The sequence below is a fragment of the Drosophila persimilis genome, unplaced genomic scaffold, assembly GCF_003286085.1.
Source record: "Drosophila persimilis strain 14011-0111.01,24,50 unplaced genomic scaffold, DperRS2 tig00000000-arrow-pilon, whole genome shotgun sequence".
In the NCBI taxonomy this organism is placed as follows: domain Eukaryota; kingdom Metazoa; phylum Arthropoda; class Insecta; order Diptera; family Drosophilidae; genus Drosophila; species Drosophila persimilis.
In genome coordinates, this window is record NW_020825288.1 from 13,513,306 (window position 1) to 13,628,586 (window position 115,281).

Here is a 115,281-nt window from a genome sequence, read left to right on the forward strand (position 1 = left end):
CGCAATTAAGGCACATTTCCTGCAACACAACACCAGCCCCACCTCAATTGTGTGCATAATTCGCCATAGGTCCAAGTCAATTAAGAGACTCTCTAATTAAGTGATTAAAACGCACACCCGCACACACACACACACACACACACACACTCTGGCAAAGAGTGGAAATATGCAAGTTCATAAAACAAAGCCAGCCGCATGCCTCACCTGGCAGAGTCCACACCCGCAATTCTGATAAGAAGTGAGAAGGGAGCTAGGTGGGGAAGGGTGCGGTGTGGTGTGGGCTTTGCAGTTTTCCAGGAACAAACACGCTTTTGCATTTTAATGCCACACAAATGAGGCGACGAGGCAGACGAGGCGTCCAAAAGCGGGCCAGCCAGCCGAAGCCGGCCAAATGGACGAATGTGAATGTGAATGTGATGGTGAATGTGAATGTGAATGCGATGTGAGTTGCTGGCACGCACACACGCATGAACACACCAAGCAGCTTGTTTCTGGCTAATAAATGTTTTTTTAATGAATAAATCACTCAGCGATAAACATCTCTTTAATAACGTTCATTTAAAGAAGCGAAAACAAAACACACACCCGACAACAGCTCGAAGAAAGAGCCGGAGCCAAAGCCAGAGCCAAAGAGCAGACAAAGCTCTCGGCTGGGAGGGAGGCAGCACCAATGACTCGGCGTTGATTTCAGGCATTTAACATTTGGAGCCGCAATAGACAAACCCTGAATGATTGGGCCTAGAAACGCAACCTGAAAAAAGGCATCGGCAGAAAGAGAAATCCAAGAAATAGGATCCCACACCCATTCGCATTGTCTGCCGGCTGTCTGCAAATGCCAGAAAATTTATTTTGTATGTCTTCTTCATGTCCAGCTTGATGGCGAGCACAGCTGACACATGGCTCCTTTCCGCCTCCTCTCCTCTCATCTCCGATATGAAAATTAATAATTCCCTGGCCCGGGCACTTGGTATGCCAGAGAGGTTTACCAGCTGGATAGGATAGGATACCATACCAGACGCGTTCTCAGACTTGTCCAGTGGGGCGATCATCAATGTCAATTAAATGCTAAAATGTTGGAGGCCATTTGTGGGAGTTCGAGCAGGATATGGGGAGTGCATGTATCCCAGATGAAGTTATCTCTGCCAGCAGGGTCAAGCCGACCGGCCTCCTACTCATATTCATATGGCAACTCCAACCGCAGCTCCAGCGTCTACTCCTACTCCACCCCATTGGACATAAATCTACGCCTTCAAATCTACATATTAACGCCAGAGCCTGGCCAACTCAATGCCAACGGACAGCGCCACAATTGGCCAAGAGTCGGGGCCAACACGACGATCACTTACTTTATGATCACTTGAAAACCAATCAAGCATAATAAATAATCTTTCTGCAGCAGGGACAACAGGAGATATTGAAAATTGCGCACACAGATGGGCAGCCCGAAGTCGGACGGACACGGGCGCAGGCACATTAAATTATATTCACACTTTGGCCCCCAGAAAATGAAATGGTTTTAAATACAGAGGAAAGCCAAACAAGCTGCAGATCGCATTGAAGATCAGCAAACAGCGGACAAAGGAGAAGGCAGGATGCGGACCATGGACATGGGATGCAGCGGAGCCTGAGACTGTGGGCAACTCCAGGATGAATCTGGGACCCAGCACGTACGGCATGGCCTGGACCCTGGTACGATCTGTCTGTGGCTCTGGCTCTGGCTCTGGCTCTGCCTCCGACTGTGGCTCGCTTATCATCATAACAATAATGTTAAAGTGGCAAAATGGCAAACTATGCGCAGAATGCATAAAATTTATAACCAACAGGCCCTGGCAATGGCAAAACAGATTTGTAGTTGTATCGGTATCTGCATTATAGTCGACTGCCGCCATGCCGTATGTTGTACTTCACGCTTCCGCTCCGATCGATGGTCAAATGTTAAGCGCTGAGGCGAACACGATCACAATGGGACACATGCGGTGGCATCCATGGAGGGATAGGTTACCGAGCAGGACTGGGATTCGCTCCCTGGATTTGCATTGAAATGGATGAGTGTGAACGGTTCAATCTGGGAGATCGGCTTCTGTGGGGCAAAGTGACAGATCGCTTGAACTCTTGTAGATCGGCCGAGGACTGATATTAGAAGCTCTCTATACTAGAGATCGCTGGGCATTGAAATTGCCTACCATTTCTCGTGGCTTTCGATTGGTTTCTCTCTGTCCATTCGCATGATAGTTTCTCCCTTGATTAATGCCAGACCAAGAACTCTCCTATTGATCAGCTCTTAGCCTTGGGGGCTGCCATAATTGGTCATATAGCAGCCACTCCCTTCGCTTGCTCGGCGATATGCAAACAATTAACTAGCAATGCAAATATGATCGAAAAAAGCCCATTTCTCAAAGGCAAAACAGGGAAGTAAGCTGCCAATAAGCGTAAAAAGGCAAACACCTTGAAGCGCATAAATTAACACAACGACAATCCGCACCGAGTGCCATTCGGACCCAATCCAGTTTGCGCTGCGGGCCTGGTCGAAGATGGCTGAGGCGGCCAGAAGGGAATGCAATAGAACACAGAATTGGCGGATGAGTGGGCGCTGGTTGGCCATAGAAAACTGGCCTACAATAAGTATACGCCCCACTGCACTTGGCTTGAATGCGCCACTGATGATGTTCGTTCATCATTCACTACAACGACAGCTTAATAAATTGGAAAATTGATCGAACAAAGCATAGAAACGCCCCCCCTCCAAGGAGGTCTGTGTAGCCAGAAAAAACCGCTAGACGATCTCTAATGAAGCTCTGAAGCATAACTTAAGAAACCCAAAATCACAAAGCTGTTTGAGGATTGTTGTGACGAGTATTAATAAAACAACCAAATAATCAAGCCAACAGTTTTTGGAAGCGTCGAAACTCGTTTCAGACACCTCAGGGGTGGAGCCACAGCCACAGCGACAGACAGAGAAGGCACAATGTACAAGGGACAGAGACAGAGACAGGGAGAGGCCATCACAGAAATCAAGTCACAATCAAATTTAAATATTTCGTATTTTGAAAGCCGCGAGAGAGTGGCTCACATTTCGTTTTGGCGATTAATTAAAGACTCATTAAGAATTTGTTCAACTCGGGCGATTAATTAAAAGGCTGTTAAGTGTGTCCCAGAAAGGGCAAGGAGAGACACACACAACAGCAATTAAGAGAGTTTTACTAATGGCCAACAAACGAGACCAAGCCGAGCCCCGTTGGCTTGCGGGCTGGCGAAAATGCAAAATACGCACCAATCAAATTTACATACCCGAATGCCTGAACCGGGGATGATCTGGCCGGGGGATATACTCTTATGCATTTAGTATATATCCACATACTCGCAGTATATGTGGATGATGACAAATGCCTTCGGTTGTGCTGTTGATAAATGCCCGCCAGTTTGTTGAGGGGGCAGCTTGAAAAATCGTTTGGCAAAAGATCACGCAACGGCCAAATTGAAACGTCAAAAGTCACAACGAGGCCGAGGAGGAAAACCAGCAAACATTGCGCTGTGTTGTGCCTCTTCCCCCCATGAATATTAACACATTAAAAAGGCAAACGTGGTTGAGTGAAAAATTAACCCAAAGCAGCCAAAATGTGGCTGCAGCAGCAGCAGTCTCTGCTCTGCGGCAGCGGCGGCGTAAATTATGCAAAGTCATCAAGTCAACGTTATCCAAACATCAATGGCCAGGGCTCAGGACTGCGAGGCCTGGGAAAAAATTAGCATAAGCCAAGCGGTACAGGCCCTGAGGGCCACTCCAGGACAAGGAACACGGACCAGAGAGCAGGAAGGGAGCAGCGGCAACGGCAATGGCAATGGCAATGGCCAGGCCCAGGCATGGCAGGAATGCCGCATTGATGCAGTCACTTTGATAGCGCGACATTAGCAGCAATTTATATGCAAATGCATCAGTGGAGCGAGTGGAGAGGCAGTGGTTACTGATTGATGGTCTCATTTCATAAGATGCCAAAGTGCGTAAGCCCAAAACCCAGAACCAGGGTTCGGTACAGCGATGTCCAAGGAATGGGGAGCAGGATGAACCGTATGGGAGCGGGCCGTGTATGCAGCATCATTAATGCGAATCATTAGCAGTGCTCGTTGATAAGATCGGGTGCAAATTATACAGCAGCCGCAGCTGGAACAAAACCCTCCACAGGAATGGGGGAACGGGACGGGGCTGGTATCTGGCCTAAGCTGCTCCTTGGCGGGGCATGATTCATGGCTGGGCTGGTTGCTGAGCGGGCCTAAAGGGGCGGTGAGTGCGTAATTTTTAATTGCCAATTAAAATTGTTTCAATGAAGATGTGAAAGCTGCTTCACTTCAGGGCGGCAACAAAAACCCTTGATAAACAGGGCTATTCATTCAATTTTGAACATTGGACCAATTAGTTATTAAAGTTTCGCACGTGATATAAATGAATAATTGAATGAACCATAACATTAGCATTTATACATCAACAAACTTAAAACAGATTCAAAATTAAACGCCCAATAGGTGCTATCGATATATTCCATCGTTAAGTGTGACCATGCTCTGTCGATGTGTTGCCACCACGTCTTGCTCACACTGCAAATTTTATACTTTTCATGGTATTTTCCGGAATATTTCAAAATATCAGAAATAAAATAACGGACGTTTTTCACACTGGCGCCTCTTGGGGTTTCTATGATAACAACGACCAACTATATTTGAACCGTACAAACTTCTCCTACAGATGTCGCTTTTGCTTATTACATAAAATGTAGTTAATATGTAATAATGTATAGTGTATGTAACATTTTCTACATGAGTAGTTCCGGGTTTCGTCGTCAGGTGCGTCTTATGTATTTTTCGATATTTTTCAAAATAATCAATAACAGCATCGATAACTGCATCGATTTCAATCTTATAACCACCACTAGCGATCAGCTGTCGCGATTTATCGAAGCACTACCATCTCAATTGGATTTGGCGCTCAATATACTCGTTTGTTTATGCTACTGTTGTATGAGCTAAAGTGCCTTGTGCGTCTGCCTACAGTGGCTTCAAATGACAGTAAGTCCTGATGTCACAGGATACTCCCCAAAAACAGCCGCTGTTCCACGGCTATTCCGTGCTTTCCACCTTCTTCGCATTTACAGTTAAAGTCGAGCCACAGAGTCTGCAGCGATGCCGAAACGACCAGCGGCGCCCTTTGGCGCAGTTGTGGCCAACTACTCCCTGCCTCAGCCACCAGAAGACGAATTTCATAGGAAAACAATTGAAAAAGGAGGAAGAAGAACAGACCCTGGACTGGAGTTAGGGGTAGAACAGCTGCTCGTCTGAGAATGGCATCTGGACAGCGTCTTCAATATTCTGGCGTCTGGTGCGATGGAAAGACCGACAAGACAAGATCGCGTGAATGGGAATGGGGCCTGCTCCACCTCTGCCTGTACCAGCCCCGCGAGCCCCCTGGGTGGTGCCTGCCGCCTTCCTGCTGTTCTCGCCCCAGGAGCACATTGGGCCGCATCACGACTGAGTACAGCGAGCTGGGAGCCGGGAGCTCATATTCGACCAGGAGACGAGACGCCTCTCCTGGATGGAAACACGTGTCAGGCACTGGTTGGCAGCTAGGACTACGTGTGCTGGAGGGACTGATCAAGACGGGCCAGAGCCGAAACCTCGCCAAGGACGTGCCCTGCATCCCCCCAGCTACGACAGACAGCCCGAACGTACCGCTGCCGGTGTCCAGCAAGAATATCCGTGCCCAGGTGAAGCTCCCTATTCAGCTGTGTTCTAAAACGTTGCCTCTTAGCTTCCTGGGCGAACTCGCTGAAGCCTCGCAACATTGCCATGCATGCCATGAAGCGTCTGCTCTTCTGGACAGATGTCGGCAGTCATCAGGCCATCATTCCGAGTCGCCCGAGTCGATGGCAATGAGCATGTGGAGCTGGAAGGATTCACGGCGCTGGCCCTGTACCAACAGTCCGATATACCATCCGTATCGAAGTTATAAACATCAATGGAATGAACAAGTAAGCAACCATATTGTATACCTCCGGACACGTGTAATCTCCTGTTCCCTATCTCCCTCTCCGTCCCGCAGCAGATACACATTGTCGGCTAGGGGGATTTGTGTACTGGTTGGACGACAAGACCGGAATAGAGAGGATCACTGTCAACGGAGAGCGTCGTTCCGTGGAGATGCATCGTCTGTCGCAGTTCACCGACATCCGGGCCGTGTGGACGTTTCCACAACTGCATAGCCAGCGGGGTGACACGCAGTACTCACGACGTTTGCTCGTGCCCCAAGCATCTGATGCTACTGGATGACTAGGAGAACTACGGCGTGTATCCGGCCAGATAATTTTAGTAGTGACATGAACAAAGACTGTATATCCGCCTTCTAGTGCTTCAGCTTCACTTCAGCTGACAGCCGAGGGCAGCGACAGGGCTCTGATCTGCCATGGTACCACCTTTGACAACTGTGACAATGTCCACGATGAGGCCGACTGCTGCAAGCGGCCAGAAGACTTTCAGTGTCCCATCAACAAGGTGAGTGGAAAGACACGATATCTGCCTAAATTCTTAAACTAACAATATCCTACCTATATCGGCAGCCCAGCTCTGAGATGGGTGGCAGGACTGCGCCAATGGTGCAGACGATTCGTTCGGCGCATGGCCGATGGCTCCATCGAAGAAAATAAATAAAGCAGTAAGCATAGCCAAAAATAATGTAAAATCACTGCATACTGATATTCTTCTCGCAGGGAAGCACGCCGTCAAGCACTTCCTTTTAAAGACTTTGAAAATGCAATAGAGAACATGCCGGATAATTCATTTCAGGGGCAACGCGACCAAGCTGCGGATGAAGATGGAGCGAAAAGACTCTGGACGAGTGTGCCAGGTAACACTACCACAATGCCTTCTACAAGAATAAATGTGCAGTTGGCGTGTATTAACATATAAAGAAATGAATTAAGTGGAAATTGTTTAGGCTTAAACCTTATTTTAGACACAATCAAAATCAGTGGTACATCATCCCCTCGACTGGAGCCCTTCGGCCAAGCGTCAGACTTTACACAAGCGCAGAGCTGACGGGAACAGCCACGCCATCGGTTTGGAGGAGAATCGTTTCCGATCCGACAACAACAAAAGCAATCAGGCGCAGCAGCAACAACCGGCAGCTGCCGAGGTAGATGTCACTCCACCATCCGAAGCATCCGAGGACTCCGACGACTCGGGCGTCAGTTGGGATGAGCTGAGCTCAGTGCCGCCGTGTCCGATTCCTCTCGCCGCAATATCAACAATAGCAACGAAATCAATACAGATTAAAGCCACGAAGCGGATCCCAATACCATGCGTCGCCACCTTCCTGTCGGGCTGTCCCTTCAGCAGCAGGACGCTCTATGTCCTGCTCTGCGGGCACCAGTCCTTCCCCTTCGGCAGGCTCCGGTTTTTCTGCCGGATCCACTCCAACATTTGTTGCGCTTCGTATTTTGATAATGTTGTAGATAAGCTTGAAAAGAAGCGCGAGTATGATGGGCCCAGCCAGGACCCCCACCCAGTGGGCGCAGTGGGAAGTCCAGACGACGACGACCGGTGGCTCAGGGGTCGGTGGCTGGAAATATCTGTATGCCTTCAGGCCGACTTTTTCCACATCCGCAATACACTCAGAAACCATCTTACAGGAAGGCACTTCATTCGCTATTCGGGAAAAGAAAACTCCTATGATTCGAATTAAACTGTTTTCAATTGAAATCGCACCTCTAGAAAGAACGCCAAGAGCTCGCTGAGGATCTGATCCGTTCGACACGAAGACACTGCATCCCGTAATTGAATGAAGACGAAATTTCGTTAACTGGAACAAACAATTTTGTAGGAAAAAATATACAATTTCCGCTTGATTTTAGATCCCTGTGACAACTTAAATTTAGGAAATTGTTCAGAGTTGAGTGTCTCAGCTAGCTAGAAATATTTAACGGAAATATCAAACTTGTCAGTATCTGTTTAAAAGGTACTTCAGAGGCCAAGAATTGGTATCGGGATCAGAATATTAACGAAATAGGGTATACATGGGCCTATACACGCATCATGTCTTCAAATACCAGCAACATTGCGACTGTTTGTTTTGTTCAACTATTTTGTTTAAACCTTGTTTTAGCCAAAATACAATAAATGCATGGACTAAAAACTAGCCAGTCAAGTAGAAAATAGATTCACTAATCGGATAAAATTAAGTGGGCGTGGCTAAATGTTCTATATAGCTAGTAATAATCCACGGAATATCAAAAACGAGGAATATGTGAAATAGAACCCGTCAGTATATTTACGGTATAATTTTTAAATGAGACGGTATATTTTGGTATATTTCTGATAAGTCACTGGTCAGGAGAAGCCATAAAAGATGTAAATAAAAATAAAACAAGAAATCTGTTGGAAACTAGGACCATGGGCTCGGAGGACAAGGCGAACCTGCTGCGGGTGCTGATTAACTGTGCGGAGAAGGCGGCGAATATAGCCAGGACATGTCGAGCCAATGAACAGCTGCTGTCACTGCTCGTCCAAGAAAAGAGCGAAGGAGAGGCCAACGAGCGGTTCGAGCACGATTTTAAAACGCTGGCCGATGTGCTCATCCAGGAGACCATCAAGCACGAGGTGGGCGCGGTCTTTCCAGAGATGAAGGACGCCATACTCGGCGAAGAATCACCAAACTTTACGAACAAGCTGGGGGAGAGTGTCACAGTGGCTGTGGGGGCCTGTGAATCGGACACCACCGCTTGCCTGGAGGCGGTACTCAGTGGACATGAAAGTGCAGCAAGCGCACTGGCAGACGAAGTGCATCGCGTAGTCAACTTTGAGAGTGGCACATTGGGCGACATTCCGGAGCTGCCCGAGGAGTTGGATTATGCCAATCTGGGCATATGGATCGATCCAATTGGTACGTAGGTGGACATGCCTGCCCCTGGCAATTGTTAATGCTTTGTTGCTTGCAGACGCCACCGCAGAGTACATCTCGGGCGATACGATGTTCACCAACTTTCCCGGCATCACCTCCACTGGCCTGGACTGTGTGACCGTTCTGATCGGCGTCTATGAACGTGACACCGGAATTCCCGTGATCGGAGTCGTTGCCCAGCCCTTTGGCAATAAGCTGGACGAGCACGTGTACAGCTCCTCGATGTTTTGGGGCATCTGCCTGCCCAGCCTGCAGGCCCACAACTGTAACTTTGAGGCGCGGGACGAGCATCGGCAGCTTGCCATATTCTCCAGCTCTGAGCAGTCGGATATACTACAGCGATTCCTTGACCTGGGCTACGAGTTCGCATTCTCGGCAGGCGCTGGACACAAGGCCCTGAAAGTCATCACCCGTGAGGTGGAAGTGTATCTCCTCAGCAAGGGATCCACCTTCAAGTGGGACACCTGTGCGCCGCAAGCGATTCTACGCGCTCTGGGCGGTGATGTCTTCGACTATGGTGCGAGCGTGGCGGAGCTGAAGACAGTGCCCCTAAAGTACCTGATGCAGGATTCAGGATCCGATTGGAAGCGAAATGCTACTGGCATTATCGCCGTGCGCAACGTTGATGCGATGGAGGTGCTCCTCGCCAAGCTGGCCGAACAATGAATGTTGTTATTGTTGTAATCTCATTATAAGTGTTGTAATTGAAAGATATATGTTGTGGAATGTATCGAAGTATCTATTGATATATGTATTAAATGATCATCTACGTAGGACGTGCCAAGTCAAAAAAAAACAAAAACGAATGTTTTCAAAAACATTTTGGAAAAACTCTACTCGTACACATGGGTGTACTTAACACTTATTACTAGGGATAATAATGAAGGAACGCGATCCCTGTTGTCTTAAGGTAAAACTAGAGAACGAGTTAAGAAGTTTTTTGGGACACGATCTTGTCCAGATCGAGTATGGTAAGGGTACGCGAGTTGGAGTCGGGGCCTTCCTCGACGCGGCACAGAATATTCAAGTCCGTCTTAATATGCTTCTCCCAAAGACTGAACTTTTCCGAGTTGTCGAAACCTGGAAAAAACGAGCGATTAACAACGATTAAGCGGGTGTTTTTTTTTAAGATATCACAAACCCTCAATGTAGCACTTGGTCGCATTGATGGCCTGCATCAAATTGGAGCTCATGGGCTTGAGTTTTTTCATTGAAACCAGCTCATGGTTGCCATAGTCACAGAAGAAAATGCGAGCCTTATCGCCGATGATCTCCTCACAAACGCCGCGATACCAATTATTATCCTCGCTGAACACGGCCAGGACCATTTCGTCAATACTGTGCGGGAATATGGGATTACTTGTAGGCTTTGTTTGTTTGGTATAGGACTTACCAAGGCACATAGTCGATAAGGTCTGGGTACGAACACTTTCCAAGGCTATCAACTAAATTAAACAATTTCTGATAGCTTGCGGCCTCAGTCACGTCTTTAAAGTGACAGGCGGTGATAGCACCAGTCTGATGGAGTCCCGATCCATTCAGGAGGAACGCATTGACGCGTTTGCCCAGTGGAATAAGAATCTTTGGCACGTCTTTGTAATAGAAACGTTCGAGTGTTTCTGACCCTTTAGTCTCGATTTCGGGGGAAACTGGGGGCGATGGCGGCAAAGGTGGAAGGTCTTCAACCGTTTCAGACGCAGCTGGAGGCGTCGTCTTGACCTTGAGTCCTTCTGGTATAGCTGCTGAAGCAGGAGCCGCAGCCGGTGCAGGAGCAGAAGCAGGAGCTGGATCTGAAGTAGCTACTTCCAGGGAGTACATCGAAACGGGCTTAAACATCAGCGGCAGCATTCGAAGAGTCAGCGAAGTCGGCTCGCCTGAGCAGAAATACAAGTCCACGAGTTCAGTGCTTGAGCCAACAAACTCGACGCGAAATTGAACGTTATCGGTCATGATCTGCTTCATCAGTTGACACCCTGCATTGATTGGGTTCACTGCACATTCCGGAATATCGCACACTGACTTTAGTTTGACGCGCGACAGGCTTACGGGCATGTCGCGCAGAAATCGACAGGACATGCGCAGGAACTGCGCTTCCACCTGGTGTGTGGCGCCCGTATCAATGTTGTACACACGGAAGAGGTCGTTCGCAACACCAGATATCTGTAAAGATGGGATTATAATGTTGTATTTATTTCATGTCAATATTAGGCTTACCTCGCCACGGAAGTGTCCCAGTTTGGGACTCGCCACCAGCACAATGGAGCCAATCGTGATCTGGTCCGACTGCTCGAAGGGTTTGCACATATTTTCCATGCGCTTAAAGAGGCTTGCATATTGCAGGGTCTCCATGGAGCTGATGAAGACGTGCTTGTAGCCGACATTGTAGGTTATGCGAACCATGGTGCCGTTCTTAATCGTCTCACGCCAGTACTTGTGGCCCAAATAGGACACATCACCCATGAACGTTGTCAGCTCCACTTCGCCTAGCTGCTTTCCTTTGGACAGCAAGGCGGCACTGGCCTTCCGCACCTTTTCCTGGCCTTGGATGCTCTTCAGGCGTAGTTTGACAGTAAAATCGGGACCATTGTCCTCCACCAGTTGCTCCAGCGGCGGCTGTTGCATTTCGTCGTTCAGCTTCATGGCAAATGTCTGAATGGGATGACCGAGCAGCTCGCTGGGAATGCGGCACACGTCAGTGGTAATAGAGATGCGACCCTCGTCCATCTCGTACACCAGGAAAGTACGTTTCGGCGGCGCGTCAATCAAGTCCAGCAGAAATGCACGTCGGTAGCCCTGCTTGGTGTGAGCGGCCAAAAACATTGTTGTGCACGTGTCTAATTGGCTGAGAGAGATTGGCTGCTGCTGGTCTGGTTTGCCGTTCAGTTTGTCACCCATGGCGTCATTGATCTGGTTGATCGTTGATATTTGGAGCAGGGCAGCTGGCTTCTCGTCGCGCTGCAGACAACCTTCAAGGATCCTGGCCACAGTCACCTCCGGGCTCATCTGCAGCAGCTCAATCGGCAAATTGAGCGGAATCGTCATTTTGGGCTTCAGCTGAACCGGGTAGATGCCTTCCTGGGTTTTGGGGCCCAGTAAGCGCAGCGTTAGATGCTTGTTGGTCTGCACGCCCGTGTTCGACAGCAGCTTCACCTGAATCGCAAACGCTTTTTTATCTGCGATGCGAGAAACCGGATCGTAGATTTCCTGCACAGAAGAAGTGACCACGGACCCATGATCTATCAGATAAATCTGCGCACTCTCAGACTTCCGGTCCATAGAGAGCACCTGTCCCCGATGGAGTTTTTTTTCGCCTTGGACCACAACCAGCGAGTCCTCCTCAACACATTTTGCTCGGGAAAGCCTTGGCTTGACGCGCTGCATGTTCTCGTTGAAACGCTCCATGAGCTCAATATTGGCCACATCCACTACGCAGATGACGCCGTCAGACTTCATGTACGTCACACGGCACTCGAAGAAGTCCTCTTGCGGCGGCAAAAATGTCTCACGCCACACAGAAGACAGTTCCTTTTTCTCTTTCACTATGGCGGTAGACGGAGAGTCCACGGATGCCGCCGATTCGACGCTCTTGACTGGCTTGGAGACGGACGCCGCTTCTTTATTATTTGACTGATTCTCAATCTTTGGGCTGGAGACCAGTGGATGTTCTTGCAAGCCCTGCGCATATTTGTTCGGCACCAACACACTAAAAATAGCACACATACATGTACGCATGGAAAATACAGATCTCAGCAAAGCTACTTACGGCATGGGGATGCAGTAAAATTTGTGGCGTCGCCAATCCGCGTTTTGACAATCTCTGCTGCAATACGGCTCCTGGCATCGCTCGCACAAAAATACACTGGAAGTGCCGCAAACTGCACAATACATATCAGCAGAAACGGTATTCATCCTCACAAATACAAATCAGTCAATGAAAAATTCGAGAACAAAAATTTCCACGCTGCGATACGCAAAAAAAGACACATGCATGTGTATGCATACATATAAGAAGACGAAAGAGAATGCAAAATCAACATGGCGGACCTAACGGTTAACGTGTGGCGTCGACTTGTTGCCGGCCAATACTCACGAAATAATATGATCAGTCACCAGCGCTCTGATTTTTCGATGTCGGGGTATATATTTTTGGACTGTATATATGAATGTGTGCAATGCTTTAAGCGATGCCGATGCACAGATATCAATGTTTTCTAAGCTTAAAATACTCCTGCGCCCTGCGGACTGCTATTACGTTTTCTTCAAGTTTTCAACTTTAACTCCACTTTACTCCAAAAATCACGCATTTTAGGTCGAACAAAGCGAAGAGGAGAAAAACGGACGCAACGGAAAGAAGGCAAAACGATAACTCTGCGATCGATGAATCGATACAGATCAAATTTTCACATGACAACTACACAGGGATGCAATTGTCACGGGCGCACCAATGTTTCGATACTATCGATAGTGTCATCGATGGTTTCCCGCTTCTTCTGTGCTGTTTTTGTTTTGATCAACAAAAATTTAACTATTTCGTTTTCAAATTGTTGTAGTTGGTAATAATTTAACAATGAGCGCCAAAAATCATGGTGATTACAGAACACCCAAGAAGCAAAAGAAACCGAGAAAACAGAAATCCATTGAGAATCTAACCAACTCGGAGGATGACTTTGCCGCCGACCTGGACACGGCGTTGGTGGTACAGGATGATGCAGGCGGATCCGAAGAGGAGCAGTCCCATCCAGTCACTCGACGCTCCGCACGCAAGCCCAGTCCTACCAAAAAGTATCAGGCGTATCAGCAGAAGAGCAAGGACCAGCACCAGGACAAAGAGCGCGAGCACATTGTGGTCAACTATGTGGAGTGCACCGATGAGGAGAGCAACGGGGAAGAGCTGGAGGAGGTTGGCGACGGCGAGGCGGAACTCGTGGCCAGGCCCATCAGGCCAGACCTGAACCTAATCCAGTCAGAGCACAATGTGGCCGGCACCAGTCTATTCGGGTTCAACACGCCCAAAAAGCGAGATGCCATGGCTTTGGCAGCTCTCAATGCCATGCCGCGTACACCCAAGACGCCAAAGACGCCTCGCTTGGGCGTCAAGACGCCCGATACCAAGCGAAAGAAGCCCACAGAGCAGCCAAAGACGCCGTCCCATGTGCGCAGCCGTGTCAAGAATCGTGAGTACTCGGCTAATATTTCATGATGTCTCACTAAAAGCGATTCCCTTTCAGAGATTGCCAAGATTGTGGCCGACTCCGATGAGGATTTCTCTGGAGACGAGAGCGACTTTCGGCCCAGCGGCGAGGAGTCTTCGTCTAGCAGCAGTAGCAGCAGCAGTGATGAGAACTCCTCGGACAACGATGCCGCCGACGATGAGCCCAAGACACCCTGCAAGACGCGCCGCGCGATCGTCGTGCCCGTCCTGCCCAAGACTCCTTCAGCGGCTCGTCTCCGCCAGTCGGCGCGGGCCAAAAAGTCGAATGAGTTTGTGCCAGAGAGCGAAGGCTACTTCCATTCGCATGCCAGCAGCAAGATTCTCACCTCGGACCACACCCTGGATCGACTGAAGAATCCCCGGCTGGCCGCCGATCGTCTGTTCAGCCTGCTCTCCGAAATGAAAGTGTCTGCGGAGCACGAGACTGCCATCAATGCCATCATGGAGGAGTATCGCTCGTACTTTCCCAAATGGATGTGCATTCTAAACGAGGGATTCAACATCCTGCTTTACGGGCTCGGCTCCAAGCGGCAGCTGCTGCAGTCCTTCCACCACGAGGTCCTTGCCCGCCAGACGGTTCTGGTGGTAAATGGCTTCTTTCCCAGTCTCACGATCAAGGACATGTTGGACAGCATCACCAGTGAAATACTGGACGCCGGCATCAGCCCGACAAATCCGCACGAAGCTGTGGACATGATCGAGGAGGAGTTCGCCCTGATACCGGAGACGCATCTCTTTCTGATCGTGCACAACCTGGACGGTGCGATGTTACGGAATGTGAAGGCTCAGGCCATACTGTCGCGGCTGGCGCGTGTGCCCAACATCCATCTGCTGGCTTCCATCGACCACATCAACACACCACTGCGTAAGTACTCACGCACTCCTTGCTCCCTAAGGTCCGTTTTCTAATGTTCTACTTTCCGCCTGCAGTGTGGGACCAGGGCAAGCTGAGCAACTTTAATTTCTCCTGGTGGGACTGCACCACCATGTTGCCCTACACGGACGAGACGGCCTTCGAGAACTCCCTGCTGGTGCAGAACTCTGGCGAGCTGGCTCTGTCCTCGATGCGCAGTGTCTTCTGTTCGCTGACGACCAACTCGCGCGGCATTTACATGCTGATTGTCAAGTACCAGCTGAAGAACAAGGGCAATGCCCAGTACCAGGGTATGCCCTTCAAGGATCTTTACTCAAACTGCCGCGAGTCCTTTTTGGTTAGCTCGGATCTGGCATTGCGCGCCCAGCTCACGGAGTTCCTGGACCACAAGCTGGTCAAGTCGAAGCGCAGTGTCGATGGCTCGGAGCAGCTAAACATTCCCATTGATGGGGACCTCCTGCAACAGTTCCTGGAGGAACAGGAGAAGAAATAGGAATAGGCCGTCGCATCATTTTAGAACATATTAATTTATTATCTAATATTGTTAAATACAATTACAATTTTGCTTTTTAAAAATGTCGTGTGTTGCTTTCACTTGTATTGCCCATTCGAAGTTACTTTAATTTATGGTAGATTTCAATTAGATTTACGATGAGTTCCTCTCACTCGGCTTTGCTACACATTTAGATTGACGCGCATGCATAAAAGTTGTATCTGATTTTGTTGGTGTCCGTTTCTTGCTTTGCTAGATACATGTATACGATGTATGTATATATTTTAGATCATAAGTTTTGATTTTGTATTTCCAAACCGATCTACCCGCTGTTTCCGCTCCCCATTCAATTTCCTGCAGAGCAAATAATGGATTGGCATGGTTGGTAAAGCCCACTCTCAATCGTGATTCAACACTCAAACAGAGAGGGAAAGGTGAAACAAATAGTCGTATAGCAAACATATAGATGCTCTTCCCGGAATCCCTATTCCTTGGCTAATATTATACACTCACACGGCACATACACGGATTTAAAGCATTCTTGTGCAGTCGAAACAAAATGGAATTGATGCGACGACTAAGGCAAGAGGAGTTTTTCTATATACATTTTCGGCTAATGCAATCGGAAGTACGATATTGAATGGAAAGCATTTGTATTTGCATTTTTCACTATCATTATTGTTTGTTGTTGTTGTTGTTGTTCTTGTTCTTTTCTCTACAATGTTGATTCCTGAATACCTGAATTTGACACACTCCCACGATCCCAGGATCCCAGGATCCTAGGAGTACTTATGTGTTCTTACGATTTGCATTTTAGCATAAAAAATTGTCTCAATTACTTTAAAGTTTACTTTAGTTTAGATAAGCTGTTATCACGTTTACTTTACTGTCTGTCACTTTATTCGTTCGATCTTGCTTGCAGTTGCAGTTTCTATGGTAAGGAGCTACTAATGGGAGGATCTGCTGTAGCCATCCGTCCGTCCTCCACCTCAGTCCCACCTCACATTCGCTTGGAATGCCACAAAATGAATGAATGAATTGATGCGTTATTGTTTTTTGTTTGTGGTTTTTATCTGCTTACTATACACAAATTGCTACGGTTTGCTTTTATTTTATGATAGTTTTAGTTTTTTGTTTTGTTTTTAAGAGTTTTGTACAACAAATTAATTACATTTGCGCTTAAACGAAAAGATAAAAGTTGTTCCGTTTAAATTATGAAAACAAACGTGTAAGACAGAAAAAGAGAAAAACAAGCAAAGAAGGTCTGAACAAGGTTCTGGTTTCCTTCTAGGGATCCGAAAGGAGGATGTTGGTGGGTGTAAAAGGGTGTGGTAGCGGTGGTAGCATTGGGGGTATGATATTTCGTTTTGCAATGAGGAGAAGAGGAGCTCTTCTGATGGACCTTTTCACACGGTAAACGCTTTAACGATGGTAGGAAGTAGAGCTCCATTTAGTGGATTCATACTGGGTTCTAATGGTCTCTCCAGACTACACACTCCTCCGCCAAAGAAGGAGAGTGGGGTTTTGGATATGAGGTGAAATTAAACCTTGAATGAGAACGGAGAAAATTGTTTCCGAGTTTACATATACACACACAATATAGTATAAATCAACTTCATTATCATATCCGTATCATTATGCATTACTCAATTACATACTCATCATTACACGTTATTCGTTATTCGTTACTCCACACATTAGTCATACTCATCCTCATCCTCATCATATTCATATTCATATTCATGATCTCTCTCTCTCATCGAATATACATCACAATCAAGGTGTACGCTTTGTAATCGGTAATCATAATTCGTTACAATTAGAATAATAATAATAGTTGCGTTTTTCTCTCATTGCATTTTCTGTTTGCTTTTCCGTTTTTTTTTTGTTTTGTTTTTGTTTTGTTTGTTTGTTTATTTCATTTTTGATGGATTTCTTAATCGCTCGTTTTACTCTTTTACTTTATTTTATATTATATTATATTATATTTTCAACTTTCTTTTTGTGTTTCTGCTCTCTTTCTTTATATTACTTAGTACTTTTGTTGTTTGTTTCTTTTGTTTGTTGGACTTAAACGTAGAATTAATGGATAATTATTACTCGTAAACATTCTAATCATAGGATCATAATCATAATTCAACAAAATTAAAATAAAAATACAATTAGAATCAAGGTTTTATGTTAAAAAATGAATTAAATTACTCAAAAATCGAAACAATTTAGGGTACTGCCTGCTCCTGCTCCTGCTCCTGCTCCTCATTTCCATCATATTTCCATCTTTCTTCAACTCTAACTCTAACTCCGTTTCCCGTTTCATTGTATTCTTCTGCCTGTTGTTCAAATAATTGATTGTTGTGGGTGTAATTATTGTTTCTGTAGCTGTTCTGCGGCATTTTCTCTTGAGGTTAGCTGCCAATCGATCGAACAAATTGTTGCATTTATCGTAAATTTCATATAGTATATTGCTTTGATTCTTGTAGGTTGCTATTGGTGTTGTTGTTGGTGTTGCTTTAGGGTTTGCTGTTGTTGTTGTTTTTGCAGTTATAGTTGTTGTTGTTGTTGTTGTTGTTGTTGTTGAAGTGTGGTTTCAGCTCATTTTCACGCGTTTCCTTGGTGGTCCAATTGGTGGGATTTGTTGTGTTGCGAGTGCACGAAATGCCTCTGCTATCAAATGTGAATGTGTTGTGATCATATTTTGCCATCCAGAGGTTTCCATCACATCGGTGGCATGACTGTACGAAAGAGGGAAAACCCAAAGATAAGTAAGGGAAACCCAAAGGCAGAAAAATAATGGCTTAAAGCACTTACGTATTTATGAAATCTATCGTTTGTGCTTTCAATTGATCCGCACTATGGAGATCAGCTAATATTAATGTTTCGGCTGCTGTTTCAACAGAGAGATTGACGCACAGCGCCTCCTCGCACATCACTTTCAGCTTTTCGAGTGCATACTGTAATGGGGAAAAAAGAGTTTCCAGATTAAACACAATTCAAAAAGTAGCAATTCTGAGGATTTTCTTACCTTATCAGCAGCCGCTAGGAGATCATCAGCCATTTTTTCTAAATTGGGCGCCTTGCCCGTATATATGAATCGCAGCATTTCTTTAAGAACCTCATGATCCACATCGGTTATGGCGACACGATTCAGCTTACGCTCCTCCATTTCATGCTCAAACATGGCCGCAAAGACATCGCTGCGCGCTGAAAATATCATAAATAAACACACGTGTGGGTTAAAGCGATTCCCAAATGATGGCTTAAGGGTTTAAAGTTCTTCTGCTTACCTGCCAGTATGGCCTTGTGCGCCTGAAACTCTCGACCGCCCACTGAGAGCGTCACATCGCTGAATTTCTCATTGTCAAAGAGATTGCCAAGATCCTCGGAGAGCTTGCACTCGGGCACTTTGAACTGCACAATATTGGATTGTCCGGAGATGTTAACACTGTCCGCCACGACGCTAACCTCACAGAAGATCGTTAGCTTGTCCTCCGGCAGCAGGCCGTTGGCCTCGTCCAGCAGGAAGTCGCGTCGTATGAATTTCTTGAAGCCCCAATCTTTGCCCTGCACAAAACGGTAAGCTCTACAAAGGTAAACCAGATGTGTGGTTGATTGATTAGTGATGAATGGAGATCCTCAAATGATGGAGATTGATGGATTTACCTTTGGGATTCCATGGCTTTGGTCTCCTCACGCTTCGCGTTCAGTATGGAAAATTTGAACTTGGCTCTGACTTCTGATTTATTACACGAAACTAATAGTAAATATAATGATAAGTAATCCTTGCTCTCCTCGTCGAGGCCCTTTGGATTAACCCGTAAACACCTGGAAGCGAAACAGCGAAGAGAGGAAATACATTATAGATATTATAGATCTCTGTAAGCTGTGATTTCCTTACCATTTCAGTTTGTCATTAGCACCGGCTGAGAATGTGGACGATTTGAGTACCTCACCCATCTCTTCCCGACAAAAACTAAAGTTATTTATGGTCCACATATAACTAAATTTAACCACTTTAACCTGGAAAGATGAGAAGAGGATGTGGCGAGAGTTAGTACAATTTTCAGTTTACATCTCCTTCCTGGGAGACCATCTCAGATTTCTCCCCCAACATCAATGCCGCACCGCACGGCGCACCTGTAGCCCAAAGAGGAAATGCATTTACCGCCGGCACACAACAAAATGGATTCAGCTTACACGAAAAATTGTGAAATTCGATCGGCAAATCCATAGGAATGCAAAAATCCACACCCAGAGGAATGCTCAGACGGACATTTGTATATGTATAGGGAGGGAAATTTAATCCCTTCTGTGGGATTATCGGCAGGAAGGCAGGGAGTTTGTGGATGAGGACGAGGACGAGGACGAGGATTGGGAGTCGGATTTACCTGCGTATAACACCAGTTCTCGGCGACTGGCGTATTAACTTCCGGCAAGGGCGGCGAGGGTACACGGCTGACCGCCATCGTGCTACTGGATGCGTGCAGGTTCGAGGTTACTCTAGCTGTTTGGCTTGCCTGACATTCGTTCACCGGCAATCTGTAAAAACGAATCAAAAACACACATTTTAGGATTGATATATACCATTTTTTTTCTACATAATACATATTTTTATTTAAAGTAGAACAGAAAGAAGAGATATAGAGAGATTGATAACTTTTTTTTGTGGTTAAGTAACCATTTTGTTTCGGTTGTATAAAAACTGTATGCCATTATATTTTCTTAGAGAGTAAGGAGCAGAGGAAAAGTACGAGAGATGGATAAAAGCAGGCTTTGGAGAGATATTCAATGTATTAAAATGTTAGGAAAGTCTTCTTGGATGATATAAAGATAAAATAAACTTAGCCATAGAGAGGTGCATGGCTCTTGTAGAAAAAACGGAGAAGCAGAAGATAAGAGGGGCAACAGAGAAATCAAATGGAGATTAAAGAAGACAGGGAAAGACAAGAAGGAATTTAGGGTAGGAAAACGTCTTTGATTCTTTGGATTTTTTCCCGAACTAAAATCGTATATGTTTCGTGTGGTTTCACCTTGGCTCTTGTATTAGATCCATGATACTGCGCTCGAATTCAACTTTGACAAAATTTGAGTCAGAAGTCGAGTGCCTCGCGAGTAGATTGAGCAGCTTCAACAGCAGGGAGTTCTCCAGCTTGCCGCCCGTTTAAAATACACGCACACAAAACACGGAACAAAATCAGCGAGGTTAACGACAAATTAACAAGAATAATCTTTTCAGTTAAAAAAACACGATTAAAACGACACAAACGCGAGGACAACACAAAACGAAATGCGCCAAAAAGTGCAGTAGCAGCAGCAGCAGCGTGGAATCATAATTGTGGAATGGCGGAACGAAGGAATCTCAAACGTTAACCGTTATTCCGTTAATTAGTCAGCGCTTGAGAGCGTGGGCGTGTGAGGGAGGCAGATGGAATGCGTGTAGAACGAAGCGAGATGGCAGTATATGCAGTTCGATCACAGTAAGAAGCTGTCGGAGTGAAGCTTTGGAAGCTTTCAAAGTTCGATGTGCTTTGACTGGGGACGAACTGGGAAACAGAGAAAAAGCGGCTGGCAGGAATATCACAATCGAAGAAAAACACAACCGTTGCGCAGGAGCAGCAAAAGAAAACTGATGGACCTGGAACATCTAAAGGAAACGAAAGGAAATCCGTGTCTAAGGACACAAAACAGGCAAAGAAGAGGCTCTGCAGATGACAGCAAACAAAGGGCCAACAGAACAGCCAGAATTGTAGCCAAGAGTGGAAAATTGACAAACAATGGGTCAGCGATGCAGAGGGCGAAGGTGATGCTCAGGAGAGGGAGAGATAGGTTTAGGTATAGGTAGATCTGCCACACTATAACAAAACACATTCGTCTCGTTTGTGTCGGAGTTGCAAGCAGGCGCAGATGCAGCAGCAGCAGAAGCAGCGGCAGCCGCGGCAGCAGCACTTTTTGTACAATTAAGCGGAGGAAAACTCGGAAAATCTGTACAAGGCTGCGCCACCAGCATCAACAATAATAGCGTGTGTTCTGCTCTCCCGCAAGGTTGAGATTTTTCAAGGTGCGTTGGCACAGGGTACATTTAATGGAAGGTAGGGCAGTGAGAGCCGCTTGAAGGGTATCATGTACATATGTACCCCCTCCTGCGTATATGTACCTTGTGATGGCAGGCTGCTGGGCTGGCGATTTTGATGGCCATCATCAAATCCAGCTGGAAGGACCTTCAATGGGATGGGCCTCTGTCTCCCTCTCTGCGTGCGTTTGCATGTGTGAGCTGTCATACAGCCAGAGCAAAAGGTTGACGCTTGACGCGCATTTCGTCAAGGTGAACAAACCGTAAAACCAACTGCCGACAGAGCAGCGACTGAGCAGAGCAGAGCAGTCATCAGTCAGCAGAGAAGCCAACGCAGGCAGCGCAACTCCACTGTTTAGCACTCGCAGGCCGCTTTGTTCAATTTTTAGTGAGTGTGCTTTAATGTTAATGACATTGATTTGGCATTGAGGCACGCACACAAACACCAACACACACAATCAGCCATTACCTTAAGCCGCCTCTTCTCTCTCTTTCTCACTGTGTTTGTAGCCTCTGCCTCGCCTCTCTCAAGGGCCCAAGAGCCGAAAAAAATTTGTTTCGTTGTGGCATTGAAAATCATTTGGATATGGCGCCACAAGGCAAATGACACAATATGTGGGGCGGGGGAGGGGGGCATAAGAAGGTTAAGCTCCAGAAGCCGAAGCTTAATGGACAGTAGCAGCAGGAGGAAGGTAAGGTTCTGCCCCTCTCCGCGTGATGACGAGGTACTGCGCTGTGCATTGGGGTGGACCTTCAACGACTTTTCAAGACTTAATGAAAATACCAAATGAGTGGCAAATTCTATTACTTTCATACCTTCAATACCTCCGACTGAGAAGATTTTGAGTCAAAATGTAATTATGTATAATGAAATTTTGTTTAGCAAACACACACACACATCTGAATGCAAATTCCTTTCCATTTAATTTCTCCCAGTCATGCCATTAGCTTTGCTTGCTTAGCTGCCAAAAGCCATTAGCCATGGTCCAAAGCAAACCCACAAATGCTGACCCTTCCCAATATCAACAAGATGTGCTGCCCTGTACTGTAGTTAGGGACCAGCCTAATGCGGGAGGACGCGCCTGTTCAAACATCCGACAGCTGAGACGCAACGAATGCACTTGGACACGGACACGAAGAAGGCACAGCGAGAGTGGGAGTGGGAGAGGAGATCACCCTGGGCGATCCTCGGCGGACAGATGAGCAGCGCCGTCTTCCTCTCTTTCGCTGCCTTTGTGTGGGCTGGCTCTCTCACAAAGGGCACAAGATGAAGGAAGAACGAAAAAGCAGAGGGAATTTATGACAAATGAAGAAACGGCGCAGCAGAGGAGGGGCAGCACGCGTTAAATAAATCTCATTAATCGGCTTAAGCGAAAGGAGGAAGGAGATAAAGAAAGGAAGGGGGAACAAGGAGAAGGATAAATTGATTTGCCAGCAGCTGCTCCAAAGAGAGCGCAGGGGTTTGGGAGAGATAAAGAGTGTGTGCGGCTCACAATTTTCACCAAAATCTTTCCGCCAAAAAAGAAAAGAGGAAAAGTTATATAATTTGAGCGACTCGCTTTGGCGCTTTCCACAACTTCCGGACACTTTTCATTAGCATTTAAATGAAATTTGATAAAAACTACAACAACAATCACAGCGAACGAATGTCGACAACAAAAGGCAATAATAAACGAAACAGCAAAAATGGTGAAAATTTTTCATTTTTTTTCTTTACAACAAATTATCGCATGAGTTTTCACTTGCATGGCGGCTGCCACAAAAGTTTTCACCAACAACAAATGCCTCCTTTCACTCGCCGCCCAAACACCAAACACCACCAAAGCAACAACAAATGAATGGAGCGGAGTGAAAAACGCTTTTCTGCTGTCGCTGAGTGAGCGAGCAAAAGGAAACGCTTTTCTTTTTACATATTGTAAATGCAAAGACACATATTTGATACCCTAGCAGAAGTAGGGCATTATGTGTTTGATGAAAAGTTTTCAGCGAAGAAAGGGAATGGGATTTCCTACCCTTTCAATGGCGTCTGTTGGAAGCCCCATGACGATTGTAACAATTAAGTACCTTATTATTACCTGGACGAGGGATATATGTATGATATATTTTCAAGGGTACCCACAGCTTCGACCCAAAGAAATCCCACCTTTTCTTGCGGGGCAGAGAGAGAGAGAGGGAGAGACACCGCGACAAGAGGAAGAAGCGTCGCCGGTTGGCAATTTAATTTAAATAATGTGAACTTTCATGCCAATGAAAATGATTTCAAAAGAGAAACTCTCCTTCCATCCAACACGTTCGGTTCGTTTGCTCCCCAAACAACGAACAACCGACAACATCACTTCCGCTACAAATGCAGCAGCAAACGCTTCAGCAGCAGCCACGATGACACCCACCCACCCGAAGAAAAGAAAGAGAGAGAAGAGGCAACGCATGCAATTTCTCTCCAGCCCTCCCCCCTTCCCTGGAGTGTCGTCAAGAGTTGACGCATATTAATTTTCAAAACTCCCACGCTCAACATTTTTGTTATCGCTTTTGTTTTTCTCCATTTGTTGTGCTTCGTTTTCTTTGGATTTCGTTTTGGGGTCTTTCACTCAAGCCGATCGTCCGTCCATTTGCCTTTTGCCCTCCCTACCTGCCCCCCCTCTGCAATCCACCATCCACGATACGATCCACGATCCGCATTGCGTTTTTGCAGAGGGAGAGAAAGCTCCTCTCCTTTTTCACTGTCTCGCTCTCGCATATGCAGTTTTGCCTGCAGTTTTCGTGAAAGTCGACAGCGTCGTCGTCGCCTGCGCTGCCGCCTCTGCCCCTTTGCTGAGCTTTTGTTGCTTTTGTTGTTATATAAAGCGTACGAAATCATGTAAGTGGAGTGAAATTTGCCTTCTGTTTCGATGTTTTTGCTGTTTTTACCTTGTTTGGGCCTATTCGATTGTATTTGCATTGTTTGCACTAATGGAAACAATTGAAAGTTTGGGAAATTATGTTTCCATACATTAACCTCTTAAATGATCCTTGATTGCAGGGAAAACTTTGCAAGACTCCCTTAGGGAGCTGGAATATGACCCTAAATGGACACATGTTTTGTTGTAAATCTAGTTAAAGTGAAAGCTCTAATGAAGGGACTTTTCCTGGGGTGGACAATTATCATTTGTCGTGCTTTTAGAGAAAATATTCCTTTGACCATTTTTCAATAGATTTATATGCCATCTTGAAGCTTCAACTCTCTGGCCTTATAAATCGCAATTAATTTCAACAGATCTCTCGTCATCAGCATGTGACAATGGTCATCGCGTCCCATTTTCCACGCATAATACGATTATGCTGTTAATTTTTACATAACTGCCGTGGCTTAGTTTTTTCTGTTGGTTTTTTTTTTGTGGATTTGAAATGCTAATCAACTGAAGACGAGGCCTTTGTCACACTTTGTGTTTGCTCGAAAGTAGGCCGTGGGCGTGGCTTGCAACATTTGTTTGACACTTTTTTTGGTTCGGTTCGGTTCGGGGGGCATTGCAGCATAAATGAAAGTTGACCATTTTTTAACCGCAAATAATAATGAGGGGAAAACATATTTCGATTACGTAAAAATTACAGGCAGCATAAAAAATGAGCAACATCACGACGTCGGCGCCAACGCCGCTGCGCTGCGCTGCCCTGGGCTTATTTGTATGGCCCGGACTGTGCGCAGGCGCGTAGGTGGGCAGCGAACGTTTTCACCCGATCGTAAGCAAACACGAAGCCGAGTGCGAAGCCGAAGCCGCAGCCGCAGTTCGAAACGAGAGCAACACTTTTATGTAATCGTAAAGCGAGTCAAAAACTTGTTTGATGACGTCGTCGAGGCTTGAGGCTCTCTCTGTGTGCACCTCGACTCTCTTTTGTGATTCTCTCTTTGGTTCGAGTTGTAGCGCGTGGCTCTTAGTGTTTTCTTTGTTGTGGTTGTTGTTGTATAACAAGTTTGAGCGGCGCTGGCAAACATCATTATGACCAATTGCTATGTTCATCATCGTGATGAAATCAATAAATTAATAAGCAACATGCTCCATGTGTGCCCAATTTTCCCATTCAAACATTTTTTGGGGCAAACTTTTGCCCGACACCCGTCGCCCAGCCGGAGCTTTCTTGTTTGCATTTTGCCGCTTTTACCTGCTTCTCTGCACTTTCTAAACAAATTGAGCGGCACTGAAGAGAGCGGTGAGCGAGAGGGAGATGGCAAGAAATTGGCTTTATGCGTTTTCACATTTTGTTTTTGTCGTGCTTTCTTTTTTTTTTTTTTCTCCGCTTCGTGGTTGCTCTTTGGATTTCTACTACTTTTTCTTTAGGCGCAATGCGTCTTCGTGATCTGTATTTGGCTTAAAGACGACTGCCTGTCTTCTCCCTCACCCTCTGCCCCTGCCCCTGTCCGTCTCTGTCTTTTATTGGCTTAGAAATTCTTGTTTGCTTTTCGCCCGATTTCCAAGAGATTTGTTCTAAATAAAATGTGGGTTGAGTGAGAGAGCGAGGCAGATTTTTCGTTTTACGATTATTGGGTGAAATGTTGTGCTGTGCTGAAGCAAAGTGAAAACTCCTCCTGAATTTGTATCTGCACCTCTAGCAGAGTTCAAGATACACGATTCGAAAGAGCAATTACTCTAAAAAGAATGGAGGCCAAAGCGAAAAAGATACTCCTCTCGCAGATCGTAGATTGTGGCAATAAGAAATATCAGCGAAATGGCTGTTAAAATAAGGAGATAAGATCCTATTGGGAAAAGATATATCACACTCCTTGAGAAAAACCATTGTAAATTCTCAATGCAACATGTTATCATCAGATCCGCATGCTGCAGCAGCACTAACAAAATGTTGGACAGCGACTATGTTAATGAATTTAATTTCGCTTTGACTTTTGAAAGTTTTCAATAATTTATATAAAATAAATGGGAGACGACAGCCCGTGGCGGGCACCAGTCACAAAAATGGGAAAGTTGCATTGCAGCCACACACCAGATATCAGTAAATAAGTGAAAGAGATAACAATAATTTGGTGAAAATCAACATGTACTGGAGATTTTTCGGAAATTCTGGTGATTCACACCAGTTTGATTATGCACTGCTTTGTATTTGTGAAATGAAAAGTTGGATGGTTTTTTTTTTTATACATTTTACTAATTTTTGAAAGCTTGAAACGTTTCAAATGCATTTATTGCATGTGAATAATAGCGTTTTAAAATGTTTAAGACATGGGGTTTTAGTATTGTTTGTTCATTTTTGTTCAAAAACCGCTGATAGCTGAACAATAGTGTTTTTAAACTGTGGTTTTCTTCAATAAGTGTTCGGAAATATCAACTTTCATTTCTTTCCCCTCCAGTAAGTATCATATCTTAGGTACCTTCACCTTTCAAAGGGAGCTATGATGGATAGGTGGAGCGGAGAGCGGAAGTTGAAAGAGGTCATTGCATAATGTTGCCAGCAACAAATGTTGCCAGCCGCCAAGAGCGAGCCCTTTCACAGCAGCAAAAATTCAGTGAAGCAGACTTCCCGTTTGGTCCCCCCAAAAAACCACAGAGCGAAACAGAATGACAGCAGACACCCTGTACAGTGTACACCCTGCAGCATGCTGTCAATGCACCCATCCTGTGTGTCTGTGTGCGTGCGCGCCTGTCCATTCGCAGACGTCAATGTGGGGCCAAGGCACTGATAAAGACCCAAAGACCCCCCCCCGCCCATCCATGACTCAGAGGCGGCACAAAGAAATGCTTTTTGTTCTTGATTATCAGAGAATTTCACTCCAGCAAGGCCATGAGCAACAAGTGCAGCAAGTGGGGTGAAGGGGGGGGAGGGGCAAAAGCACATTAACAATTTTGTGGCACATGGTCAAAAGCATTAAGAAAGAGGTCTCGTCTCGTCTCGTCTCCCTCTGTGTTTCCACCAGCAGCAGCCATAGCCATGGTCTCAATTCTCCAGCACCTCACAATCTTGTTCTCTGTTTCACTCTCTCTCTCTAGCCCTTTCTCTCTTGCCTTTACTCTCCTCCCGCTCTCTCGCTTTTTCCCTTTCTTGTTCATTTCTTTAATGACTGAAAAAACAGCTGGTCTCCACGCCCATTAATTAGCCGAAAATTGAGTCCCACTCAATGGATGAAACGGTAAACAAAACGCATCAGCATAAAACACAAACATTTTCTTTGTTGTTTACCAAATTGTTATACTTTTTTTTGAGGTTAGGCGAACGCCTTTTGGGGTCAGCTTTTCCCCGTGTGTGTGTGTGCGTGAAAGCTCAAAGAAAAGCATGCTTAGGGGTGGCAGAGCGAGCGACAGAGAGAGAGAGAGAGAGATAGATAGAGATGAGGAAGGTGATGTACAGCGTGGGGGAGTGAGAGAAAACTTAATTACTTAAGTTTTGTGTTTATACGCCCATGCAATATTACGACATTTTCAGGGCAAGGGAAAACCCATCTATAGAGACAGCGAAAGAGAGGGTGGCTTAAGGCTTAGGGCTGGGGCTGATCAGTGACCACCACGTGCCACCACCAATCAATAGAGATTCAGTAGGCAAATCATCATCAAGTTTCATGGAGGAAAGGAAACCAATTACTTACGCAAAAGTAAGGTCAGAGCCGTATATAAAAAACCAAACCCCCACATCCATCGAGGTCTACTACTCGGTACAGAAAAACTCACAAGTCATCAAAAATAATATACGGACAAACATACAAAATAGTACCAATGAAAAGTTTTGTTTGTTCAGTGGTTTGCCTGCTGCCTGGTGGTTTCCAGCAACTCAAGGATGTGACAATGGGCTTACGAGTACGAGTGTATGCCGAATGTATTTCAGGGCAGGATAGAAGGGCAGGTCCTGCTGCCTGAATACCAAAGAATACCAAAGTGGGTCATAGTCGTACCCCCACAAGCGAGGCGGCACATCTCAAGAGCATTTACCATTCGATTTGCTGCTAATGATTGTTTGCCCTAGAAGTCCTTCGTAAACTGAGTGAAATGTGCCATAATTCAGGACTTGTTGCTATGCCCCCAAGGGTTTATGTGAGGGTTTTCCTGTTTGCTTAGTGAGATCATATACATATCTGATGGAAGGTGATGGTTTTCTATGGTTTGAGGGAGTTTTATTGGTTCTATAGTCATTCTATTGGATTATAAATAGACTTTCCCCCACTTTTATAAAGTTTTGTATAATGAAACTTATGTGTCTTTACTTTTTGTGGAGGTTTTCTATTTAAGAACCTTTTAAAAATATATTTTACTCATATTCCAATCTGTTCCATCTTTTTTTTTTTTTAGAATTTTCCTCGATTTTCCCATGATTCCTCACTTTTCAGACTTGTATCGGTTCGAAGAGGTTCTTTTTTGAACCTTTAACAGTTCAAATATTATCATTTACACATCTCTAAAACATTCCTGAATATATTCTGACACATTTGTTCGTGATTTCCATTAGCTTTTGCCACTTTTCTGCCTGAATTCCATTAGCTTTTGCCACCATTTAGAGGTGTAAAAGATTCACATAAGATTATAGTACAAAATGTCATTCGATGGCATTTAAGCATTCGTTGTGCCTGCTGTGTTCTCATTAACATGCCACATGCCACACTTAAGAACAATAGTACGTTCCATTTTTTTTTTTTTGGTGTATCCCTTACCTTTTATCACAGAAATTTGCGGCGGCTGCGTTACAAAATTCCTTAGAATTGGGGCATTTAACTAATAATACTAGGCACAGAGGAGATTGTTGCGGTTGCTGTTGTTGTTGATTGTTGCTGCTGTTGTTGTTGTGGTTAATGCTGTGGTGTTGGTGTTGGTGTTGGTGGTGTTGCTGTTGTTGATGATGATGATGGCCGCTGCTGCTACTCTGATGATGATGATGATGTTGCTGCTGCTGCTGCTGTCCAGGATGAGTGCAATTATAATGCTGCTGCTGCTGCTGCTGTTGCTGGTGGATTGGCGATTGTTGCGTCTGATAATGCGGCAAACGAGACGACGTGCCACTTGAGGAGGAGGACGAGGAGGAGGCGCTGATGGGATGATGCTGCTGCTGATTGAGATGCCGCCGTATACTCTGATTGATGCGATTCGTGATGGAGTTGGTCAACGCGGAATGATGGCTATGCAGATGATGAGGCGACGATGACGGCAGGTGGGACGCTGACGACGACGACAACGACGACGAAGAGGAGGAGGAGGAGGGACTGGCCGATGAGGAAGAGGATGATGCTGCCCCAAACAAGCGGCTGGCTATGATGCTGTTGCTGTGGTGACTGCTGCTGTTGCTGTTGTTGCTGCCACCGTTGTAATGGGTATTCCCCGCACAGGCGCTGCTGCAATTGTTATTGTTGGAGGAACTGGACGATGAGGCAGATGCAGATGCGGCGGCCGAGGTGGTGCTTGCAACGTGTGAGGAGGAGGCGGCGGCGGAGGAGGAGGAGGAGGAGGTGGAGGAACTTTGTGAGCGCGTCAATATATTTTGCAAGTTGTTGCTGCCACTGCTGTACGCCGCCTGCAATATGTTGCTGGGTGTTGCCAAATGCTGTGCCAGTGTTGCCGATCCACTTCGACTGGTGCCAGCTCCCGCTGCTGCTGCTGCTGCTGTTGCTGCCGCTTGTGCTGCTATTGTTGCTGCTGCAGTTGCTCCACTTTCGTAATTCAGGTGACCCAAATGCTGTTGCAAAACTGAAGGCGCAGCAGCTAGATGTTGCTGCAGTTGCTGGTGGTGCGGCGGTGTGGGTGGTGTGGGCGGTGGTGTGCTTACAGCTTGTGGCGGAAGGTGGTGCAAAGGAGAGTTGCCCCCTTGTGGATGCTGGTGGTGCTGCTGGTGCGGCGGCGACAGCGAAGATCTACGCAATAATACTGGCGGCGTGGAAATCAATTGCTGCAATCGGCTGCAGTTTCCACTGCTGCTGCTGCTGGCTCCTCCTGTTGCTGTTGCCACTGGGGCGCCCTCCCCTGGTGCTATTGGGGGCACCTCCTCCAGGCAGCAACAATTATCACTGCTATCCTCCTGCGACTCCTGCGGCTCCTGCTGTGGTTGGTCCCGTTCCCTTTCTAAATTCTCGTTGTTTTGTTGATAAATTTCATGGACATTTCGCTTTTTCTTGATTTTCACATAAGGCTCAAACATTTTACTTTCAATTCAAAAGATTCAAATCTATCTTTTATCTCTTTCTTTATGGATATATATTTACACACACACACAGAGTACACCTTTTATGGATTTTGCTTTTTTAATTTCGATAAAAAATTACTCAATTTTTTTTCAATTCTTATTCATTTCAACAAATTCTTGTGCCACACATTGCTCCACAAGCCTTACTTTTTTTTTGTATAATTTTTCGAGTGTGTGCTTTGGATTTTTGGTTGTATCTTGTATCTTTGTATCTTTTTCGTTTTTGTTGGTTGGTGAGGCGAACGACACACGAAAACGGGCCGAAAACAGGGCGGAGGAGAGCAGAACAACTGACGTTACGGCCGGCAGAGGGATCCAAAGTTAAAATTACGTTAAAATTTATAAACTTTTGTACTTTTATTATTTCTTATTAACTTATTTGACGCTCGCGCAGCAACCGTGCAGTTCAAAAGCTGGCTGGTGCGACAGAGCAGGCAACTTCTCGACTCAAATAACGGCAAACGATTGGACATGTTTAATCGTGTTCGCGAGGCAAGGCCGTTTCAATACGCCCGTCCCGCCAGCGAGTGTTGCTGCTGCTTACAAAATGTTGCTCGGCCACATGCTGCCAGAAAACGTGTTGCCGGCAAGGTAGAAAACTGGCAAAACGGCACAGAAAACTCAGCGCATGCAAGGTATATTGTGGATCAAACACGGGGAGGTGAGGTGCGTGTGTGCTTTGTAATGTTGCTGGGGCCGTTGTTCCTCGCTGTGCGCACCTTTCCATAGCCCAGCGGTTCGTGTCGATGTTCGAGTTCGCTCGGCCGGTTCGACCGTTTTTACGCTCTATCTACTCATTTTTGCGTTTCACTCGCTCATTCAAAAAATACGGCTCTCGCTCTTGCTCTGCTCTCTATCTCTATCGCTCTCTCTGCCTCTGGCCTCCACCCCCCCTTCCTCATGTGGCTCTTCAATGGGACCGCGGCAGGCGGCCTTCCCTTCAGTTCCTATATCTTTGAATTACAGTTATCGCCACCCACACAAGAGATTTTCTTTGTTGGAACGATTGACATTGGAACACATAAGCTTTTGGCCATCCTTCGATACCCTATAGACGAAGCCATCTCTCTGATTACAGGGTATCTCATGGTCGGACCAATCCCCTTTAGCCTTCTCTTTTGTCACTTTTTTGGGGTGGCACATCCTACTTTGCGCCTGTGTGTGTGTGTATCCAAATGGGGCGTTGTCGGTGGCACTTGCAACACATGTCGCTGGCAGTGCGTTGGGACCCCCTGCCTCCGTGCTGGCACTCCATAGCTAGCCGCAGCACCAGCACTTTTCCACTTACCACAACTACAGATACAGCTACAGATACACATACAGATACACTGCATCTGCAACTACTCGCACACCACTTGCCACTCGACGGCACCATCCGTCTCATTTATGGCCTGCGAATTAGCATAAGGCCAAAAGGGCTTCGTGTGTGTCCTTTTAGGTAATGGCCACACACGCACTGGCACTGGAGATATCTCGCATTAGTTGCAGCTTCCGTGCGACCTCTTGCAACAATCACCCATGACCAATCCACACGTGTGGCCATTCCACTGACCGTCTGTCTGTTTGCCTGCTCATTAGTTAGATGGTTTCAGTCGGTCCACGTCCAAGACCATGCAGCCTCTGGTCGCTCTCTGTGGCATTTTGCTAGAATGTGTGAAAATTTGACAGTAATGCCCCGCCCTTTGATGTTGTGACGCCCCGAAGGTGTTGAAAGTCGAGTTATGCGAACCCATTGCACACTCGCAAATGGTTCAAAGTGCCCCCCACAGTCGGGGGTAGGCGGAGTGGGCTCGAAAACTTGCGAAATCGTTGGCATAATTGAGTTATCCGCAAATGCTGAGGGTATTACTGGGTATTACTTCCTCACGCGTCATGCGGTGGTCGCACCTCGGTTGAAACTTCTTCAAACGCAGCTTTCCTGGGGAGACCTTTAGCCAACTCAAACGTGGGTCTAGTTTCACCTCGAATTCTGTTGCCAACCGAGAATTAAAAGACTCTTAACAAAGGTTTCTGGCAAAGGTTCACGGCCCAGTCGCAGTCACAGTCACTGAAGTTCCAAGGCAAATCCGTTCGTTAATTGAATCATATGTTGGAACATCCAACGATCAATTTCAAAGTTATCAACGCCCCCACACGGCCATATAAAGGGGGGATCTAATCGTATTCGTATTTCGAGTTTGCTCATCTTTTTTGAATGGACAAAACGGACGTTCAGTGACCTTTTGGGGCAGCTGCCGCTGGAGGCGTATGCTGCGATCGATGTTCAACTTCCCTTCAGTTTTTCAGTGCTATTTGCGGAAGCATTATGGCAACTGGTTCACCTTTTCCACTAAGTCATTGAATCTTCAATGAGTTTCAATTTCATTGGAACTTTCACAACATCATGGCCGGCGCCTGCTGACCCGCCTGACCCCCTGCCTCTCCCCTGCCGCTGCCACTCATCATCATCAATCGATTTTCAATGAAATAGAAATTTCATTTAACGCTTTCCCATATGCGCTGATATAATACTACTCGTAGACGGGGCAGGCTAGTGTTTTTGCTTCTGTGTGTGCCAATATGTTCATGCACATGATTTACTTGACACTAATTTCCATAAATAAAACAAAAAGTTTTAATAAAAATGCCTGCCTGCCTGCCTGCCGCTTGAATGGTTCGCTGCTGCTGGCTGACAATAACCCAATTTTCACAATCGAGGCAGGCGCCGCCACATGGCACAGTGGTTCAAGTGGTCTTTGAAATTGGGGTTTTCCGAAAAGGTGGATTGGAGTCGAAAAAGCGTACGAAAAAGTGGCGGAAAAGGCGAGGAAGCAACTCTTTGGGTGGAAACGAGAGCCGAGATGTTCTCTCACTCGATTCTCATCGCTTTTAGGCCACCTTCTGCATCACTGTGCAACATTGTAAGCACCTCAGATGACAAAATTGAAATCAAAGCAATCAAAACTGGAGGCTGTGCTGCCGCTGCGCCGCGGCGTCGCTGCTCTGCCTGCGTAAGCGTAAGCGTTTTGCGTGGGCAGCGACGCAACGAAAGTGTTAATTGATTTGGAGATTGCCTTCAAAAATGGGCAGAAGTCACCCCCCCCACCCCCCACCAAACTTAAGAGATCGAAGCCAAGAGATTAACCAGTTACGAGACGCTGACATTGCATCCGTTAAATACGAAATGGAGTTGTAAGATACAGATACGTTGACTCCGAAAAAGCTGCTGTGGGATCACTTCCGCACTCGTGCCTCCAGGTGAAACTTTCAAACAGCGAGAGAGAGAGAGAGTGAGAAAGCCGCAGAGGGAGAGTCCCCCGAGAGAGAGAGACAGGGACAGAGAGAGTTCGACTTTTCGTAATCACTTTGCAGCAATTGGCGTTTTTCGGTTCGGTTTTCGGTTTGGTTTTCGGTTTTTGTCGAGAAATTTACATTTCACATTTTCACAATCTTTTTTTTTTTCATTTTTTTTTTTTTTGTTGCTCATGTAACAAATGAATGATTGGGGCACACAGCTTTCCGCATTTCACACACATAGACACAAAAAAGATACAACGATCATAGAAATCTGCGCTTTGTCGTCATCTTTTTTTGACGGCACCGTCTTGACTCTTGGATTGGCTTTGGCTCGGGCTTGGGCTTTGTGTTGCTTTTTGGCCTGTTGTACCCTCTTTTACTCTCCTTTCTATGCTTTCTTTTTGTCGCTTAAACTGTTAATCGGAGGCCAATTTCGGTAAGTGGGCTTTAAAATTAAATAAGGGTTCGGTTTGGAGGCTTTGATTTTCGTAGGGGTTTCTATTCCATTTTCATTGAATTATCACTGATATTGTTAGAGCTCTTTAGGACTAGTCCCTCAATTTTGATTGATTTGCCTTGGTTATGTTTCTTTTAATGGATTACCTTCTTATAAACCGAATTTCTGCTCATCATCTATATTTAATGAGTTCCTTGGGACTAGTCCACATATTTGTTTGCCTTATGCTAAATAAAGTTGATATTGGCATGTATTCAAAATTTCATCTACATCAACGAAGTAAATCCCGAGTTACTAAAGGTTTTTATAAGGAGAATAAATTTTTAAATTTTTAGAGAAGAAATTTTGTAGTTCAAAAACCCACAAGAGAACTCGAACTCCGTCATGAAAATCAAAGGAACCCATATAATCCGAGATCATTAGTTATGCATGTTAAAAGTAAATTTTTTATGAATTTTTTCACTATTTATCTCCGAAATTCTTGAGAATCCTTGGTTTTTTTGATCTCTATACTCAATTTATATTAATGATTTATACTCTTTCCGCAAAGTATGCCAAAGTTCTTGCGGATAAACCCTTAAGATCCCCAGTTCTTTAAGGTTGGATGAAAAACTAAGCATTTCTAAGGCCTTAAGATCGAAGAGAAGAAGAACCATGTGGAATATCTTAGTTAATTCTTTCTCAAAACGATCCCCAATAACAACTAAATCGCACTTCCCAATCTTTCCTCTATAATCTCAAAATATGATATTTTTCGAAATTTCTTACAGATAACCCAAATAGATTCCCAGTTACATGGGGTTTCGGCTAAAGTTAAACGCAGGTCTGAGCGATTAGATCGCTTTGGATTTGCTCCCAGCTTCAGCTTCGGGCTTCAGTTTTCAGTCGTCCCTTGCGATTGTATTTGATATTTTGTAACTCGCTTTTTACGGGCCTATATTGCCCGTGTCTGTCACGCGCCCATCGAAAACTAGTTCACAGATAAATCATAAAATGATTTACAATTTCCAGTCGATTCGGTCTTGTATTTGTGAGAAACCAAACCCAATTTGGCCCGGCTTTTATTGGTAAGTGGAAAAGAAAAGTTTCACTTGGCCTTGGGTTGGATTTTTATTTGGTGTTTGGCCTGTGGTTTCGATTACACAATAGTCACCGAGAGTCACAGATGACTGAGAAGAGATAGAGATAGCGAAGCTCGGCGTTCGGGTAGCAACAAGCCACAAAGTTGTGAAATGCATTTCCTGTTTGTCGAAATCTGATTCTGAAATCCTTCGACAAATTGTTTGAATGTCCAAAAATGTCTGTGCAAACAATTTGTCAAGTCGTGGGATTATCTTTTCAGACTCTCAATCGTTTCATCAATGCACAAAGATCCATCCACAAAAGACTCTGAAAAGGCAGGCAAGAGAAGGCCAAGAGCGACACAAAGCGATCATCATTCAAAGGAGAAGAACACCCAGGATGGGATTTTGTTCAGATCTTATCTGCGGGACTCAAACAAAAATGTCAAAACATTCAAACCCCCTACCTTTGTGACTGACTCGTTGTGGTAGGTAAATTATGAAATTGTCTTTGGGTTTTGTGGACTGCAAAAAGACATCTTCTTGATGGATCTACCACCACATCCCGCTGGCTAAAACCACAAATCGGAGCGGCAGCCAAGGAGAAGGGGAAGTCATAGAAGCCAAAGGAGATGCCAGCAGAAGAAGGAGAAGTCGTAGTAGTTTTCAGTAGAGGATGAAGGCTCTGCTCGGCTGTGGCTCTCCTGAATCGGGGAGTTGCATCCCACGGAGTGTGTTTACGCTCATTAAACGCTGAAAAGGTGCCATCCGAATAGGCAAAAGACCACCGGAGGAAACCTTAGCACCTGTAGATCAACGAACCATCCATCCAGCCATCCATCCAGCCATCGTGTGTGGTCCGCTGCGGTGCGATGCGGTGCGGTCGGGTCCCGGTCCCTCATGTACTTCTTGTTCACTCGTTCTCTCTCATACAACCCCTTTCTTCACTCTGAAAGATCTTCAAAGATCTCTGAAGGTTCTCCCGTTCTTTGGGTTCTTTCTTCTGCAGCCCAAATACAATTCTCTAACAATTACAACCGACTTTCAATGGCATATAATTCAATCTTTTGGCTTTTCCGCTGCTTAGCTTCTCTTTTGTCTGATGGATGGATGTGTGATGGATAGATGGATAGCTCTTTGAAGAAGAGAGGCAGAGAGAGGGAGAGCGAGAGCGAGCACCGAACACACACAAAGATCTTCTGCTGTCAGGTGTGGATTGTGGATATGAGGATTGAGTGTATCGGGGTATCTGCATGTGTGGCTTCCCTGCCTGTCTTTGTATCTGTATCTGCATGTGTGGTTCTTGTGTCTGTATCTGAGTCCTAGGCTAATTTGAAGTGCGTGTGCGTATCTCTTGGGCTTTATGTGTGGCCTTTAAAGGCGCACAGTAGACACTCGCTGAATGGGAAATTAATTAATTGAAGAAAAGGTTTCTTTCATTTAGGGAGTAGGACCGAGGGGAGCTGCCGCATGACGTGCGATGACAGCTTATCGTTAATCCTTAACAAAAGACTTCTATAGAGTATCTCTAGATATATTTACATAATGTATTGTAGATCGCAGGCAGTCTTTAGTCTTCACTGTACCCCTGGAGGCAAACCATATCTGTGGACACTTCAAAACTCCTGGAGAGCCTTTGCTTCGGATGGGAACTCCTTACATTCCTTTTTCCCTTTCCCTCTCTCTTTCCCGATTAAATACAATTTTCTGGGTGGTTTTTTTTTTGTTTTTAATAATTTAAATACAGAAAAAAATATATGTGTATAAAAAATGCCACCAAAGTGGTTTCGGGTTATGGCTGTGGGCAAACATCATGGCTTATACTCGGACGAGTGTGTATTTGGGTGTATTAAGCGCAGACGCAGTGCCTAAACACACACAGATACTCCACACACACACACACACACAGACAAACAGAGGAACAAACATGTGAGGCAGCGGCGGCCTCAGCCTCAGCCTCGGCCTCAGGACCGTCCGGACGGTGGTCTCTGATGACGACAGCGAGCCACACACGAATATCAAGCAGCGTTGGTGGGCCCAGTCCCAGTCCCAGGCCCAGGCCCAGGCCCAGTCCCAGAGACCCCATACCCATAGCCATATCGTTGACTGTCCGGATACGTCTCGCTTGGACAGGCACCAGGCAGGCCAGGCCTCAGAGACAGGGCCCAGAGCCAAGAACCAAGAGTCAGAGCCGAGAGCCAAGAACCAAAAGATACAACAAGTAGAATCGTTTTGTTTGTCCAACTCCCGTTTCAATTTACTTTCTGGCATGGCCTTTTGTCTTTTTATGGATTTTATTGCTGTTGCTATTGCTCTTCTGTTTTTAATTGCTTTCCCTACAGATCAAGTCCAAGGTTTTCCCTTTTTTCCCATCCCGAAGTTTTCCCCTCTTCTGACCTTTGACACTTGTCTGTCTGTCCCTGGGATTCCGGATTCGTGTTGCTGTTTGTGGATTAAGGCGGCGGGTAATTAATTTCCCTTTTGTTCTTTTTTTATTATAATTATAATCTTTATTATTACGAGGCCTTTAGGCTGTAATTAGTCTGTAAAATTAGCCACAGGTTGGATTTTATGGCTGGAAAACTGTGGGGTGGGCTGCGGTGGAAGCCCTCGTCTTGGGTGGTAGCTCGGATTCGTGTCTTGTTAAGTGATTTTCAAAGGCCATAAAGCGGGGGACTTCTTTGTAATTGGATGGCAGTTTGTCTGTTGGCTTTTCATTGGAAAGAAGATTTACTTAATGGTAAATATTTACGAGACTTGTTCTAAGTGTTCTACCGAAGGGTGCTCAATTCATTAGAAATATTCATCGTAGCACCTTAATGGGTTCCAAATACTTGAAAAATACCAGATAAATACTAGAAAATACCGGAAAATACTAAATAATTTATGTAATATTATCAGTTAATTAAAACAGAAAAAAGTACCGAAATAAAAATAAACTTTAAAGCCTCAAGCCATTCTTCTACCCAAAAACTACTCCTCCGCAATACTAGTATGTGTTCAATAATAATACTGCCAGTCCATAACCAATTTCCATTCATTAATGTCTCTATGTCTGAGTAAAGTGTATAAGAAATGGCAATCCATTAGGTTATCATTTCCTTATCATTTCAAGGCTGTCGTTTTTCGTATAAGCGAAATTACGTCTAATAGAAACAATAAAAAAAAGATAAGAAATTGCATTGAAGCGCTCCAAAGGCGATTTTGGCATATTGATAATAGATTTAACAATAATTAATGACTCCACATAATCGCGCCAAAAATGTTTCCAAGGTGAGCAAGTATTTCTTTCGATAAAAGTGGATTCTTATCGATAAGAAAAAGATGAGTAATGCATGGGAAATATGCAATACGATACGTATTGGGAACAGGATTTTCCTTCTTTAAAGGATATATATTATTAAAGAATGTAGAAGAGAACCCCTTAGAAAAGGCTAGCCGACTGGAAAACAATCTTATCGAAGGTTACCTCTGTTTCCCCTGGAACCAATTATCGCATGGCTTTCCAGCACTGCCTCTGCCCCAAAAAAAAACTTTCAAATCAGCTGTTAATCATATTTAGCCAAGAAAAACTCAACAGCAAACAGTAAAAACTGAAAAAAAAGAAACGAGGCAGCGCGACTGGCGCGTCAAGGCCCAGTTAAGAGAGTTAACATTACAATGGGCCCCCAATCCAATACGCGGAAAGAGTTGGCCCTCAAAAATGGTAAGAAATAATAAAAAACTCTAAAAAAAAAAAAATGTTGGTGTCTGCGTCTGTGCGTCGCCCTAAATGAAGACAAATTGTAAATAAACGTAAATTTTCGAAATGAAAGAGTGAAAACTGTGTGCGCGACGGCGGTGGCGACGGACAAACATTTAAACGCAAAGACCCACAAAAAATAAAGCGAATTACATAAAAAAAAAATACAAATGTGAAGAAAAGGTTTGGAGCAGACAGATGGAACATTAAAATGGTGTCTGCGAGAAGATGAGCAAGAGGGGGAAATGGAGGAGGTGGCTGTGAATGGGGAGGATAGGGAGAGAGAAAGAAGCCCCAGCAGAGGGCGCCGTCGTTACGCACAATATCTGCAGAGTTCGCTCTGATTATACTCTTCGGACGGGCTCTTACAATTTGGAGGAGATATTTGGAATTTTTCGAATTTATAAAGAATAAAATTGGTAGAAATTGGTGGAAAATGGAGTCATAAGAAATATCAATCGATTGCAATAAGTATATTAGGAGTAGTACGAGTATACGAATAACTGCGAAAGAATATACATATATATATTTATCTGGAAAATATTCCAATTAAACAAATTATATTCCGGATTTGAATAGTTTACAGCCTTACAGATCTCATTCGAATCATTAGGTAAATGCCATTAGAAAAATCTCTCGAAAGAGCGATCATATATATAAAATTATATAATCCAATGACATCAAAAACTCTGTGGTTTCTAGATTGATGAATATTAAAATTTAATTTTAGATACAGAAAATCCGATCTTATATAGGTTTTTCATAGGAGTAGATCCAAAAGGGTTTTACCTTTTTTTTTTGGCAAAACATAAAATACCAAAATCGTGAGCTAGTTCTTATACATATATTCCATAGGAACGGTCGACTTAGAACCTGTTCACTATGAGTACAGTACGCTCATATATATATATATAAATATAGCATACAAGGAAGGAACTATATACATATATGTATATATATATATAAGGACCCACATCTAAGGCTCCTCAAGGGTATCTAAAAATTCGTCTTCCCAAAACGCTGTACCTCCTTTCCATGTTGCCATTGTTGTTGTATGTGTAATTAAGCGAAATTAGGACAGTCCAAAAAAAAAGAAGAGCGGTAGGGAGAGATGCAAGTTACAGTATGTGGGCCCGAGAGAGAGAGAGAGAGAGAGAGAGCAGATGCGTAAAAAGAAAGCCGAAAGAAACTCCCCTCCCCTCCACCAGCAGCACCACCCGAAAAGGTCTTTCGCTCTTTCGATCGTTTCTTTGGCTCGAAGTTCGGCTCTTCGGTTCGATCTACGTCCCGTTTCGCTCGCTCAAACTAAGCCAAAGTTTTTCTTGTGTTTGTGTCTCTCTCATTCGTGTTTGCCGCTTATTACGTTTGCTGTCTGTTGCTGCTGGCTGCCTCTGCCGCTGCTGTCGTGCCCCCTTTTTGGGGCCATATGACGACGCTGCTGCTGCCGCTGCCGCTACCGCCGCTGCCGCCGTTGAGGTTTGCACAAAAACGCGTCGCGCTTGTTATGTAATATCCCCAGCGAACGAGGCGACGGCGTCGGCTACGGCGACGGCTACGTTTTGTCATTTGCCGTTCATTTTTTATTCGTCTCTTTCTTTGGCCGTTTATTTGGGTTTCTTTCGGTTTCAATTTTTGGTGTTGCCGAAAAAAACAAAAAAACAGTTAGCCGAAGAAAAAAGCGATTGCAAACTGCAGCTGCAGCGACAGCTCCGACTGTGGGCGACTCTCGCGCGTCTCGCATTGAGATAAAAATTGTTATTTCTGAGCTGCACATACCCTGGCCATAGAGAAGAGGGTATGCCCGACTTGAGCAACAGCGAGAGGGGAGTACACTTTGGAACCCTTAGGAACCACTTTTATCATATAGTTTTCATTGAAAAGATAGGAACTCTCTACAGAACAATCTCTTGTGTATCCTTACCGATACCCCGATATTAACCCTTACCGATACTCTAGTGCGATATGTCTTATACGATCGACAAACGGAAAGAACAGACGTGAAAACAAAGAACTTAATAAAACCAAAACCAAGAACCGCGACACACTTCTAAGACTATTTTCTACCAAAAATAATCCCACCACACTTCAGCATCATCTCTCCAATATTATTTCACTCAAGTCTGAGAAATATCAAAAGAAATCTAAAGACCATATCCTATAAAAATCTCCCACATCGAGAGGTATCTAGTTCTTCGGGTATTACATTTTCTACCCTTTCTTTGGAGTTTTTTTTTTTTGTTGGTTCGGTTTTGCTTATTTTATAATTTGCTGCGCTTTTTAAAGCTCAAGCCATGAAAAAGAGGTGAAACTAATTTTTTTTCTTTATGTGTGCCGTTGTTGTTTTTGTTGGTGGTATGTGGAAATCCCTCGAAGCGTTTATGTAATACAATTTTGGGTAGAGCTGCGGCTTCGGGTTTTTAGTGGGCGACGCTGCTGTTTTGTTTTGTAAAATGTCACTCTAAGGAAAAGAATGAGGAAAAGAAACAGCAGTAGCGGGAGCAGAGGGAGAAGGGAGCGGGAGAGCGTGTGTGCAGGGTTGCCACACTGCTTGAGTGCATGCTTTCATGTAGAGCTCCCTGGAGGGTTACCATAATTTGAAGGCATGGGAGGATGATAGCCTATACTTATGGCTACTCTGTTTAGGGTTACCCACACCCGCCACATTGTGGGGCTATCCACCCTTGGAATGCCTCAAAGGGCCATGGACTCCGCCAGGGCTACTCCCCCGCCTCTATGGGCGGGAGTTCGGCAATTAATTCGATTGCACAACAATCGCACAACTAAAAGACAATTGAAATTAGAAAGGCTGCCCAAAAGCCCAGCAAATTGAATGCTTGCTGGGGCTCGGCTCGGCCCGGCTTTTTCGAGAAGAAACTACAACAAAGGTTGAGCATCGCCGGGCCGGGGTTGTTGCTGTGAAAGGTGAAAGGTGTAGATAATCGGGCAGCGGCAGAAAAAGAGAGTTGATGGCAACAGTGTGGGGCCCTCAGCGTCATCGTCATCGTCGCCTTCGTCGTCGTCGTCGTCGTCGTGTGTGATAGCGCGGGTGAGATTTGGATACCAAACAAATCGCGGGTGGTTTCGGCGATATTTTCAGTCTCTTTTTGTTTTAAATATAAATTTTAGGTCTTTCTTTCGCCGTTGCTGCATCTCTTCTTCTTCTTCTCTCTTTTTTTTTTGGGGTGTTACGAATCCGACGAGTGAAATCGCAGAGGATGGAAAAAGTGCATGAATTTGTTTTTTAGGCCAACGGATAGTTCCGGCATTCGTAGCCCTCGCAGCCCTGCGGGGGGACACACGGATCCACAGATTGGAATTGATTGGCAAAGCGAATGGAAATTCAATTTGTACTGTGTATAGCAGGGGTATCAGAGCGAGGGAGAGAGCGATAGAGAGAAGCGGTGCGACAGCGGGTGGGGTGTTAATGGGAATCTCGCTCGAGTGGGGATTCGAATTCGAATTCGGTTTGATGCTTAGCTGGAGATTAATACACACTCGTATGGCCGCTAACTGTTATACATGGGCGGTGAAAACAGCCAAGCGGGTGTGAATGATGGTACTTTTGCATAAATCGCATAAGCGGTCATTAGGAAGTGTTATACACACAACAGCATGCACTATATAAGGTGTTATACACAGGGAAAGTGTTATACCAAAATAAATGATTGGTTGTTAATAGTATTTATGGATTATTTTTAGTTTTTGATCGATTACGAACTGTTATACAAACTGTTATTCCCAAAAAAGAAGTTGTATGTACAAACCGGTATACAAAATCTAAAACTAAGAAACATTAGATTGAAGTTACAACTGTAATACAGCTGTTATACACACATATGCAAGTAGATCTTCTTCAAAGTAAAAAATAAATCGTATTGTTACAGTCCCGTTACTAAAATTCTAAAAAAAACTGTCTAAAAAAAACTGTTAACTATTATACAAACTGTTATACCTCAAGAAAGATATGCAAAGAAAATTTATTCTAACAGACAACCTGAAGAAACTTTAAATAAAAAGTGTTATATTTCTTTTATACAAGCTGTTATACTTTTATAATTATGTAACACAATTATCTCATAACAAAAATCTCCCATCTAAACCATAAACCACACAAACAGAGTGTTACACAACTGTTATACGCCAATCGACGACTGCCTGTTGACCTATCAAATGACATCGATCGAAAGTAAGTGACTTGCTTGGTTGTATCGCGCCAATCCAGCGACCCGAACACAAGTTATAAAAAACCCAATTCGAAAGGTGAAAACTCTATTAAAATGAATTTATTTCCCTCTCTCTCTCGAATATGCATCTTAAAATAGCATTTACAACAGTAGAAACGACAATAACAACAGCAACACCAACAAATCAAATGGTGAACAATAGTTCAGAAACACGAATGTTCGTGTCGAAATGTCATGGGGACGGACGAACTGACGGACGGACGGACGGGACCCTTCTCCGTCTATCACCCCCGCACTTGGCACTTACTTTGGGGTTAACCTCCGTCCATCCGTCGGTCCCCCATTAGACCATATCAAATCCCCCCCTCTCGACGTATAACACCCTCCCATACCCACTCCCCCCACCCACCCACTCATAACGAATTGCCCCGCATTGTTGCCAGACCCTCGGGAACTTTTTTTTTTCTGTTCGGTTTCGTTTCGCTTTTTTTTTATCGTTGTCGTTGTTGCTCTCTGTGGCCGGCACATAAATTTCCCTCCCTGGAACTTTCAAAAACCCCAAATGAAATTGTTCAAATGAACAGAGAGACGATTTGCATTCGAAAGCTCAGGCAAGAAGTAGCCAAAAGCAGAGCAGGGCATCACCATGGCAAAGAGGGCATTACTCATTGTAAGTGCTCTTCACGGAAGGTATAATGAATATGTCCTGGTCCTTAAGATGCATAGTCTCTACAGGTTTATATCTTTCTCCATAGCTCGTTGTATATCTCCCTCTTACAGTGTGGCTTAGCAGTAAAAATCTATTTATTTTTTAGGATAATTCCACAAAACTTGAAAGACTCCATACTCTAATCATTTCTTATTAAAATCGGTTCATTCTATCGTAGAATATCTATAGGATCTTCCTTTATCTTCCCCAATCTGGTAGAGTATCTCCATCTTCGACTTCCCAATGCTAACCTTTCTTCATTGTTTTTTTGCATAATTTTCCCTGAGACATCGTTTCTCCGGTGGAAAACCTCTTTAGACTTTAGAGAAAAAGCAGATCACAACCTTCCATCCCGTGGTGATCTCCAATCGTTTTTTTGTTGTTATTTTTTTTTGGGCTAAAGAAAGTCATTAAGTGAATGGGAGACCGACTCGGAGAGAAAGAAAAAGAAGCAGCGCCACCGGCAGTGGACGAAGAGCCACAAATTAGCGTTCAAATTAAGTGATTATTATTATTATCCACCATTAGCCAGGGGAGAGGAGAGAGATACAGATACAGATACAGGAGCTACTTTTCCGAAATGTATCTCAATTTATTGTATGTTTGTTTTGTTAGCAGCCGCCTATTCAAATGAAAGTCGGGGGAGGGGCCGCGTCCCCCATATGATACTTTCTAAATTGCACAATTTTCCTGGAGCTTTTCCTCTCGATCTTTTTTTGTATTTGGGGAGGGAGGCGAGGGTAATTGCAACTGCAACACTAATGTGAAATTCAATTTGCTGCCCCAGAAACACCAGCAATAACAGCAACAAAACCAACTTTCCAAGTTGCAAAATTTTCAAAGCGAACGACAAACAAATTTTTGTGTTTAACTTTCCACAGAGCAGTCGCAGCCGCAGCGGCAGCGGCAGCAAGAGCAGCGCAGTCGCAGCAGCAGCGGCAAAAGTTGGGTTATGTCATACCCAGAGGTGAGGTAAGTCGTGATCAGAGGGGCGGGCGGAGGGGGGAAGGGAGAAAACGGAGAGGCAAGGTGCGATTTCCCTCAAGTGAAACTGTAAGCTGCGGTTATATGTATGTATGTTGCCTCTTTTTTGTCTTATTTTCATACCCTTATTCGAGGGTATTACGGGTGTGGCAGAGAAAAGAAGCATCTCCCAATTTATAGAGTATATGCTGTATTCTGGATCAGCATAGTTCTATCTCTTAGCTCTATCTTTACAGCCTGAAAGGCAGCAGAATCCTCCGCATAGAGCGCGTCAGCTGTGCATCGCCCCCTTTCACAGTGTGGCTTAGCAGTAAAAGCCGGTTTCAAAGACAGATCCTCGCGCTCATATTTCATTCTTATATCCTTCATAGGTGGAACAGATCACGTGTGGCACGTGGTATCACATATTTCGACCCTGAAGCTAGCTTTCCTCTCGAGTAGGCCTCACTTAGTGCGTGGGGACATCCAGTAACAACAAACAGAGATAGCAACAACATCATTAGAGAGAGATGGCAACAACAGAGCAACAGAGACAGACAGCCACAAACGAAACGAAACGAAAACGAAAGTGTGCGCATCCGCAATTAAAATTGTAAACGCGAGAGTTTAAAAGTAGTAAAAGAAGCCAAAGAAGCAAAGAAGAAGACCCAGGGGGGAGGAAGGAGAAACAGTGAAGCACAGACAGGCAAAAGAGGAAGGAGAAGAAGTCGAGACAGAGAGAAGGAAACAGAAATGCCACCAAAATGCGGTCGCTGTCGTCTGTCAAATTAGAGGCAAAAAACGTTTTCAGGTGAAAATTTTGACCCAATTTCTGGTGGATTTCAACCGAAATGAGGATTACCTAATGTTCAGAGAAGGCGATGGAGCACACGGGGGTGTGGAGATGGATCTCCATCTACTCTGGCCCTGGGCTCTGCGGTGCCCTTGCCGTACTGGAACGCTCTTTTTTTCTGGCTAAGCCCCAAGTACAGGCTTAATGGGCCGTAGGTAGTAGGTATGTGTTTGTTTCCAATCCACAGGCATTTTGTTGTGTGATTATGCGATTGTTAACGAAAGATACAGGTACATAGATGTGAAGTTCCGATTTGAGAGAGGAGACAACGGCAGGAACCTAAGCGGCAGCTCAGGATCTGTGGAGGAAAGAGCCAAAACGAGGGCAAACACGACTCCAAACGTTCTGTTGTGCTCTTTCAATTTCCACCTCTCCCAGTGTGGCTTAGCAACAAATGATGGACAGACCAGAGGAGAGTCGTAGATCAAGAACAAAGCACAACGAAGCACCACAGTAGCCCGATCGCATGCCCAATCGATCACCAGAATTGAACGATCATTAGCACCTCTTCTTCTGGCTTTCATTATTCTCTCGCTCTTTATCAGAACTTCTAATAGCTGATCGACTGCTTGCCCGCTCAGCTTCCAGTGTTCGTTCGAGATCAACCCTTTTGAGTGGAATAACTCTAGATTATTTGGGGCACACGCATCGATGGATCGTTTCAACTGGTTTGCTTATCGCTTCTCTTCTTTTTTTATATTCAGACATTTTTTTAGTGTCGTTATAAATGAATAATTGCGCTGGGCTCTCCGAAATGGGTCACCAGAGAGACCCAGACCCATACCCAGACCGCGAACGCAGATCGCATCGATTCGAATCGATCGAGTTTCCCTTTTGTCTGGAGCACCATCTCGATGCCTCGTAATCGATTTAAATAAATTATAATTACTCACGCGCTTGGGCAACGTGTTTTTACTTTAATGGGATCCTTGGACAAACGAAACGAGATCTGGACGATAATATTTTATGGGTTTTGAAGGGAATGCCCTTTTATGGCACCCAATGTACGCGTACATACCTGTAATGAGATGAAAAGAGGGGGGAAAATGTAAATTATTTTAATGTTTGGGATTGTATTTAATGGTTTTAAGAGTAATTCTAAGAAGGAGATTTAATTGAGTATCATGCACATAGAATATCAGAAAAACGTCCGACCATCATTGTTTTTTGTTGAAATATGTAATATGTGGAAGTATAACAGTTGTATAATAGATGTATAGCAGGGGTATAACCTTCGTATAACAGTTTCTTTTGCAATATAATATATATTTTGCAATATTTGGCGTATAAAACCAGTATAACAGTTTGTATAACAGTCGTATAACAGTTGAATAACAGTTTTTTAAAAGCAATTTTGAACTAGTTAGGTAATACCACGAAATTCTATATATTTCAAGATGTCTGTTTGTATAAAAGTTGCCTACATATCAATTTTCAAGGGAACATTAATCTAAAAGTACGTATCCCATAAAAACAAAGTCTCCATGACTCAGGGACATAAAATAAATCAATTTTCGGATTTATTGTGGATCATAAATTAATGAAAGATCTTCAAAGCCAATATTAAGCGCCGTTAAACACATTATTTTTTGGTAGTCAAATTAAACCTTAATTTCTTATAGGACTTGATGATTTATGAGTTGCTTATGACAGTGAGTCCTGCTTTGAGTGAACATTTTGGGAACATCATAAAAAGATAGACGAGATCGTAAATTTCTGAAGACCTTAATGATTCATTAAAACCCAAAATCGCTTCAGTTCCAAGAACCGCACCCACTCCCTTCTTGGGTAAGCCACACACAAAGTGAAGCATCGATAAAAAAATTAAGAACCTCCTTACAAAGTATCCACCAATAACCGCTCGTTCAGGCGGATCAAAATCCAGACAAAGAAGAAAACGTTTCGTTTCGTAAAAGTGTACAAAATATGAAATCATTTCTGTGACGACGACAACGAAATGCCAAAGTGAAATTAGCCCAAAGTTGAAATCCATTTAGAAATCTACATGAACCCCACCGAAATGTTCGTCAAAAAGGTACAACGAAAAATTATAAAGAAATACATTCGAGAGATGTGATATTAATCCCAATCATAAATCAACCAAAACCAGACACTCGGACATTGGACATTATGTCAAAAGTTGACAGGGTCCCCCCAGTCTTTCTCTCTCTGGAGATATATCTTTATAAAGAGAGAGGGAGAGAGGGAGAGGCACTGATCGGCCTAGGCGTTGGCCCATAGCTGTCCATTTGTCGTCTAGGGTTTTTGGTGTTGCCTTTCTGTCATGTGTGCGACTTTTAGGGCATCCATGACCATTTTTTGTGTGTTTTTGTTGGCTTCCACGCATCTGATCTCATGATGAGGCGACGCACAAACACACGAGTGTTTGCCTAAAACCATCGAAAGTTTGGGTTTACTTTAAACGTATTTGAGGGTCTCATCTGTGGCTCTGTCTCTGCCTCCCTGATGGGTGCTTCCTCTTCTGTCTGGCTGGCAATGAGCGCTTGTTAGGCCCACAATTTGTTATACTCTTTTGAGAGCAGAGGGCCATACAATTTGTAAGCTTCTGCAACGTTTATTCAGTGAATGATTAACTGAAATGCAAAAGAAATCTACAGTATATCTTATTAAAAACTAAGATAAGCTTTGTAATATTTATAGCACATTTTTCAACAGAGCTTTTTTGCAAACTTCGTCAACACTAGTCATATTTTACAATAATATTGTTTAAAAAGCAGCTGTTTTACAGTCGAATGGCATTTTACAACACTGCTTCTTAGTAAATCATTCTTTTTGGGGCCTTTGAAGAAATCTAGTGGCAGTTTTTGATTGAAATTTAAAATATCTCTCTTTTTTTAGATGAATATTTGATGCAAGTGTAAAAATCAGATGATTTTTTCGTTAAGCTAAGAAGCGGCTCCCTTGTAGCATGCAAAGCAGTGCCAATATTTTGTAAAGCAGTAGATTCATATGCAACAAATCTATGAATAAATTCAATAAGTCTCTAAAGCCCTTAAAAATAGTCACTTTGTTCATCTCCCCATTCTATATGATTTTTTCTTTGACTGAATAAATCCCAATAAACTGTAGAACTCCCAATATATATGAGATGGAATCCATCAGTACTTTAGCTCTCATCGAACTTCCCAAAAGAGCATCTGCGAATCGTTTGATTTTCCCTGAAGTTTTCCTCATTTGAGCCACACACACACAAGTGGAAAAACATTCGAGTTGAAACAATAAATACTCACGCATAATCTCCACCAAATGGAGGACGCAACGCCGAGCAGAGCAGAGCAGAGCAGAGAGACCCACAGTTGAAGGCCCGAATGTGGTGCCATGTGCCTGCTGCCTGTTTCACGGCCAGAGAAGCAGAAAACCCCCCCCCCCCCCCCCCCCCCCCCTGATCATAGGCATAGTTTGGTTGTTGTTGTTTGTTTTTGGGTTGGCAGAGTGAAAAGCTGTCGTTGCTTTTGTTGTTTTCTGTTTCGTTTCGAGTTATTCACACAAATTTCACGCCAATGGCCGCAACAGCAGCGCAAAAGCCAACAATTTAGTGCTGCCGATCCGTTGAATGGCCTTTGGAAATGATTTCTGCTTGGCAACAATTGCAAAAGCAAAAGCAAAACAGCAGCTGAAAATTTAAACACCACAACAGCAGCTGAAGAGAAAATCAGTTGAGAAAACTGTGACGAAAATCATGTGAATATCGAAATTTAATTCGCCATTCGATTGGTTATAGAAATTCTTTTTCGTTTATGAAGGAGGGTAAAGGTGAAAGCTTTAAGGGGGGAGAAAAGTGTAACTGCTATGACACACTGTGAGAGAGAGAGAGTCAGGGTAGCGGAAGCGTCTCTGTTTAAACTTTAAAGGGATATTCCCTTATCTTCCAATTGCACTTTCAAACAATCCATCAAGTATTTTCCTTCCTGATTCGCATATGTAAATAATAATCTTAGAGCCATCAACATCATCATCATCATCATCATCATTAATAAGGATCATCAACGGGCCACGACGGGCAGCCACAAATGACAGGAGTCGGGGGCAAAACTATTATTAACTCCGGAGACTCCGGAGACTTTCACGCGCGAGTTTTAAATGCTGGCAAAACGCATCGTTGCACAAATTTGCATTTTCCCAAACAAACAGAAAGAGAGAGAGAGAGAGAGAGAGGGGGAGAGAAAAGCATGGAAAATGGAAAGCAGCAGCAGCGGCGGCAGCAGGGAAAACTGTCATAAACATAACTCTAGCTTCAATTGAGCTTCGGGGTGCGCTGCCTGAACATATCACCGCATAACGATAGACCCGGCCCGGCCCGGCCCGGCCCCCCACTCCACGCCACGACACTGCAGCTCCTCCTCCTTTCATTGCAGTGAACCAACCATTCACTTGCCTTTTGTCTCCTTTTATCTCTGCATTCCCACTCTTCCACTCTCTTTGTCACTCCTTTCCAGCTATCAGCAAGTTTTCAGTTTGTTATACCCGTCAAAGAGCGGAGTATAATGGTTTTGCTGTGAATTTTGTAACGAAGAAGCGAGAAAAAACGTTAATCTTTGGGTTATACTTGTAAAAAGTAATCGATAGGAACAGAAACACCCACATGGTGATGCTTCAGGAACGACAGGTAACAAAACAAATGAAAAAACTACCCTTAAATGCTAAGCAACGCTGTGAAAGAGCGCCACATTGGGTAGTGTGTAAGGATATCTGACAGATAGCTTTTTCTTGCGCTCCACACAACTTATCTCTTCTCTCCCTCTCTCTCTCTCTCTCTCTCTCTCTCTCTGTCGCTTTCTCACACTCTACATTTCGGTCGTTTTCTCTCTCGTCGCCCACTTTGTATCTAATGATTTCTCCTTTAAGCAAATCTCTCGTTACCTCAGCCACAGGCCTCGCCTCACCTCGCTCTCCTCCCAGTTCCTCCCTCCATCTCTTTCGCTGCCTCGCGTTGCCCTCTTCACCTTTCTGCTTCCTCTATTTCTCTCTCTTTCTGCTTTCAATGTTTTATGTAATAGTTTATGGAGCTGAAACAATACTGCCGCCGGCTGCCTATCAACCGCCTGACGCTTTCTTTGTACCCAAAAGCAACAACAACGAAAATAAAGAGTAAAAAGTATCTCGAAGATACCCAAACTTAATCCACACATTTGAGACCAAGGAGACAGAGCTTTTCCGATATTAAATTGAATGCATTTCTGTGATCCCAAAAAATAAAAAAGCAGAGGCGTCAGTGGGGTCTCTTTGGGAACGGGAAAACCTTTTAAATGTATCTTTAATCGAAAGTTCTTTTGCTGAAGATACTTTATAAAAGTTCTAGGGAATTTTCCTTAAATTTCTGTATTTTATTCAATTATTTTCTATACCCTTGTATCCTATAACCATTTTCCTGAACATAAACCCCTCCCTGGCACAACCCCTGGTGCCATGTTTTCGTCCTGTCCAGATGCTGAAATCGTTTTCCTGCAGTTTTCCTGGCACTTTTCTCTTGTGTGTCAGCTTATCGCAGCTTCGCTCTTCGACAATTCCCGCAAAATGGCAAACAATATTGATTTTGCACCCCCATAGGAGGCATCCCCTTAGGGGTACCTCCGGCCCCCTTTTGGCCCAAAAATCTCTACACTGCCACACGTTTTATGGGAAGATGTTGCCTCATTTCCGTTTGCGAGGTGAAATTTCAGTGTGGGCCAGAGATTACTTTTGTAATTGATTTTGAGTGCACGAAAACAGGGGATTTTCTGGGGGTAGCAAAAGATACAAGATACAGCAGGAGATACTGCAAGTATCTGTCGGATATGCCGGGAGTATCCTCAGGGAATAGATCTCCACAAGTACCCCATTCTTTTGTTTATTATAATTCAATTAGAGCCATCCAGATATCCCCCGGCCAAAAGGCTCTACCCTCAAGCCTAAACAATCAATCAAGCAGTCAATCAAGGCAATCCAATCCACTCCAATCATTTTTTTTCTGGCCCTGCAGCTGCTGCAGAGTCAAGTACCACTAAAGGTGTTGTACCCCCCAATCTATGGGTTCGCTGCGGCGCTTGCAACACTCCACCACACACGGCACGGCGATTGGCCACGGTTTCCGCTTGAGTGGATCTACAGAAAGATAATGATTGTAGCCAGTAGTGGGCGGTGGGCGGTGGGCGGTGGGCGTGGCCTTAACACTTAAATTATCGTGTAAAAGCGGCGCCCACATGACTGCCCCCCAAAGGGGTTTGAAAAGCTTGAACTTAGTTTTCTTCAACTTTTAGGGGAAATCAAAGAAAAACAGACTTTTATTAAATGTAAATCGACGAAAAGTTTAAGTATCTTAGATACATTGCATATATTTAAAAATTTTGTTCTATTTTTTGGTAATTTTTCTCCGTGTGCCTCGACAAAAACGTTCCGCAAATACGAGTCCAAAGAGATTTTCATGGGAAAATAATTTTTTTAAAGCAGAACATAATTATAAAATATAAGAAAATAGAAATAAAAATATTAAATTACTTTAAACAGTTACTGAGAATACTTTTGGTAGGATTAAATACCCTAAATATTTTAAAGGCAATCATGTCACTGCTCTTAAGAGATTTTTTAGTTGTAAAAAAATTCTGAGGGTGTGAAATATATATTTCGTTATGGTAAAGTGTCCTTTTTTATATAAGAAATAATCGCTTAATTATTACAGATATTTCTCAAGAGGCGTAACCTCTAATACACTCTCCAAAGAGGTTGAAATCTAGACATCAGCTGAGGTTAAAGCGAGATAACTAGACACACGACAGATGACAAGAGAGATGACAGCTTGAGGGTTGAAGAGAGATAACTAGACAGCATACAGATAGATAGCTTCGAGGGTTAAAGAGAGACAGCAGACAAGGTTGAAACGAGATGACTGGCAACACCACCAGAAATTGAAGAGCCTTTTCAATGTATCTCTTTAACAGAGCTAATCAGAGCTTTAATGGAGTGTTAGAAGGGTTGTCTTATGGATAAATCGATTAAAGATGGACAATTTAACAGATAGATGGGAATATAGCCAGAATGAAAGATGGATAGATTGAAAGATAAATTCGATTGCCATCTGAAATAAACACAGGAGCATCATCTTCCTTTTCGTATATCCACAGGCAGCTGTTCCTCAAAGTATCTTGCTGTATCGCATCTCAATCCCTGTTTCATCTGCATATTCATTTCGTTTATGGGAACATTAAACTTATGAGATCAGGCAGCCTCTCCTTGTGAACCTGAACCTTCAATTTGCTGTTGAAAAATAAAATACCTCCACACAAAATATAACCATTTAAATACGAAGGAGAGTCGCGGCAGCTGCTGCCTGCCTGCCGCTTATGGGATCTCTGCAGATCTCTTGTCGAAGGATGCTGCCACATTCCTCATCTTCTTTTTCGTGGCACGTTGCACGCAAAAGAAGAAGTACCCAAAAATTATGCCCAGACATTAATGAACATTAAATTACCGTCGAGTCGAGTTGAGTCGAGTCGAGGATGCCGCCATAGCCGCTCTCTTTATTATGTGACGACGATGCCGACAAACTGACGTTGACTGCGACGCCGGCAAAGGCAGAGACGGAAGCAGAGGCAAAGAGTCTCGGCTTTGTATCTGTATCTTTGACCCACTTTGGGCAGTTGTAAAAATTCAATAACAGAAACGGAAAATTAACTGAAAAACGGCACTCGAATAACATTGATAAGACACCGCCAACAAAAAAAGAGAGAGAGAAGAGAAGGGGGTGCCCCAAGAGGGGGCAGGGGTAAGTGGAGGCAAACCCAAGGCTGGACGCTTGAAGCACGATTTCTACCAGCTGCAAAATGAAACTCGCGTTGCCCTTCGCGAGTGTATGGAATCCAATCCAAGGAGGAGACGGAGACCCCAGTGCCTCCTCCTCGCAGACACTGCCCCACACGCACAAGCACAAGCACAAGCACACGCACACACCTTGCACCCATTTCCATGCCATTTCCATTTACGTGGACGCCACCAAAAAATAAAACACAAAATATGTACGTGAAACGTGAGCAGAGCCCCCAAGAAGCGCGTGTTGACAGCCCCAAAGCAGCAGCAGAGCCGCAGAGGATCGGATTTTTCGGGGTCTGCTCTTTGAGGAAGAGCTGTGCTCTGCGCCGCTCGTTGCGTGCCTACGTGATGCAATCAAAATGTTATTAATAACGCAATAAAGTAACCATAATTTAGATCATTAAAATGCACACATCTCGCCGTACGTGAGACAGCCACAAAACAACTGGAAAAATCAGCCAAAAATCCAAATCCGAAGAACAGCAAAAAAACAAACAGCAAACAACAAACAATTAAAGGTACAAATAACAAAAAAAATTAAAGAAAAACTAGAAAAAGTTAAATAAATAAAAAAAAACAAAATTTAACATAAAATAAAATAAAAATAAATAAAAACAAAGTAAAAGTAAAAGGAGTTAACAATATAAATATAATAAAATTCAAAAAAAATAAATAAAAAAAATTTAAGGAATATATTAAAAATTCAATAATGAAATAAAAATTAAAAAATGTATTAAAAACTAAACAGTAAAATACAAATTAAATTAAAAGTACCAAATTACAAAAATATAACAAAACTAACAACAACAACAAGACTTAGAAAACTCAAGGAAATGAATGCAAAAAAATTGGAGTCAAGGATTAATTTTTAATTTAATTTTTAAGAAAACAAAAACATTTTAAATCGAAAAAAAAACTATTTTTAAGCGAAATAGACGCGAGTAATGAATATTTGGCAGATGAAAATTTGAAGGTTTGGGAAAGTTACGATTGAATGTTCTTGCATGAATTAATAAGAGAATAAAATAAATAAAAACATAATTTTTTTAAAATATTTTTAACATATATTAAATTAAATATATAAAAAACTATTAACCAAATGCAGATTTCTTTCAGCATTCCAACATCTCTATAAGGTCCATACTCTGTAGAGTTCATCGTACTCAACATCCTACACGGATTCTCTATAAGCGACTGTCCAAAGAGAGTTTCTGCTCATTCTTCGATGTTTAAACCTAATTTATATCCCTTTTTCATTAAATTCCACTTTTAAAACTTGTTCTGATGTTTCTTCGTTTGATAATTTGTTAAATTTCCCTACATTGAATCGTTTTTATGGCTTCCCTTTTGATTAGCATTGATTTACATTGGAAATGAAGACCAGAACCGGAACCGGCTAAACACTTCTGACGTCACTGAGCGAACAGCACAAAAAGCGGTGGCAACAACCGGCTAAAGGCTAAGCAGCAAAACAAAGCCCATTCCAGACCAGAACTTGGCTGATGATGAACGGGTTGAACGGAGAACAAGTTGGACAAGAAGACAAGTACCCCATCCGCGGAAGGGCAGGGACAGGGCAGGGACAGGGCAGGGCAATGATGGGAACCACAGCAGAACCCTAGAGCCCAGAGCCCAGAGTGTGGCCATGGCACGGGGCATACAATGAAATCGTGCAAAAAGAGACAGAGAAAGAGAGGGGCAACCACTGATAGATAGAGACAGCAAGACAGCGACAGCAGTGGCAATCATTCTCATCGCAGGCAGAGGCAGAGCCAGAGGCAACCTTGGAAGTTATTTTCAAGGTGTGCACACGCTTCAAACGGAAGAGAAGCGAAGCAGAGGCGGTGGCGCAACGAGCGACAACAAAACTAGAAGTTGTACAAATATTCAAGCAGCTGAAGACCAGCGAAGAACCCCAGCACCAGCACCAGTGCCAGCCCCAGCCCCAGCCCCCATAGAGAGCATAATTTATGGACAGACACGGGGCTGACATCCGATAGACAGAGAGCGAGAGCGCACTTCAGATACATGCAAAAACTTTTGCTCAAGATACAAGATACTTCTCCGGGGAGTTGGATAAACTTTTGCACGAAATCTCACACACAACGAGAAAGAACCATTAGAATATTGTTTGCTAGTCATAAATATTGACAGCCAAAAATCTTTCAACATGCTTGGGTTCTTCCAGGGGATACACTTTGGAAGAGTTCTTTCAGGTTGAGCGGAGAAGTTTGTGCAACAAAAGATAGTTCTCCCAATGGCCGTTCGCTTATGGGAAATCAACTACATTCCGCACCATTCGGTGAAAGTGGAACAATGGAACCAGCGGAACAGTGGAAGCTGCTTCTGATCTCTGTTTCTTAGAAGCATTGCACTGCTTCCAGTAATCGTATTATATAGATTCCATCCGCTAGTCGGTTGTGGCGAATGGTTTCGGTTTGCGCCCTTTGCTTCATTCGATTGGAACGACTAGAACACATGTGTCCTTTCGCTTATGGAACATTTTTGCAACGAATAAAGATAAAGTGAAAGAACAGAGCTTATGAAGCACAGAAACTATGGGGATTAGTGACCAAAATATCCAAAGTCACATCCCTAGACCCTATATAGAGTATTTCTCCGATCGAATTTCCCCCCGTTTTCTTTTCCCGTTTTCTTATTTTTATTCCCGCGAGTACACACAAATTTTGTTCATTTGTTTTTCGCATTCTGCGCCTTTTTTTATCGCATGATTTTCTGTTATTTTGTGCTTCTCTCTTTGCTTCTTTTTGCCTTCTTTTTTTTTGATTGTTTTAACGAACTCAGGTTGTTTTGACCATGAACCCCCTGGTCGGTCCCGTCATAAGTTTCAAATGGCTCACGATTTTATTTCAGTTTTGGGGCAATGTTTGCCGTAGAATGTGTCTCGCGCGTCTCTTTTTTTTTGGGGGGCTCCTCTTCATGTTACGATGGGTAGTTTCTGTTTTTGTTTATTCGAAGGGGCGGACTATTTGAACTTCTCTCCTTCGATCGTACTCCAAAATATGTTCTTGGCCACATAAATTTGTCATAATTTCGTTGGTTAGAGGACGGGCGTAATTAACAAGCTCTCTGGTCTGGCTATTGACCGAACGATATGAACGTACGAACGTTCGTGACTGTATCTGTATCCGAGTATCCGCGTATCTTCGTATCTGCGTATCTTTCGTGTATTTGTGCGTGTATTTGCTTTGTAATTATAGACGTTAGAAGTCTTATATAGGTGTCTCGACTCGACTGCTTTTTTCGGCGGCATTAAACGTGCCATCGACTCGAAGCTAAACTTCAAGGTTTATTAGGGCGTTTTGTGTTTCAATGGCCCCGGGGGCTTGGTCGAGGCGGCGTTTTTTCTCTCTATCTCTCTCTCTCTCCCTCTCTCTTGTCTGATGGCCATTAATTTTGAATAAGTCTACGCGAAAAAACCAAAACGGGAGAGAGGGAGATGCTTAAGAAGTTTTTTGCGGGGGATTTCAAATGGTTGCAAAATTTACATAATTTTGGGGCATAATTTTGAGTCTCAGAAGGGGCGCCCTCAATTTGAGTTTGTGAAAGATTTTCTCTAAAGGATCAGCAAGTACTCTTTTTTGATTTGATTCAAACGAAAAAGGGCCGTCTCAAGACTGTTTTTATCGACTCATCGAAGGTTCGATAATTGGCTTTTTTCAGTATTTGTATCCCCTAAATCAATGCTTTCCTTATGATATTTGGGAATTTCGGAAGATGTTTTGACAAATTTGTTCACCGAAAATTGTTGGTATTTTGTAAAGAATATCGAAGTTTTTCGGGACAAAACGTTTCATTCCTTTGATTACATTATAATTATATTATTTTAGTTATCTTTGAATATTTCCCAGCTAGTATTTTCTAGTATTTACTACGGTATTTTCTGGTATTTTGTACAGAATTACAAAAATGTGAGCTCGTATTTATTCCAGTGTTAACTATATTTTAAATAGTATTTTTTGGTAGAGTATTTGCGATTAACTGTTTCTATCTGTTTTTTTAAATAGTGATTTATACCATTTATTTAGTATTTTCTAGTATATACTATTTATTTTATACTATTTATATAGTATTTTCTAGTATTTATTAAGATTTTTGTAGTAATTATTAGGAATTATTATTTAGGTATTAGGAATTTTTTAATATTAAGTATTTTTAAAATTTTAATTTTCGAAAGAGTATTTGCTAGTATTACTAACTATTTCTATTTGTAACTGTAAACAGTGTGTATTACTATTTATTTAGTACTTTCTAGAATTTGTTTAGTATTTTCTAGTATTCATTGAGTATTTTCTATTATTTATTTAGGTTTTCTGTATAGCAAGGGTATTACTAGGGCTCGTTATTCGTTACAGTCTTTGTTTTGATCACTTTCCAGTATGTTTTTAAGAAATATCGGAACTACTTTCGGCGAATACCTTACTAATTTAATTTAATGATCCTTTAAGAGTTTTCCTAGAATAAACACAATTCATTTCAAGTATCTACTACGACACCAAACAAGAACCGATTCTTATTTACCTTTCCAAAGTACCTTTAAATACCAATATTTCAATTAAAAACCCTCCCTCAATTCTCCCCCATTCCCAAGGCTTGCACAACTGTACTTTTGCTTATGTAAACCCCCCGTCAGCCCCATCAATCATAGATCACATCTGAGATCTGCTTAACCCCATTTACTTACACACAGACACAAGACAGAAGACAGGCAGAGACCCTCGCCAATTGTCAACATAAATGTCATCGGATGATAAACATACCTGAAACGACAAGAGTTAAAGGTTTACAACCGATTAATAAAGGTTCAAAGCAGGAGGAGGTTTACAGTAGAGAGAGAGGTAGAGGGAGGACCGTGACATGTAAGGGAATATTAAACAACATAAATAACATATTGTACAATGAGTCTCGTCGCTCAACGGTTTTGCCAGGCTTTTTGCCTCTGATAAAGATCGCATTGTGCATTGTCTTTCTTCATCGCCTTCCCCTGTTTCCACAAAAGAAGGGGAAGATCTCCGGGGCTGGGATGACAAGTCCGCTGAAAGCGAGGGGCACCACCGGCACCACCGGCACCACCAGGCAGCCCGGTGAGGGGCACCACCATGAAGCACCACCAATTGAAGTTGCACAGAGATATATTTACAATGAAAATTTTGTTGAAGGAAGCGAAATTAAATAAAAGCGCAGACATCGACGATGCGACGGCTGCAAAAAGCAGATCAACATAAAAAGAAAATAAATCAAAAAAATGTACAGCAAAAATGTGCTTATGTTTTTTTTTTTTGTTTCATTTTTTATCAACGGCAACAACAAAGATATAAACACAGAAGAAACTGTGTAGAGCGAAGGCAGGGATACTCTTCAAGGTGCATCTTTTAAAACCAAATAAGTGCTCATTTTTATTTTATTTTAAATTTTTAAATTTTCTAAATACATTTTTAGATAAAATAAAAAATGTATCTAAAAACTCTACCGATTTTTCCAACAAAAAAATAAATAAATAAAATAAAAAAAAATTATTAATAATAATAATATGAAACTTTTAATTTAATAAAAAAACAAAATACCAATTTTAAAAGATATGTTTTTTACGAGAATCTAAAAACTCTACCGATTTTTTCAATTAAAAAATAAATTAATAATATACAAAATAGTAATAATAATATGAAATTTCTTATTTAATAAAAACAAAATAACAATTATAAAAAAACGAGAAAAAATCCTTTAAAAAAATTTCAACTATATAAATAAGAACAGCTTTCAATCCAAAATATGGATCTAGGCAAGTTTTTAGCCTAAACCTCAACAAAAAAAATCACATACATTTATATACATATATATCATTTTTTTGTGATTATTTTTTATTGGATCTGATTGGATCTGATTCAACCTCCGCTTTGAATCATAATACCCTCGATTTTATAGGGTAGTACACGAAAAAACAAGAGAGTCAGTCAGTCATACAGTCGCTGGTACCATGACGTATCCGAATGAAACTTTTCACCATTTTGCATAACAATTTGTATCTTTCAGTGGAGCGCGTTAAAGTAATACAACAGCAACGGAGGCCCAGAGTCAAGGGTCCAACTTTTACTCGTTGCTCAACTTTAAATTTTATGAGAGGAGGAGGAGGAGTAGGGGATACAGACAGACAGACAGACAGACAGAGAGAGAGAGGGAAAACCATAAACAGGGACTGGGGATGCAGAAATCGCAACGGCAGGCAGCAGCAGAACAAACACAGGGGAGTGGTTAAGGGGATTCAATCAGGGGCAATCCTCCATCTCCATCTCCATCTACAGCCTTCATCTTCATCCTTGTACACTCTCTTCATATTCATCCTTCTGCTGTGTCCCTTGCTTGTTCCGTTCTTTCTGGGATGCATGCCAGAGGCAAAAGATACAAAGATACATCCACACAAAACAGTGCGTTGCGCAGTTTTAAGGCAGGTCTTTGATAAGTTAGCGAAAAACGAATCATATAAAAGCGATAACTTATCGAAAGTGTATCGATTATGAGGTTAGAAAGGATATTATCGGACCCAACTGTCTGTCGTTGCAGATTCTCAAGGAATATAGAATACCTCCGCCTCTCCCAGTGTGGCTTAGGCATAAAGAGCTACCATTAGCTATGAAACGCACTGTCCTTGCAACTAAATGTGTGCGGAAAAGGCGGAACACTCTGAAATTAACTCAAACTGTCGACAAGAGCCACAAACGAAGTATTTGGTTTGTGGCACGAAAGAAGAGAAGTGTCTTGCGGTACGAAGAGGAGAGAGAGAGAGAGAAAGAAGGAGACTGATGACCGATGGCGATGCAGCAGGGGAGCTGCAGATAGAACCTTCAAGCAGAAGGGCGGCACTCAAGTTTCAATTTAAATGCAACTGACGTTAAATTTACTACTTTGCCACACTATGCCCGGCCACAAGACGACTACTGTGAGAGTTGTTGCATGCCACAAGCAGAGAGCGAGAACGAAAGAGAGTCTTCGGGAGGGAGAGGCAGAACAGGATTGTGTCTGTGGTTGCTGGTTGCTCTCTTTCTTCCGTCCCCATTCGTTCGTTCTGCAACAGCAAAAGTCTTTAGGTGCGGCACAAAGCGGGGGCAGGCCACATTGTTGCTGCTGCAGGGGGCAGGGGGCAGGGGGCAGGGAGTGGGAGAATGAGAGACCCGACCCGTGTGTCTGTAAAATAAATTTAATGAACTAGCGCAGCCATAAAGCTTAACTTATCAAGAATGCCACGCCAGGGCGAAGGAAGGGGCGGTGCACTGCATCGGGGAGTCGACTCCGAACCGTGCTGTGGCGTGGAGGGGCACCCCAAGACTTTAACATATTGTGGCACAGTGGCAAATGCAAATTTATCGAACAGACATTTAATGGGCATTGCTTAAGCATGGGTTCCGTGGAGCGAGGGGAGGACACAAGGGCGAAGAGGTTATCCGTTGAAGGGTATTCATAGGGAAAGATCCAAGTACCTACTGATCTAGGGATAACAAATGTGTCAGCAATCCCTGTATGCAGGAGAGTTCTTCAGATACTTTTCAGTCCTATCTCAGAGTAGCTTAGCAGCCAAGTGGGGGGTCAAGACAGTTTTTATGTATCTTAAGGGTCTCTTATAGACTTATATGCCTAATTGGAGGATTTAGATGCTTTTTATGTATCGCATAGATCTTTTTCTCTTTCCAGAGTGGATTAGCATCAAAAGGGTGGGTTAAGATAGTTTTTATGTATCTTAAAGAACTCTCATTGCTTTATCTCTTCCTCTCCCAGAGTAGTTTAGCAGAAATTTGAGGATTTAGATACTTTTTGTATCTTTTTCTCTCCCTTTTCCAGAGTGGCTTCGCAGCAAAGGCTGCTGCTCTCTCTCTCAGCTATCTCACCCATAAAATCACTTTTCCATCCCACTGTATCGAAGTATCTGCCTTTCAAGCGTTGCACAAACACAGAGACAATCAACAGAGAGACAGACAGACAGACAGACCGACAGACAACCACACTTTACGGTTAAACTCATTTCGACTTGTTGTCCAATTGTGCAATAAACTAACGACGACAAATAATTGTACAAAATGCAAATTTTGTGCAACAACAAAAACACAACAAAAAAATAAGGAGAAAAACCGAAAAATAAATCTAGAAACCAAAGCGAAACAACATTTTGCGTGTGAGTCAGAAAAAGTTCAGTGAACCTCAGAGATTCCAGCGATTCCAGTGTGGATACCAAAAGATAAAGATACATCTCAATATTTGGCTTGGGTATTGCAGGGACAAAAGATGAAGATTTAAGATGGTTTATGGAATAAATCGGGAATAAAATATTTGCTAAAAGAATGATCTTTCATTGGTTTAACTTCTGTTTAATCTTTGATTTTCCATCTCCCATAATCCATCCATATCTTCCAACAATCTCGAAACCTGAAAAAATAATCCATAAAACTATCATCCACTCCCATTTTATAGGACCCTTCCAAAGTCTAGACTTTGGCCATTCCCTTCCGCTTTTAGCCTCTTGGAGCGTAGGTGTGGGCGCTGTCCACTCTTTTTCCGACTTTTAAACAAATGAAATCAACAGCAAACAGCAGACACCAGACAGCAGCAACAAAAGATACAAAGATATACGGAGAAAAACGTCAAGTCTGTGGCGGCAATTGAGATGAGAATTGGCTGACATGCAACAACAATAAAAACTATCTGCGGGGAAACAAATTTTTAGATACTCTTACAAATCAATGAGAGAATTCCCATGAGAATTTTAAAGAATTTTTCGTATTATTCTGCCTTTTTGGGATTTAATTGTAAAAACCCTCCATGTTCCTTGTTTAATTTCGAAACCCTCATGCTCTTATTTGAAACGAATATGTCCTTTCGCTTATGCGAACTTTGTACGTCATTCAATGAATTTGGAACACTGGGATTAGTGGAACAGCAGTATTAGTGCTTTCATTTCTCAACAAAACGAAGCAGAAAGATGCATTTTGGAAGTTTCAATGATTGTCATTTAGTTTTAGATGTATCTGGAAGATATATAGGTATTCCTTCATGTAATGTAGACCTCTAGAAACATTGAAGCATCTAACAAGAGCAGCATTTCAGCTGAAAGGATACAGATATATGTATGGCTATCCTTATAAAGCGCCTCTGAGGTCTTTTTTGCTCTCCAAACTCCTCTCCAACATCGGTAGACCCTCATTTTAGAGTAAAACCGTCATCAAAAGACAGACAACTGTCATTTGTTATTGTCTTTGTTCAGTGGACTGCACACACACACACACACACACACACTCATTCTGTCTGCCACACGAATCCATGCACCAGATTGCAATTGCAGTTGCAGCAACGCTCTGCACCCACATTAGTTGGGCCTCTCAATAGTTTTTCAAGTTGGATTTCGCTTTGGCGTGGAGTTTTATGATTTCCATTCATTTAACGCCGAAACAGGAAGAGAAAGTAATGCATTGCAGCGGCTTCCATGCCAGAGTCCGACTTCGAATGTGACTCCGTCTCATCGACTTCCACTTCCATTGCGACGACTGACTCTGGGGCGACTCTCACTTCATAAATTTAGCTGCTGGCAAGGTGTCAAGTCAATGCCAAAGAGCTGGAGGAGGACACCGCAGCCGCAGCAGCAGCACCCAGTGGCCGAGGCAGCAGCAGCAGCAGCAGCAGCAGCAGCTGAAACCGAAGTTGAAGTTGAATTTTGAGGCTGAAGCTGAAGCTTCCAGCAGTGGCTGCTGCTGGCCGCCAAGTGAATGACAGTTGCCACCTTGAAAACGTCTGCCGTTGTTGTTGTTGGTTGCTGTTGCCGCTGATGTTGTCGAGGCTGCCCCTCTGCGGCCTCTGCTTCTGTTGCTGCGGCAGCTGTCGTCGGGCCAGCGTCAAGCTTTCATTTAACCAAAGCGAGACAGCAACTGAGAGAAAGAGTGAACGTACGAGAGAGATGCAGGTATTGTTGTACAAAGAATAAGAGATTAAAGAAGAAGAAATGTTGGTCCATAAATTCATAAATTTATGAACATCATCATTCTAGTAGCATATTAGCTTCCATCTGGCATGAAATGGCTCCTAATGGCCTATCATTCTTCCGTCTGGCATGAATGAAGCTCTCACTGGGCTGTCAGACTCTCATTCTTGCTCGAAAGAGGCTCCACTAGCTCTAGTTTTCACATTCTTGCGGCTAATGTGACCCTGTTCTCCATCAATCTCCCATTCCTGCATGACAGCTTCATCATTCAACGTTAACATGTGACTGTCAAGCTTTTAGTCTGCATAAATTTAATCACCTACACTTGAAGAATGACATTTCTCTCTTTAATCTCTTTCGTCATTCTCTGATGAAAGCATATCCACAGAGTATCGTCAATTAGCGTTAACGTGTGACTGTCAATCAGTTAAAATGCAACAGCAGGCAGATACAGACCATCAGCATCACTTTATGTCCTCTCTAAGGCGTATCTCTTCCTTGGATATCTTCTCTAACACATCTTCGCAGCAGTCTCTCCACAGAGTTGTATCATTCAACGTTGACATGTGACTGGCACACTTACAGACTGTGAAAAGTAGAATCACATCAGATCTTAGTCCTCCCATGGCTCTTTCCCTTAAATAAACTCTCTATGTATCCATCGTTGTAAATTCTATAACTTTTGGTGCCACCCATCGCCTTAAGTGATTCATCCAACGCCTCTGATGTATCTTGTTTCGGTTTTGCATTTGCTTTTTGCTCTGTTTGAAAGCAAATTTCATTTAATTTCTTTATTTGATTTCATTTCGCTGGCATTTCGACTCTGAGACTCCGCCTCTGCGGGCGCCCACCCGCAGTAGTACTTTCCTTTACTTTCATTTGAGTGAAAGATACTCTCGAAGCACATCATCGTCTCCCACTCTCTCTTTGCCCCCCCTCTGATCAGTGGCTCTCTGGCTCTCTGGGACGCGATGTTTTCATTTTGAAGAGTGAAAAGGACCAATTTCAGTTTCAATTTCACATCGTTGCCTCGCTTTCAAATATCCAATGGATCCACGAAACGCTCTGTGCAGTTAATTATATGTGTGCATGGCAGCTGCATTCATTCGTCGATGCCCCGATGCCTGTTGCTGACTGCTCACTGCTGCTGCTGCTGCTACTCATTTGTAAAAGTATCTTATAGATAAACAGGAAGTGAAATGGGTTTCATTGGCCATGGGATGCCGTCGCCGTCGCTGTTGCTGTTTTGTTGCATTCGCATTTTATTTTCTTTCGAACAAAAGTTAACTTTTACTCTGCAGATTAGCTGTTGCATTTTCCCCTGATGGGTTTTCCCCCCGTCCCGCGTTGCCTTTTCGTTCGAGTGGGCGTGAGTGGGCCTTGGGAAAGCGCCATGGGGTGAATGGCTAAAATTTAATAGCTTAATTGTAGGATGAATGGCAAATGATGGAAAGTGGCTGAGGAATTGAGAAATTTGCTACAATTCAAGGGTTAACCAGCACTGCTTTTGGCATTGGGAACTTTATCTTGCGATTATAGTGGGTAAAAATAATTTTAAGCTGTAAATAGCGCGTATACCAATACTGATTTGGCGCCTTAATCAACATTCTAGCTTTAAGCGCAATGATTATGTGTTTACCAACACAAATTATAGATTTTCAACGCCATGTTTGTTCAATCAATTAATATTTAGATTAGAAATTGTCTTTAATACTGTTCTATAATTTTATAGAGGTTTTTCCAACACTCATTAACGGATTTACCAACACCAATACCAAGTATAGGAGTAGCTTTCCAACACTCAAAACCACACAACTGCAGTACAAAATGTATTCCTTCTCTGATAATTCTTTCTTTATATTTTGGGAACGTTTACCAGCACTAATTAAATGATTTACCAACACTTAAGCGACTCAAGATCTCAAATTCAGCGAAAACTCTTTCCTTTTCAACATCTAACAATCTCTGCTTTGTATCTTTCATATTTTGGGCATTCCATAATCTCCCAACATCTTTTGGAAACATGAAAACTAGGCCTGGGATCGCTGGGATCGTTTGCTTACAAGCGGAAAAGTAAACAGAAAAGTAAAATACTTTCTAACAACTATCAAATTTCGCTGTGTGGCCAACAAAGTGTTAAATTCTCGACAAGCGACAAGAGTTCTCGGGTGAAAGCGTTTCACCGATTACAGATGGCATCATTTTCACGCTTTTCCGCTTAAAGAAGCGAACCCTCTTCGTTCGAAGACAAGTAGGAGACCTCTCAAATGAGAACTGATTTATTATACAAATTAAAAACCAGACCACACAGAAAAGGTGTAGAGGGAAAACCTTAAGTAATTAGTGGAGATGCTCCCCCTTGCCCCATGAAAAAACGATGAACACTAGATCAAAGTTGAAGATACAGCCAGAAGGTAGACGAAATGCGATATAATACAAGCGATTAGCAACAATAAACGGTAGTTGGGGGAAGAAGAGGCAGTCGGATTAAGCATATTCAAAATGCATAGAGAGGTAGAGAGAGAGAGAGATGCAACCTCGAGAGAGACCGAGAGACAAGGAAGCGGTCAGCGGCCATACAAGTTGAGTCGACATTAAGTAGCCTCAAGATACATTCACACAGACAGATACAAAAGATACAGATACAGATACAGACAGGTAGCCTCAACCGCAGCAGCAGCGGCAGCAGCAGCGGCAGCAGCAGAGGTAGTTATTGCTCTTGAGATACTTTTGGACATGAAGCGGAAACACGGACACACAGACACAGGCGCACACGAGTCGAGGGACAGACAATGGACAGGGGGACACGCCTTTCGAGCGACTTAGCTCTTTGGCTACATCATAAATTTTGAATGTGGAAGATGTGCAGAGAGATGCAGCAGGGCAGTAGTCGGTTGCGCGTATCTTAAAGATACAAATTACCAGCGAGAAAGAGATGATGATTAAAAGAGCTCTAAGAGCATGTATGGACATGCTCTCTTTGACTCGATCCGCCGCCGTTTCATGGTCAACCAGAAGCAAACAAAAACAAAAAACACACAGTGGAACGAAACGCCAATGAAATGGAATTGAAACAACCCTCGCGTGTGTGTATGCAAATGTGGAGGAAGCAGAAACGATGGCAGTAAAAAGAAACGGAAAATGTCATCCAATGCTCCACAAAAAAATGTGCATCACTGGACGGGCGGGCGGGGGCGTATGGACAAGTTTTGTCATCATTTTTGTCACGCACGAAAGCTGTTTGAAGGCTTCCCTGCCTCTACTGCTTCTGCTTCATCTTCTTCTATTTTGCGGTTACTTCTTGTGCTGCTGTTTCTTTTGCGGTTACTTCTTCTTTTGCCTCTTGTGCTGCTGCTTCTGCATCTTTGACTCCTCTTCTGCTTTTCTTGTGATGCCGCCGCCACTGTCCGCCACTTGAATTCAATTTGTTAAGCACCTAAGCGTGCCGAAACGAAACGGAATGGAATGAAACATCCAAGCGGGAGAGAAAAAGACAGGAAACACTCAGGGCAAAGGTAGAGTGACTCTACAGTGGGACATAAGTAATATTTGTAATTATAATTTATAGGAAATAATATGAAGGATGATATTATATGAGAACTATCGAGATAGGATTCGGAGAGATTTAATTTAATGGATAGATAGATACATATATGCTATATTCACAATAAATTGGGAGTTCAATAAATGGGCAATGTCACAAAAATTAAATATAGGCAAATTTCTTGTATCTATCTTTTAAATAAATAATAGTTCTATTCTTAAAAGATATACAGTATGTCAAGAAACTCTTTACACACTGAAAATAAATTAAATTTTTTGACTTTGGATAAGAAAATAATGGCCTTTGGTTCAAATTTATCAAATTTTTTTAATTCCTAACCATTCAGGGATTAATTATAAAGTAGTTAGTGAAAAAAGAATAACAAAACTATAAATAGGTAACTTACAAAACAACAAAAACAATGATTACTCATTTTTGACACTGTCAAGAAACTCTTTACACATTTCGTTTTCGAGCTCTGTTTTGATCTCGTTCTTAGAAAAAACGGGACTTTACCGTAATCTATGCTTTTGGCGTTGCTCAGTGCTGCTCTATTTTTGCATTGACTTTGATTTGGTTGCGAAATTTTGACCGGGTGACATCTACAGACTAACTTTCTGAAATTTTTAAAATGCCTGGCAAAAGACTAAGGTTTGACGTTGTCCAAATGATTTACTATAATCACCAGTTGGGCAAATCTGTTGCAGACATGGTAGACATGTTTTCAGTATCAAGGAAAACAATTTACAATGTCCTAAGTTTCGCGAAGAACGAAGGGAGACTGGAAACAAAATGTGGAGGTGGCCGTAAAAGGAAGATAGACAGACGGGCAGACCGCGTAATTATGAGGAAAGTTAATCCGAATCCACAAATATCGGTCAGGACTCTGGCCAAGGAACTTGACGAAGAACTTGACTTGGTTGTTTCACACGAAACAGTACGCCAGGTTATTCTACGCCATAAATACTCTTCCAGAATGGCACGAAAAAAACCGCTGCTTTCGTCGGTCAATGTGGAAAAGCGCTTCACTTTCGCTGTTAACATGATCAGTAAGCCGGCAGAGTATTGGGATGACGTCATATATTGCGACGAAACAAAAATGATGCTTTATTACAATGATGGTCCACCCAGAGTATGGCGCAAGCCGTTAATAGCTTTAGATAACCGAAACATCTTTCCGACTGTAAAGTTTGGAAAACTTGCGGTTATGATTTGGGGGTGCATCTCTATCCGAGGAGTGGGAAATATTGCATTTATTGAGAACACAATGGATGTCAAACAGTACCTCTAAATTTTAAAAACAAATTTAAAAAGCAGTGCGGAGAAATTTGGTCTCATTACGGACAATAGGGCTAAATTCAAGTTTTATCAAGACAATGATCCCAAACATAAAGAGTCCAATGTGAGAGCTTGGCTGCTTTACAACTGTGGAAAAGTTATTGATACACCACCCCAGAGTCCCGATCTTAACCCCATTGAAAATTTGTGGGCCTACTTGAAGAAAAAAGTGGGAAAAGACAGCCCAAAAACCGCAATCAGCTAAAAGAATTCATACTGGAAGAGTGGCAAAAGATTCCCTTTGAGTATGACCTACAAAAACTGATAAATTCGATGAAAAAACGGCTCCAGCATGTAGTCAATGCTAAGGGAGGACATACCAAATATTAAAATAAGTTAAATATATTAAATAATTACGAAGAATTTTGAATTTAAAAAATGAAAATATTTTGTGTAAAGAGTTTCTTGACAGTGTCAAAAATGAGTAATCATTGTTTTTGTTGTTTTGTAAGTTACCTATTTATAGTTTTGTTATTCTTTTTTCACTAACTACTTTATAATTAATCCCTGAATGGTTAGGAATTAAAAAAATTTGATAAATTTGAATCAAAGGCCATTATTTTCTTATCCAAAGTCAAAAAATGTAATTTAATTTCAGTGTGTAAAGAGTTTCTTGACATACTGTATTTCCGCATGGAAACTTATTTTCTGGCAATTTTTTAAGAAAGGGATTACCATCAAACGAGTTTTTTATCTTTTAAGATTATGGGATCCTTTTCCGTTAAAAAAATCTTAATTATTCAATTAAAATCTTAAAAAATATAAAGATTATTTTATTTAATTTCTTAAGTATTATTGGATGAAATTTCTTTTAATTTTGTTTAAATAAAGATACCTATCTCTTCAACAAGTTTCTTAAATCCCAAAGGATAAGTTCTTTTTTCAAAGTCTTTCATCTGCACCTTTTTCTAACAATTTAGTTTCATAACGTCACATTTTCCTATGAAAACCATTTGTATATTTTTCTTCAATTTCTTTTCCAGTCCCAATATTCAATTTCTTGGTATTCCATCATTTTCGCATGACTTTCGTGCCACTGTGCCTTGCGGGAGGCGACTCTCCACTGTGGAGGCACTCGTCATAAATCCGTTTGACTTTTGTAGGGCTCTCGTGGATCCATCGCTGCGGCTGCCGTTGCCGATGCCGCAGCCGCCTGTGTTGTAAGTATCTTTTGGATTTATGCATTGTTTATGTTGAAATTCCACTTTTGGGATCTGGATTTACGAACTGTAGCTCTGTGGCCTGTCGTTTGTTCATTGATTTCAATTATAACCCAGTTTTTCATTAATGCAGTTTACTTTTTTAACCCCGCAGCCACCTCTGCCCTGCCCCTCCATGGCTCTTTCAGGGTCCATTCCGTCCGCTATCTCATGGTTAGATAATTACGGTCTGGTTGGTGCAGGGGCTTTGGGTTGGGGTTCGGGTGCGAGTGCGTGTGTGTACTTTTCGGAAACCCTGACCTGAAACCGTGGCTTTTTTTTCTCTTTCTCTGTTTGGAGAAGGCGGGATGTGCGTGTGCTTCGGTGTCTATCTACCAGATACATCGCACTATATAGAGGGTATTCATATATTGATTACGGAAAACATGCAAAAGCTCAAATCGATATTTGAACCAAAAAAAAAGAAGCAATTACTGATAATGGAAGGTGGTTGCTCGCTCATTAGTTGCACGTGTGGCACCCAGCGATTCTTCTCTGGCAAATCCTGTACGAGCATCTCCCTTTTCCTTTCCTTTCCTTTCCTTTCCATATTTTATTATATTTATCCCCCCCCTTTGTAATCCAGAGCTTCGTTTCGACCATGAAAAAGCAGTAGCTACAGCAACAGCACCAGCACCAGCCGCAGTAGTTGATGACCCTCGTCGGATAGATACTTTCAAGGATACGTCTCGGAGCGTCGCTGCCTCCATTAACCCAAAGGTTAAAGGTACCAACAACAACAACAACAACAATCACAAGGCTAGAACCCGTGGCGGGTTTCAGTCCGAGTCGAAGTCTCAGTTTGGAATCAGTTTTCAGTTCGCTTTGGGTTCAGTTTCGGTCAGTAGTTGGGGTTTACTCTCATTATTGTACTCTCGGGTTTGAGGTATGGGATCTGTCTCCGGTCTGGCGGCCAATGGAAAGGGAATACCTCGAGCCGGAGAGCCAGAGACAGACACAGACCGCACAAGGGAATGAAACAGAAAACAGATGACAGAGTGGCACATTTCAATAAGACGAAGCTTGGACACCCTTTAAAAATCTAGGATTTGTAGTAAACGAAAAACATGACCGAGCGGCACTGCTGCATGACGCGTGATGTGGAAATCTAGGTGGAAATGAGCTTGGCGCTGTCATTCGAAAAATTTAACGAAATTTCACGTAAGTACACATTTCTTTAATACAATTTTTTTCTATAATACAATTTTTTTTATTTTCTTCATTTGTTTTAATTTTTTTAATTTTGAATATTAATTTTTTAATTTTACCCATTTGAATATTCATTTAATTTTAAATTTGAACACAGGAAATATTTTTTTTTTAGAGTAAAAGTTTAAGTTTCCTTTAAATTTATTTGTTTGTCTATAAATACGATATTTTTTCGACTGAGAATAAATAAATACACAGAATAAAAAGTGTATACAAATGTATCGAAGCGCGTAATTATACACAGAGAAAAAGAAGTAACACAGTGAGAGAAAGGGAACCAAGAGAGAGTGAGCAAAAGGGGATCAACAGAGAGAACAAGATGTCGAGCCACTGGCTAGCAACAGGCAAATGACTGGGCGAGTGGTGCAAAAAAAAAATGCGAATAATAATAGTAATAATGAAATAGAAGCACAATTCGAGAGGCAAGGCTCCTTACAGGGGTCTCCCACCAGGGAATGAATGCATTAATCAAAGGGAGACAGGGGAAGAAAGAGAGAGAGGGGAATGTTGGGTGGTGGAGTGCCACCATCTGTTGCAATTCAACTGAATACAAAATAATTGCAGTGTGCAAAATGGGAAATTATAAAGAAGCCGAACAAGTGGTTTCCAGAGAAAGAGAGGGGAGGGGCATTGCCCCGCTTTGAGGGGCATTGGGGCAACATCTAAAGATTTATACGCAAACATATATCTGTATACAGAGCACAAAATCAAATTAAATTATGGATGCTGTTCCGATGAGTTGATTTTACAAGATTTACTGCAATTTAATAGATTTATGTCATAGTTCGCTATACGAAAATTCTCATAAGCTAAAAGATACATTCCTGCTACAAATTTGTGGAATAATAAAAAACTTCCCATAAGTGAAAGGACACATTCAGACAGAAACAGATACCACAAGCGATTAGGAATTTTTTGCATCATGAAAGCCCAGAAATAAATTGATATTGGGTTCAAAATCATTGAGAAACATGCCCTAAATCTATCAATAAAATTTCGAATTCTTAGAAAACCATTTCCTCCAAACAAAAAGTGTTCCCTTTTTAATGCACAATTTACATAAATCTTTCAAGATTTCCAATCAAAATTTCATAATTTGCAAAAGATTTACTGGGGGGATGCCGATAAATATGCATATTTACATTTATGGTATTACATGATACACATTCCTTTGGATTACCCAACGAAATGATTGTTTTATTTGCTATTTCAAACGATTTCCATACAGATTCCATTGCCGTGTCCCAAGTACACAATTAGCTCATAGATCGATTGATATGTAACCCCTTCAATTTGTATATTTTTCTCCGCCTGCTACCTATGGGATTGTATATCATTATTGTACACGTTTCAGGGTTCTATCTATCTATCGGATGAGCAGTAAAACATTTCCCAGGCCCTCGAGAGAGCAGGCAGCGGCGGAGGGCATCAGAATTGGGTCAAGTTTCTGTTTTATTGCCCCATGAGTCTCTGCCACTGTTGCCACTCGTATGATTCTCCACTTCTTTCCCCAGGGCACACCCTGATGATGGGATTTGGATGCTCTCTCTTTGTGACTCTATGGCTCTGTTCCCTACTCTGCTCTACATGCGTGTATAATTTCCTTTGATTAAATCATAAAATATGCAAAAAATACAAAAGAAGCCAGCAACAAATGCGAGCAACAAAAACTTTTTCAGTTACCCAAAAATGCGGAAACTAGGTCAGAGTTTTTCGGGGGCTGATGAGTGCCTCCCCCCCCCCCCCCCCCCCCCCCCCCCCCCAAAAAAAGTGAATACAGAAAAAGGAAGGCTAAGCGAAGTTTTTGATACTCTTAAAGATTTCGTGCTTATGAGGGGGAAGAAAATTAACTAAAATTAATTCTATAAAGAATTTATTTAGATAGAACGATCTTAAGGCAAACCAAAGGATGATTTATGGGATTACTAGTGAAAAACCAATGACAAACGATTTCCTAAACTTATTTTCCAAAGTTTTTATAGATATATCGATAGAAAGATCGATATAATGATGCATTTCGGTTGTAATACTGCGTACAGTACAGTCAAAGGGACATTGCATCCATGTTTGCAAAGTATTTGAAGTATTCTATGCTCTTTGGTACAGTAAACACCTTCCTTCGAATGAGTCCTACATATCTTGCGGCTTGGCCACATCCTGGTCTTAGAAAGGGCATCCAAAAGCAGCAGAAATCCGCCCAAACCAGAGCTGTATTTATTATTTACTTGTCTCGCATGGCGTATGCGTAATATAAGCAAATTTCTTCAGCTTCAGTTACAGCTGCTCCTGAGGCCTAAAAGGTCAAGCTGCCGAAGTCAGCGTCAATCAGCAGGGGCAACAGCAACAGTAGCAGCAGCGACAGCGACAGCAGCGACTGACTGGCAACAGCAGCATTGAGTCGACCCCGGCGGCAGAAGGCGAGTGCGGGGCAATTAGCGCGCAATTGACCTACATTCGGGGCAGCATTAATGGTGTCAATAGTAAACGAGACTCTGACGGTGACGACGACGACGGCGACAACCTCCGCTCCGGTGCGCTACGCTCCACTCTCCCGCCCGCCCTCCGCTCCTCCTCTCACTCTCTGCTCAACTGAGCGCAAAACGTTGAGCGTTCAATGCCTCTCAATGAGAGATTCTCCCAAGCATAAGTGCAACACAAATTATATTTAAAATTATGTTGGTTTTTAGCCTTCGGGCCCAAAAAGGAAACCTTGCTTAATTTTCCGGACTCAATTACATGGCATCGCCACCCGTCACCCGTCACCCGCCATCCGTTGCCTTGTGACGTCAGCGCCAGAGAGACACAAGGAAGCGATCAATTGAGTGCGAGCGAGAGCACCAGCAGCGAATGCCCTTCGTTTGTGTGTGCGAGAATGGGGAAGACTTCCTCAAATGCTCAAAGTCACTCTCTTCAGGGTTTTCTCTTTGAGCACACGATTTTTATGGGAGGTGACATCCGTCACCAGTCTCATTTGGCGCCACCACGCGTGACTGGCAATTTGCCATTCACACAAAATAGAAGAGCAGCACAATAGAGGGATTACTAAAGTGGATTTGGATTCATATAATCCGTTTCAAGAATAGACAGAAACCCACAAATCGGATTAGATTGACATCGAATATTATCGAATTATCGATCAATTTGTGGTATTTTTTAAGAATACTAGATATTCTTTTAAGGTGTAAGCGAAGACTTTTCGTTCTTGTAATTAGTCTTGGAGTTCTAATTATGCTTCATTATTTCTGGTATTTTATAGTATTTTTTAAGATTTGTCAAGTATTTTTAAAGTTTTTTCTAGCATTTTTAATTATATTTCCAGATTTGACTACTTTCGACTTTCGTGATGACTACGTTAATGGAAATATAGATCCATTTCTGGTATTTTATTGAAAAAATACTACATTCATTTTTGATATTTTGGCCTCTACTTGAAAACTAAATGTAATTCTATCTCATAATCGATGACTTTCTGGTGTATTTATAGGCAGTATTTCTTTAAAACTACTTCCTTCTTTTGAAACAGAGTGCATCCCGACTGATACCTTTACAAAAATTTACATACACAAATCAAAGAATCTTGGCCAAAACAATTAAGGCGTTCTCAGTGCGTGCGATGCGATTTCTTTGAGTGACAGCTGAGACAAGCCCCCCACCGCCCCATCATGATCTTACACCACAACGCAGCAACCCTCAGCTGGCAGAGACAGAGGGGCAGCAGCAGCGGCAGCAGAGGCATCAACGGCGACCGAGGTAACGGCAGAGGAGGCAGCATGTAAGTTGTACACGATAAATGAGAAATGAGGTTACCTACTTTTTAAGAAGGTCAATACGACCCAAAACAAATGAGCGAGGCAACGTCAGGCAGCGCAGTCAGCAGCGGCAGCGGCAGCGAGAGGGAGAGAGAGCGGCTGGCAACACCAGAGACACACAGAGTGAGAGAGGCTGGCGCCAGAGGGAGAGGGAGAGGGAGAGAGCCAGCTAGCGAGCACATGGTGTCAGAGGCAGCGAAGCCCAAAGCTCAGTGACCATGTGAGCAGCAGAGACTGCGACTGTAACGGAGGCAGCGACTGCGACCGAGGCTTCGACTTCGACTTGCGACTGCGATGCCACACAACATACCACAAACATATTACAGCAAACGTTTTCAATGAAAACAAAAGTAGTACACGCTGCTGCCACCGCCAACGCAGACGTTGACGTCAGCTTTTTGGCCTCTCTCTCTCTCCGTCTCTGTCTCTGCCCCTGCCACGGCTCTGCTTCTGCTGTTGTAAGTGTCCAAAGTTTGGTGACGAATTCGGGTGTCAAGAGATTTTCTGTTGTGGCCGCATGGAGGGCGACTGCGCTGCCTTCTGCTCGTGCTGCCATTTACGAGGGCGCGGCTGACGCGCTGTAACGAGGCTAAAGCGGCAGCAGCGACTGCGACAGCGACAGCAGCATTGCTTTTGTATTTAAGCACGCCAACGCGCGGCTTCTATGGCTATGGCTATGGCTATGGCTGTGGCTCTGTTGGCTTTGGACGTTGGCGTTGCATTTTTGTCGCTTGCCAGCTGCTCGCTGCCGCTGCTGCCGCAGCGCCGTCTGTCCCGCTCCGCTCTGCTCTGCTCTGCTGCGTTGTGTTGTATTGCTTTTAGCCTCCACCTCCTTTTGGCTATTTCATTGTTTTATGGTTTTTATTTTGTTGTAAACATTTCTGTTTGTTAAATGTTTGAATGTTGCTTGCTGCAGCTCTTTGCATCTCAAGAGAGAGAGAGAGAGAGAGAGAGGGAGAAGGAAATTAACGGTAATTGCGATTGAGGGAGGGATACTGATTGAAAGGAGAAAAAGAGTTAAATGATACACTTGACCTTTCGAGATTTTGAAATTTTTTGTTTAGAGAGATTTGTTCAAGATTTTGGGTTTTGCTAAGAGACAGAGGGAAGAAAGGGAAGAAGGTGGAAGTACCTCATTGGTACCTGAGATAACTTCCCCCTGAGATTCTTTCTCTAGGGTAAATGGTATATGGGGATCGTTAACAAACTTCCTTTTATATTTTGAAGGATATCTTGTATAAGAAAATGTCTTAATTGATGATATATTTTCTCCTCGGGCCTTGAAAATGTATGGTCGGGCAACGCAAACCTTTTAACAGGCCGTACAAATATCCGCTGTTGGTCTCCAAGGTACAGAGTCTCTAGTTGATGGAATAATGTAGGTAGATCCATAACTTCGGGATCAGGATTGGCTTGATTGGTTAACAATAACATGGTTTATGTGCTCCAAGGAAGTCGTATAATGCCTTCAATAATTCGTATATGTCTGTCGATTCCTTCCTTAAGTTTTCTCATCATTCATCAGTAGTTGTCTACTAATTTTGTGGGAATCTTTGGCATTCTGTAATTCATTCATTCTCTAGTTTATGTTCTTCAGGATATGTCGCTGGCATACACCAAATCTTTGGACCAATTTTAGTTGAAGGAACTTTAGCCACCAACCTTCAAGTATTTCCAAGAATGTTTTAGTTGAGGGTCGCTCGAAATATTGCCCCAAAAACCTGTCCTCTGTGTCTAATCCAACCCACTTCTCAGGTATTTTAAGGCAGCACTCAATCCATTTATAATAATTCCCTTTGGTGTGTCTGGCCGCAGCAATTAGGCCAGAGAGACATACTGTATAACGTATATTGAATCAATAAATTTCACGCCACACAGTCATATCAGGGGGGCGACAGGGGTGGACACATCGACTGAGGGTCAATGATTGTAGTCGGATTCCGTTGCGGGTGGCTGGCAACTTCCACCTACCCCCCACACACACACACACACACTTACACACGTGTGTGGCAACACACATTCGTGAATTGTGTGTCATTGTTATCGGGCGCGGGAATCGTGAGTTTTGTGTGGCATGAACATTGAAATGAAATCATGTCATCGATATAAATATAGAACGAGAATGTGTTTTTTTTTTCTTTTTTGGGGTTGTATGTTCTCTAACCTAACCTCTATCACAGTGTAGCCAACCGCCCCGCCCCGCCCCGCCCACTTATGCCCCTTTATCTATTTGTCAACGTCAAAATGACAAAGTTTGAGGCTTGAGGGTCTCACACGGTACACCCCCCACCCCCAAGCCCGCACACTCGAGTAGAATTTATGGATTGGTTTATTGGGGGGGAAAAACCTTCACTCTTATTGACCACATTGATTTCCATATTCAATCCCCACCCCCTCACCCCCCTCTGTGGGACTATGACAATGGGAGAGACCTTAAAAGCTCCCTCTCTCTCGCTCTCTCTCTCTTCAACAGGTTCCACTAACTGACAGCAGGGACATTCGGTGTCAAAGAACCTTGATGCCACAGAGCAGCAGCATATGGAAGGTGTCCAAAACAGATATTGGGAAATCATTACAAAATTTGAAGGGGATTTTGTGTATGCTCAAATGAAAATTGTTGGCTGAAACCGTTGAGGAGGGATAAGGGTCTCCAATATTCGTTTTAGGGCCAGAACGAATGAGTAATCCCCGGCTTTAATCTGTTCAAGTCCATTCATCGTTTTGTTTTTAAAGTATTATGGCTAGAAAAAGGTTCTTCCTGAAAGTGTATATCCTTATAAGTAAGGATCTCCAATAAAGGGCTACAATTTGTTGTTTTGTGACTACTTTATGGAAAATCCTTCATTTAGGTTTCCATTTCCGTATTTGTGACACATGTACGTTTATCCAAGCCCCACCCACATGACCCCTTGTCAGGGCTTTTCCAAAAAGGTTTTTCAGCCTTATCAACTGTAATTACGCAAAATCATAGAGCAAGACGATGACCTTATGGGCCTGCGACACAGCATTTGCTCGTCGTATTTTGTTCATTTTACAATAACAAAATGCTGTTGTAACTCATGATTACAACAAAATGCACACACACACGCACACACACATTCCTCTCTCTGTGTGTGTGTTTGTGTGTAATTGTAATTACAAATGCCTTGGCAACAACAGCAACAAAAGCGGCAGTGCCATCGGAACAAAGTGGAAATGAAAACACCTTCGCACAAAATTGAAAAAAAAAGCTTGCACACACTTCCTCATGCACAAGGTACGCTCCACGGAAGGGGTGAGGCAGCAGCAAGAGAGAGAGAGGGGCCTACATCTGCTTTGGCTGGTTGAGAGGTAAAGAGAAACGTGACATTAGGCCACCCAAATAGCAGTACTACCTTACCTTCTGTTTGATATACCCTGCTCATGCACAATGCAAAACAAAGAGCAAGAGAGCAACAGCAGCGGCAGCGGCAGCGGCAGCAGCAGCAGCGGCGGTAGGTAGAGAGAGAGATTACTGTCGCAAATGTGTACGCCAGCCCTTCCACTCCCACCTCTCCTCTCCCTCTCTCTCTCGCGGCCCACACGCGCTCATAGCTCACCGCGATATTCCCCCACTTACATGCACGCTGTCCCTCCCTCTCTCTCTTACACTCGTCGCTCGGGCAATTCACCTTCGGTCAAACGAATTAAAATGAATTAGCACGAGGCTCTGTGCCTGCATGCCCAAAGTGTGTTACAGCGAGGTGAGGCATGCGCAAGGGAGTGCGCTCTCATTGATCTCATTGGCATTCTGAAAGGTAGAGCGGCAGAACACCATCTCTGAGAGAAGGTGAGAGCATTGCCCGTTGATCTTTATTTTAAGTGAAGAGTGGAGCGTGGAGCGTGGAGCGTAGAGCGGCCGTCGTCTACTTTCTCTCTATAAATAGTTGAAATCGAGTTTCAATGCAAAAGACATTTTCGAAATCCGTGAAAGTGAAGCGCACCAACAGCAGCACCAGTAGAGAGGTCACCCTACTGCGCCATTCTCCACTCTCTACCCTTATATTAATCTCTACTCTTTGTACTCTTCCCACCCACACACTCTCTCTCACTCTTTTCCCCCTTGGACCTGCTGCTGTCCCTTAAGTCAATTCATGTTATCTCTCTCTCTCTCCATCACTCCTTCACTCCCACATCGCCCTGTTATCATTAGAGGCCGGCGGCAACAGTTTGTAATTACAATTACGACAATTGCAATGAGTTTCTGATACCCTATACACAGATGGGTGTTATGATTTTGAGCAAACAGTCTCTGATGCAATTTTTAGCTCGAAACCGCATCGAAAGATTCATAAGATCGGATTCCTATAACACCAACGTTTCAACGTCCGAACCTTACCTCTTCCTCTATCGTTTTCTCTGTTTTCCTTTTTTAATTTGAAATTTCATTTCACTTTAACGACAATCAACTGATGGGGCAGAGCGAGACAGAGATAGAGGGGGAGGCGGCGGTAGTAGGGGGTCACCTGATATTTATCTCCCATATGCACTTTTTGCACTTGAGTATAACGGTAATTACATCTAGGCACGGCATTGCCCCTGAATTTTAATGCGCACACACACACACACATGCATCAAATGTTGCATTCATTTGAGTGTTTACACCCCCCGCCGCACCGCCGCACCACCCCACAGCCCCACCGATTCCTATCGTTGTATATTTTCATAGCTTAACGGTAATCGCTTTTAATGACGACATTGAATTTTGTTGTTGCTTGTGGCATGACGCGCGGTGGCATCAGAAAACTAATTGATGTCTGGTCCCAAGATCATCAAACTTTAATGTTTATCGTTGTGTCCGATTTTACATTGGATCTAGCGGAAATATTGGAGGATTTTTCAAAACTAGATCTGTTTCGAAAAGTTAGGGTCACTCACTACATGATACTAGAGATATTTTAGAGGGTATTGCGGTTTTTCTTAGATGCATACTGCAGTATATTTATTTTCGTAGTACATCACGTTTAAGTTATCTTTCTTCTTACGATATCATTACCAAAGAGTTTTATTATCTACCATGCGATAAGGTCTTATAAAACAGAAACTTATCTGAAAACAAAGTGTCCTTCAAATATCAAAGATTCCCAATGCAAAATTGTATGATGAATCATTCCCAAAGGTCTTCCAAAGTGATGACAAAAGATAATAGATTAAAGTAGTCCAAAGAGACTGCGTTCTTACCTGGCTAAGGCCATTCTAACATGAGAAAGCCCTCCGTGAGGCAGCGCCAGGGTATCCACTTTGATAGATTTTTCTCCAAACTGTTTTCGCCCACAAAATCACAGATCAAAACTTTTTGGCTTTGATTTTTATTGTGTTTTTTTTTGTTTACAAATTTTTGGCACTTATTTCGAGAATCGTTTCAAGTTCTTTGCATTTTGCGCTTCAACAAAGAAATTAGTTATGATTAAAGTGGTATTCCAACAACAACAACGACGGAAATAAGCCGGGGGAAATGGGACGGCAAAAGAACTTCCCCGAGAGAACCATAAAGAAGAAAATCACATAAATTTTATCACATTTCAATTGTGTAGCGTACGTGTGTGACCATATAATGACCAGGTTCCAGGGTACGTACTCCCCTACAAAGTACGTGATATTTGTACGTGAAATAATCAAAAAGTCAACGAAAGAAAGGTCGAAACTTAAGATACCCTAAAGAATACCTTCGAATTTGTGAAAGATATGAGCTGTTGGTAAAAAAGTACATTTCCCAGAGTTTCATTGGACTGTTCGGCCTAGAATCGATTTCCGTTCCATCATTTCACAATATTTCTTGGCCAATTTGGCTGAATCTCTCTCTCATATGCTCCACCTATTCACGTGAGGAGGCTATTTCCAAAATGAGAGACTCTTCTGTGCATAAGAACAAACAAACGGACACGCGGACATGCCGGCAAGGCCATATTTATAAGCACAACTGTCCCATAACACCCCCCTCCCCACCTCTTTCAACAACCAACACAAACGAGCATTATCACGCACGGACACACACACACACACACACACACACACACAGACGGGACACGGCACTCACACATCAAAGAGGAAGGGTGAAAAAACCGAGCGTACGTACAATGTTCAATGCCAAATCAAAATAAAAATAAATTCACGAAACAACAACGAAAGATACTGGAAACACACACAGCACCAAAAACCGATTCCAGTTATCAGCAGCAGCAGAATTTTTGTGTGTTTTTTTATTGTTTTTTTTTTTTGCTTGTGATAAGCAAAAATTAAACAAAGAGCCACCAAACAGCAGAGTGCTTAAAGCTCTAGCTATCTCTTTCTGCCGCACACTGTCTAGCGTCTGGACCTCTCTTTTGCACTCTGCGTGCGGACCGGCAGTGCATCTCTTTCTAGACATTTGCACATGGCCCGGCATTAAAAAAGAATCCACAGCCTTCGGGGGCAAATAGTAAATGAAATCAATAAAAAGAAAACACAAAAAGAAAAACTGAAAAAGAAACAAGAGAAAAGCAGAAAAGCAGAAAAGCAGAAGAGGAGCAAACAAGCCGAAGAGGAACGGAGCAGATGGGGCAGAAGGAGAAATCTGGTGGCGCTTCCGCAGCTGCCGCTGCCGCTGCTGCGAGCCGGCAAAATAAATCATTGCAAAAAAAGAGCTTTGGAGGTCAGCATTGACGCCCAAGACGCAAAGAAGGAGAATCCAAACTAGGAGAAGGGTCAGGGGGAGGAGGCGGAAGCAGTCGGTGAAAACTTGTAGAGAAATGATTGAGAAAAAAGTTTAAACGAAATTCAGGAAACTGCTTGAAATGTGGGAGTAGCTGTGACTAGAAGAAGCAGTCCTGGAAACAGTTGAACAAGCAGTGGAAAGAGGAGGATCTGGAAGAGGTGTTGAGAAGGTTAATGTCCGAAAAATAGAAACAACTTTAATAGAAGGTGGGTAAAAGAAAAGGGCATTTGGGTAGCTATCAAATAGAAGCTGTAAAGAAGCAGTTTTCCAATCAGAAGGAAGAACATATGGAAGATGTGGAAGCTGCTCCGAAATACCAATACTATAGACTGTAAATATGAATAGAAGTAAACTACGACGTGAATAAAGCAGTTGAGTGGATCCGGGAAGCAGTCTAGGGAAAGGCAACGCTCAAGAACTGCTTGAATTTTCTTTGCAACTGTAGTTAGAAGACAAAAGAAACAAAAGCAGTTCAACAAGCACTGGAAAAAGAGTTTTGTTCAGATATTCTAATCAGATACACTCTCAAACTCTTTAGAAAAAACCAATAAAAGGCATAATTGCAAACTGAGGAAATGATTTGATTTGAAAACTATCAAACCAAACTGCTTGACCATGAAAAGAGCTAGAAAGTGCAGTAGACAAAGCCGTAAACAGAAATGTTTTACAAGAGGTTCTAAAAATAACCTTTCGCTCCGAAACACCTAAGGAATCCTCTGCTCCAAAAAGCACTTAAAAGATATTTGAAAAAAAAAAGTTATAATATGATTCCAAATGTCATGTACATACATACATACTCTGCCCCTTGAAACACCGCAAAGAAAAAAAAACTCTATAATAACAGAAAACTGACATTATCAGAGAGCACGGGGTGGTGGCACGGGGGGCAGCAGCTTCAACGGAATTGAGAAACTACAACAAAAGTTGTAGAGCTACAACAGCAATAACTACAACCTACTAAATTCCATTCCATTCCATAGCCTCATGTGCATGCATATGTATGTACGAATACAAGGTTCTTCCTATATCACTCGTTTCCACACGCACACACATGTGCTTCTATATGCACATACACACAAACACACAAATAAGCTTCGAGCAAAGCCAAAAACTGGCGCAGTTGAGGAAAAAAAAAGCTTCCATTTACTTTGCTTTGCTTCTCTCTCAAAAAGCTGCGCAGCGCCGGCATTTGCTGTGGGCTGGAGCAGAGCCTGACCTCCAATGCAGTGCGAAAGAGAGGGGGAGAGAGAGAGAGCGCCTCTCTCATTTATAAACAATAAACAAAAATAGTGGACGGACAGAGTGGACACAGCACATGTTTTTAATTGGATGTGGATGAGAGCTTTTCCACAAAACATGTGTAGTGCTGACCGGCCGCCCCACACTCTTTTGCCGTCTCTTTCACCCTTTGTAGAATGTCAATGCTATTTGAACGGGACATCTGGCAACGCCACGGCAAAGCTCTCATATACGTTAGGCAAACAAAAATTAATTGTGTATAAATTTAATCAAATTCGAACGACCACATAAACATGTGATTTGCGTCAGAGACCGACTAGAAAGAGCGAACGAGTGAGAGATAAAAAACAACCAGAAGATATAGCCAGAAAGAGAGATAGAAGGAGAGGAGTGGGAGATTGAGAGGCTAGAGAGAGAGAGAGAACATTTACCGGGTTGATTCTATAAGAAAGTCGGTGTGTGTAAAAAAGCCGACTCCTATCTAAAGATACGATAGTAGTATATATAGAAAAACTGGTCTCAGGTTCGTTTTGTGGCTTAAGCGACTTTGAAGGGCGTTAGATTCGAGGAGGAAGCTGTCGTTTTCCTTGTTATTGTGGTTTTAACATCTAGTTAATGCTCTTTTTTGTCATACACTTTGTTAATACACATTTTCCTCAAGTAATTTCCACTAAAATTAAGGTCACGTCACACTCCGGTGAGAGAGAAACGCGCGCCTAGGAGTCACGCTATTAATTTTGTGTGGAAAATTCACCTTTTGGAATACTCATTACCGTTTCGAATAGGTTTTTTTATGGAAAATTAGTTAGCAATACACACTAGAGTGGCAGATGAGACGACGTAAATGTGCGGGAGGGAGTCGCGGACGGTACGGAAAAAGCACAAAAACACTCGCCACGCGCAGCAGCTGATTTAGCTTGCCGTACAATTTTTGATTCACCCGCCCGACCAAGAAAAAATTCAAACATTCAACATTCTCAATTCTCAACTTGCTGCGAGAGCGAGAGAGCTCATTTTTGCGTTTAGGGAGAGAAAAAAGCACACAAAATCACAAAAATACGCGCAGCAGCTGACTGAAACGACCAAAAAGCTTTCTTCTTGATGGATTTTTTGTTTTGCTTCGGCTTTTGCTTTTGTTTGTCTTTGCGCGGGGAGCGAGCTTGCACGTAGCTGAGCGCAAGCTTTGGTGGGCAGCATTTTTAGAGAGCGAAAACTCTCTGGCTGAGAGAGATGTTTGATGGCGGCGGCTGTTCAAGGCCCTTATCAAGGCTATTTATTGCAAGAGAACGTACGCGCGACACAACAGAAGCTTATCAAGAGAAAAACAATGGGAGAGAGAGAGAGAGAGAGAGCGGTATAAAGAGGAAGGGAGAAGTAGTGCAAATGCTAATGACTTAATATCGTTGGAGGCAAAAAAAAGTTCCATGCAAATCATTTAATGCCCGATTAAAGTCCAATAACAAAAATAACTCTGATTATAATATAATTATTGATGATATGATAATCTGATATATTGATATTACGATAAACAAAAACTCACCTTATTTTTTAATATTTTAGGGTCTAAAAACGTCCCTTAATAATCCCAGCTTTAAGGCGAGGAGAGAGGTCTGTAAGAAACACAAATATTATCGATTTAAAAACATATTTTCTCAAAAAAAAAACAAACTCGTTTTATACAAATAATATACAAAAATACATGGGGTATCGGTTCAACGTCTTACGAGTACGAGTACGAGTACGAGTACATGCCCCAACAACGCCATGCCATGCCAAAGTCGTTGCCTTTCCGCTGAATAGCAACAACAAATGCGAGTACGCGAGTACCTTTGACAGCGCACAAAAGTTCTCAAGTGAACAACCTTAACGAGAGACAGAAACAGAGACCCCCTTCCTTCAATGGCGCTTCCTCTTCCCCACATGCCCCATCACATAAACGTCGAAAGTCAACAAAGCGGGTCAAAGCGGTGCCAAGCGGAAAGTTTTTGGCTTGAAATAGTTGTAGGATCTAAACCGAAACGCCCACCTTTCAAAGGGGGGGGAACACCCACCGTTCTAGAGAAGGAAACACCAATGAAAGCACCCACCTGTCTGAGAGGGGAAACACCAGTTAAGCCTAGGTCAATTTATTTTGCATAGGTTGGCACCGCCCCTAGCATATCCCCAAGAAAAAACTTTTATCAATTTGTTTTTACTACCCAGACGGAACTTTATCAAACCAAAACTTTATCAATTTCATAGAGTTATCTTATCAAAACTTTTTGTTAATCTTCCTTATCAAATATAATATGTATTTTTAGCGAAGTTTAATAATTTTATATAACCACAACCCGCAAATATTAATTAACAATTTCGTAGCTCAAATTGTTAATAATTTCACAACACAAAAATTGACCAAGCGAAAATTTATACCCGGTACTCAGAGGTTATGTACCTGGTACCTTAAATTTCAAAATTCTTTTAAAGATGCAAGAATACCCCAGATGTAGAAACATTTATAATGATCATACCTTTGAGATTCCAGAAGAATGTATCGATCGGTTGTTTATTATAGCCAGAATGATCAAAACAAGTCGTTTGGCTCTTTGAACACCTGGCTTTCGAACAGTATTAGTGCTAGAGAAACGGGAACTTTATAGAGCATAGTTTTAGGCTGCAGTCGACGGAGATCATATCTCGATTAATACAACACTGAGTATCATAGTGTTCTGACATACGACCCGCCAAGCATGTTCTACAAGTATTCAGTTTTAAGTCAAAGAACACTTGTCTGTGTATCTCTTAAGGAATTCCTATATGCACTCAAATTTTTGTGGATATGCGTATGCTTATGGCTGACTCACATTTGAGCGTTTTATTTTAATAAATTGTAGAAGCTATTCATTTGCGTGGGAGATGATGAAAACTTTTGAGAGCTTTAAGAAATTAATTTTGATTAAACAAAAGTCTCTCTACAGCAAATTGTGTCTTAAAAATATCTAAGCTTCAAGGGCATTCAATCGAGTTAAGATGTTGAAAAGAGGTTGTTTCTGACTGTTTTTTTTCGTGAATACAATGTAAAACCATAAAAATGATGACCTAAGCGGTGTTTTCAGTAAGTATACCCTATAGATTCCATAGATGCATACGACTTGATCTATGTAAACGTAGTTTATAGAACAAACAATATTTGCTTACTCGTTTCTTAGTTAAATATGGGTGCAAAACGTGCCATTCCATACGGTATACAAGGCACAATTCGTTCTCTTGATTAGCATCTTGAAAACTAGTTTTCATTCGAATGGATTTCATAAAATTACTTCTAACAAAAATAAGCACTCAAATTCCGGTTAAAGATTTTTCGAAAAAACAACCTGCTATGGATTTCGACGATGATTATGTTTTGAAACAAAGATGTCCCTTTTTGTCCTAATCTGAGGTTTGGGATTTTGTGGCTGTGTTTTCCTTGGGATTTTCTTGGGTTTCATCTTCGAAAATTCTCTTATAAATTTAGTGTATAAGAAAGTGTTTAAAAACAGCTTGGTTTTCAGTGCCTTCAGATACTTTAAAAAGATAATGCTTCAAAGATATTTTTTAATAAATCATCCAAGAGGTTGGATTAAACAAGGATTATAGACCCAAGTGGCCCAAGAACAACCAAAATCACAAACGTAACCCGAGGAGCGCTGCCGCATGATGCGGGCAACACGTATAGCCGAAGCAGTGACAGTAAATGCAAAAAAGGATAAAAGTAGATTGATTATCGAGTAAACTTATAGCTAAACTATGTCTTTTTATTCCTTAATATCAGGTCTAAACTGTTCTGGATTACCTACAGATAGAAACCACCATAGAATAACAATTTCATAATGGAATTGCATTGCATTTCACTTCCCTACTTTTGCATTCAACAACCACCATTCGAACACACATCGCAAGTAAATAAAATATATACATACGATTACATGAACGATTAAAGTGCCTGCTGCTGCTCTATCATTATCAATTGGCGCGACGTCTGTCTCCGTGTTTGTACCTAAAAAAAAAGTCGATAGGAAAAACAGTTTGCTGTATAATCATTGCTTGCAGAGCTATGAAAATGCCATGTCACACTGATGAAGCCCAATAGCCGCGAAGGAACTGTTCAGCGAGACCTCAACAAGTACGAATACCCCCTAGGATCGCGGGAATCGCATAGGAATTTTTTGTTTACACCGGAGATAGCACAATCAGCCAGAAGCTTATGGTGAAATTTTGAGCGCTCGAAACGAAACGCGCGAGAGTGCCTGCCATACGACTATAAATTGTCGCTGGAATCTAGCGGTTTAGTATCATTTCAACGCTGTAGAGAGGCACATCTCTCCATAGACCATGATTGGAGTACTTTTGTTGGTTGCGGCAGTCAGCCTGCTGTATGTGTATCTCAAGTGGACATTCAGCTACTGGGATCGCCAGGGTTTCCCCTCCGCCGGGGTCACCATACCCTTTGGCGCCTTGGATTCCGTGCGCAGAGGCAAACGATCCTTCGGAATGGCCATCTACGACATGTACAATGCCACGAAGGAGCCTGTGATGGGCATGTACCTGACCGTGCGACCTGCATTGCTGGTGAGGGATCCGCAGCTGGCGCATGATATTTTGGTCAAGGATTTTGCCAGCTTCCACGATCGCGGCATCTATGTGGATGAGAAGAACGATCCCATGTCGGCCACTATTTTTGCCATGGAGGGCAGTAATTGGCGCAATCTGAGGGCGAAGCTAACGCCTTCGTTTACATCGGGCAAGCTTAAGGCCATGTTCTCGACGTCCGAGGCAATTGGCGATAAGATGGTGGCACACTTGAATGGAAAATTACCCAAAGAGGGTAGCCAGGAGATTGAAATGAAGGAGTTGTTGTTAACGTGAGTGTAAAGAAGGGAATGAGATCTCTTTTTTGGTTGTATACAGGCAGATCTAATACCCTCCTTTATCCCTCAGGTATGCTGTGGATATCATTGCCTCGACCATCTTTGGCCTGGATGTGGACAGTTTTGCTGATCCCAACAACGAATTCCTGTCCATCACAAAAACCATCAATCAGAATACATTTACGGATATCCTACGTGGAACCACATCCTTTCTGTTCCCAGGGTAAGTCCTCAAGAGGGAAAATTCAAAAAATCCTGGCTTACATTTTGCATCGACAGTTTGGAAAAGATCTTTGTTCGCTTGGGCTGGTCCCAGGAGGGACCTGAGCGCATAAGGGAACTCTCCAACCGCACTGTCGATCTCCGAGAGGAGAAAAATATTGAGCGACGCGATCTGTTGCAACTTCTGTTGCAGCTCCGCAACACTGGAAAGATTAGCAACGATGATAACATGTGGTCAGCGCAGAATGCCAACAAGGGCCTCAAAAGCGTGTCCAAGGATCTGATTGCCGGACAGCTGTTCCTTTTCTTTGTGGCCGGATACGAGACGACAGCCTCAACGGCGGCCTATACCATCTACGAGTTGACCCAGAATCCAGAGGTGATGGCCAGGGCCTTGGAGGATGTGAGGAGTACGCTGGAAAAGCACGATGGAAAGCTATCCTACGACGCCATACAGGATATGAAGTATCTGGAGGCCTGCGTATTGGGTGGGTCTTGCCTGGGGAAGGGTGGCTTTCTTCTAAGGAAAAGTATCTAACAGGGAGTCTCATTTTACAGAGACTGCTCGCAAATATCCTGCTCTGCCACTGCTGAATCGTGTATGCACAAAGGAATACCAAATACCGAATAGCAAACTGATCGTCAAAAAGGGCACGCCCATTATCATTTCCTTGATTGGAATGCATCGCGATGCAGAGAACTTCCCAGATCCATTGGCATACAAGCCAGAGAGGTATTTGGACGAGAATAAGAACTTTAACCCGACGGCGTACATGCCCTTCGGGGAGGGTCCCCACAATTGCATTGGTAAGAATAAAAGACCCTCTATCGAAACAATATCTTCCAATGATATATATTCTATAGGTCTTCGCATGGGAAAAGTCAACGTCAAGATTGCTGTGGCCAAGATTCTATCGAATTTCAATCTGGAGATGAGCAAAGAGAAGCGGGAGATCGAGTTCAGTGTCCATGGGATCCCCCTGATGCCCAAAGGCGGCGTGCCCGTCCGTATCTCTCGCAAAAAGTAGCCGCTTGAATGTCTCTTTCTAGCCCGTAATCTAAGAGTTAATAATAAATCAAACCATAATTAAAGTTCGAGTGAAATAATGCACTTCTCCCCCACTCCTTCCACCCGTAATACACACAAAGAAAATACGCACCTCTTTGTGAATGTAAATAGTATTCTCCCCCGATTTACATAAGTCGGGCGCACACGAACACTATTTACTCAATGATATATCGGGGTATTTCGAGTATTATATTTTCCTGTGTGTGGCAGTTGCATGTGCATTCGAAATGCACTTTTCCCCGAGCAATGACAACACACAATATGGCCGAAAAAAATACCTTATTGCTTCTTTCACTTTTTCCAGGCCAAACACCACACACACACACACACGCACGCACGCACACACACAGAAACACACAGAGCGTACGCGGCGTGAATAGGGGCCACACGGGGCAGGGCGGGCTCTGCCGTCAATTAATTATATTGCACTTCACTTGTATTTGGGGCCCGGTTGGCTAGCTCACAGAATGCAGCATCGATTTTTTCTATTACTTTATTAATTTACTAAATAAATATGACGGAATAAGGCCGAATCAGCGCATTCGTGCTCGTGGGTGCCCCTCGTCAATGCAACTCTGTTGTGAGCATGGTATATTGTACAGCAGGTGAGGCAGCGGCCTATATTCCACAGCCACAACTGTTTCAGTTACACGATTGTGACAGCTGTAAAACCGAATATTAATAAAATTATATAAATTTTAAATGCATTTTCATTTCATTGCATTTGTATGTGTGACATCAAAGAGCACAGTTCAAAGCAGGGAGAGTGGCAAACAAAGAAGCCCAAGACTGGCTTACCTTCCTCACCGCATACCTTGATTTCATTAACGTCAAATGCAGTGTTGCCAGAACTTCAGAGTCCATACAAGCTAGATTACAAAAAATAGCTAAACAAAATAAATATATTAGCTAGAAATGGTCTATATATAGCCCAAATGTAGCTGATCTTAGTGCTTTTATTGAAATTAATTAAGAACATCGTCATATTATTCCATTTTCTTCCGCGTCTTTGTGGGCTACGTCCAACTAAATGAAGGCAATTTAAATTGTTCGAAAATGTCCACAATATCTTGAGTTTCACATGCCAAGCAGCTGATAGTCGTAGGAGAGGGGATAACAAGGCGACAAAAAGGCAGTCTCGAAACAGAGTTAACTGTTCATATGAACACATGACGTCACAATACTCTTTATGCAGCTATTAAATCAAGAAAATGCAATGCACATTTAAAGCTAAAAAGGAAGTGTACTTAAAAAAAGCTAGATATCCCTGAAATATGCTAAAATGTAAACACTGGTCAAGTGACCGTGTTTTTTCACTTCAACCAGGTGGCAACGCAGCCTGATTTTTTTGCCTGGTGAAAAGTTCATCCTACTTAGTAAAATCAATTAAATTGCAGTGGAAGACCTAAACATAATAGGCAATACTAGTAAAAAGTTGAGAAGAGCCTTACTGATAGGAAAAGTAGCAGTAGCAGGCTCTGTTGGATGTGTTTGGATGTGTGTAGTCCGGAAATATATTATATATATACACACATACGGGCTCTCCTACGCATACAGTGATAAGCCAGTATTTACTGACGAAAGAGCGACTATAAGCACCACGTAGTATCCAAAAAAATCATCAGCTGTTCAAGACGCAACATCAAATATCCAGCATGGATGGGAACAAGGACGAGGCACAGCGGTGCATTGATCTCGCAGTGCAGTCCCTGGCCGAGGGCAAGATCGACAAGGCGGAAAAGTTTCTGCTCAAAGCAGAGAAGCTCTATCCCACGGAGAATGCAAAGAGTAAGGAGTGGAATTATTACTTATTCCTATATATACTCAATCGATATTCTTCTTTAGAGCTACTGGCTAGAGTGAAGAGCACACCTGGCAGCGGCAGCAATGGCAAATCGCGACCAGCAGCCTCCGCCGATGAGAAGGACAGTGGACCCAGAAAGCGCACCAATTCGGACTCGCGTAACACCGCTCCCGACTACTCCACCGATCAGCTAGAGGCTGTGCGCAAGATCAAAAAGTTTGTCCACCAAGAATTCCCTTTGCCGCTTTCCACTGTACTAATTTCCAATTTTTCCATTTTTGCACAGATGCAAAGACTATTACGAGGTCTTGGGCGTCAGCAAGACCGCCACGGATTCGGAGATCAAGAAGGCTTACAAAAAGTTGGCCCTACAATTGCATCCCGACAAGAACAAGGCCCCTGGAGCCGTGGAGGCCTTCAAGGCCCTCGGCAATGCTGTTGGCGTCCTTACCGATGCGGAAAAACGCAAGAACTATGATCTTTATGGCATAAACGAGACAAGCAATGGACATAGTCATAACAATGGAGGCGGAAACCATGGACATGGACAGTACTACAATGAATACGGATATTCGCGCGGTTTCCAGGCCGACATCAGTGCCGAGGAGCTGTTCAATATGTTCTTCAATGGCGGTTTCCCACAGCAGAATGTGTATATGCGACAGCAACGGCGCCAACGGCAGCAGCGTGAGGATCGCGAGGTGTGTGGCGTTACGTGACGTGACCTTTGAACCCAGCCAAGGTGGGCCGAGACTTATCTAAAGTCTAATCGCTTTTTTTTACAGGGAAACAATTCATCGGCTTTGATTAATTTGTTGCCCATCTTGCTGCTCATTGGCCTGTCCATGATGTCGTCCTTCTTTATCTCTGATCCTATGTACAGCTTGACGCCCTCGCAGTGAGTTTCAAAGAGAGTCGTATCCCGTACAGACGTTTCTCTAATCTTTAATCCATTTTGTTACCTAGTAAATACTCGGTGAAGCGTGAAACGAACGGCCTGAAGGTTCCTTACTATGTGAAGGAGAGTTTCTATTCAGAGTATCAGGGATCTGTGGCCCGGCTGGAGGAGTCTGTTGAGGAGGACTTTGTCAATCATCTCAAACACTCTTGCAGTCGTGAACGGAATTATCGTGAGTGCAACCACAAAACTTTCGGTTGAATCTATATCTAAGAAATGTCTCGCTTGTTTACAGGTGACTCTATGCTGGCCAAGGCGCGTACGTTTGGCGATCGGGACCTGTATCGCAAGGCGCAGAATATCAATACGCCTTCATGCGAGAATCTGCAAAAGTATTTAATCACATAATCTAGTTATTACAAGTGGATGCTACACGATATTCCCCTTTTAAAAACCATTACCTTTGGTTGTAGTTTGTCCCCCACCCCCCCTACACCCGTTGCTTATAGTTGTTATAAATGAATTTTATTGATTTATCATTTGATTGTTATCATTTTCACATTTCCTTTCTATCACCGCCTAACTCCTCGACCAATCAAATAGATTTTATATATGGCACGACGGTCAACACGATCAGAGTACTTGGTAGAAGATGTCTCTTCTCCAAAAGTGGAATATATATAAATTATAGTGCAATCTCCCACATACCATACCTCCCCCCCGGCATGTTTGAAAGCGAAGCGAACGCAACTGCCATTAAGTCATTTCACGTATCTACGAGTACGCGTATCTACATATAAGTGGGAGGCTGAAATCCAAGGACATGCGTGTTTTTTTCATTATTTAGAATTCGGATTTAGACATAATGCAAGGATACGATGATACATACATACAAAAACATATTAATAGACAAATTGTAAACTGGTTTTTCTTAAGGAACACATCCTATCGATCTTCATTGGGCAGTGTTTTTGCAATACTCTGAATAAAATTTCAAACAAATCATTAAAAAAGGTCTTTCAATTGCTAGAGAAAGCTGCTGTGTCTCCGGGAACTGGTTTTCTTTGTTTTAAATGTAATAATTATGCGATTACAATGATTTTAAGTGGTTCAATGGAATAGCACCCTCCAGTACCGAGAGTACAACTATTGTCAGGCGACTCCCCCCAACCCATCCAACCATACCTCAAATAACTTCGCTTATAAATCATTTGTTTGTTTTTTTCTTCACTAAGAGTTTATAAATGTACAAATAAAGCAGTGTTATGCTAAGTAAAAGATGGTACACAGATGGTCCGGACTCCAGTAGCACCGTCAATTGCTGATGATGGCCTCCAGGGCGGCAACAACATCGCCGCTCTGCTCCCGTAGAACCTTTTCGGCCTGCGCTTTGCTAACCAGCAGCTCGTTCATCTACAAAGAGAGAACGCCATTGAATATGCCTACCCATACCCTGTTTCTGTTGAGGGTGTCTATGGGGTCGTATACGTACAATCAGTTCGATGTCTTCCTTTTTCACTTGGACCATTTGCAGCTCCTTTTCCTTGGCGACACGCAGCTCGTTCTCTTTGTTTCGCTGATTGCCGAACTGTGCCACCGCCTGCAGATCAAAGAAACCTCTAGATTACTTTTCTACTCATGAGATATACCCCTGGCTTCACGTACACTGGATATATTTGCTGCAGAGATCTCCTTTTCCTCCGCATAGTCAGTAACACGTTCCAAATCCGCAGCGCCGCCGTCGTGACGCGTTTGTTTCTTTTGTTTTGTGTCCTGCTCGTCCTGCCCCTCATCCTCCGCCTCGGTGCCATTCACCTCCACCTCCTGTTCGGCTTCCGTCATGTCGTCTGGCTTTGAAAATTTCAAATTTAATAGTAATTTAATTCAACTTTTTTTATTTTTTTCGAGGCGCCTCGTGCTAACTAGAGGTGGAGAGCTATCGATATCACTATCGGCACTATCGATGGTTTATCGAGACATAATCGATAGTGGGTCGTCACTAACAGTGTGACCGAGGGCTTATCGTATACGGTCTTAATCCCAAAAAACATACCGAAACATACCGTCTCATGTAAAAAATATACCGTAAATATACTGACGAATTCATGTTCTATTTTCATATTCCTCGATTTTGATATTCCGTCGAATATTACTAGCTATATAGAACATTTAGCCATGCCCACATAATTTTATCTTGACAATGAATCAATTTTCCATTCTGCTGGTTTATTTAAAGTACTTGGATCTTGTCTAAAAAAAGGTTTTAGCGAAAAAGGTAAAAGCTAAAATTTGAATTGAGGCAGCTCTTTTATGAACTAGTTCGGTGAGCGAGCTTCTGCTTTATTGAGTACTGCCAACTTGCTTGCAAATTTTGGCGCGTGAATTTGAATTTTGGATTGATTTTATGGTTCCTTGAGCATAATCCAAATGAACAGTAAGAGCATTAAAATTCCAAGAAATATTGTCATTGTTAGTGTATAATTTTGTTGAGAAAATAAAGACTACTTGATGTATGTTTTTCTTTAAATTTTAATTTTGATAATTAAAATGGAATTTTGCATATTTTTTTACTTACAGTTTGATGGAAAATACTTGGAGTACTTGAAACTTTTTTAGATTTAATATAAAATTTAAACATTTTCAGATTTTAATGGGGGTTTCTTAACAATACACTAGAGGTCTTTTAAATATGTAATCTTTTATTTCAAGTGCAAAATTTGGAGTACATTTTCTGGGGTTTTTCTGTATTTGAAATTAAATTTAATGTGTTTTTTCTTTAAATTTAAATGTGAATTACTTTTTAGTTTTGTATGTCAACCGCAAAACTAATTAAAAATGTCTCTTGCACATGCTTTAGGGGGTGTACATATGTGTTGCCCACCCTTTGCGCCTGCTACTTTTGTTTGGTTTCTTTTTGGCTTTTTGCAAAATTTTGTGCTGCGGTCAAAATGTTAATTATAAGTTTGATGTCGGATATAATTAGATTTTTGCACTGGCAGAGGGTATCCATATACTGACACAGTGACTACCATATGTACGCGTACATCCTGAGCTGAACATCCCTACCCTTCGCAGCGGGTGGTCTGTGTCCGTGGGTCCTGTTGACATAATCGTTTGCCATCATGATTAATTTAATTGTCACTTTAACGTAAGGATATACTCTAGCTCTCTCTCTCTCTCTATGTCTCTATCTCTAAGTCCCTCTCTCCCTATCTTTGTCTCTTTCTCCTTGTACTCCTTCGTTTGGGTTCTGTTGAAAATCAAGATTAATTAGCATCCATGACCATGGGCGGTCAACATCATTTGTCAGTGGGGGTGGAGTTTCTGTGGGGTGTTGAGGGGGTTCAAGGGGGTGTGGCAATGTTGGGGAGTGTGTGTTTTGCGGGGTGTATGTAGGTAGGTTTGTGGAGTCTTTTGGGGGCACATCACATCCATATGTGCACTGCACTTAATTCGGTTTTTGCATTTTCGGTTTCAATATTTCGCATGCAGAGCGCGTGAACGAGCAGTAGAACGCTGATTAAAATAACCTTAAGATACCCTTTAATCTGAAGAGCTAATAGCTATTCAAGTATGACAGGAAAGGTCATAGAAATAGAGTTAAGAACAACATCTACAAGATGGAAAGTATTGGAATAAAAGAAGGATATAATTTGTAATAAATCCCTCTCTAGTTCCAGGTACTTACATATAGGATAGAGAGTACGACAGACGCGTCTATTCAGGCGGAGGAAATACTCGAATAAACATTCTTATGGGGTTTCAATGGCCTTCCTTCTCTGCATTGCAACTGTCTGTACAACATACATCCTGTGATCGGCATACCCTCTTCTAGAGTGACGAAAAATGTTTTTACCCCAATCGCAGCTAAAAAACGCATCCATTCGTGCTTTTGTTTTGTGTGTGTCCGTCTGTATCTCCAACTGCAGGAGCAACAGGCGCGCTGTGGCAAATTTTTGTTTGGAGTACCCCATTGTTAGCCCAGTTCTTGATTCCCAGTTCAACCCACCCCCTGGCCAGCCACATTCCTCCCACAAACTACCCATCCACTTGCTACCATTTTTCTCTGTACGTTTTTTTTTTTGCCTTTCGTTTTTCGAATTGGAAATTAAATTATGGCGCTAATTAGCGTCGAACATAAATTAAGTTGGCAATTTCGGTTGGCATTGTGGTTGGCAATGCTGCCACATATCCCATCCTTTCGCCACTCCCTCCTTTGGGGAGGGGGGCGTGTGTATGTTTGTACATGTGTGGGTCGCAGCCCAAAATTCACACAGTAAATTTTTTCGCAACTTGGGAGAAGGAAGCAGGAAGAAAGGCGATGGGAAAAGCAGTGGCTGGTGATAGAAGGGTGCTCAAAGAGGGGGGTGGCACAGCAAGTCGGGGGGGGGATCTCGCGTGTGGTGCTCAAAATTTTTCGGTCGCGTGACGTAATTTGACTTGCATTGTCTTTTGCCCACTGGAGGGGAGCACAGGGTGGGGGGCGTGGTTTTCCCTTTTTTGTGGCTACACTTCCTGTTTCACAGTTAGGTTTTTACGGTTTTCTCTTAATTTTTTGGATAGAGTGGGTGAGTTTTTGGTGCCAAAAAGATGGGACATGACATGAGGGACAAGCGATACAGATGACATCAGAATTATGCAATAATTTGGTATCTTGGGAATTTGGGTTAGGAACTTCAAATATTAAAGGAAAAATGCTTTAAAAATCATGATTGTTGGCATATTGAAACAAGTTACCAATCAAATTTGAATGGTTTGCAATTCATAATTTTTCCACGTAATCCCAGAACATAATACTAATTTTCAGAATAGTATTTCTCTGGTTTTCAGTAACCTATGAAGGTCGTGACTCTTTTATACAACCTTTTGGATCACTAAGGAAGTATAAATATCTGAGAAGTAATACTTTTTCCAAGGGAACAATCGGAAGGTTCAATACAGCTCTTTAACTTAAATTCTTCCTTAATTTTGCACACATCCTATGCATTCCCTTTGTTTTGGCTTACACATTCGCATTGAATTGATTACCAGATTTGGGTTTCTAATTCCGAAAACCAAATAAAGCGGAGGATGCCAAGGATACAGTGGCTGATGATGGACCCAGGGCAGCATAGCCTTCAGGCTCAATGACATGTCTCCCTCTCCCCCATTCGATGAAGGGGGATTTCCCTTTAGGAAGAATGCAATCGACTGTCTGTCTCCCTGCCGCCGTCTGTGTGTGTTGCATTTGGATGATGCAACGTGATGCCACGGCCCTGCCATTGTCTGTGCCATTGGGCAGGATATTCGGTCCGTCAGTCAATAAATAAATTTGCATAGCAAATAAATTAAGAAAATGCAATTTTCAAGAACTGTTGCACGTTTTCGAGGTGAATACACCCTCGGTGAGAGAGAAATTGCATTATTATTTAAATTCAAGGACGAAACCCTCGGCCCAAAAAAGGGGTGGCAGGCTATCTTTAAAGTTTGGTCCCTCTTTCCGGCCCATTGGATGGATAATTGGCTAGCAAACTCAATTACGCTAATAACAATCGGAATCTCGGCTCAAATCTACTGTGTTTATGTGTGTATATTTAGATGTGCGCTTGAGCGACGCCACAAGGAGTTATCCTTCGCAAAATGTCCGGAGAGCGGGGCGGATTGGGGATAATTGAGCCATTGAAGGCGCTCGAATGGTCAGCAAAAGTTCCAACAGTAACTGATATCGAACTAGGAAAACTTGCTCCTTGAAAGGGATACGATACTATGGAAAGGAAGTGGGGTTCATCCTTCGGCAAGGAAAGGCACAGGGGCTCGTCGATGGTGTGGTTGGGCATCGGCGACCCATTGACGACCTTTATCGGGTCCGTACATAAACCATAATCGCAATTGGCAAGTGGTCGCCACTCGAGCAAGCATCCTTTTGGCCATTGTCATGCTTCACAGGACGGACACACACAGAGATACATCTACATCTACTGTATCCCAGGCTCTGGGCATTGGCCAGCTCCGAACGCATCGAACGGAAGCCGATGCTCATTCATTTAAAACTTGTCTGCAACTTGCCAACTTGGCTCCTTCATCCCCAGCCCCTCGACCCCCACAGATCTTTCCAACAGAGCCAAGGTGCAAACACTCCTCGAGTGTCAGTGTCTGTGTGTCTCGTAAAGTCCTTGCTTCCGTTTGCCCCCCGCTTGTGCCCCGTGCCCCATGCCCCGTGCCCCATGCCCCATGCCCATAATGTATCCCTGACATTTTGCAACTTTTGCGTTTAACAATTTCGCTTCCTTCCGCTGGCTAAACGGCGCCAGGTTGTCGTGGAAATTTGTTTTAATCGTCATCTTTGCCATCTACGTAAGCGTTTCTCCTTACCCAGGTCCGCAGGACTCCTACGGCTCCCCCCCTCAAAGGTTCGTTGACGTCCCAGCAAACTCCTTTTGGTTATCGATGGCCTGTTCAATATTTTATTAGTGTCGTTAGGCGAAACGACTCCAAACATCCTTTATACCTTTCGACTCACTGAGTTTTTCCTGGCTCGTCCTTTGGCTTTCCCCCTCCCATACTCGCTTTGCTTAGATTTGGGGTTTCGGTTTGGGTCTTAATACATTTTTATATGGCTGTAGGTCGGATTTTCTTTTTGGCTTTGTTTCATTTTTAGTGTCTGTTAACATTTACATAAGTTACCTACTTTTACAAGGGATTAGGACAGGGGCAGGACCTGCTTGATATAGAGGTACTTACTCTCTAGGTAGACAATTGAGCGCCTACAAAGTGGTCTTGTGGGGTGGGGGGATATTGAATGGAAGGAAATGATATATGGCCGGAGCATGGTAGAGAACATTTTGTTATTTCTTTGGGACAAATTAAATTTCGTTGGGGGCAAAGTAAAATATGTATTTGTTATCAAATAAATTGTGGTCATATCTGAAAATTAGATGACCTTGTTGTTCAATGGATTCCCATATTCATTGATTGTTATTGTTTGGTTTTTACTGACTTTCAGTAACGCAAACCAATACTGCCATATGTCTTTTCGTCTACTCATAATTTTCCAACACATAAAAGTGTTGGAGAACGTAAAAACAAATCAATTTCATAGCAATGTTTTTGAAAATTTATACACGTTTAAGTGCAAATTTCACCTAAAATTCCAACAGATTATAGCAAAAAAAAACAGACATTTACCAACACTGCAGCAGAGGCAATTAAAACTGCAAGTAAAGGTACTTTCATACACCTTAAAGGACTTTAAAACTTATAGTTCCATCTCTAAGACTCCGAAAATATACCCGTAACTTTCTGACATTTACCAACACTGCGCCAACACCGTTTCAGCTACCATTAAAGCTTCTTTTAATGTAGCTACGTTGCTACTTTGTCCCGAAGTCGTTCAATAAGTTTGACTGTTATTTTGCACATTTCTTTTCCATCTCTCCACCACGGAGACTATACCACACCCCTTTGTCACATGCCACATGGCACATTTTACCGTTAAGTAAACTCTGGCTAAAAACCACCGAAAGCCAAGAATGCAGAAACTCTAGAGCAAAAGTTGCGATAAGCTTCTGAGAAAAGGAACTTTGGCAATAAGGGAGTGGGAGAGGAGAGTGCATAAACATTTTCCAGGCTCTTCTTATCAATGGGTTATACTACTACCATAACCCTTACGAATGATGGCAGGGGGTTGGTGTCGGAGGTACGGGTAGAGTGCGTAGCGTAGTATTTTTGTGGACTTTATAAGACCCGCAAACACTAAAACTGTCTGCCATTGTGTCATGCATTTAAGTTTAAACGTTATTATTGTCGCCTGACAGTCTCCGCCAATTTGGCATAATGTGTAATATTTCTTTTTTATAACCAAACTACGGATGCCACAGCCACACAGCGCACTTAAGGTGTACCAAGTGGGAGAGAGAAGGACACACTGAGGGTGTGGGAGGGAGAGATGGAACTAAATGTACATCCCATATATCTCTGGGATGTGGGATGTGCTAAGGATAATAAAATATAAATAGCAGTGCAATACTTTTCAGCGGAACCTTTTTCCCTTGTCTGGTGAAGGCGGCCCTTGGGTGAAAAGGGGTCGACTTACAGGATACCTATTTTTTGGGCATAGAGCAAAAAATACTGAAGCAATGATTATGCATGGGAGGCTACAGGGAAGCGTCATATAGATCCCATAAATTTGTTGGAATTTTTTGAGTGGTTTGCGCACGCTTTTTCTCTCTCGCTCTGTATCTCCCAGTGTGGCTTAGCAGTTAAGGACCACTTTTCGAAAAAGTACCCACCAACTCTCTCTCTTTTCAAGCTGCATCGATCCGAACAATTTCGATCATTACTTTCCCTTTAATACCCTATTTCCTCTTCCACCCAATATACCCCATTTAAACACCAATTCTAGGGTATCTGGGGAGTGTGTAAATCAATGAACACAACCGGACATCCGACTAATATTTCACATTATTATAATTTTTGTGAATACTGCTACTTTTTCCCATTAAACCAAAGGGTTGTTCCATTATAATGGCTCTACCCCCATCCTCTATCCCATCCAGAAACTTGTTCTTTCGTTCCGTTCAATCAATTTGATGTGCTAACCATTTCAGCCAAAAAAAGTCTGCTAAAATATGAAAAAAAGAGAGAAAAGCATCTTCAAATATTAATTTTTTGCCTGAGAGTGTTACTAATTAGAAGTGGGGCCTGCCAGACGGTCGAAAAGTTGGATGTAGAAGGTGCTATACGGGGAGAGTGGTGGGGGGGGAAGGCGAATGGGAAAGAGCCAAAGGCGAGAAGGCAAAAACGAGCAGCGAAAAAAACCATCAAAGTCTATACATCATTTTAACAATCAATCAATTTGAAGCAGAGTTAATCCACACGAATCGTGTTACATGTGGCCAAGAGGAGGGCACAGGGCATTGAGGGATTTGGCCAAGAGAGGGGGCAGAGCAGGGCATCAGGCTCTGGTCGAATTGACTTGAGCCAAACTGGAAATCTTGTATATTAATCAGTCTATTAGACACGATTTGTGCCACAGTCCTCCCCACATGAGACGGAGCGGCAGGGCGCATTGGTGCGATTATTCAATCAGCTCTCGGACGCCGAGCCTCTCGATGGGTTGTCCAGAGAGACCCGGTCGAAATGGCCACCCCTGACCGGCTTGCGTGGGTGCAAGACCATGTAAGACCATGTCTGCCATGGCCTTAAATTTGGTAGTTTTTTGTCTGTGCGAAGCGACCTTGAGGCAGGTAGAGTTTCAGTGTGAATTGAAGTTGGAAAAGTGCATGCAAAGTGTTTGAGATATGAATGGAATGGGAAAGAGTTGAAAGGCTTTAATGGGAGCTACAAAATGAGTGAAATTTGGTTGGCAGATGATGTCAGCAGGAAAATATAAAAAAAGGATGGAAATAAAACAGTTCCCGCAAATATTGAGCCCCCAAAATGTTTTTAATCCTACAACCACACTTATTACAGTATTGTTATAAAATTTTGGTGGATATATAGTACTCTAAAGTGGAATTCCAGGAAAATATCATTACTATCTCATTTGAAAGGAATGCGCTCAGTCTTTCATTGGCATTCAATCTAATGATCTATCATCTAAACATATGACAATCTACAAAATTGAAACGATTCAAACCCAAGCTCTAACCCTTTCAATAACCCATTAGTGTGCATTAAACCAAATAAATACTCATATCATATAATAGTATGTATGACCATAAAGCATAATCCAATACACAAGATATGCCAATACAATCATCATCATCATCGGAAGGAGAGAATCTCCCACCCGAATATGTTCGAATCATCATCGTCAAAGCGACACTTTGGCGGACAGCATCCCGAAAGCATTTATGGCGTTTTCCTCAAAGAAAATTTTTGTTCATACTCGTAAAGTTTTGTATGTGTTTCGCCTTTCGTTTTATGAACCCCGGGCTGCTGCAGAAATGGCCAGCGATAGAAAACGCATCAAATTTGATGACATCGATGGGAAAGTTGAGGAATATTTGCCGAAATGTTTGATGAGGTCCTGGTTCCTGTCCAGAAAGGCTTTAAAGTAGCACTGGATGGATGGATGGATGGGGGGGTGAGGGCGATGAATGGGTTGTAGTGCTGCTGGTTGGGGCATAAAAATGAAAGACAAGCTCGATTGAGCAGCATTTGCATATTGAAGTGACTCGAACAGAGTTGATGTGAGTCCCAGGCTCAGTGGCGTGGATAGAGGGATATGGCATGGGGGTTTTTTCCACCCCTATTCTAAGCTAACAATATCATAACCCTAGCAGTGCAAAAATTTCCCAAAGAAAAATGCTCATTGTATGACTTATGGCAATGGTTAGAGCTCTTCTTATTCTTGGGGGAGGCCAACCATTGCACATAGAGCACATAGAGCACACAGAGCTTTTCAATTTCATCATTACCAAAATCCCCTCACCCCACAATCCTGCTCTGACTATCCGCCACCCCTCCTTTGTCATCCTGCAGCACGTCAGCTGTTGACGGCGCCGCGTTGCGCACTCGCAAAGATTTATTTTTATCGCCTACAATTCCAATTCAATCCAATTCATTTCCCTCGGCTTTCCATCCAGCTCGTCCTCTCTCTGGATTTTTTGTGATTTTTGGCCACAAGTGCGGACTGGCGGAGAGCAATTGTGGAAGCATTTGGTTGCCATTCCTTTAGCCGCGCGCCACTTTCATCAAGCCAAAGTGTGGCTGCCTCCGAATTTTGCGGCAGGCGGCTCTGGCCTTTGCCACTTGCCTCTTGGCTTTATGGCCAATTGGGTTAAGCTGGATGACTGGGGAGGGGCTCGTATTCATACTCATATCGATGGCTATGCCGATGCCTCACCGCACATCAGGCAGCCAAAATATATATTGATATATGACTCCAGCCAAGAAATCCACAAAAAAATAGAAGAAAAAGTTGTCTAGAGACAAAGGCTGCCAAAAGTGCAGGTGAAACTATTTAAGATTTTAAAGGGAATAGTTTTGGTGGAAAAAATATAAGAAACAAATCAAGAAACTTATAATTTATCTAAATTAAAAATTCGATTGAAATTGTGGGATATTGGGAGGAAACTCCATTGAATATACGCTCTGGAAAAATTATTCCTTGAGGATATAAAAATAACACACTAGCTTCTCTTGATAGCTCATCAACTTTTAAGATTATAAATCAACTGATCAATCTACAAAAATGTATAGAAATTCCCTACAAGTCTTGAAGTTTATCGATATGTTTGAATATACGAAACTTATGGATTGAAATGTAAATAAAACAAGAAACTTTTCGATCAAGAGATCAAGAGATATTTATACAAAAAAATCAACAATAATTCAAGTAAATATTTAAATCTCTTTAAAAATATAAAGAAGAAACAGATGAAGAGATAAAGATCGTAAAAATTACATTGAAATACCTACAAGAGCTACATTTTTAAAAAAGTCTTATGGATTTACTTTAAATTATTTTGCTATAAACTAAGAATATCTTAAGCCTCTAGACTTCAAAATAAAAAAAAAATAAAATAATAATAAAATAGCGTACATCATAATACGTATAAAAACGATTATCGACGAGGATGGGATTCGAACCCACGCGTGCAGAGCACATTGGATTAGCAGTCCAACGCCTTAACCTCTCGGCCACCTCGTCACTTTCTCTCTGTGAATCTTTTGGTGGTTCTTCTGTAAGGCCCAACTTCTTTAATTCTACCCGCTTGTACTTTCTTCTCTCTCTGCTCTTGCTGTCAGTTCTGTGTGCCTTTGTGCGAATGAGAGTTATGAGCGGAAATTTTCTTATCTAAATTTAGAACTGGGACAAAGCTCTGGCCATTGTTCGGCTGATGCTGATGATGATGTTGATAACCGGTTTGCAGCTGCCTTTGCCTAGATCTTATATAATTTATGGTTAGATAATGAATAAATTAGGTGCCAACGATGGCCATAAGAGATCTCCAGCATGGAAGGCATCTCCGACGCTAACAGAATGCAATTAGTGATGGCAATTGAGCAAAATAATTGAGCGGATCTCAATGGCATGTGGCATAAAGAAGTTTTGCATTTTTTATGGAAAATGGTCGGCACTGGGAAGAGGTTTCTTAACGTTTGAGAAGTTTTCTGCTAAACAGAAATCATAAATCAAGCTGATTAAGAATAAGTCTTTTAGTTGCCAAGTGGTTCTTAGTGTTGGTTAGATTTTTTGTTCCTTATGTTCTCTCCCTGGTTTCCCTTCAAGTCTCATCATAAAATAACTAATTTTAAAGATATAACATGGCTCTCTAATTTAACAAACCATCAAGCAAAGAGTTCCTCTGCACAGAGACTTCTCTCCCCAAGAATCTCCCTTCTTATCCCCGAAAAGGTTTGATACTCCGAAGATCCCTTCTACCCAATTAAGCCCTATTTCAAGCATTGCCTCTAAGATCTTAAGTGCCAGATTATCACATCGCTAATCGCTTCACAATGAAACCGCATTTGAAGAGGATTCTAAACAGTTCCTTGAACCACAGCCAAGTCCAGGCTCTGGTTACGGCCCCAGACCACGCCTCGACTCATCAGAGAAATCAATTTAAATTAATTTTTACGAGCGGCAAACTCCAAAAGTTATCTTTCCTCCATAATATACATACGTATCCTCCGGCCTCCTGCCTCCTGCCCCACAGAAACTTTGTAAAATCGTATTAAGTCATAAAAAATATTGCGTGAAGAGCCCAAGAGCATATGAAAGGGTCCAAAAGGAAGGATAAAAGAAATTGACTTTGACGCCTTTATGACTGAGGGGCGGGGAGGTTTAGGGGAGGGAGGCGCGTGTATAGTTTTACGATCAGAGACCCCTCCCTGCCACCTCCCCAGATATCGGGTTAACCGAGCATAAAATCCTCCAAGGCGTCGGCGGCAGAGACTTAAATGGTTTTACGACCGCAGGAACCAGAGCCAAAGGCCACGGGATGGGGGTACTGGTAAGGCCATAAAAGTCAAGCCAGCAAAAGCGCCAAAAGAGTTTTGATGAATGTCGTGTGAAGGCGTTGTCAGGTTTATGGATACGTATCTGTATCTGTATCCGTGTATCTGCATCTGCAATTGCAGTAGCTACCATTGGGGCGCTGAAAAGAGGAGTGCCTGGCTGCTAATTGAGCATAAATCAGAGTTGGTAAAAATGTTCGTTACGAAGAATTTATTGCCTTCAGATACTTTGCGCACTCTGAAATTCTTTTAAACCTCTCATTCCCACTCTCATCTTACTCTTCGTTTCCCTCTCGCACTTAGTCGCTATCTCTTTCGATTCTAGCAAAGTTTTCTAATACAAATTGCATCGACACTGAAGCGGAAATTTCACAAAGTGAGGAATAAAGTGAGTGGGAAGGTTCCCCGGGGCTGTTGTGACTAAAGGATACCTCGTATTTGGGTTAATTCTTGGTTAAGTAAGTGGTATATGACACAAAAGGCATTTCAATGGCGTGAATTATCCAGACAGGAGCCTTAGAATGAGAGCGAATGTTTTGTTTTCCTTATTCTCACTTTAACATTTTTTGAGACACGATATTTCTTGGAAAATAGTTCGATAAGAGCAATATCTGTAAGCCCATCGAATGTTTATTAATTAATTCCTTCAAATGGACTCTGATATTCGTTGGAGAATAATAATTTTTATAAATAAAGTAGATAATATTCACATATGTAATACTTTCAAATAAGAACCTACTACCTTTTAAATTGTGCAGACCACATCTTTTCAACGATCTCTCTTCTAGAAGAGGAACTGGAAAATATGGTCAATAAAGAGCACAAAGCCCTATTCCGTTCATTCGTAGAAGCATGAAAGGTTTCGCTTCTAGTACTCAAGTTCTGGACCAAAATTCGAACTGATAGACCAATGAATGGGACCGATCCTTAGCCAAAAAAATACGAAATCTTCATTGTCTGTCACATGTTGCCTCTCAAAAACCATACAACCTGGCACTCTTCGCGTGCCGGGTATCGAAAAAAACTAGCCAAAGGCCGACGACAAAGTGGTCAACATGCCACAAACTTTTTTGTTAGTTATCCCTTTGCCAATAGTGGGCGGACAGAGGGAAGGGTCTCTAGGCAAGGGGCCGGGGTGGGGGTGAGGGTGGTCGATGGGTGTCAAAGTTCCATGCTTTGCAGAATTCTTCTCGAACATTTTTAAACAATTTAGCGCAAGAATTAAAAATCGCCAACGCCGCGCAACGTGGAAAACTTTTCATCGCAACGCAGCACAACAAAAAAAAAAGAAAGAGAGAGAGAGGAAAACTTTTGTACGCAAAGTTTGTCGGGTTATAAATTATCCTCTCCAGGGGGATATCGAGGGGGGATGCTGCTCTATACAGCACCTTTGGCACTCTTTGGCCCAATGCTTGTTGGGTGCCTTTTTTAAGCCGATTTTCATCTTTCGTTTTCGGGTTTTTTTCCTTTTGCCATTGGCAGCACCGTAGACTTTTGGCGCCAACGGGTTTGACTTGTACAAATTGCTGTGTCGACCATAGCATCCGTACACACACAGATACACTTACACTCAGACAGACGCACCCGCACGCACAGGATATAGTGGGAGCGGATGGGATTGAGGAGGGAGAGAACTCGACATTCTCGTCGTCGCCGTCGTCATCGTCGTTGTCCTGGCAATGTAGACAAGTTTGTGTCTCCTTTCAGGAATACTCTATCCAAGTGAAGGTGGGATGGGTTTATCCTTCGTTTGAAAAAGAAGCACATTTTCGACAGGAAGAGGAATTCTGAGAAGAATCTTCTAGCATAGGAAAAGGTTATAAGACTCCCATCAAAAGAATCTTAGAAAATCTCTGTAAGTACAGGATAGATCAATCCTTTCATCTGCTATTTATGGTATTCCATTCATAACTTACATTATTCCATTATTCAATTTATTCAATTATTTCTTTCAATGTTCCAATTCATTCTATATTCATGAACCTTTCATCATTGTTTTTCATTTCAGCACAATAATCACCATTCATTATTGTTTTTATGATAGGATTCAAACATTTTCTTTTATGGCTCATCTAATGATATCAGAATCCATTATTCCATTTATAATTCCTGTGTTCTGTTACTATAGAATGTATTCAATGATCAACATTCATCTATCATTAGATCATAAATCGTTTCAGATCACCTTCATCTTTCGTTTTATTGCTTCAAATCGAATTTATTCCCGGAAAAGAGCATCCCTATTTCGTTGAGCCTTACGTGATCCGGATTTCCTTTGCCCTTTTTATACCTTTTGGCCTGGCCTTTGGACACTAATGGATTATCTAAGCCTTTTAGTGGCTATTGGTTGCCTTGGCAATTGTTCCATGGGCTTTAGGTCGCTGGAGCCACTGCTGGAGCCATCGACAGCTGTGTTGGCAAAATCTTGGCAAAGGGCAATCGCATTTAAATAGTTACATTCCCTCAAATCTCAAATCACCGCCCCCTCGCTCTTTGACCATCATTTCATATGCAAATGTTTTACATTTTAATCGCTTGATTATACGGCAAAAAGCGACATAATTTATGATTATGGAATGAATAGTTTCAATTTATGAATCAACTAATCAATATTAATGTCTTCCTTAATGCCTTACATGGGAACCCTATGGAGATTAGCATATTACAAAGGGTTCTAGCGGCTCCAAAGAGGCAGAAGGTATGATCTAATGATGGTCATTAATGGAAAGATGAGGAAATGTGGGATATGTACGAGTATGTTCAGAAAACTAGTCTAGAACTATTTTTACACCCGATTTCGAAGATACCTCAATAAAATTTCACCAATTCAACAATTTTTATAGAGCTAGGATGATATTTCCTAACCAAAACCCTCGTAACTGGTTAGAAAATCATAATATCAGACAGGTTTAGGCATGGAGTGTGTCACGAATGAAATCTTTCCTTCGTTCCTTTAATGTATATCCCAGAGTATAATCGCAGTTCTTTCTTTTCTGTATTTCCATTCATATCGCTTACTCCGATATGGCAAGAATTTAAGAATGCCCCGACGGTTGGATAACGCTTAACTTGTTGCCAGTGCATTCAACTTCATTCATGAAATGATTTATGCCATCCAAGAACTTTCAATCAGCTGCTGGAACCTACTACTTCTCTGTACCTCCGAAGCAACAGCAGCAGCAGAAGTCAGAATCATTCAATTCAGAAATTCCACCAGACGGTGGCGACTCCCTCGGCCTGATATCAGTCAAGCGCCAGACACAAACCGGCACATATACAAGTGTATACAATATACTTGAGAGATACAGTCTTATAATGTCGGCTTGCAGCTATAATTGGAACAAAGGAGAAGAGCTCAGGCTGCATCTCAGGCGGAGGCTCAAACCCCACAAATACTTGATATTTCCGCATGCTTATGGAGTTGCAGTTGCAATTGCATTTCCATATTGCCTGGCAACAAGCAAATGAGAGGCAGAACCCATACAAATATGTGTACTCGTATGCTGTAGAAGTAGAACTGCAATCAGCAAGGCCGACACAAGTGCACACAAGTCTTGCCCCTTGCCACAAAAACTGGTACCCCCGCAGTGGCTATCATTGATCCCACACTCTCTATATACATCTCTCTCTCCCTGTATATATAGACATATAATATTTCTCTCCCTCAGTCGGTGATAATCATGCAAATGAGCGAAACAAAGAATTTTCCAATGGCAGCAAAATTCATGGGGAGGCAGTAGCAAAACTCCGACCAGAGGTTCAATGTAGCCATAAAAAGTGCAAAAAACTGTTTGTACAGTGAAGCCTCAGAAGAAGAACAAGTCAAATAGACCTTAATGGAAGAATTGGATATGAAAAGACTTCGTGAAATGATCATCTTATGGAACTATACTTGAAGACAAGTCTATCTAACTTATATCTATCATCCACTATATCCAGCAACTCCTTGAACTCCAGGACTACAAGATTGTGATCAAATACTTCCACAAATAAAAGCCATCATAGGCAGGCCCAACTGTACGACCGGTACAAGTGATAAGAATTCACATTGATAACCACGATAAGCAACCAGAAATACACTCGTATCATATTTATATACTCGTACACTTGTACGTAAGAGGCTGGGCACCCCATTGTACACCCACCTCGCTTTCGATGTCGTCGCGTGCTTGCCCCCTGACCCACTCACAAATGTCGCAATGCGAATCAGATTATTGTTGAATGGCAGGAGTATCTCATACACATACATATGTATCTAAGAGTATACAAATCGTTGCCCTAATTAATCATTTTAATAAAAATTTTTGGAAGTCGGAGAACTAAAAATTCTTTTTTGTCGCTTCAGCTGAACGTGCCTGAACAGAGTCTCTAAGACTTAAGGATTCTGGTCACCCCTACAGAGTTTCTTGGTCAGAAAATATATCGTATGATTCCTTACGCTTATTCCTAGATTCCAATACAAAAGAACTTCGATTTCAATCAACAATATCTCATCAACTTTACTTACGTTTCCCCTCAACGTTCTCTTTCATTCTATGAGTTCCTTGGGATATGACAAGCCTCCTCCTAGATGCTTCATAAATAGCACAAAGCAAATACAAGTACATATGATACCCATCCCCAAAAACACGAACATTGAGGAGGAAAAAGGAAGCTCCACAGAACAATGTGTTTAATTAAGAGGTTTTATAATGACTTAAATGGGTCAAATGTGAGGGGGAAAACTGTTCGTGAGCATAATTTTTCTAATGGACGCATGAAGGAGACCCTGATAATGATAAGGATGACCAGTAGAATGGTAACGTTGGGGGGCGGGCAGGCAACTTGTTGATATGGCAGCGCCCAAGCCATATCCTTTCATCATTGTCAGGGTATCATTGTGATTCTCTATTGAATAGCAAAAGTAATTAAAGACGAAAGCCTGAAGGAAGAGGAGGTATTCCTCCAAGGACTATGGTGACCCCGATCAAACATATGTACGGATAAATGTGTGTACCCATGGATGTGAATATGTAAGCACCTTTTTATGATATACACGTGTAATGTATGCGTACAATATGGTAATGGACCATTACCATTTGTCACCCACTTACACTCTCCCTTCCCCATATCCCTCTCTCTCTCTCTCTTTCTACTGCCGCACATTTACATACATCCAAGGACACATGAGAGCGGAGCGCCCTAGCAACCACCAAACAAAGCCCGACGGCAAACAAATCAAAGGAGCAACCGAATAGCCGACGGACAACGATGGAACAATAGGAACCGTCGGTAGAGTCCTGCGGCAGGATGGGTAGCACACGCCAGTGCGAGACGCTTCGCTCCCTAGGCTGCTCCCATCCAACCAGGAGGCTCGTCAAGGACCCGCAGCCAGTCCGCAATTAAACGGGCAACTAGCTGAGGACCAACCTATTGGAGGCGAGGACCTCTTGCGCAGACTCCTGGCTGCGACCCGGCCACACCCACTTGGAGCGGGAGCGGGGACATTAACCAAGGCGTTAACTGTAGACAGGTGGAACGGGCCTCGAATGCACGGCCACGAAAGTGTGTCACAAGAAAGGGACCGGGCATTCCGGTGCGTGTTACCGTTACCTGCCTGTAGGAGAGTCCTTCCACAAGTGCCATCCCGCTCTGGTGCGAGAGAGCCAGCTTGTGTTTGAACGATGGGTGGGGGTGGGGTTGGGTGAAGTCAAGCAATCAAACCGAAGGCTGCGAAAAGTTTGTCGTAAGAAATCGACGTTCCCGAAGGACATCCGACAAAAAAAGTTTGTTCACGAAGAGAGAGCTCCATGCGTGTGTGTGTCGGTGAGAGAGAGAGAACGTTTTGTGGAACTTATCTAAGTACAGCTGAACTAGAATCCAACAAGTGGTCAAGGAAGAGCGTGTTGAGCGGTAACAGTCTGAGTGGATTGAAAGATCAGTGGGGAAGGATAAGTATATTTATAGCTTCTAGAGGTTACAATTTCCTCTTCATCGCTTTTCTTGCCTACGAATTCTCCCACAAACTAAAAACTTTTTACCTGCCAAAATCAAGCGATATCTAAAAACTTTTCGCTTTTATCACCCCCCTCCACTACCCATTCATCTCGTCTGCTCTTTCGGTCCCTTCATTATTTTTCCCCCGAAAAAAGCTCAAAGCCCCACGCGGCTTATTTTTCTCAATTCTCAAATTTTTTTATTGTAAGAATTTGTGAACGACGCAATAGCCTGCCGCTGACGTCGCTGCCGGCGTACCACGTTTTCGCGTACTCTGCCGCTGCCGCTGCCTGAGTATTCGTGAATGATTGCTTGGGGGAGGGGAGCGTGTGTCAGCAGAGAGAGAGCGAGAGCATATGTGTGTGTGTGTGTGTCAGTGAGTGTTGCGTGCCACTTCATAGCCCACATTAGGTAAGGTTAGGTTTTTAATTCTGTTTCTGTTTCTGCTTTCTGTATTTCTACTTTTGCCTTGCCTCAAATTTGTTCTGGTTTCGGTTTGTGCTTCGGAATTTTTTGGCTCCCTGCACACCTTTGCTGTAACGCCTTTCCCATCCACAATCTTAGTTTTGTTTACATAAACCAAGCTTTTTGAATACCCTTCCTGAGGGAGCTGCTATGTCATTGAACAGAAGCTTGAAAAGCGAAGAAAATGGTAGCAATTAAGATCCACAAAATTATTATGTACATACATATATTCCTGCCACTTGATCGATCTTTAAGGGTATCTAAGGCACCGTTCATATATTCCTTTGCTATTTGTTTGCTCTGCTTTCGCTGTTTCTGCCGCAACTGGTTTGCGCCGTCGACTGCGACTGCGACGCCAAGATTCGCTTTGAAATATTTTCGCGTACCATGTGGTTTTCCTCAATTATTTCTCAGGCGATGCTACACTGACAGAGATTTTTTCCCAATAGATGAATCGAAAAATAAAATACATTTCTCAGCGAATTTTTGATCGTGGAAATGGAAAATGTACCGTGAACCTATTGTCGCGCTCTTTTCGCTCAGTGTATGGCACACCTATACACTCTCACTAGTTATTTGCTCTCTTTTGTGGTATATTTTTACGCTTGGCTCTTCTTACTGTTTTCTTTTGGTGTTTCTCTTTGGCGGTTTTGCCTATTTATTGCGCTCTGCGCTTTGTCTATGTGCTTCGCCTCTGAACTTGAGAGTCGAGAAGCGACCACGTGGTCGGAACGAATGTCGCGCTATGTGGATTCCAAGCGTGTGGGCGCTGTTTGTGTGGTGTGTGGATGCCATTCCCGATCGCGCTCTTGTATCTTGTGAATATCTTGGATCTCGACTTCAGGAAGTGCTTCATCAAATTTACATATGCGCCACTCTCGCTGCCCCAACATATTTGCATATTAAACGGGCCCGATGCGATACGATCCGCTCAGAACCCGCCCCTAGACGATCGACAGTCGACAGTCACTTTCCAACAACACAGTTTCCCCCGTCACTGGGGCGGCCAATCTAAGTCGCACTTCTATCAGGAATTCCCGTAACATTCTCTCCGGAGGAGATTGTGGGCCGTGGGCAGGTACAACACCATCTGGGCATCTGTGCATCAGTGTATCTGTGTCTGTATCTGTGTGTTGCGTCAGTTCTGGTCAAATCGTGCGCTTTTGCGGCCTGCATCAATTACGTCGTTAAATTAATCAGTTTGCCTTAATCTCAATAAATTAGAGATAACGCTTACGCGATAGTTTTTTCTTCTTTTTTTTTGCATTTTAAATGCCACACGCTACCGGTACAGTTATTGGAAATGGGGTCCAGTGCGAGTACTACGATGTGAGTGTCGTTCCGCGCCCGAAAGCCTTCACATCCATCCCCATGTCCATGTGTAGTCTGATCTGTGTTGTGTATAAGTGTGTGTTCGCAAGAGACAGGGGCGTAGCAAAAGGGGGATCTATATTGTGGATGAAGAACCATCACTGATAGGCCACACTGGGAAAGAAAGAGTGGGAGAACGAGTGCGAGGTATACTATATTATATATAAACTGGCTATAATAATTATCCGACATAATAATATGATATGAGAATGATGGGAGTAATCCATGAATTCCTTCAATGTCCTACTACTTTTACATCAGTCTAGGATGCTTTATGGCATTTTCTTCATTCTCTTGTTATCGTTCATGCCATCTTCTTATTATAATCCCCCTTTAAGAGACTTCCCCGCCTACGCCTTTGGTCTGAAGCATCCCATGTGGGGCCACATTAGGGGGGCTCGCTTTTGACAATCATACATACGTGTGCTTACATACATATGTACCCATGCATATATGTAGATACGTACATCTTTATTTATTTGCTATATTCCTGATTGGCGCTCATCAACATTCAGCATCATCTCGCTACAAACGTCACAAAATCTTGTGTTCCTTCCACGAAGCAATAGCACTGAAAAAATACCGTTTCAGATACAGTTGATCAAGCGGATTATGGGGAATTATTTCCAGTATTGTTCATAATGGAACAAATGTGTGAAATTCCAAAGGAGTTGATTTACTGAAGAAGAACTGAATGAAGAACTCTTAGAATGAATAAGACCAAAATACTGAGGCAAAAAGGGCTGGAAGAAAGATATTTGAATGGGATTTCGCAAAAAAGAAGCTCTCCACTGAAAGATCTTTCCCTCTTTATCGCTTAACCCCCACTTTGCTATCAATTATGAACCTAAAAAGTGTGTGCTCAATGCAAAAACACACACAATGAGCTCTATAAATTGTTGAGCTAACAAATTGTTACTAACAATATTCAAATTTCCATAAAAGACACTCGCACACACACAGGCGGAGAACCTATAAACAAACATCGGGCGAGGCGAAGCGAAGCGGGCCAACTGGAGCCCCAAACATCAGACCACCAGCAATACTTAGCACCAACGAGACCCCCAAGACCCCACCCCCTAACACGCCGCATACCAACACACTGTCGAGTCGAGACATTAAAACAGAAATTATAATTTTTTGAAGGCCAATCTGCTCTGTGTGCTTCGGTTTCACTCGCTTCGGATCGTGGCGGCTGTTCGGGGGGCTCCAACCTCTTTCTAATGTCAATTGCTACGATACTACGTCGTCGATTGCTTGCTCTTTTTTTTTGGTCGCGGCTCAAAAGCTTTGCGCAGGCGCAATAAGAGAAATGCGACGCTTGTGTTTGAGAGAGTACGTCACTGGAGGAGCTGGTTGGCTCCGAGGCAGCATCGTCACGTCACTCATTCGCTCGGCTTCGATTTTTGGCGCGCAATTTGAAACCTGAGTTAATGCCTTGCGTGTCCAGTTTGTCAAATTTGGCAGTGATTACGAGAGGCAGACAGACTGAGACGGGGATGGAGAGCCAGTCTCCCGCCAACGGGCGTCGACAGTTTGCAATTCGCCACGCGCCAACGCAAATGAATACGCTTTATACACCCGTACAATATTTATACCCTCTCCACGAAGAGTACACGGGTATATTACATTCTTGTAGGTGTATGTAACAGCCAGAAGGAAGAGTTTCCGATTCTATAAAGTCTGTACTTTACCTGTATCTGCTTATATTCTTGATCAGCATCAATATCTTCAATAGTCATGCGCCTGGCAGTCTCGTTCTAAAGATACTTGAAAGCCGTAAATACAGAATAATAAAGAAATATTATATCTTCCAGTTTGCAGAAATACATTGCGATGGGATCACTATTAAAGCCGGAATGCACAACAAAAGTTGAAGCGCATCTGTCTTTTGGTTGTTTGAACACCTGGCTTTCGTACAATATTAATTCTAGCGCATACTATTAGCATCCAGTCGGAGATCAAGTATCGAGTTGTACGTAATTTGGTTGATATTTTGGCAATGGATAGAAAGGAACCTATCAAGGCTACATATTCTGGATCACCATCAAAAGACGAGTCGAGCAAGTTCCTGGATGTTTAAAGACTTTTTCCAACTTCGGTTGTAAGATGAATTCTTTGAAAGATATACTCAAAAATTCTACATTGTATAGCCTTCATAGAATTAAACAGTCCTCAAGGGTATCTTAATCTCCGGTTCCCAAAACAAACCTCTCTTAAATGTTTCTGGCGGCAATTATGGTCAAGTATTGGAGGGGTTTTGGTGGGGGCCAGGTTAAGACGTTTGTGTAATCTGAAAGGAATTTCTTGCGATATGAGTAGGCGATTGAGACACTGTTCGATGTTCGATTGGTTCTAATAAGCTTTGACAGGCATTCACTTAGATTTTATTTCTTTCTAAGGAGTACTCCTTGTGCCCAAATGTTATGGTCTGTGATGCCCCAATAGAACTTACCTATACCAAGATTTTACTTGCTTAAGCTCTACCTTTATAACCTGGAAAAATATAACTTTATAAAGGTTTATCTTTATCGTTTGTAGCGTAGCATTTGTAAATCCCTAAGGTTCATAAAAAAATTCTTGTTTGTCATTTTGTTTTGCTTGAAAGCACCTCAGACTGTATGACTTTAAAAACTTCCAGTTAATGTTTGTTCAAAGATATAATTTTAGGGTTTTGTTTCTATCTTATTTTTGCTTAGTAAATTGCTCCACTTTCGAAATCCACAAAAAATTGTCAATATTTTAAATGGATTCTTCACATATATCATTGGATTTCCTGAACGATTTGAAATCGTCTCTAATCCACCTTAAGCACGTTTGGCGACTCATCTCGGGACTGG

The 115,281-nt window shown here is 42.8% G+C and overlaps 7 protein-coding genes and 1 non-coding gene across 11 annotated transcripts; 4 read left to right on the top strand and 4 right to left on the bottom strand.

The window, feature by feature from the left end:
• Positions 1 to 8,383: 8,383 nt before the first annotated feature.
• Positions 8,384 to 9,620, top strand: LOC6588323 (inositol polyphosphate 1-phosphatase). Its single transcript, XM_002013563.2, has 2 exons — positions 8,384 to 8,920; positions 8,976 to 9,620. Exons 1-2 carry the CDS (start codon positions 8,431 to 8,433, stop codon positions 9,602 to 9,604), a joined length of 1,119 nt encoding a protein of 372 aa, XP_002013599.1. The 5' UTR covers positions 8,384 to 8,430; the 3' UTR covers positions 9,605 to 9,620.
• A 52-nt stretch (positions 9,621 to 9,672) lies between these two features.
• On the bottom strand, positions 9,673 to 13,218 carry LOC6588633. The gene is made up of 6 exons (XM_002013564.2): positions 13,029 to 13,218; positions 12,702 to 12,899; positions 11,153 to 12,641; positions 10,332 to 11,098; positions 10,080 to 10,276; positions 9,673 to 10,018 (listed from the first exon to the last, which is right to left on the bottom strand). The coding sequence occupies exons 2-6, from the start codon at positions 12,845 to 12,847 to the stop codon at positions 9,867 to 9,869; spliced, it is 2,751 nt and encodes a 916-aa protein (XP_002013600.2). The 5' UTR covers positions 12,848 to 12,899; positions 13,029 to 13,218; the 3' UTR covers positions 9,673 to 9,866.
• Positions 13,219 to 13,502: 284 nt separating this feature from the next.
• Positions 13,503 to 17,826, top strand: LOC6588526 (origin recognition complex subunit 2). Its single transcript, XM_002013565.2, has 3 exons — positions 13,503 to 14,112; positions 14,167 to 15,015; positions 15,081 to 17,826. The coding sequence occupies exons 1-3, from the start codon at positions 13,506 to 13,508 to the stop codon at positions 15,515 to 15,517; spliced, it is 1,893 nt and encodes a 630-aa protein (XP_002013601.1). The 5' UTR covers positions 13,503 to 13,505; the 3' UTR covers positions 15,518 to 17,826.
• A 216-nt stretch (positions 17,827 to 18,042) lies between these two features.
• Positions 18,043 to 89,480, bottom strand: LOC6588637 (protein roadkill). 4 transcript variants are annotated; one of them, XM_026995403.1, is made up of 9 exons: positions 89,074 to 89,480; positions 84,346 to 84,415; positions 19,903 to 20,053; positions 19,413 to 19,534; positions 19,178 to 19,339; positions 18,802 to 19,097; positions 18,540 to 18,718; positions 18,326 to 18,468; positions 18,043 to 18,249 (listed from the first exon to the last, which is right to left on the bottom strand). In XM_026995403.1, the coding sequence occupies exons 3-9, from the start codon at positions 19,978 to 19,980 to the stop codon at positions 18,105 to 18,107; spliced, it is 1,125 nt and encodes a 374-aa protein (XP_026851204.1). In that variant the 5' UTR covers positions 19,981 to 20,053; positions 84,346 to 84,415; positions 89,074 to 89,480; the 3' UTR covers positions 18,043 to 18,104. The 4 variants fall into 4 exon arrangements, with proteins under 4 accessions (XP_026851204.1, XP_026851203.1, XP_026851202.1 ...); XM_026995402.1 differs by lacking the exons at positions 84,346 to 84,415; positions 89,074 to 89,480 and adding an exon at positions 80,054 to 80,077; XM_026995401.1 differs by lacking the exons at positions 84,346 to 84,415; positions 89,074 to 89,480 and adding an exon at positions 29,209 to 30,698.
• Positions 87,136 to 89,024, top strand: LOC6588213 (probable cytochrome P450 6d5). Its single transcript, XM_002013568.2, has 5 exons — positions 87,136 to 87,685; positions 87,762 to 87,914; positions 87,971 to 88,401; positions 88,472 to 88,720; positions 88,778 to 89,024. The coding sequence occupies exons 1-5, from the start codon at positions 87,156 to 87,158 to the stop codon at positions 88,939 to 88,941; spliced, it is 1,527 nt and encodes a 508-aa protein (XP_002013604.1). The 5' UTR covers positions 87,136 to 87,155; the 3' UTR covers positions 88,942 to 89,024.
• Positions 89,481 to 90,637: 1,157 nt separating the features above from the next.
• On the top strand, positions 90,638 to 92,223 carry LOC6588013 (dnaJ homolog subfamily B member 12). Its single transcript, XM_002013569.2, has 6 exons — positions 90,638 to 90,770; positions 90,828 to 91,002; positions 91,073 to 91,487; positions 91,572 to 91,684; positions 91,753 to 91,916; positions 91,980 to 92,223. Exons 1-6 carry the CDS (start codon positions 90,638 to 90,640, stop codon positions 92,090 to 92,092), a joined length of 1,113 nt encoding a protein of 370 aa, XP_002013605.1. The 3' UTR covers positions 92,093 to 92,223.
• Positions 92,224 to 92,884: 661 nt separating this feature from the next.
• Positions 92,885 to 93,606, bottom strand: LOC6588349 (huntingtin-interacting protein K). The gene is made up of 3 exons (XM_002013570.2): positions 93,350 to 93,606; positions 93,177 to 93,284; positions 92,885 to 93,097 (listed from the first exon to the last, which is right to left on the bottom strand). The coding sequence occupies exons 1-3, from the start codon at positions 93,524 to 93,526 to the stop codon at positions 92,999 to 93,001; spliced, it is 384 nt and encodes a 127-aa protein (XP_002013606.1). The 5' UTR covers positions 93,527 to 93,606; the 3' UTR covers positions 92,885 to 92,998.
• A 9,631-nt stretch (positions 93,607 to 103,237) lies between these two features.
• On the bottom strand, positions 103,238 to 103,319 carry Trnas-gcu. Its single transcript has one exon. It is a non-coding gene; the product is annotated as a tRNA-Ser (tRNA).
• Between the last annotated feature and the right edge of the window lie 11,962 nt (positions 103,320 to 115,281).

Excerpts from the sequence above, each read along its gene's own strand:
- LOC6588323 (XM_002013563.2), top strand. The coding sequence starts at position 8,431 with ATGGGCTCGGAGGACAAGGCGAACCTGCTGCGGGTGCTGATTAACTGT. Across the intron at positions 8,921-8,975 it reads CATATGGATCGATCCAATTG|ACGCCACCGCAGAGTACATC; the intron begins GTACGTAGGTGG and ends TGTTGCTTGCAG.
- LOC6588633 (XM_002013564.2), bottom strand. The coding sequence starts at position 12,847 with ATGAATACCGTTTCTGCTGATATGTATTGTGCAGTTTGCGGCACTTCC. Across the intron at positions 11,099-11,152 it reads TGGGACACTTCCGTGGCGAG|ATATCTGGTGTTGCGAACGA; the intron begins GTAAGCCTAATA and ends CCATCTTTACAG. Across the intron at positions 10,019-10,079 it reads GACCAAGTGCTACATTGAGG|GTTTCGACAACTCGGAAAAG; the intron begins GTTTGTGATATC and ends CGTTTTTTCCAG.
- LOC6588526 (XM_002013565.2), top strand. The coding sequence starts at position 13,506 with ATGAGCGCCAAAAATCATGGTGATTACAGAACACCCAAGAAGCAAAAG. Across the intron at positions 14,113-14,166 it reads GCGCAGCCGTGTCAAGAATC|AGATTGCCAAGATTGTGGCC; the intron begins GTGAGTACTCGG and ends ATTCCCTTTCAG. Across the intron at positions 15,016-15,080 it reads CCACATCAACACACCACTGC|TGTGGGACCAGGGCAAGCTG; the intron begins GTAAGTACTCAC and ends TTCCGCCTGCAG.
- LOC6588637 (XM_026995401.1), bottom strand. The coding sequence starts at position 30,683 with ATGTTTGAGCCTTATGTGAAAATCAAGAAAAAGCGAAATGTCCATGAA. Across the intron at positions 20,054-29,208 it reads GCAAATTTCTGTGATAAAAG|ATTGCCGGTGAACGAATGTC; the intron begins GTAAGGGATACA and ends TCGTTTTTACAG. Across the intron at positions 18,469-18,539 it reads TCCTAGCGGCTGCTGATAAG|TATGCACTCGAAAAGCTGAA; the intron begins GTAAGAAAATCC and ends TCCCCATTACAG.
- LOC6588213 (XM_002013568.2), top strand. The coding sequence starts at position 87,156 with ATGATTGGAGTACTTTTGTTGGTTGCGGCAGTCAGCCTGCTGTATGTG. Across the intron at positions 87,686-87,761 it reads ATGAAGGAGTTGTTGTTAAC|GTATGCTGTGGATATCATTG; the intron begins GTGAGTGTAAAG and ends TTTATCCCTCAG. Across the intron at positions 88,721-88,777 it reads GGGTCCCCACAATTGCATTG|GTCTTCGCATGGGAAAAGTC; the intron begins GTAAGAATAAAA and ends TATATTCTATAG.
- LOC6588013 (XM_002013569.2), top strand. The coding sequence starts at position 90,638 with ATGGATGGGAACAAGGACGAGGCACAGCGGTGCATTGATCTCGCAGTG. Across the intron at positions 91,003-91,072 it reads GCTGTGCGCAAGATCAAAAA|ATGCAAAGACTATTACGAGG; the intron begins GTTTGTCCACCA and ends ATTTTTGCACAG. Across the intron at positions 91,685-91,752 it reads TACAGCTTGACGCCCTCGCA|TAAATACTCGGTGAAGCGTG; the intron begins GTGAGTTTCAAA and ends TTTGTTACCTAG.
- LOC6588349 (XM_002013570.2), bottom strand. The coding sequence starts at position 93,526 with ATGACGGAAGCCGAACAGGAGGTGGAGGTGAATGGCACCGAGGCGGAG. Across the intron at positions 93,285-93,349 it reads CTGCAGCAAATATATCCAGT|GCGGTGGCACAGTTCGGCAA; the intron begins GTACGTGAAGCC and ends TTTGATCTGCAG. Across the intron at positions 93,098-93,176 it reads AGGAAGACATCGAACTGATT|ATGAACGAGCTGCTGGTTAG; the intron begins GTACGTATACGA and ends CTCTCTTTGTAG.